This window comes from Pseudocercospora fijiensis, assembly GCF_000340215.1.
Source record: "Pseudocercospora fijiensis CIRAD86 unplaced genomic scaffold MYCFIscaffold_1, whole genome shotgun sequence".
NCBI classification, from domain to species: Eukaryota; Fungi; Ascomycota; class Dothideomycetes; order Mycosphaerellales; family Mycosphaerellaceae; genus Pseudocercospora; species Pseudocercospora fijiensis.
The window spans coordinates 8202957-8333508 of NW_006921532.1; the positions used below are offsets into that span (position 1 = coordinate 8202957).

The 130552-nt window shown below is 49.5% G+C and overlaps 50 protein-coding genes, 1 non-coding gene and 1 pseudogene across 52 annotated transcripts in view; 26 read left to right on the forward strand and 26 right to left on the reverse strand.

Annotated features, from left to right (window-relative positions):
- Positions 1-3430: 3430 nt before the first annotated feature.
- MYCFIDRAFT_149534 (uncharacterized protein) lies at positions 3431-5667 on the reverse strand. Its single transcript, XM_007923587.1, has one exon. It carries the CDS (start codon positions 5590-5592, stop codon positions 3844-3846), a length of 1749 nt encoding a protein of 582 aa, XP_007921778.1. The 5' UTR covers positions 5593-5667; the 3' UTR covers positions 3431-3843.
- A 483-nt stretch (positions 5668-6150) lies between these two features.
- Positions 6151-6618, forward strand: MYCFIDRAFT_28957 (uncharacterized protein; the record flags this gene model as incomplete). The annotated part of the gene is made up of 2 exons (XM_007921708.1): positions 6151-6228; positions 6304-6618. 2 exons carry the CDS (start codon positions 6151-6153, stop codon positions 6616-6618), a joined length of 393 nt encoding a protein of 130 aa, XP_007919899.1.
- Positions 6619-7081: 463 nt separating this feature from the next.
- On the reverse strand, positions 7082-7314 carry MYCFIDRAFT_t12 (annotated as a pseudogene). The gene has a single exon. The product of its transcript is annotated as a tRNA-OTHER (tRNA).
- Positions 7315-7804: 490 nt separating this feature from the next.
- Positions 7805-8704, reverse strand: MYCFIDRAFT_120730 (uncharacterized protein; the record flags this gene model as incomplete). The annotated part of the gene is made up of 2 exons (XM_007923588.1): positions 7805-7891; positions 7931-8704. Coding segments are annotated over 2 exons (861 nt in total), but the record flags the coding sequence as incomplete, so codon positions are not given.
- Positions 8705-9236: 532 nt separating this feature from the next.
- MYCFIDRAFT_27681 (uncharacterized protein) lies at positions 9237-10391 on the reverse strand (the record flags this gene model as incomplete). The annotated part of the gene is made up of 1 exon (XM_007921640.1): positions 9237-10391. One exon carries the CDS (start codon positions 10389-10391, stop codon positions 9237-9239), a length of 1155 nt encoding a protein of 384 aa, XP_007919831.1.
- A 293-nt stretch (positions 10392-10684) lies between these two features.
- MYCFIDRAFT_129187 (uncharacterized protein) lies at positions 10685-12146 on the forward strand (the record flags this gene model as incomplete). The annotated part of the gene is made up of 2 exons (XM_007923589.1): positions 10685-11287; positions 11601-12146. The coding sequence occupies 2 exons, from the start codon at positions 10685-10687 to the stop codon at positions 12144-12146; spliced, it is 1149 nt and encodes a 382-aa protein (XP_007921780.1).
- A 70-nt stretch (positions 12147-12216) lies between these two features.
- MYCFIDRAFT_76336 (uncharacterized protein) lies at positions 12217-14190 on the reverse strand (the record flags this gene model as incomplete). Its single annotated transcript, XM_007922257.1, has 1 exon — positions 12217-14190. One exon carries the CDS (start codon positions 14188-14190, stop codon positions 12217-12219), a length of 1974 nt encoding a protein of 657 aa, XP_007920448.1.
- Positions 14191-14455: 265 nt separating this feature from the next.
- MYCFIDRAFT_209943 (uncharacterized protein) lies at positions 14456-15691 on the reverse strand. The gene has a single exon (XM_007923590.1). The coding sequence runs from the start codon at positions 15234-15236 to the stop codon at positions 14589-14591; it is 648 nt and encodes a 215-aa protein (XP_007921781.1). The 5' UTR covers positions 15237-15691; the 3' UTR covers positions 14456-14588.
- A 925-nt stretch (positions 15692-16616) lies between these two features.
- On the forward strand, positions 16617-19882 carry MYCFIDRAFT_213472 (uncharacterized protein). The gene is made up of 6 exons (XM_007923591.1): positions 16617-16807; positions 16857-17405; positions 17457-17695; positions 17759-17914; positions 17972-18060; positions 18305-19882. Exons 2-6 carry the CDS (start codon positions 16910-16912, stop codon positions 19575-19577), a joined length of 2253 nt encoding a protein of 750 aa, XP_007921782.1. The 5' UTR covers positions 16617-16807; positions 16857-16909; the 3' UTR covers positions 19578-19882.
- A 17206-nt stretch (positions 19883-37088) lies between these two features.
- MYCFIDRAFT_170510 (uncharacterized protein) lies at positions 37089-37973 on the reverse strand (the record flags this gene model as incomplete). Its single annotated transcript, XM_007923592.1, has 10 exons — positions 37089-37113; positions 37155-37238; positions 37265-37324; positions 37372-37495; positions 37521-37563; positions 37595-37619; positions 37657-37679; positions 37719-37743; positions 37781-37930; positions 37960-37973. The coding sequence occupies 10 exons, from the start codon at positions 37971-37973 to the stop codon at positions 37089-37091; spliced, it is 573 nt and encodes a 190-aa protein (XP_007921783.1).
- Positions 37974-38014: 41 nt separating this feature from the next.
- MYCFIDRAFT_192995 (uncharacterized protein) lies at positions 38015-38868 on the forward strand (the record flags this gene model as incomplete). The annotated part of the gene is made up of 2 exons (XM_007923593.1): positions 38015-38080; positions 38176-38868. 2 exons carry the CDS (start codon positions 38015-38017, stop codon positions 38866-38868), a joined length of 759 nt encoding a protein of 252 aa, XP_007921784.1.
- Positions 38869-39895: 1027 nt separating this feature from the next.
- MYCFIDRAFT_185427 (uncharacterized protein) lies at positions 39896-40942 on the forward strand (the record flags this gene model as incomplete). The annotated part of the gene is made up of 4 exons (XM_007923594.1): positions 39896-39984; positions 40044-40273; positions 40418-40679; positions 40765-40942. The coding sequence occupies 4 exons, from the start codon at positions 39896-39898 to the stop codon at positions 40940-40942; spliced, it is 759 nt and encodes a 252-aa protein (XP_007921785.1).
- Positions 40943-41026: 84 nt separating this feature from the next.
- On the reverse strand, positions 41027-42290 carry MYCFIDRAFT_209944 (uncharacterized protein). The gene is made up of 2 exons (XM_007923595.1): positions 41993-42290; positions 41027-41943 (listed from the first exon to the last, which is right to left on the reverse strand). Exons 1-2 carry the CDS (start codon positions 42260-42262, stop codon positions 41215-41217), a joined length of 999 nt encoding a protein of 332 aa, XP_007921786.1. The 5' UTR covers positions 42263-42290; the 3' UTR covers positions 41027-41214.
- A 2691-nt stretch (positions 42291-44981) lies between these two features.
- Positions 44982-46055, forward strand: MYCFIDRAFT_185429 (uncharacterized protein; the record flags this gene model as incomplete). The annotated part of the gene is made up of 5 exons (XM_007923596.1): positions 44982-44993; positions 45043-45135; positions 45193-45882; positions 45954-45973; positions 46034-46055. The coding sequence occupies 5 exons, from the start codon at positions 44982-44984 to the stop codon at positions 46053-46055; spliced, it is 837 nt and encodes a 278-aa protein (XP_007921787.1).
- Positions 46056-46138: 83 nt separating this feature from the next.
- Positions 46139-48245, reverse strand: MYCFIDRAFT_149542 (uncharacterized protein; the record flags this gene model as incomplete). Its single annotated transcript, XM_007923597.1, has 10 exons — positions 46139-46380; positions 46432-46525; positions 46581-46728; positions 46780-46969; positions 47019-47119; positions 47175-47599; positions 47665-47678; positions 47743-47811; positions 47870-47945; positions 48019-48245. The coding sequence occupies 10 exons, from the start codon at positions 48243-48245 to the stop codon at positions 46267-46269; spliced, it is 1458 nt and encodes a 485-aa protein (XP_007921788.1). The 3' UTR covers positions 46139-46266.
- A 2256-nt stretch (positions 48246-50501) lies between these two features.
- On the forward strand, positions 50502-52474 carry MYCFIDRAFT_160131 (uncharacterized protein). Its single transcript, XM_007923598.1, has 8 exons — positions 50502-50828; positions 50881-51116; positions 51168-51239; positions 51313-51499; positions 51552-51725; positions 51783-51999; positions 52055-52111; positions 52170-52474. The coding sequence occupies exons 1-8, from the start codon at positions 50522-50524 to the stop codon at positions 52318-52320; spliced, it is 1401 nt and encodes a 466-aa protein (XP_007921789.1). The 5' UTR covers positions 50502-50521; the 3' UTR covers positions 52321-52474.
- A 196-nt stretch (positions 52475-52670) lies between these two features.
- MYCFIDRAFT_100268 (uncharacterized protein) lies at positions 52671-53231 on the reverse strand (the record flags this gene model as incomplete). The annotated part of the gene is made up of 1 exon (XM_007923599.1): positions 52671-53231. A coding segment is annotated over one exon (561 nt), but the record flags the coding sequence as incomplete, so codon positions are not given.
- A 1660-nt stretch (positions 53232-54891) lies between these two features.
- Positions 54892-54995, forward strand: MYCFIDRAFT_t8. The gene has a single exon. It is a non-coding gene; the product is annotated as a tRNA-Ser (tRNA).
- A 1160-nt stretch (positions 54996-56155) lies between these two features.
- Positions 56156-57410, reverse strand: MYCFIDRAFT_209945 (uncharacterized protein). Its single transcript, XM_007923600.1, has one exon. The coding sequence runs from the start codon at positions 57274-57276 to the stop codon at positions 56218-56220; it is 1059 nt and encodes a 352-aa protein (XP_007921791.1). The 5' UTR covers positions 57277-57410; the 3' UTR covers positions 56156-56217.
- A 486-nt stretch (positions 57411-57896) lies between these two features.
- MYCFIDRAFT_209946 (uncharacterized protein) lies at positions 57897-58781 on the forward strand. Its single transcript, XM_007923601.1, has one exon. The coding sequence runs from the start codon at positions 58014-58016 to the stop codon at positions 58671-58673; it is 660 nt and encodes a 219-aa protein (XP_007921792.1). The 5' UTR covers positions 57897-58013; the 3' UTR covers positions 58674-58781.
- MYCFIDRAFT_48671 (uncharacterized protein) lies at positions 58756-59655 on the reverse strand. The gene is made up of 4 exons (XM_007921855.1): positions 59524-59655; positions 59388-59467; positions 59194-59319; positions 58756-59143 (listed from the first exon to the last, which is right to left on the reverse strand). The coding sequence occupies exons 1-4, from the start codon at positions 59594-59596 to the stop codon at positions 59003-59005; spliced, it is 420 nt and encodes a 139-aa protein (XP_007920046.1). The 5' UTR covers positions 59597-59655; the 3' UTR covers positions 58756-59002.
- Positions 59656-59848: 193 nt separating this feature from the next.
- On the forward strand, positions 59849-61509 carry MYCFIDRAFT_76350 (uncharacterized protein; the record flags this gene model as incomplete). The annotated part of the gene is made up of 2 exons (XM_007922258.1): positions 59849-60002; positions 60134-61509. 2 exons carry the CDS (start codon positions 59849-59851, stop codon positions 61507-61509), a joined length of 1530 nt encoding a protein of 509 aa, XP_007920449.1.
- A 463-nt stretch (positions 61510-61972) lies between these two features.
- MYCFIDRAFT_100007 (uncharacterized protein) lies at positions 61973-62868 on the reverse strand (the record flags this gene model as incomplete). Its single annotated transcript, XM_007923602.1, has 3 exons — positions 61973-62414; positions 62467-62581; positions 62634-62868. Coding segments are annotated over 3 exons (792 nt in total), but the record flags the coding sequence as incomplete, so codon positions are not given.
- A 1410-nt stretch (positions 62869-64278) lies between these two features.
- Positions 64279-66287, forward strand: MYCFIDRAFT_86164 (uncharacterized protein). Its single transcript, XM_007922467.1, has 2 exons — positions 64279-64667; positions 64722-66287. The coding sequence occupies exons 1-2, from the start codon at positions 64420-64422 to the stop codon at positions 66019-66021; spliced, it is 1548 nt and encodes a 515-aa protein (XP_007920658.1). The 5' UTR covers positions 64279-64419; the 3' UTR covers positions 66022-66287.
- Positions 66288-66365: 78 nt separating this feature from the next.
- MYCFIDRAFT_206185 (glycoside hydrolase family 3 protein) lies at positions 66366-69643 on the reverse strand (the record flags this gene model as incomplete). Its single annotated transcript, XM_007923603.1, has 9 exons — positions 66366-66445; positions 66477-66492; positions 66521-67872; positions 67902-69107; positions 69137-69202; positions 69393-69418; positions 69470-69517; positions 69576-69592; positions 69631-69643. The coding sequence occupies 9 exons, from the start codon at positions 69641-69643 to the stop codon at positions 66430-66432; spliced, it is 2760 nt and encodes a 919-aa protein (XP_007921794.1). The 3' UTR covers positions 66366-66429.
- A 409-nt stretch (positions 69644-70052) lies between these two features.
- MYCFIDRAFT_185437 (uncharacterized protein) lies at positions 70053-71449 on the forward strand (the record flags this gene model as incomplete). Its single annotated transcript, XM_007923604.1, has 2 exons — positions 70053-70356; positions 70455-71449. The coding sequence occupies 2 exons, from the start codon at positions 70053-70055 to the stop codon at positions 71447-71449; spliced, it is 1299 nt and encodes a 432-aa protein (XP_007921795.1).
- A 1457-nt stretch (positions 71450-72906) lies between these two features.
- MYCFIDRAFT_170522 (uncharacterized protein) lies at positions 72907-73661 on the reverse strand (the record flags this gene model as incomplete). The annotated part of the gene is made up of 8 exons (XM_007923605.1): positions 72907-72947; positions 72986-73059; positions 73096-73258; positions 73283-73290; positions 73323-73357; positions 73397-73451; positions 73489-73598; positions 73644-73661. 8 exons carry the CDS (start codon positions 73659-73661, stop codon positions 72907-72909), a joined length of 504 nt encoding a protein of 167 aa, XP_007921796.1.
- A 23-nt stretch (positions 73662-73684) lies between these two features.
- Positions 73685-74412, forward strand: MYCFIDRAFT_170523 (uncharacterized protein; the record flags this gene model as incomplete). The annotated part of the gene is made up of 4 exons (XM_007923606.1): positions 73685-73703; positions 73746-74317; positions 74346-74370; positions 74396-74412. 4 exons carry the CDS (start codon positions 73685-73687, stop codon positions 74410-74412), a joined length of 633 nt encoding a protein of 210 aa, XP_007921797.1.
- Positions 74413-74858: 446 nt separating this feature from the next.
- MYCFIDRAFT_25877 (uncharacterized protein) lies at positions 74859-77862 on the reverse strand (the record flags this gene model as incomplete). The annotated part of the gene is made up of 3 exons (XM_007921528.1): positions 74859-75007; positions 75061-77489; positions 77558-77862. 3 exons carry the CDS (start codon positions 77860-77862, stop codon positions 74859-74861), a joined length of 2883 nt encoding a protein of 960 aa, XP_007919719.1.
- Positions 77863-78251: 389 nt separating this feature from the next.
- MYCFIDRAFT_55492 (uncharacterized protein) lies at positions 78252-79450 on the forward strand. The gene is made up of 7 exons (XM_007921965.1): positions 78252-78316; positions 78421-78458; positions 78516-78611; positions 78665-78728; positions 78786-78873; positions 78933-79058; positions 79123-79450. Exons 1-7 carry the CDS (start codon positions 78276-78278, stop codon positions 79135-79137), a joined length of 468 nt encoding a protein of 155 aa, XP_007920156.1. The 5' UTR covers positions 78252-78275; the 3' UTR covers positions 79138-79450.
- An 876-nt stretch (positions 79451-80326) lies between these two features.
- MYCFIDRAFT_120089 (uncharacterized protein) lies at positions 80327-80942 on the forward strand (the record flags this gene model as incomplete). The annotated part of the gene is made up of 2 exons (XM_007923607.2): positions 80327-80468; positions 80515-80942. Coding segments are annotated over 2 exons (570 nt in total), but the record flags the coding sequence as incomplete, so codon positions are not given.
- Positions 80943-83233: 2291 nt separating this feature from the next.
- Positions 83234-84241, forward strand: MYCFIDRAFT_86169 (uncharacterized protein). Its single transcript, XM_007922468.1, has 2 exons — positions 83234-83487; positions 83544-84241. Exons 1-2 carry the CDS (start codon positions 83380-83382, stop codon positions 83979-83981), a joined length of 546 nt encoding a protein of 181 aa, XP_007920659.1. The 5' UTR covers positions 83234-83379; the 3' UTR covers positions 83982-84241.
- A 261-nt stretch (positions 84242-84502) lies between these two features.
- Positions 84503-87005, forward strand: MYCFIDRAFT_48690 (uncharacterized protein). The gene is made up of 5 exons (XM_007921856.1): positions 84503-84608; positions 84679-84815; positions 84865-85806; positions 85876-86348; positions 86412-87005. The coding sequence occupies exons 1-5, from the start codon at positions 84508-84510 to the stop codon at positions 86865-86867; spliced, it is 2109 nt and encodes a 702-aa protein (XP_007920047.1). The 5' UTR covers positions 84503-84507; the 3' UTR covers positions 86868-87005.
- Positions 87006-87202: 197 nt separating this feature from the next.
- On the reverse strand, positions 87203-87888 carry MYCFIDRAFT_76360 (uncharacterized protein; the record flags this gene model as incomplete). The annotated part of the gene is made up of 2 exons (XM_007922259.1): positions 87203-87759; positions 87816-87888. The coding sequence occupies 2 exons, from the start codon at positions 87886-87888 to the stop codon at positions 87203-87205; spliced, it is 630 nt and encodes a 209-aa protein (XP_007920450.1).
- A 210-nt stretch (positions 87889-88098) lies between these two features.
- On the forward strand, positions 88099-89280 carry MYCFIDRAFT_27054 (uncharacterized protein; the record flags this gene model as incomplete). The annotated part of the gene is made up of 3 exons (XM_007921603.1): positions 88099-88212; positions 88268-88399; positions 88453-89280. The coding sequence occupies 3 exons, from the start codon at positions 88099-88101 to the stop codon at positions 89278-89280; spliced, it is 1074 nt and encodes a 357-aa protein (XP_007919794.1).
- An 81-nt stretch (positions 89281-89361) lies between these two features.
- On the reverse strand, positions 89362-92338 carry MYCFIDRAFT_213487 (uncharacterized protein). The gene has a single exon (XM_007923608.1). The coding sequence runs from the start codon at positions 92310-92312 to the stop codon at positions 89601-89603; it is 2712 nt and encodes a 903-aa protein (XP_007921799.1). The 5' UTR covers positions 92313-92338; the 3' UTR covers positions 89362-89600.
- Positions 92339-92876: 538 nt separating this feature from the next.
- Positions 92877-93542, reverse strand: MYCFIDRAFT_101600 (uncharacterized protein; the record flags this gene model as incomplete). The annotated part of the gene is made up of 1 exon (XM_007923609.1): positions 92877-93542. A coding segment is annotated over one exon (666 nt), but the record flags the coding sequence as incomplete, so codon positions are not given.
- A 286-nt stretch (positions 93543-93828) lies between these two features.
- On the forward strand, positions 93829-95130 carry MYCFIDRAFT_125419 (uncharacterized protein; the record flags this gene model as incomplete). The annotated part of the gene is made up of 1 exon (XM_007923610.1): positions 93829-95130. The coding sequence occupies one exon, from the start codon at positions 93829-93831 to the stop codon at positions 95128-95130; it is 1302 nt and encodes a 433-aa protein (XP_007921801.1).
- A 2923-nt stretch (positions 95131-98053) lies between these two features.
- Positions 98054-98245, forward strand: MYCFIDRAFT_26717 (uncharacterized protein; the record flags this gene model as incomplete). The annotated part of the gene is made up of 1 exon (XM_007921580.1): positions 98054-98245. A coding segment is annotated over one exon (192 nt), but the record flags the coding sequence as incomplete, so codon positions are not given.
- A 2015-nt stretch (positions 98246-100260) lies between these two features.
- Positions 100261-101285, reverse strand: MYCFIDRAFT_55500 (uncharacterized protein). Its single transcript, XM_007921966.1, has 3 exons — positions 101212-101285; positions 101100-101157; positions 100261-101035 (listed from the first exon to the last, which is right to left on the reverse strand). The coding sequence occupies exons 1-3, from the start codon at positions 101256-101258 to the stop codon at positions 100547-100549; spliced, it is 594 nt and encodes a 197-aa protein (XP_007920157.1). The 5' UTR covers positions 101259-101285; the 3' UTR covers positions 100261-100546.
- A 185-nt stretch (positions 101286-101470) lies between these two features.
- Positions 101471-102211, forward strand: MYCFIDRAFT_25583 (uncharacterized protein; the record flags this gene model as incomplete). Its single annotated transcript, XM_007921515.1, has 1 exon — positions 101471-102211. The coding sequence occupies one exon, from the start codon at positions 101471-101473 to the stop codon at positions 102209-102211; it is 741 nt and encodes a 246-aa protein (XP_007919706.1).
- A 638-nt stretch (positions 102212-102849) lies between these two features.
- On the reverse strand, positions 102850-106252 carry MYCFIDRAFT_149581 (uncharacterized protein; the record flags this gene model as incomplete). The annotated part of the gene is made up of 1 exon (XM_007923611.1): positions 102850-106252. The coding sequence occupies one exon, from the start codon at positions 106250-106252 to the stop codon at positions 103070-103072; it is 3183 nt and encodes a 1060-aa protein (XP_007921802.1). The 3' UTR covers positions 102850-103069.
- Positions 106253-107296: 1044 nt separating this feature from the next.
- On the forward strand, positions 107297-108050 carry MYCFIDRAFT_55506 (uncharacterized protein; the record flags this gene model as incomplete). The annotated part of the gene is made up of 3 exons (XM_007921967.1): positions 107297-107345; positions 107401-107499; positions 107557-108050. 3 exons carry the CDS (start codon positions 107297-107299, stop codon positions 107712-107714), a joined length of 306 nt encoding a protein of 101 aa, XP_007920158.1. The 3' UTR covers positions 107715-108050.
- Positions 107752-108452, reverse strand: MYCFIDRAFT_160172 (uncharacterized protein; the record flags this gene model as incomplete). Its single annotated transcript, XM_007923612.1, has 2 exons — positions 107752-108108; positions 108198-108452. The coding sequence occupies 2 exons, from the start codon at positions 108450-108452 to the stop codon at positions 107872-107874; spliced, it is 492 nt and encodes a 163-aa protein (XP_007921803.1). The 3' UTR covers positions 107752-107871.
- Positions 108453-108770: 318 nt separating this feature from the next.
- MYCFIDRAFT_107857 (uncharacterized protein) lies at positions 108771-110920 on the reverse strand (the record flags this gene model as incomplete). Its single annotated transcript, XM_007923613.1, has 5 exons — positions 108771-109126; positions 109188-109931; positions 110034-110300; positions 110513-110637; positions 110700-110920. Coding segments are annotated over 5 exons (1713 nt in total), but the record flags the coding sequence as incomplete, so codon positions are not given.
- Positions 110921-115164: 4244 nt separating this feature from the next.
- Positions 115165-117231, forward strand: MYCFIDRAFT_185451 (uncharacterized protein; the record flags this gene model as incomplete). The annotated part of the gene is made up of 4 exons (XM_007923614.1): positions 115165-115186; positions 115869-116141; positions 116208-116624; positions 116762-117231. The coding sequence occupies 4 exons, from the start codon at positions 115165-115167 to the stop codon at positions 117229-117231; spliced, it is 1182 nt and encodes a 393-aa protein (XP_007921805.1).
- A 584-nt stretch (positions 117232-117815) lies between these two features.
- Positions 117816-118615, forward strand: MYCFIDRAFT_111042 (uncharacterized protein; the record flags this gene model as incomplete). The annotated part of the gene is made up of 2 exons (XM_007923615.1): positions 117816-118154; positions 118211-118615. Coding segments are annotated over 2 exons (744 nt in total), but the record flags the coding sequence as incomplete, so codon positions are not given.
- Positions 118337-120033, reverse strand: MYCFIDRAFT_201744 (glycosyltransferase family 50 protein; the record flags this gene model as incomplete). The annotated part of the gene is made up of 3 exons (XM_007923616.1): positions 118337-118955; positions 119009-119279; positions 119336-120033. 3 exons carry the CDS (start codon positions 120031-120033, stop codon positions 118662-118664), a joined length of 1263 nt encoding a protein of 420 aa, XP_007921807.1. The 3' UTR covers positions 118337-118661.
- Positions 120034-120785: 752 nt separating this feature from the next.
- MYCFIDRAFT_122066 (uncharacterized protein) lies at positions 120786-121361 on the reverse strand (the record flags this gene model as incomplete). The annotated part of the gene is made up of 1 exon (XM_007923617.1): positions 120786-121361. A coding segment is annotated over one exon (576 nt), but the record flags the coding sequence as incomplete, so codon positions are not given.
- Positions 121362-122275: 914 nt separating this feature from the next.
- MYCFIDRAFT_28092 (uncharacterized protein) lies at positions 122276-122740 on the forward strand (the record flags this gene model as incomplete). The annotated part of the gene is made up of 1 exon (XM_007921658.1): positions 122276-122740. The coding sequence occupies one exon, from the start codon at positions 122276-122278 to the stop codon at positions 122738-122740; it is 465 nt and encodes a 154-aa protein (XP_007919849.1).
- A 768-nt stretch (positions 122741-123508) lies between these two features.
- MYCFIDRAFT_201745 (uncharacterized protein) lies at positions 123509-124103 on the reverse strand. The gene has a single exon (XM_007923618.1). The coding sequence runs from the start codon at positions 124059-124061 to the stop codon at positions 123801-123803; it is 261 nt and encodes an 86-aa protein (XP_007921809.1). The 5' UTR covers positions 124062-124103; the 3' UTR covers positions 123509-123800.
- Positions 124104-124172: 69 nt separating this feature from the next.
- MYCFIDRAFT_170535 (uncharacterized protein) overlaps positions 124173-130552 on the forward strand; it is a gene marked incomplete at both ends in the record, with an annotated part of 10719 nt that continues 4339 nt past the window's right edge. The window contains 2 exons of the mRNA XM_007923619.1: positions 124173-124718; positions 124744-124891. Of these exons, the coding sequence (XP_007921810.1) occupies positions 124173-124718; positions 124744-124891 (694 nt within the window). The remainder of the gene's footprint in view (positions 124719-124743; positions 124892-130552) is intronic.

Here is a 130552-nt window from a genome sequence, read left to right on the forward strand (position 1 = left end):
CCTATAATATTACTACTAAGCCTAGGAACAATGCTACCCCTAGGGTACTATTAGCTAACTAATTAGAGGCAAGCAATTGTTAGTAATAAAGGATAATAAGACTATACTAGGCGCGCTACGACGCGTTAATTAATTAATCGTATACTCTTTTAAGGGCTCTACCTCTTTACTAATACGCCCTATAAGGCCCTTCTCCTAGTATTTAGGTCCCCCTCTTATTCCTTTATTCTATTAAGGCCTAAGGCCTAGGCGGTCGATAGAGGCGGCGCGCGCGCGCGTAGGCGAATAGTATTAGTAATAATAATAGTAACGACGGCGTTACGCTTATACTAAAGGGCGATACGGCCGGCGCGGCTATATTAGTAACGGTATTGCGGAGTGTATTATTAGTTAAAGAAGGAAATTAGAAGAAGGTAAAGCTAGCGCTAAGACGACTAGCGCCGCTATTATTAATATTACTTACTATTATTACTACGCCTACGGATACAACCTTACCTATACTACGAGCCTAAGGCACCTTTAATTAAAACTTTAATTAAAACTTTAAGGCTAAGTCAAAATATTAAGGCTTAAAAGATTAAGTAGTTTAATAGACTAACTAACTAAGGGCAAAACTATAGAGCTAAGCTAGCCGGGGTCGATCTTGCGGATAATAGGTTACTCCTCGATCTTTCCGACTTTTTAAGCGAGGCGAACCTCTACTACTACACTTATAATAGCCTTTACCTATAGAAACTAGACGAGCTGTGTTTTTTTAAAAAGATAAGATAAGATTAATACTTAAAGGCTACTAAACCTAGCTAATTAGGGCTAGCGAAACTACGAATAATAAGAACAATAACCCTCGGAAGCGGACAAACCCTCGGAAGCGGACATTGCTAGGTCTTTTAAGAGTAGACGCAAAGAACTTAGTACGACATTACTTAAAACGGAGGCAGGGCTATAATACCTCGTACGTCTACCTATTATAGTAGGGAAGACGCGCTCGTATTATAATTAGTCGAAGGCCCTTAATTCTTATAGATATATACTACTTTATAGATTGTTATATATAAGGATAGCATAGTTAGAGTTAGACATTGTATTAGAGGTAAGGTTTAATATAGTTACATAATTAGGTAGTTAAGTGTTCAATTTAGCGCGGACTAAGCAGCTTATTAAACTTGCTAAGTTAGCGGTAATAGAGGTCGTAGAACATAGACAGGCTACGAGGGCGCGGCCTTTAGAAGGGAAGCGTATATTAGGGCCGAAGAGGCTATACGTAATTAGTATATAACTAGGCTAAGTAAAGCTAGGGTCTTAGTGCCTTAGGTAGGGCTTAGCGCTTAGTAATAGGCTAACTTGCCTGCCTTCCTCCCTCTCCTTCTAGCTCCTTATCGAATACTACTCGTACCTACTACTACCCTATCTACCTACTAATATACCCTTCTTATAATTAATAGCGAAGGTCTAGGTAATAGAGATAGCCGTAATTAACTTGCTAGAGTAGTTAGTAGCGGTATAGATAATAATAGAGAGGCGTATTTACTAGATCTAGTCGCTATATCGATAACTCTAGGTAGTAGGTAGGGGAAGGGGAGATAGCGACCTACGAAGGTATTACGGAAGGCTATAATAATCTCGATTCGCTAACAAATTAGTAGGATAGGAAGACGAGCGATCTACTACCTACCTTCGAGTCCTCTAGCCGCCTTATTACTATCCCTCCGAGTCCCTTACGAAGCCCGATTTCTATTCGAATTTTCTATCTAATAACGTTACCTTCTATACTATTATATACTATCTATATTATTCGTACAACCTTAACTATTATTAAGAGCTTATAATATATTACAATAGACATACTACTAGTAGTATAGAGCCTCCGAAGGTATTATTTAGTATACTATAGAGCGATCGATAGAAGGTTTAATATTATAGGGGAAGGTAGTTACTATCGCTAAGGCTACTATACCGCTTCTGTATCTACCTCCTTTAGCAATAGACTTATTGCATTACGACCTACGGCATTACAATCGATTGGCTATATATAATATAGTAGATACAGTGGATACAGGTAGTGAACCATCAGTTAGAAGTTGTTGTCGGAGGTGGACAGCGACACCTCCTGCTAAAGGTCTCTATTAGCTTACATGTAACCAGACTTGTCTCTCTGCAGGAGGATGCGCGGCAGGTACATCCACCTTTGCTTCGTGGCATTGAGTTCGTCTGCCTCTGCTAGTGAAGTAGCGATGTACTGTACCTACCTACCTCCACCTCTGCAGAGCTTCCCATTGAAGAGCTCCAATTCGCGGACATTTTTGGTTACCCTCGGTCAATGACGCCGACATCAGGCTAGCGACTACCTATCCACCTCGGATGGTGGTGCTTCCGTTTCAGGCTTGCCGTTCGGAGCTAAAGCGTGCAGTGGAGAAGGGAAAGTAGTGTGGAAAGAGTCATCAACAAGTGATTTGAGTGCCAAGATGCGACTCTTGGAGAAGGGAGCGACGTAGGATTCTCGACTGAGATGGAAGCGAACTGAATGAAGCACGGCCGGCACTGCTGTGCACCATGTAGCGACTACACTGGATCTGGAAAATATCTGCATCGCTAGCAAACCACGGCTCAATTGTACGTGAACTCGATAGCGGCAAAGACAACCGCGGTCTCGATATCAACTCCTGCACCAACCAACCCGCTATCGAATCATTTCGGATCGTGATTCCAATGCCGGGTGAGATGGGGAACTACATACATACAGTGGAAAGAATTGTCTAGCTGAGCTCATAAAAGACAATGCTACATCCGATTCGGAACTGCGGCCCTTTCTCCTGCTGATGTTATCAGATCGCTCGAGATTATTAAGGGTGGTGGCTGTAGTCGTTACACCGTGCATAGCAGCACCGTCTTTCATCAGAGTGGCAGACATCTCAGTACTCTCCAGGTAATATAATTGTTGACCCTTCTATACTTTCCTTTCTCTCCCGAGATATCTCCTCTAGAAGCATCAATCAACGGAAGTCGCCACGCCTCGAACGAACCAACAGACTACATGTATCCTGTGACACTTGCCGCCATCTGCGACGTAAACGCCTCGAGCACTCTATGCCTGCGAACGTCTTTTCGCCGTCGACACGGCGGTCACTGGCTTTCCACTCGATTGTCCTCAAATAACGACTGCGGTCTTGCCATATCATTTTCGACACAACGACTACCGTCTTGCGTCACATTTTTTTTCGAAAACTTCCCCAAGTAACCACACCCGTCTTGCTTCAATTCTTCGATGCAACGATGTGAGTCTTGCTTCACACTCTTCGAAGTAACGACGAAAGTCTTGCTTCAGCTTTTGCGGGTAACGAATTGCTTCACCCCATTGTCATCAGGCTACATTGCCTAATTGCAGAGTGGTGCGTCGCTTGAACGTCGGTTCGACCTCACTCGAACAAGAAGTACAGGTCATGATTCCGAGTTCTCGAATTTATATAACTGGTGTAGTAACTACAAGAGTGGAGTCGAAGTTGATATCAACACGAGCCAGCACTGCCCATCACTTGAGGCTGGCCCGCATCTGTAGTGATCGTTGTCCGAAATCGCGATGCTTGACGCCATGATCGCTTTCTAAATGCTAATGCTGTACATGTTTGATCACACATCCGCCGCAAAAAGAAGCCGATTTTGTTCTCCAGAACTCCGTCTATTATGCACAGAAGCTGGCAGTGAAGCGATATAGAGCTCGCTGGTTGAGGAGAGGCATCCCACGCATGAAGCGTAGTCCAGGAATTTAACGAAATCTCCATCGTAGTAGTAACCGAAACTGTATCGCTGGTTGGAAAGAAGAAGACACTGACTCAGCCGAATCAGAGCTCAGACATAATCTCTGGCGCTCTTCTGCATCTCGATAAACCTCCATCCTCTGGTCTCTGGGTTGTTCACCTCTTCCGGTATTCTCGTCACACCAATGGCATATGTGACTTGTTGGACCTTGTCCTCCATACCGGCAGCCAGCTCTCCACTTTTGGCGTTCCTGTATACGTGAATCTCTTGTGTTCGGCACATGAGGACGAATACCGGAATCTCACCAGGATCCAGCATTCGCGCGGAAAGGATATCAACACCTCTGATGTCAAGAATTTTGCCGTCAGACTTAAGGCCAGCCGTGGTGTACTGCTGCATGAGCGCGTGGTAGACCTGGAATTGAGCTGCCGATAGCCAAAGTTTGAGGGTCTCGACATCACCCTTAACATACGCCTCGAGGACTTCCGGTAGAATATATGTTCGCATCTCATTCAAGAAAGGTTCCAGTTGGAAGTTGGGGTCCATTTCTCGGAATTTCTTGATGACCATGGCAGTCTCGTTTTCCGCAAAGAAGCCTGCAATGCGATCCGATACGCTTCTCGCGGTGCTGATCAATGGATTTTCCGACTCGCGATATACAGCTCCCATACCGAAGACGCGTTGCATGACCTTGCTGTTGTCCTTGAAATCCTTCCAAGCCTCTTTCCATGCAGCATCCTTGTGCACTGTAACGTTGGTGCCCGCATTGGGGTCTTCCTCGAACACTTCAGACACTTTGTTTGGGTTGAATCCTCGCTTTGCATCCATCTCTTCACGTTTCCGCTTCCGCTCCTCCTTCTCGGTCCAACCACCATATCTTGAAGAAGCTCCATCGTCGATGGTGTCTTTCACGTCCTTGTATGCCTTGGTCTCTCTCACTGGCCGTGTTGCCTTTTCTACTCCACTTCCTACAGCAGAGGCACCTTTTCGAATCACCTTTGCGACTGGAGTGTCCCAGGTCCAGGCGGCACTCTTACCAATTGCACCGGCCGTTCCCATAATCACTTTGCCGGTAGTCGTACTCGCGGCCTCAGCAGCCTTTGTATATGCGCTTCGTGCCTTTTGCACATTTGGATTCTGGGTAAAATCGTGAATGGTACCACCGAGTTGCTTGGTACTCTCATTCCATTCCTTGCTGGCTTTAAACTCCGTCTGAAGAGTCTCGGTGAAGACTTGCCATGGTGTCTTGGTGCCGTGTGGTGGCGGAGGAGCCTTTTCCTTCTTCTCACCCTTCTGCTCTCCCTCGGCGCCAGCGCCCTCCTCGCCTTCAGTCTTCCCCTTTGCCTCTTCTCCTTCGGCGGCTTCCTTCTGCCGCTGAGCCCACTCCTTATCAGCCTGGGCCTTGAACTGGGCAAAGGCCTCGTCAGCAGCTGATCGCTCGGCGTCTGGCTTCTTTGCCTCTGGCTCCGGTTCGGCCTGGGATTGCGCTTTGGCTGCAGCGGGCTGTTCTTCTGCTTCTGCCTGCTGTCCACCCGCGGCTTTCTCCTTTGCGCGCTGCTCACGCATCTCTCGGAAGCTCACATGTCGTACAGAAGTAGCAGGCGATGACGATATAGTGGATGGCAAAAAATGTGATCGCAGCGCCAAGGGTAGTAATATGGCGGAAGTGCCATCTCGTCGCCGGCGTGCTGATGCTTCGCTATATTTTCTGAGCTGGCTTCCTATCCGTCGGTATGCAGCCGTGCGGCCATATTGTGATGGAGAAGGCGTTGCGGGAAGATTTCGTGAAAGAGCGCCTCCTGCTCGCGACGAGAGGGAGCGGATGGCGGTTGTGCTCATGCTCTATGCCGCTATGTATAACTACAATGAGAAGCAGGGAAAGGACGATGGGAGGCGACGCGAAGGCAGAAATGGCGGCGCATGTGCTTCCATCGAAGTCGCTCGCTCGGGAAAACAAGTCAAGCTGAAGCTTTCAGATTGGTCCCAGCTTCCACCGACATCGACTGCACGCTGCACTCCCGAATCTCTCCGCACCTCCGTCTCCGCATCGCATCGTATCCGCGCATCGCATCGCAGACACGCTGCCTGGACACATCGAGCCATTGTACCAGCACAACATCACGACCTATGGCCACCATCAAAGCGCCGCGAGCCTTTCTGAGCAGCTCTTTCATGTGCCATTCATGCCGCCAGCGACTCCTGCCGGCGACATCAACACGCGCCTTCTCTTCGACGCAAACACGACCCGCAGAAGAACCACTGGGCCGGCTAGGAGGCTTCCAAGCCAACAGCAGAGGCAGACCGAATCGCAACAATGACTCCTCCAGCATGCCAAGTCTATCAGAATTGCTCGATAAAGACGTCGACTCATTTGCCAATGCACATTTTGCGCATGAAATGACCAGTCCGGGCGAGAGGGAAAAGCCATACAGACTCCATGTCTATGCCACTAAGCACAACACACATCTCACTTTTGTACAGCCATCGAGACCAGCCTCACAAACGGCATCATCGAGTGTGTCAGGAACGTCGGCGAGCGCAAAGGATCAGAGCAAAATGGTGGATGTGCTTCTTTCTTTGAGTGCTGGCAACATTGGTTTCAGAAAGGCTGGGCGAGGAAGTTATGATGCAGCGTATCAGCTGGGCGCATTCGCTCTGAAGCAGATGCAAGAGAAAGGTATGCTGAGAGATCTGCATTCTTTGCAGGTGGTCATGCGAGGATATGGAGCTGGACGGGAAGCGATGACCAAGATCATTCTGGGAAGCGAAGGGAGATTCATCAGGAATAAGATCACAAGTGTGGTGGATGCGACGAGATTGAAGCAAGGTGGTCCCAGGAGCAAGAAACCAAGAAGATTAGGTTAGAGGAGAGTAGCTCCTCGATTTCTCTGCATTCAGCGTCATCATGAGCATCTTCGAAATACCAAATTTTGGCGATTCTCTGAAGGGAGTTCAGAGAGGACTGCATCGTTCTCAAAATGTCACAAGCCACCAAGCATTCTGGTCGAAAGGCATGATGCTCTGCCGCATGCTGGGATGGAAGGAAATCTAAATGTCATTGAGTGAGCGCCGACACATGCTCACATCAGCCAGCTCCGAAGCTCAAATGGACGAAGTAGCCATTGAATTGGGGAGAAGAGGCACGCATAGCGTCTGCCACGAGAGACGCTTGGCTGGTGTAGGAGAAAATGAGCGGCGATGCGAGATCCATCCTCATCGAGAAGCTTCCGCACGAGCGAGATATCCAAGATCGACCGACTTCGCGGTGGGACGCATAGTATGCATGTCTAGATGGAGTGCTCAGTACATTCGAAAGAGCAAAAGTACATGGTCTTGCTACGATTTGAACGTAGGTCTTCTGGATACATACTGTCGAAAGACAGAGAGGTAAACAACTGGTGGTAAGTGCTGGACCGAAGTCGCAGCTCGCGTGCGACCGCGACATGCTATCGAGCTTCCACCATCGCTCGGTAGCGTTATGCCTCCCGAACGCATTCAGTGTGGCTGGATTAAACAGTTGCTGATATTGACCAGATGTGCTAACCACTGCACCACAAGACCAGTTGATCAAGCTGTGGGGTGAGAGCATACTTAGAGGTCATGCTCCATGTAGCAAACAAGCGGCCACATGCAGCCTCCCGCTCTCACGCAGGACCTCTGCTCGGCAGCCTCAGCCTGTCTGGCAACGAGGATACGGGAACTTCCTGCAGGTTGCGGCCGAAAGCAGGGGCGACAGTAGCATCTATTGCACGGTAAAAGCTGACAATTGAGCTCACTCCTCAACATCGTCGAGCTCAATGGCAACGACGTTGCAATCAGCACATGCAAGCAAGACGAGAAAGTTCGAAGTTTATCTGTATCAACGCAAGTGAGCTCACATCTTTTTGGACTACATGTGACCATGATGACCATACTCTTTCTTCCACGAACTCATCAGACTCCACCGACCAAACCAATCCCCAATAACAGTAGAAGCGTTCCACGTCGTAGGACCATTCCGGTACTCATCCAAAATCCCACCAAAATAGGTCGTAGAAGGCCAACCATGGCCCAGACCTTTGACCTTGTAATGTACAACAACATCTTCCAAATCGTTGCAAGTCCAGGCATACCTCGTCACATTCCCACCATTCAGAATCTGGGTCTGATTGCTTTCAATCCCTGTCAACCCACCAACACCCTTCGCATCATCCTCACAACCATTCAGCTCTGCAATTTTGGCCAGATACACCGGGACGGGAAGAGTATTCGCCTGCGGTGAATTATCTCCACCATACGCAACAACCTTGTCAACATCCCCATGAATCTCCATATACGGAATTATCAAGCCATCGCGATCTTTCCCACAACCCGCACCATATAAAGGTTCAGTCAATTTGTCATCGGAATAGTATGCAGGAGCAACACCAGCCAGAGCCGCAAACCTCCCTCCGACAGTTCCATTGCAGAACAGTAATCCAGTCATTGAACCACCATTACTGAGACCCGTGGCATAAATTCGGTTCGTGTCGACGCAGAGTTTGGATTCCAGATCGTCGAGAACATCAGAGACGAATTGTACGTCGTTGATGTAAGAGGAATTCGGAGTTGTAGGGTCTCCGAGGAACTGGTTGCCGATGCCTTCGGGATAGACAGCAATTGCGTTAGGATTGATAGATGGAAGGGAGAATTGAGTATAATTCTCGATACTACTGGTTGGTTGGAATTGGCCGTTGAAAGTCAGGAGGAGTGGATGTGCGACATCATTTGAGGCAGCGTAATTGGCTGGGAGATGGATTCTGTATTGTCGCTTTTGCAGGGTGGCATTGGGCGAGGAGAGAGGAGAGTCCAAGGTGATGTTGATCGAAGCTGCGCCTGGGATGAGGTCTGAAGGAAGTGTGGAACCGCATCCTGAGCTCGGTGATGCTGGTGCATGGATTGAAGCTAGAATGTTCACGGCACTTGCGTATGCTGCTTGAGGGTAGGAGAAGAGCGAGCTCGCCTGCAAAGACATGGTGTCGCCTCACGCCAAAGTAGTAAGAGGTCCTGGTTACGCACGGCTGGTTTGGTGTCGCAATTGACTGAGGTGAGCGGGACCTATGAGGTCGACGAGATCAGGACCAGGGTGCCGCGTTGCGGAATCCGGTCACTTAAAAGCTGCGTTGTAGTCAAAGCCTCAGAGGCTCAGAACTGTATTTGGTGAGACATAACCTCTTTCGGTCCGGCAACTATTCGTTCGTTTCGATCCGGGGCATGGTTTTCGCTGCCGAATTCACGCCGGACCAGGTAGAGGGCTCGCGTAATAGTAAGAGGCCTGTCAAGCAAAACAGCATAGCACACCAGTGACACCACGCTGGCTGCAGCTGTAACGTTAGCATGACTGTGCAGTCAAGACAATTATAAAACAAAAAGCTATGCCGATGTTCAGCAACACGAGATGTACGCAAGCGCAGTCGCTCACAGAACGCTCTCCATTGATCCCCAGTCTGTGGCTGGATTCCTGGCTACTGTATTTTCTTGCCTTTCAGCTCTGGCGGTTGTCCCACTACCACACCTCGATATAGCGCATCTGCAACTCCTCTCTTGACTCCCTCGTGCAATCCAACAAGAGGCCTATACCCGAGTCGCTGTTTCGCCTTGTCGATGTTGTAGTACCTGGTCATGCAAGTGTATCTGACCTGCTGTCGCGTCAAGTTGGGTTTGCCGAGTCGGAAGATGAAGTATATCCACTCCATAAGAGTGGCAAGGAAAAGTCCAAGATCTTTAGAGAGACACCAGACCTGGTCTGGAGTAGTTCTGTCTCCAGCAGCAGCCCACAACACACGTGCAAAGTCGAAGAAGTAGACCGGCGCGTCATTGGTGATGAAGAAAGCCTCGCCGTCAACCTTCTCGTGGTCCAGAGGTGCTGCTAGGCCTTGTGCGGCGCGTTCGTGGGTGGCCAGAAGAGCAGCAGCCGCAAGATGGTGCGCATGAGCAACGTTGGTGATCTCGGTAAAGTCGAACAGATTCTCATTGGGGCCGATCTGTACTTTCGTCTGGCCTCGATAGTATGCGGACAGACCCGGAGGAATGAGCTGCACATCTCCAGTTCCAAACATAGCCGAAGGGCGTAATGCTGTCGTCAAGAAGGTGGGGAAAGCAGCCGTGCGATTCTGCGAGAGCACGAAAAGTTCGGCCTGAGCCTTCGTTGTGGTGTAGTACTCTGGCTGTTCCTTGCCCATGATCAAAGGATATCTCTCGTCAGCATTGACGAGATCGCTTTGGGTGTCATGAATAACACTGGCGGAAGAGGTGTAGACAAATGCCTTCACACCAGTCTCCTGCGCTGCTTTGACCAATGCCTTGGTACCCTCCACATTGACCTTGTATGTCAACTCCTGGTTCTTGCTTGCCGTCATGACTGGGCTGGCAGTGTGGATGACTGTGCTGAACTTTCTGGAGCGGAAAAACTTGAGCATGGCGTCAGGATCGGTGAGATCGCCAGCCTGGTAGTCGACGCCATTGACGGGATCCGCAGGCTGTTTGAGGTCGAGGACGGTGATCTTCTCGCACGCTTTCCGGGACGCAAGCAGCGACACAATGTGGTTGCCCAGGAATCCAGAGCCGCCCGTCACCAGAACATGTCCCAGACTCCTGATCTTCTGCTCGTGTGTAGCCATGTTTGCAGCACGAGTATTCTGCTTGCTCTTTAACAATCTTGCCTCCCTCCCTCTCCGTGAACGTTTTCCGACTGAACAGACTCTCCTCTAGGCAATATTTGTCTGCTGACTGAAGCCCAAACCCACGGCGTTGGCGAAGAAACCCGTGGTGTATGCAAACGAACCGAAGCTTCAAGTCTGCACTCTCCACAAAATCGATCCGCGTTCCCTCGTATCTCGTATCAGGCAGGATTCAAGCGCATTTCTTGCCTGTTCCATTTCACTTTCCGTCATCACCCTTCACAACCGCCATCATGACCATACATCTTTATGCCGAGCATTTGGTCAACATCCGCGCGCTTTCCCTCCAGGCGGCTTTGTCCACAGTTTCCAACCAGCAGACGAGAGCGACGTTGTCTGCCGATGGCGACACACTGAGCCTTGAGCACGAAGGCGAAAGTGCAAGCATCAGACTCCCATTCCAAGTGCCCGGCGCACATAGTGATGCGACACTGACTATCCCGGCGGCACCGACGAAGGACCTGAGCTTTCGTGTGTCACTGCAGGAAAATCCAGAATCCAATGGACTGCTCACAAACACCGCTATCGACAGCGAAAACGTGGTGCCATGGGCGGCCGATGCTCTGACAGCTGACACAGAGATACGATGTGTGCACTGCTCTTCTGTTCTTGTGCAGCGCCATTCGGTCGCAATATGGAAGAATCTGCCCTCAGAAAATTGGGCGGAGATGATGGACTTCTGGCACTGTCACAGGCCACATGTTCCTCACAGCCATGATCACGAAGCACCAGCCAAAGGTTATGGCGCTGACAGCACATTGAGAATACAATCGGGGCTGGGCTTAGTCGATCCTATCGATTTCGTATTGGCACCTGAAAATTGCTCATCGCTAAAGGTAGGTGTCTTCATGTCCCTCGTTATCCTTTTCCCTTCTACACATCCGGACCCAAAAGAACTGGCCCTTTCAGGCCGCAAGGTCGCAAGCTATGGAAGCGCTGGGATATGGCCGTCCGAGATCAAGCAGACGAAGCTGCGAAACGGCATCAGCCCACCGTGGTTGATCTGTTGACGCTCTTCTGTCGCCGTCCTGCTTTTCACCGTCACGTCTAGGAGCTCATGGGCCTGATGGGATTATCGCATGATACATACACGCGTGGGTATATAGTGCTCAGTATTAAACGCCTTGTACTGATTCCAATCCTTCCCAGATCTCCTCCATTGCCTCATCTGATCATGATGAAATCCTTCGATGTTCAACATGCAATACTATCGTCGGCCATGTGCACACGAGCGGAGGCTATAAGGTCCGAAAACAGCACCTCTCGCTGTCCTCCTCGCCATCGCACAGATCAGCCTCCTACCCACCCGAGAAATGGCTCGCTTGTCTACTCTTGGCAAGCATCGACACACAAGGCGTTCGCAAGTTTACTGTTCGAAGCTCAACCTCTGACCATATCGCCCTGAAGCTCTGGATTTTCACACCAGATATCAATGTGTCGTCGTCAACAACCACAGCAAGCGCGCCGATTCGTGCTGTTAAGATCTTCTGGCAAGACTGGACGCTCGCCTCAGACGATATAGGTGCCTTAAACCGACAGGCATTGATGGAAGGTGAACTCGAGCTACCACCACAGGAAATGGATCAGCTCCGTGACAAGCTCATGCAAAGTAAATCCATGCTACCCGAGCCAGCACGGAAATTCCAAGATTGGAATGTGGCTCTCCTGCCCCGCTTCAGACTCGATGAGCTGTGATACTGGCCATTAATCAGATCAGATCTTCAAAGTTTCAGACTAGAAAGCGACAGCATTTGAACAAAAAAGTCTACAGCATTATTGGGCCTCCTGCGCCCTGAAAGATGTTCCCAACGATTCCCGCCAGCGCAGCTAGCTCCGCTGCGACGCTCGTCTTGCTTTGAGAAGCTCCTTCCCGGCCTGCGCCACGTTCGACCTCCTCATCGCCTTCGCCACGTAGGCGTCGCTGATCCTGATTTGGCATGAGCGGAATATCGTCAGCAGAGCCTCTCCCGGACATTGACTCCAGATAGGCTTTGTGTAGCATTTCCTGTTCAGACGCAACTTGTTCGCGGAAGGACATGCTGGCTACCCGTTGCTTTGCCTTGTCAGTGCAAGACGGGACTCTGTCGAAGTATTTCTGGATATTTGCTGTCTCGAAATCGCCAGCTTTCACAGCTCGATTAACAGCGTTGACCGCATCCGCGAGGTTTTTTTCTCGATTGTCTGCCGCCATCTTTCTTATGTTCGCCTTCGGGGGCGTGACTGCCAGATTCGCACGGCGCACATTCCTCATGGCGGAATCGATCTCGATGGCAATCGGGCTTTTGGTTCTTTCCCTTTCCCGAGGCTCAACAACGGGCACATTTCGCAGTGAAGGATCAATCATTCGTTCAAGACCTTCCATACCCTCCAAGATTGCTGCTTCCTCGTCATCGTCATGCCTGGCAGCATCTCCAGGCGCCAAGTCAGAGGACAGACTGTAGTGAGGGCTCGCAATTCCTGCCAATGGGCTAGACAGCTTGAAGTTGGGAAGCAAAATGGCACTTCGATAGGGAAAATTCGCGAGCCGATCTTCATAATTCACCGCCGAGCCATCGCCGATGTCTTCCAAGCTCGCATCAGCAGGAAGGGCACCGCTGGCAAACGGATACCCAGCAGAAGCCGATTCAAGAGCCATCGCGCTGTCCTGCCTGAATAACTTTTGAAATCCTCTCTGAGTCTTCTTCCCAAAGTCTTCGATATTCCCCCATGTCTTACTGAGACTTCTGCTGGCTTTTCTCCCAGTATTGGCGACAGCGCTTACAGAGGCTCGTGTGATCCTCTCGACGCGTGCTTGCTCTCGCCACTCGTCCGATCTTCCTCCATCGTCAACGCCGGGGTTGCTTTCAGAAGCATCACTGCGCACTTCTCGACAAGTCACAGTCTGGCGTCGGTCAGGACTGGCACTCGGAGGCGGGTCTTGCCATCGAATGGTCGATCGTCGACGAAAATGACTTTGCAGACTTTTCCTCTTCTGCCGTTGTCGCTCAAAGTACCCTGGATTTGAATCCGAACCACTCTGGTCAACCGAACCGAGAGCAGCATCGGACTGCGGCTTTTGCTGTTTGCTGCGAAGGCTCAACTGGAAAAATTTCCCAAAAAGGGCGGAAGGTGTGGTGGCCTCGACTGATCCTGATTTCTCGTCTGGACTGAGCTCGGTAACTGTTCCCGCCTGAATGTCGACGTCTGGTGCGTTTGGGGCGCTCTGGAATGTACAAAGGACCTCGTCGGCCGCTCTTCGTGGGGACATTTCCATGCGTTGGTACGTGTCCTGTGGTGAGCCCATTCGGATAGCATTCTTTTCGACGATAGATGGAGGGAGAGCATGTCGATCGCGATGCGCGCGGATAGGATAGTCGAACATCGATTCTTGAAGATCGATAGCCGGAGCTACTGAGTAAATTGATGAGGCGTCGTCTCTCCGGGACTCTTCCAGCAAAGCTCTGGTCGAAGCATTTGGAGAAGCAGCATTGCTCTCAGCATCAAAGAGACCTCCTGCTATGTTCATGCTTCCACCAACGGTGCACCGTCGCATCGCGGTCTCCGCACTCAATCTGTCGCTCGCTCCCATCGCTGGATCATCGCTTCTTGTATTGTCGAAGAAAATTCGTCCATGCCGCTTCGATGTCAGATCGGCTTGATGTCGCGGTCCAGATTGACCTCTCGTAACGAGCGGAGGGAGAGCTCCATCCTCGAACTCGGACTGATGAGCCATCAGAGCTTGGCTAGATGAATTGGACATTGTCGTGCTGGCAAGGTCTTTGCGTCTGCACCTCTGCAATTTAGCAGTGCGTCTATCTGTGTATATCCGAGTGCTCTGCATCAATCGACATGGACGCGGGGATACGCCCATCGGGCGATCTTGGTGCAACTTGTCATTACTGCTGGTATTTTTCTCCGGTTCTGTGGAGAGTGCTGCTGACCATTCGAGCTTTTCCGCTTGGTCAACCACATACGGCTCCAGCACTGACTTGGGTAACAAATGAGAGGGACGGCAATACTAGAAGACTTACTCCACGGGATCGATTGCATTCGTAAGACTATGGCATCTTCGGCACACCCCTATCTCTCTTGTGAACGTTCCACGTTCGATGCATGCATGATCGAAAGTATACCATATGCTTTGCTTATATGCTTTGCTTACCACTGCTTCAGTGCAACCACAGCTTCCCACCCAGTGATGCGATCGTCGGTGACGGTCGTACCAACACATTCTGTCAAATAAGCTTCGTAGCTAGCTTGTGTGCCGTCTGCCAACGCAGTCTCCACCGATGCCTCACACTGCGTTTTCAGAAACCAGGCAGCGCTCGCAAAGCTCCATTTATCACTAGCATTGATGAGGGCAAGCACCTCAGCAGGACCTTGAGCTGCCGCAGCCGTCACTTTTGCAGTCGTGATGCTGTCGTCCTTGGCGTTGGCAGCGATCCACTCTGCGTACTTTTGATTGAATGCTGGTGACTGCATGTTGCGAGTCCCCTGCCCTGGCGTGCCTGGGGCTGGGAAGTGGTTGCGGTTGTACTTGAAATCACCGGTTTCGAAGAGGATAATGGAGACGAGCGCGGCTTGGGCGCCGAAGCTCGGGATTTTGAACTCGCGGAAGCTGAGGGCAATGTTGGGTGCTGCAACTTCAGCTGTCGCGCATTCTTCTGGATAGGTTGCGGCTTCGCAAGAGGTGGTGTTGGGCGCGATCTTGATCAGGTCGGCGGCAGATATGCAGGAGCGCTTCTGCGGTAGGGCGGTAATGGTTGAGGTCAGGCCAAGGAGGCCAAGGATGGTTGATGCGAGCATGTTGTTGCTGTCGTTCGGCTTGTGTTGCTCGGATGTTGCCAAACGTTGGTCGGTGTCGTCAGTCAAAGGTCCAGCCTTGACGAGAAGCAGAAGACGGCACTTCTTGTGGTGAGCTTTGGAAACAGTGAAGGGTGACAATGTGACAATGGAAACGCCTCGAGGCTCCGTGAAGTCAGTGAAGTGAGGAGATGTCTTGCATGATGTCCGAGTTGCGCCGCAATCTAATGAATGATGTGAAGGAATGTCAGGCTTACATACAGGAGTGGAAGTAGCAGTACAGGTCGCGAGTGGCTGCGTGAGGAGGAGGTTATTTATGTATGCAGATCAGCCTCTTCAGCTCTCGGTATGGAGACGGAGACGCGAGCGGTTCGGCCATGTCGAGCACCGGGGATGTGGATGTGTGGTGCCGTCAAGCAAACACAGGCGGATGGGCGTCAAATAGACGGGGACGTGCAATGTGAGAGTGCGAGTGCGAGTGCGCAGCTGCCGTTTCAAGCTTGTGAAGTCGCGACGAAGCAGAGGAGGAGCGTTAGCGTGCTGGGCTGGGGCTGTCTCGACAGCGACAAGGATGCCGGCGCCAATGGAGAATCGGCTCTCGCTTCGCTTCGCTTCGCTTGACCTGCGACAAGCCGATGATGCCGATCTCAGCATACGGAACGTGAGGTCTGTTCCTGCATGAAACAAGCGTGGAAGTCGCTGGACGTTCGGTGACCAAGTCCGGCGGCCGGGTGCTGCGGCACGTGTAGATGTTCCGTGTCCGCTCTACACCATTCGCGAATCGCAACCGCGCAGTGCTCGCACGGAGTGACGGAGTTCCGCTCGAACTGCCAGCGTGTCTCGAAATCGTCTTCACGCGGCCGTGTGAGTGGCATGCTGTCAGTCGACTCATCAGCCTGCAAGGCTTGCGGCACGGCACAGCACAGCACGTGTTTGTTCCTCCCGACCCGCCAGCCAATCGTCGGATTAAGCTCTCTCTCGTACTCGTCCCGCTAGACCGGTGAAAGCGGCATCCCGGGCAGAGCCTGAGGCGCGACTGGTTTGATCGCATCGCGACTCCGAAGGCAGAGACAGGAAGAGAGAGTGAGCCTTAGGCAGAGGTGGTGAGATCAGACAAATGCAGAGCCTTTCATCAGCGTCAGAGAAGCAGACACGCGCCCAGAAATTGCGACGTCGTTATAGAACTATTATAAACACGCCGGCCGGACCACGCACGCTAGTCGCAGGCTGTAGTTCTAGCAGGCAGCAGCGAGCTTACTGCGCCTCGCCTCGCCTCGCCTCGACATCACCTCCAACGATCGATTTCTTCTCACCAAACCCTCCCTCCCTCCCTCAGGCTGCAACATTGAGTGACTTTGCACGACTCCCAGCGGCCGCCATCATCGCCTCTCCACCTCCAACTTCTGCCGCCCGTTACTCATCAACACGCCTCTGCACACCCAGAAGCTCTCCGCGCGGCGCGTGTCACATCGACGAGGCCGCACCTCTGACTGTCAGCACTTTTGCTGCTAGCCTCGCAACTCTGCTGTAGCCGCTCCATTCCTTGGACGCTTACTGCGATTGCATCACAAGTTGTGAGTCACCTCCATATCCCCGTGCTTGCACACTCTAACTCTCTCCTAGGCCTGCCATCCATCCCACTACGCTACCGACTCACCAGTACTCCGGCCGCCAACATGTCCGCCGCCACGACTACCAATCCGCGTCGCCGCCCGGCTAGGGCCACTGATCCCGCGAATCTAATCGATGCTCTACAGAACATGTCGATCCGTAAAGGAGATACCTTCCATCCCAACACCAACACCAGCAAGAGCAGCTTCTGGGACCCACTAGAGTCTAGGTCCAAAGCGACGTCCATGCCGCTCCGCTCTACCACATCTCCAAAGTCTTTGGAAGATCTGCTTCTGGGCGCCGGCGAGCGTCAGGTTGCGTCCCTCCTCAATCGAGTCGACCAAGCCGTCGCTGCTAAATCCAAGACGGCTTTGGGCAATGTGCTGAGCGAGCCAGAGGTCTTGCCGTTGCCGACCTTCATGGTGAATGGAGCATCGTTGCCCGAGCGTGCCCAGAAGACTCGCATTCGACATCACAGCCATTCTTCTGACAGCGGCATTGGATCTTCAATCGCTGACTCTGAGGAGTCCGGCTCGACAGCCAAGCAATCCACCCGAACCGGTGAGCAAGCTTCCAGATCTATCCATGAATGCGCTAATGCAATTCGAGCAGTCCGCAGTGCCCCTGCTGGCACCACTCAGTCATTCAACGCCATCTCTGACGCCGCAGAGGAGCGTGGATTGAGCAAGTACGCTGCCGACCAAATCCACAAGCACATTATCAAGCCCATCCTCCAGGAGGAGTCACTCCAAGACTTCCATGATTTGATCAAAGACGTTCCTGCTCGGATTGGCAGCAAGGAGATCAAGACTCTCCGTGATCTCGAAAAGACCCTCATCTTCCTCGCACCGGTAAGTTCTCGCATCCGTCTTGATTCGGATTGCGCTTTTACTCATGGCTGTTCTGGCGTTCAGGATTATTCTGCGACTCCTTCGAAATATCTTCAGTTTTGCGAACGTACCATCCGCGTCCTCCACACCACTGTCACCACTCTTCACGAGTCCGACCAGCGCTCTGTGCCAAAAGACCGACCGTATACGCAAGGTTACTTTTTCGACTTGGTGGAGCAGGTGTGTTTTGGCTCTCAAATGCTGGAGGCCGCCCTGGTTATTGACCCTATCTCGCAGATCCGCCGCTACGCAACTATTCTGGCAGCAACTCGTGAAGCCGAGGCCAAGGGCAAGAAGCCCGAGAACGACGCAATGGATACTGCAGAGTACGTATCTTTCCCTTCCTATTGTTGCCAAGTGCCATTGTCGCGTTGGTGCCTAGCGAAATTCACTCAATGTGACAATAGCTCACAAGTGAACTTTGCTATTGCTCTGTCTCGGACCGTATAAGACCTCTCGTCTTTCACGCTTCTCGAGAACATTGCCAACCACAAAGCCATCGTCAACAGCCACCTGCCTTCAACCCTCAAACGTCAAAATGCAGCAGGTTGCTAACCCAGTTGCGAACAGGGATCCGCAGGTGAAACTGCATGCTGGAATGACTCACGGAAAGCCGGCTGAGCTTATTTACAACAATGCGAACGGCAAAGCTATATCACTCGCTGACGGCCGCACTGTCTCTGAGGAGGAACTCGTATCCTCGTCCATGAAGCGACCAGCAGAATATGTCGACGATGACGATGCCCTTCGCTCCATGGCGAGGCGCAAGAAGAACGCCAAGCCAGAGATTCATACTTGCGAACTCTGCTCGAAGGAGTTCAAGCGCCCGTGCGATCTCACGAAGCACGTCAAGACACATGAGCGTCCATGGAAGTGCCCTGAGATGGACTGCAAGTACCACGAGTATGGCTGGCCAACAGAGAAGGAGCGCGACCGCCACGTCAACGACAAGCACTCCTCTGCGCCATCACTCTACCACTGTCTCTTCAAGCCATGCCCTTACACTTCGAAGCGCGAGTCCAACTGCAAGCAACATATGGAGAAGGCACATGGCTGGAACTATGTGCGCTCCAAGAGCAATGGCAAGGGTCGTGCTTCTACCGTCACCCGTCTTCCCCAAGGCTCCGTTCCACCATCACCATCTTCGGCGATGCTGACCCCGCTGACACCCATCGCGCCGTCGCCATCGACGCACTCTTGGTCTGAGTCCTCGAGACGCGGTTCAATGGCGCCACCACCTACGGCTGGCCCAAGCAACTACAACACTCCATCGTGGGGCACACCAGCTCCCGACTTTGTCCAGCACTTCAACATGGACAATGTCCAATTCGATTTCAACGACATCCAGTCTTGGCCGACCTCAGCTTTCCCCATCACGCCTGCGATGAGCGAGGAGCGTCGCCCATCCACGAGCTTGTCGTCCAACTCTATGCAGTTCGATGGCAGCTCCTTTGACGATGCTTCCCCACATATGTTTACCTTCAACGACAACGACTTTACCTTCCCGGAGAACTTCCAGCAGTTCACACCGAACTCCAGTGTGGCAGGTCCAAGCTCTGGTGCACCACAAGCCTCACCCGGTGCCCATATGGATCAGACATTCACGGATGCCGCAATGATGGATGCCGGTTATGGTCCCACTGAGGATTTCACGCTCTTTGGCGGCAATTCGGGTCACGACACCCAGAGTGCTGACATGTTTCCCACCCTCGATCAGAGCAGCTGGGGACAGATGAGCTCTAACAACTATGGTTCTCACTTCGACAATGTCCCCGCTCTGCCGGCCGGCAACACCAACAGTGCTTTGGCAGAGCTCTTCCCTGAGCTTGTCGACAAGAACTAGCAAAGCCGCCAGTTATTGCAACCCGAAGCGCGGCGGGAGGACGTCAAGCTTTCACGAAACAGCATTACGACTTTATGGATTTTATGACAGTACGGTTTGAGTCTTTTCTATCGGCGATGGAACTGAATACTCCCGGAAATACGTGTACGAGAATGGCATGCACTGTGCTGCCTCTTTTTTACCTTGGTGATATGAGATGGAGGAGATACTACCAAGGCGTTGATTTATGGATGGACACTGCTCCTTCTCAGATTGTACCATAGATAGGCTGGACAGCTCGAAACAAGAATGGAGTCGACGCCAAGCAGGATTGCCTCAATAGCAAATGGGCCCATTTAAAGTCCCATATCAGCGTCCGAGCGCCTGACCCACCAAGAATAGGCTCAGCCTGCCGCAGCGGACTCGGTGAGATGTAGAAGTCCGCTCCGTAGTATGCGTGACTATAGAAAACGTGATCTCGCCGTCGCCGCGCGTCGCTGTTGCTAGGTCGACGGTATACAGGTTAGGGTAGTAGTAGTAGTAGTAGTAGTAGTGCGATTTCCGCTAGTATACTAAATATCGCGAACGAGAGGTCGTACGGTCGTAATTTAATAGATTTCGCACTATTTTAATAGATTTTGACGACCCTAGCATCTCTACTAATAGATACAGATTATATTACTAAAAATAAAGCTAAAGTTTGTTAGCAAAATAGCGGTATAGCGAAATTCGAGGTATTGTTAGCGATTATAGCTAATTGTCGCTATTTTAATAATATTAATATATATTAGAGAGCGGCGGTGTATAAGGTATACTACTATAGACCTATATCGCGCTCGTAGGCGCGTATTACTACCTATTTAACGCCGGTATTGTCGGTAGAGGTATAGAATAGCTACTAGTTACCTCCGCTACGGTAGAATTTAAAGGAAAACACGTAGAAAACGCGTCGATACCGCCTAGAACTGCTAGCGGCGCTTCTTTACTAAAATTTTAGTAAAAAGGCGCCGCTAGTATTCGCTCGGGTACGTGTTCACTTGAAGTGTGTGTGATGGTTGATTGAGTGTCTATGGAAGAAGCGAGAAGTCGCTAAATAGGGTGCCGCGTGTGCACGGACCTAGGCACATGCCTCAGGATTCAACTCACCCCCTCGTGCACATACAAGGCACGTTGGTGAATACAAAGTCGCTCAAATCAAACAAAGAGGTATCAGTCAATAGCCCAGGCTTCCTGCCCTTACAATGGCCATTCAGTTCAGTCAGCAACCCAGGCTTCTTGCCCTTAGATGGTTGTTCGGTTTCAGCAACCCAGGCTTCTTGCCCTTAGATGGTTGTTCAGTTAGTCAGTAGCCCAGGCATCTTGCCCTTAGATGGCCATTTAGTCAGTCCGCCGCACCCCCTGCATCCAGCAGGTTTGAGTGTTGATTGCGGTTTAGTCAGTAGCCACGACACCCCCTGCTTCTTGCAGGTAGGTGCTTAAAGCAGCCGTTCAGTCAGTAGCCACGACACCCCCTGCTTCTTGCAGGTGGGTGCTTAAAGCAGCCGTTCAGTTATGGTTCAGTCGTGTCAGGTTCAGTCGTATCAGGTTCAGTCGGTTCAGGTTCAGTCGGTTCAGGTTCAGTCGGTTCAGGTTCAGTCGGTTCAGGTTCAGTCGGTTCAGGTTCAGTCGGTTCAGGTTCAGTCGGTTCAGGTTCAGTCGGTTCAGGTTCAATCAGTTGATAGCTCAGGGGCCGGGTTATTGTAGGCAGAAGGTATAATGGCTATATTGGCCACTTGCTTGTTCAGCTTGTCTTGGTCCTTCTCCTGCAGTTTCTTGAACCATTCAGGTGCCAGTTCAGGGTTCTTCTTAAAGCAGGTCGGACTATGCTTCCTGTTGCAGTAGTCGCAGTACTGCTTCTTAGTCTTCTTCTTAGTCTTAGCTTTAGCCAAATTGGCAGGGACCATCGGGTCCAAAGTAAGCTGTCGGCGGCAATCGTCGCGTAGATTAGTGCAGGCCTTGTCGAATGTTATGTCCTTCAAATTGACAGTCTAGTAGTTGGCAAGTGTGAGTTTGCGAATGCCGCCAGTCGCGACAGTCGCAGTAGTCGAGTCGGAAACGGCCATCTTGGCTGTTTAGTTGCAGCGCTTAGCTGTTCAGTTGTCGGTCTTAGTCAGGTCTTGTTCGCACCCCCTGCTTTGCGCAGGAGGGTGTTCAGTCTTGATCAGGTCTGCGGTAGCAGTCGAGGGCTCATAACCACTTGAAGTGTGTGTGATGGTTGATTGAGTGTCTATAGAAGAAGCGAGAAGTCGCTAAATAGGGTGCCGCGTGTGCACGGACCTAGGCACATGCCTCAGGATTCAACTTGTTCTTGCTTTGCTTATTTTTCTACCTATTTCTTCGACTTCTTCGGCTTCTTACCGCTATTATTATTGTCTACGCTCTTACCTTTACGCTTCTTAGTTATCGCGTTAGTCGGCGGCGCCTTCGAAGGTAGATAATAAGTCGATAATAGGTCGGCTAGTAATAGCGCTTATAATAGTTGCGGTAGCTGTATTAGTATTAGAATCGCGTCCGGATACGTATTCTTAAAGTAAGTAAGAACAAGGTTAGTAAAGCCCTTCCTAATATTATCGCCGCTATCGTAGAAGACTATTAGTATCTTAGAGATAATAACTTCGCGCTCCTTATCGTTCTCGTCTATACCTTATTAGTTATATAAGCGCTTAAGTTAGAAGATTAACTCGTACGCGTTAGTAAGTACTTCGCGTATATTTAGTCGATAGGTAGGCGCGTACGCCGCCGCCGCCTCGGTATCCTCGGTTTATACTACTATAGACTTAGAAGCGTCTTCTTCGTAGACCTCGAGAGCGCGTCCTACGAACATATTTACCTATTATTACTAGTATTAATCTTTAATAATAACGCGTCTAAGTATAATATAATAGTACTAGAGGTTAGCGCAAAGAACGCAATATTAGCGAAAGAATTTATAGTCGTAGGTAAGCGTACCTAGTAGTACCTACTACCTTACTCGATAACGGCTTCGGGTCGTAGTATACGGATTTGTCGAGAACGCGATTAATCTTAGTACTAATCTTGCGTTAAATAGGCTACGGCAGGCGTAGAAGCTATATTCGGAGCTCCTCGTCGTCGCCGCGCGCGAGTAGATATATATTTAATACCTATCGCTTGCCTACGATTTCCGAGCGAAGCTCTCGCAACTCGCCTTCCTATATCGTATAAATAGCGACGCCCTTTAGTAAGAAGTCCGCCGCTATTAGTAACTTATTGCCGTCTATTTTAATATATACGTAGAAGCTCTCGTTTATATTCGTATCCTTATATTGTCCAATAATAGTAGGTATATTATAGACGCGATAATAGTTAGCCTAAAGGCGAATATCGCTGCCGAAGTCTTGTACTAAATATATATAGTTAGAGTCGTAGTCGCTGTTTCGAGGGAGGCTATCGATAGCGGCTTAGAGTAATTCTTTCGCGCCTTCGAGCGAGTAGTAATAGACAACGGCGGCGCGAAGGTGTTTACGTATCTCTTAGCAGATCTTCGTACTAAAGCGTCTATCGATAGTGCGCTAAACGTGAATATAGTATAGTAGGTATATTGTCGTTAGAAACGCTATTCGGACTGCGCGTCGCTCGGCGGCCGAGTCGTCTATAAGGAGGAATTTAGGTATCTAAATACCGCCTGTCTACCTACTTATAGTGCGTAAAAACTCCGCTATAATATCGCCGTCGTTAGTAGGTAAAAGCATATATGCCGCTATACGAGAAATGCTATATTTATCCTTTACTATAATAGTATAAAGGAACTAACCTAGGTAATTAGTCTTATACGTCGCGTTTATAAACGCGATCGTGTAATAGGCTTTAAGTAGTTCTATACTAGTTTTGCTCGTATATACGACGCCGTAGGTAGTCTCTTTATTAATTTAGCGTACGGCTTCTATGTTTTCGGAAAATAGCCCTTTTATAATAATGTATTAGCAGTTGTTATAATAAAAAACTAGAATTAAAACAAACAAGAATCTAGCGAAATCTAAGATTTAGGGTTCGGGCTTGCTAAGGCGCGCTAGAAGCCGGACCGAGATATTGCCGTAGCTTCTAAAATTCTTAATTAGCTCGAAGCTAAGGCTCTACGGCGCTTCCGTTTTAAGCGAAGAACTTTAAAGTATAGAGATTCTTTACTATTCTAGCTTTTTTAGTCTTCTATTTAGTCTAATATCTTCCTTAGTCGAGGGGATAAGTTAGGCTAGATTCTAAGTCGATCTATTAGTTAATCGGAGTCTATAAGAAGGGTATGTTAGCAGGTAGATAGGGTGGTAGTAGGTACAGGTAGTATTCGATAGAGATCTAAGAGGAGAGGGAGGAAGGTAGGCTAGTTAGCCTAACGCTAAGCGCTAAGCCCTGCCTAAGGCATCGAGACCCTAGCTTCACTCGAGCCTAGTTATATGCTAATTACGTATAACCTCTTTAGTCCTAATATACGCTTCCCTTTTAAAGGCCGCGCCCTCGTAGCCGGTCTATATTCTATTCTCAACCTCTGTTGCTACTAACTTAGTAGGTTTAGCAAGCTTCTTAGTCCGCGCTAAATTGAATACGCAATTACCGATTATATAACTATATTAAACCTTACCTCTAATACAACACAATGTCTAACTCTAACTGCGCTATCCTTATATATAATAAAGTAATATATAACTATAAGAATTAGAGACTATCGACTAATTACAATACGAGCGCGTCTTCCCTACTATAATAGGTAGACGTACGAGGTATTGTAGCCCTACCTCCGTTCTAAGTAATGTCGTACCGAGTTCTTTGCGTCTACTCTTAAAAGACCTAGCAATATCCGCTTCCGAGGGTTTGTCCGTTCCGAGAGTTATTCTTATTGTTACGAGGGCCATTATTTACTTCCGTAGTTTTACTAGCCCTAATTAGTTAGGTTTGGTAGCCTTCAAGTATTAACTAATTATATCTTTTCAAAAAACTTAGTTCTTCTAGTTTCTATAGGTAAAGGCTATTATAAGTGCAGTAGTAGAGGTTCGCCTCGCTTAAAGGGTTAGATAGATCGAGGAGTAACCTATTATCCGCAAGATCGACCCCGGCTAGCTTAGCTCTATAGTTTTGCCCTTAGTTAGTCTATTAGTCGCTTAATCTTTTAGGCGGCTTAAAGTTTTAATCAAAGTTTTAATTAAAGGTGCCTTAGGCTCGTAGTATAGGTAAGGTTATATCCGTAGGTACAGTAATAATAGCAAGTAATATTAATAATAGCGGCGCTAGTCGTCTTAGCGCTAACTTTACCTTACTTTCGATTTCCTTCGTCGACTAATAACATACTCCGCAATACCGTTACTAATATAGCCGCGCCGGCTGTGTCGCCCTTTAGCGTAAGCGTAACGCCGTCGTTACTATTATTATTACCGATACTATTCGCCTACGCGCGCGCGCCGCCTCTATCGACCGCCTAGGCCTTAGGTCTTAATAGAATAAAGGAATAAGAGGGGGACTTAAATACTAGGAGAAGGGCCTTATAGGGCGCATTAGTAAAGAGGTAGAGCCCTTAAAAGAGCATGCGATTAATTAATTAACGCGTCGTAGCGCGCCTAGTATAGTCTTATTATCCTTTGTTGCTAACAATTGCTTGTTTCTAATTAGTTAGCTAATAGCACCCCGGGGGTAGTATTATTCCTAGGCGACATTATAGGCCCTTAGCCTTCTTCTTGTTCTTTATACTAGTCTAATACTTATCTAACAACTTAGTTATGTCCTTAAAGGAACCTTTAGCTTCCTATAAGTCCTATTTAGGTGAATAGCCTTGCTATCTCAATAGGTACTCCTTCTTGCCTTACCTAGTCCGGTGCTTTAGAATACGTTCTATAGACTATAGCTCTTTACTATCCGCTAGTATATCTTCGTGTTTAGTAGGGGCTTTATCCCCCTCGCGTAGGTAATATAGCTTAAGGAGGGATATATAGAAGGTGTTATAGATAGTGTAATAAGGAGGAAGCTATAACTAATAGGCCTATACGGAGGAGCCCTTAACTTCTCGAATGCGGAATAGACTAATGTATCTTAGTGCGAGCTTAGGCCTTGTTTTGCCGTTAGGTAATAGGTGCTTGCGGATGCGGAGGTTCTTAGTGCTTAGTATAACTATATCGCCTTGTTTAAAGGTCCTTAGCGTATAGTGTTTGTCGTAGTAGGTCTTTTAGTACTCTTAAGCCTTTGTTAACTTCTCGGCTATCTTAGTATAGATTTCTCGCATCTTCTAAACCCTCTTAATAGCCGCTAGTGTTTCGGGTACTTAACGCGCTTCCCTTTCCTTACGCTCGGCCTCGAGCGATAGGGGGTCTTATAGTATAGCAGCGTTCTGGCCTATTATAGCTATATAGGGTAAGACCTTAGTTAATGAATGCACACTATTATTGTATACGAATTCGGCTAGTTGTAGAAGGTTAACCTATCTATTAGGGTCTTTATTAATATAGCTACGCAGGTACTGCTATAGCGTAGCATTTTGCCTCTCTATTTAACCGTTAGTCTATAGATAGAAGGCTGTTAATAGCCGATGCTTTAGTCTTAGCTGTAGGTATAATTCGCTCTAATAGTGCGATGTGAATATCGAGCCCCTATCGGAGACTATCCCCTTAGGGGTCCCCTAATAGCTGTAGAAGATATTGTTCTATAGGGCTTTAGCTATATTAATAGTAGTCCAATCCTTTCGAGCAAGAATGTAACGAGCACCCTTAGTAAATCGGTCTATAATAACTAGTATAGCGTTAAAGACGTCTTTGCTTCCCCTTCGCTTAGTAGGGGGAAGACCTATAATAAAGTCTATTATAAGCTCTATAAAAGGCTTCTTTGGAACAGGGAGTAAAGACAACTCGCTAAATGGTAAGTGCTTTAGTGCTTTGACTCGCTAGTATACTGCATAGGTCTGTATATACTCCTTTATATACCGCTTACTATTTAGCTAGTAGTATGTGCGCGATAGTAACTCGTGCGACCTCTCTATACTATAGTAACTAGCGAGTTTACTATTATAGTGCCTCTTTAAAAGCTCTTGTCTAATCGATTGTTTAGCGGGGATATAGTATCTGCCTTTAAACTTTAAGTAACCTTTGTCGTCGATCGACTAACTATTACTCTTACTAGATCGAGTCGCCCGTCTACTTACAAGCCTATTAATACGCTCGACAGCAAAGGCGTCCCTCTGCTAAGCACGTAATAGCTCATCTATAAACGATTAACTATCCCTATTTGTAAGGTTATTTAATAGCACCCTCGCTATTAAACGAGGTACGTATTATATACATCTAATAGCACTAGTAGCCGGAACTACTATAACCTCTTCTATAGTGCTATCGCTATTACTATAGATAGCAATATCTTCAATCGAGTTATTATAGCTCGAGCGATCTACGTCCTTTCTAACGCATACTAGAAGAACGACGACTCCGCTATAGTATTTGTTGCCGCCGCGGAGTCCGGAAGTCCGCTTATCCTACGCTTGCTCGTTAACAATACGGGCTATAGCAATCTTATACTATAGGGTTAGAAATAAAGAATTAATGTATTAGGTCTCGCTATCGTAATTAGGTCGCCTCGATAGGCTATCGGCAGGGTTACTTATACCTAGCCGGTGTAATACATTAAAATTAAACCCGGCGAGGTAGACGGCCTATCTAGCCTGTCGACCTATAACCCTAGTAACCTTAGTAATGCTACGGAGGTTGTTATAGTCTATATAGACCTGTATTGTATATTAAGCCCTATCGAGGTAGTGCCTCTAATGCTTAAAGGCCTCGACAATAGCTAGGAGCTCTTGCTCGTAGGTCTCGTAGCGACGTTTAGCATTAATTATCTTCCTTAAGAAGAAGGCAATCGGGTACTAATAGGTGTTATTAGCCTATTGTAATATAATAGCTAATATAGCGAACTGTAAAGCGTTAGTCTCAATTCGGATCTGCTTACTTAGTACGAAATAGTACAATAAGGGGACTTTAGTAAATCGTTTCTTTAGGCCGTTAAAAGCGGCTTGTGTCTTGTTAGTCTATCTAAACTCCCTAGATAGATTGGCCTTAGTTTTAGTAAGCTTAGTTAATAGCATTACGTACCTCGAATAGCCCTTAATAAACCGGCGGTAGAAGTTAGCGAAACCGAGGAATAATTAAAGCTCTTTAATAGACGTAGGAACAGGCTATTTAGTAATTGTTTTGATCCGATTAGGATTAGCCTTAACACCCTCGGTTGATACGAGGAAGCTAAGGAAGGACACCTCTTTAGCAGCAAAGGTGCATTTAGAAGGCTTGCAATATAGGCTATAGGCTCGTAGGCGGTCGAGGACCTTACGTACTACAGCCTAGTGTTCTGCAATATTAGGTAAATATATATAAACTAGGATGTCATCTAGGTAAACTATACAGAGATAGTCTAATAGGCCTAAAAGGGCTCGATTAATGTAGGACTAGAATGTTGTAGGGGCATTAGCTAGGCTAAATAGCATAACTAAGTATTCGAAATAGCTATAGCAAGTACGGAAGGCTGTTTTCCATTCGTTACCCTTACGAATACAGATACGATAGTACGCATCCTTAATGTCTAGTATAGTGTAGTAGTAAGCCCTAGAAAGGCGATCGAGGGTCTTATTAATAAGAGGGAGTAGATAGCGGTCTTTAATAGTAACAGTATTAAGCCCGCGATAGTCGATATATAGGCGTAGGCTACTATCCTTCTTTAGCATAAACAGAATAGGTACACTAGCAGGGCTGTTACTATACCTAATTCGACTATTAGCTAGGTTTTCCTCTAGGTACTTACGTAATATAGCAAGCTCTCGCTTACTAAGGTTGTAGAGGGGACTAAAGGGAACCTCCTTGCCCTCTATAATATTAATCTTATAATCCGTCTCTTTGAATATAGGCAATATCGATGCTAGGTAGTGTTTAAATACATTAATGTAGGTCTCTCGGATAGGCTCTAGTATGCGAGCAAGCTAATTAGGATTATTAGGGGGCACAGGTTTATCGTTATTACTACCGAGCAGGTCGGTAGTCGGATTAGCTAAGGCAGGTATTAGGTTGCTAATAAACAGGACCCTAATATCGTTAGGGCACTCGCTAATATTAATGTGTTTAATGTCCTCTTTCCTAGCGATTCTAAATCGCTATTGTTAACTGCCTAAGTCTATAACTATAGCATAGTACTTAAGAATAGGGTTGCTAATAACAATGTCGGATAGGAGGCTATCTATATCTACCGCGTAGGTAGTGAAGTTTAGTAGGCGTTCATTTCCGAGGTCGTCTTTTAGAACTATAGGAATATAGTAGGCTCTATAGGTCAAGTGCCGAGCGTTATTAAACTAAGCAAGGGTTGGTAGGTTAGTCCTCGGCAGTTGTCGAAGGTCTAATTGCTTAGCTAGGCGATAGCTAATAAGGGCGCTAACTAAATTTCCGGGGTCTAGTATAACCTTTGCCTTATAGTTAGTATCGGGCCTAGATATAAGACAGGTACGTATAATAGCTAGTACAATGTCGATAGTCTTACGCCGTACAAGGCTAACAGTTAGTGCGGCGCTTACTCTTTTTTCGACTAATTAAAAGAGCCGACTAGGGTAGCATTAGCGGCTAAAAGGTGTTTCCTATACTTAGCGGAAGTACGGTTAATTCGGGCCTAGTCCTTAGGTTTGTCGCATTAGCCTAGTAGATAGCTAGTGCTATTACAATTAAAGCACTTCAATCCGGTCGGGAGATTGTTGCTATAGCTATTATTACTGCTATTGTTAGTCGAGCGGTTAGCATTATAGGGATACGAGCCCCTTCTACGGCTCCTATCGCAGCCTCCTCTATATAGCTAGCGGCTACGGCCTCTTCTACGGTTATTATTACTGTTCCTATTATTAGCATTGTTGTTATAGTAGGAACCTTAGTTTCCTCCGCGGCTACCGCGGTTGCTACGGTTAGTACTAGCTAGCCGGATCCTCGATTCTAGTCGTTATTAGAGCTAGACAGCTCGTTCGGCTGTTTCTACTTCGACTATAAATTAAATGCGTATTAGGTTAGCTTATTCGAATATACGGCGACGGTCCAATTCGAGGATAAGTTCCTATCTAAGTTTTAGGCGTATTTCCGAGATCTATATAGAATTAGTCTTAGGCGGAAGGTTATCCTCGAGGGTCTTTAAATAGGCTTTAAATAAGCGAGCCGATTAATTAGTCTTCTATTTAGCTCGAAGATACAGGTCCTAAGCATGTTGTTGCCTTAGTATAGGGTTTCTAAGGGTATCTAGTATAATAGTTTTATAGGTCTGCTACTAAATAGTAGTCTAGTCGTCGAGGGAGTCGAAATAGTTATCCTATATGCGCTTTAGATCGCTATTAATATACTATATAGCGTGTACGACTAAGGAATAGTCGTCTAGTAGCGCTCTTAGTGCATTGCGCTAGTTGAGTTTATAGTTACGAATGTAGTCGTTGTACTGCTTTCGACTAGAGCTATTAAACACGATATAGTCCTTAAGTTTAGCATCCTTCTTTTAGATAGGTAGTAAAGAAGGTCCCGCTATTAGTTTAGTTATCGGGGCTTCCTAAAGGCGACGGAGCTCGAGGAGATTATCCTTTAGCTATTATTCTTAACGTAGGGCAGTAAGCCTGTTTTAAGTAGCTTCTTAAAGTCTCCCTAATAGTTAAGGGCTAAAGGCTAGTTAGCTATATCGTCGATTGATAATATTATTAAGAATGTCGTTAATAGGCAACTCTAGGTCGTTACCTAGAACTATAGGTTCTTCTTTAGTAGGCTCTCTAGCAGGCTCTTTAGTAGGAGGCACTTTAGTAGGTGCTCTAGTAGGCACTTTAGTAGGCACTTTAGTAGGCACTATGCTACTAGTATTGTCGTTGCTAGCGCTACTAGCGGCGCCGCGATTGTTGTTTCGTAATAAGCTAGCTATTATAATAAGGGGTAGTACTAATAATATATTGTTAGCCCCTAAGGTGCGGATATAGCGGAATTAGCGAGTATCGGTCTAATATGCTTAACTTAGTGTAATAGGCCGTATAGAAGGCCTTGCTTAATAGTTGGTACGGTTGTTCTTAGTAGAATAGTACGTATAGGTCCCGTCCTTTAGGCGCAATATAGTTAAATCGATAGTTTTCGTAGCTATACCGCTAAAAGCTTAAAATAAGGACTATCTAGCTGCTGCCCTTAAAGGGTGGATCGAATACTATATAAGAAGGGTATATTAGCAGGTAGATAGGGTAGTAGTAGGTATAGGTAGTATTCGATAGAGATCTAAGAGGAGAGGGAGGAAGGCAGGCTAGTTAGCCTAACGCTAAGCGCTAAGCCCTACCTAAGGCATCGAGACCCTAGCTTTACTCGAGCCTAGTTATATACTAATTACGTATAACCTCTTTAGTCCTAACAGAGTCCGGATGCGCGGCCGCGACGGCCCGCATAGCTCTTCTTCTAACTCTACGTCTAACTTAATAATAACAATAAGATTAACTAACCTTATTAATACTACTCGTATATATCTTCTTTCTATGTTTGCTATACTAGCGACGCGCCGCCGAGCCTTCTATCCTTATATGCCTTCCGGAAGGCGCGACTAGAATTTAATACGTCGTATTTTATTATAAAATTGCCGCCGGCGGCCTTAAATAGCGCATTCGCCGCTAGGTCGTACTAAGCCTTTAACGTCTTCTATACCGCACTCGGCTTATATCTATAGTATACCTCGTGCCCTACGGTAGTTAATAATGCGCTATACTAGTAGAAGAGGTCGAAGTTATCTAGCTAGTAGTAGTCCGAGTAATCCTTGCGACTTATACGCTAAACTCGATACGCGATAATCTCTTACTCGCTAGTAGTCTTATCTTCGCTATATATAGTATAGACCTTTATAGAAACAGGACAACCCTACGCGCGCTTAATCTTCTTATTAAACGGCCGCAAACTACGCCCTTTAGTCTTATCCGACTTCTAGTATAGTTGCTTACGAAAGCGGTATATATAACGCGTTATTTCTAATCTACTCTTCTCGACGTAGTCTATATTCTTTACCTATATATTATTAAATAGATTACTATAAGAGCAGAATAGGAAGAGGAAAATGGCAGCGAACAATCAGAGACGAAGGGAAGACAGTTAAGAAGGAAGGGAGGACAAATAGAAAGCACTATATACTAGGGCAGAGGAGGTACTAAAGGCGGAAGATAGAAGAACCCCTAAGAGGGCATATAGGATAATAATCTTAGAACTCCTTAGAGGACTGAAAGCAATCTATAACTAGGCAAGCTACGTAATTATAAAGGTAGCTAATACAGTCGTAGCAAAGATTACGAAGAAACAATAGGAGATAAGCCTAAACTACCGTACCTAGGCAGCAGTAGCTAGTTAGGAGGCGCTAAAACCCCCGAGGACAGTAGTTAGAGTCTATATTACGGACCTATAGGAGCAAAAGGAAATCTAAGGACTTATAGGGAAAGAGATTGTAGAAAGAATTACAGTTAAAGAGGTAATTAGGGCTAGGAACGAAGGTAAAGGGGTAATTAAGCTGTTTATAGTATAAGAGTAGGATAAAAAGAAGCTAGAAATATAAAAAGAATAGACAACTAAGATAGGGAAAACAGCAAAGGTCTCCTAATAGCAATTTATAATTATAGCCTATAGTATAATAAGAAGCTTTAAGGAAGAACAGGATATTAAGAGCCTATAGAGACAAAACCAAGCTATATACCTAGGCCTAAAGATCACAAAAGTAGTATAGATCAAAAGGAAAATCGAAGAGACTAAGAAACAGTCTTCCCTAATTATCTAGGTAGGGAGTATAGAGCAAGCTAATATAGTACTAGACTAGGGGTTGTTCTAGGACTTTAAAAGATTAGAAACAGAGATATATAGAAGCAACTATAGGATAATGCAGTGCTTCAAATGTCAACACTATAGACACTTAGTAGCTAAGTATATAAAGACAACTAATACCTACTCCTATTATATAGGGGATTACTAGGTCAAAGAATACAAAGTATACAAGGGAGAAGCAAGATATACATACTGCACTAAAAGACACCCCTCTTAGGCGAAGGAATACCTAGTAAGAATATAGGTAGCTAGGAAGGCAAAGGAAGCTAGAATCAACACACTAAAAAGATATATAATAAGCTAGGGCAGCTAGGTATAGAAGCAACCTAGCTAAGTGCTATAAAAGAGGTCTAGACAGGATAATAGGTTCATATTTAGGGCCTTACTAGCATAAGAGAGTCACTAGCAACTAGGGAGACTAAGATACCTTAATATTATAGGAAAGGAAGTAGGGTAGATAAAGCTTAGTCAAATGTTAGTCTAAAGTAAGGGAAGACTAAAGGAAAACTTATAGGGAAATAATATAGATAAAACCTAATAAACATTGCAATATTACTGAACATTATATAGTACAATGTTAATAAGAGTAAAGACAAGGTATAGAGGAGCTTCCTTCAAGCACTAAACCTAAAAGAACATTATATTATTGCAATCTAAGAGCCCTAGCTCAACCTATATATAAAGAGACTAGCAACAGTTAAAGACTTAAGATACTACCTAATTATCTATAACTAGGGAGCCCTAAGGATATATATCTATATTAGCAAGGAGATAGATATAGAAACCTAGCAGGCTATACTATAGGAGGATAGGGACCTAATATTAGTTTAAGTAGAGACATCCTAAGGTACACTCTAAGTCTACTATATATACAACCTACTACTAGACTTAAGAAGCAGTACCTAACTAAAAACCTTAGAAAGACTACCTAGAGTTATCTAGGGGAATACCTACTAAATCCTACTTAGGGATTTCAACCTCTACTACCCCCTCTAGGGCTTAGACTTTACCCTAGCTTACTACTTCCTAGCAGGAAGACTAATTAACATATTAGAGAGGGAAGGAATAGAAATTGTTACCCTAAAGAGACTAATTACTTAGGAGGTAAGAGGAAGCAGTAGCATACTAGACCTATACTTTGTATTATATTAGATTAGGAACAGGATTACAAGATACAGGGTCAACTAGGAACTAGAAGAATTATTAGACCACTTCCCGGTATAGATTAAGCTAAATATCTAAGCTAATTAGGAAAGGGAACTAGAGGAGAAGCTTAACTAGAAAGGTACCTAATAGGGTAGGATTAGGGAGGAACTAGAAAGGGACCTAAAACTAGAGGAACTCTTAACAAAGTACCTACTAAGGCTAGAGGACATTAATAAGGCAGTAGAAGAACTAATAGGAATCCTAAAACAGGTAGCTAGAAAGCATACCCTAGCAAAGAAATATTTACTATACTAGCAACTATACTAGACTAGTAAGTATATAAGGAAGGTTAAAGCAGTAAGGAAGGCTAGGAGGTAGTAGATACAAACCTATATCTAGGAAGTATAGGACAACTATAATAAAGCCTGCTAGGAAAAGAAGATCTAGATTAAGAAAGATAAGATACAAGAATAGAGATCTATAATAGGAATAATTACAAAGAAACTAGAGGAGATATAGAGGATAGCTAAATAGGTAAGGAGACCTAAATAGGATAAGGATATGCTACTACAATTCCCGGATATTAGGGACTAATAAGGACAAATGTAGACTATAATAGAAGGGAAAGTAAGAGCCCTAGGCTAACACTTCTTTTATAGAAAAGTATAAGCAGACCTATTAGATATAAAGGAGAAAGAATAAGAGACTCTACTACTAGGTATACTAAGAGACACCTAGGTTAAACCCGAAACTATTAAAAGGATCCTAAAGAAAATTCTAGGCAATAAGGCACTAGGAGAAGACAAGATCTACAATAAACTTCTAAAAGCATATAGGAAGGGGCTAGCCCTAGTACTAGCCAATATTTTTTTACAAAGCCTAGCACTAGGACACTACCTAAGACTATTTAGGAAGTCCCTAATAGTAGTGCTAAGGAAGCCCTAGAAGGAAGACTATATACAGCTTAAGGCCTATAGACTAATAGCCCTACTTAATACAATAGGCAAGGTGCTAGAAAAAATTGTCGCTAAAAGGCTAACAACCTTTACCGAGGAAAGGAACATCCTTCCTAAAGGCTAGATAGGAGGAAGAAAGAAGAGGTCAATACTAATAGCTATAGAACTAATTATAGAACAGATTAAGTATATCTAGCACTATAGTTAAAACTAGGTAGTAACCCTCCTCTCCCTTAATATCTTAGGAGCCTTTAACAATATCTCCTATAAAAGGCTCCTATATATACTTAAATAGAAAGCTATACTAAACTAGATAGTCCAATTTATCTAGTCCTTCCTATAGGAAAGATTAATATAGCTTATTCTAGGCAAATTTAAATTAGATCTAATACTAACTAAAAAGGGAATCCCTTAAGGATTAATACTCTCCCTAATCCTCTTCCTTATCTTTATAGTAGACCTACTCCTACTCCTAGAATCAAAAAACACATTAGCATTAGGGTTTATAGATAACACAAACATCCTAGCCTAGTCTAAGACAATAGAAACCAACTGTAAGATCCTAGAAGAGAAGCACTAGGAGTATAAAAAATAGGTAAGGAGATATAGAGCAAAATTCGCCCTAGAAAAGTACTAGCTTATCTACTTTAGTAAGGCTAAATCAACCTACAATATAAAGCAATCGATTACTATCTAAGGCTTTAAAACCCAACTATTAGCAGAGCTTAGGGTACTAGGGATCTAGCTAGATCCAAAACTAAATTAGGGACTATAAGTAAAGAAGGCAAAGTAGAGGGCAGATGCTAATATACAATCTATTAATAGGCTTATAGCCTCTATATAGGGGGCTATATTCGAGAAAGCCAAAGTTATATATAAAGCAATTGTTAAGCTAGCAATACTATATAGAGTATAGATATAGACAGCCTAGGAGAAAACACTAAAGAGGATTAAGCAACTAGTTAGTAGGTCCTAAACCTAAAGCCTAAAGAAAATCCTAGGAGCATATAAAACTATACTAACAAGGGTAGTAGAAATAGAATTAGGGATCCTACTAGTTAAACAATACTTTAAGGGACTAAGACACTAATATATAGTAAAGACAATAGAATACCTAGCCTAACAGACTATCCAAAAGGCACTAGACAAGATAAAAGCCTAGTACATTAGGACTAGGAGGCGAGACAGACTATAAATAACTCCCTAGAAGGTTAAAGACCTAGAGCAATATAGAGTCTTAATAAGAGAAATGCTAGAGAAAGAGCTTTAGGGACTAAATATAAGGCTAAAGGAAGATAAGCTAAAGGGAGAGAAACAAAGCCTAGTAGAATTAATTGCTAGATACCTATAGGAGTAGGAATAGAACAAAACACAAGTTAGACTAGAAACCCTAAAAGCACTAATCAAATTTAGTTAATACAACTACTAGCTCTATAAGGACCTAAATAGGGCCGAGGCAAGCCTAGCTATCTAAATTAGATCTAAACACATTAGACTTAGATCTTACCTATTTAGAAGAAACGTCCTAGGAATTGAAAGTAGGGCTTACTAATATAGCTACTAATCTTAGAACCCTAAGTATATACTGCTAGTCTGCCCTTAATAGTTAGAAGGTAGAAGTAATTAGAGACTAAAAGCAATAGAAAGGGAATACGATAAGCTAATCTAGAGCAAAGAAGACCTAAAGAGGATAGTAAAGTAGATTATTAAACAGGGATTTATATAACAATTCGTACTAGTAAGGGAAACTAAGGAGTAGATAAGAAGGAGGGAAGAAGAGGGGGAAAGAAGGATAAGGCAGCAGATAAGGTAGTTAGAGGGTAACAACTATAATACTAGTATACCCTAGAGGAAGGAAAACAAGGAAACGAGGAAGATTAACACTTATAAATAGGATAGGAGGGAGGTTTTTACTAACTAAGTTAGTTTCCTACCTAAAACAATACATAGAAACAGACCTATATAGGCCGAAAGGCACTATAATAGGCAAATGAAATATCTATCTATCTATCTATATATTATTAATATATAGTAATAGCGTATACTATTGTTTTGCTAGTACTTTAAACGAGTTGTCGAAGCCGTAAAGAATAGCTCGTTCGCGCTATTAGCGTAGGTTATCGATATATAGTAAGGACGCGTAGTATAACTCGAGCTTTACTAGAACTCGAGACTTGCGAGGGCGGCGGTAGTTTAAGGAATCTAACGCGTTTTTATTACTAGAATCGACTAAATCGTCCCCTTCTTTCTTTTCTATTAATAAGTTAGCGATTCTAACTACGCTATCGTCGCAATCTATACTAAGCGCGAAGTTACCCTAAGCCTACGACGCGAGTATATCGCTATCCCTAGTACCTCCGAGGTAATTAGCAATTAATATAGTATTAGAAGAGATTAAAGGCATAATTAAGTAATAACGCGCTATTAGAAGAGATAGAAACGATAGCGGAATACTTGCTAGAAGGGCGATAGCGAGGCAGAAAACAATAGCCTAAACAAAGCGGTACGCGTAGACGCGCCGGAGCGGAAGCGTATACAATCTTCGCCGACCGCCGCTCTTCACGGTCTACGGCCCTAGTCTACGGTGGGTCAGGCGCTCGGACGCTGATATAGGACTTTAAATGGGGCCTAGCAAATAGTTTCACCAATGGATTGTGGACTGCATTATCATACCATTTCCTAGGCTCTGAGAGCGTTGACTGGCGTAACATTTACATGACTTTTCCATGCTTCCGAGCATGTCGCAAACTTGTACTGATCAACGGCGACATTGACGTAGGAGTAGTTGTAGTTGTGGAATGGATTGTCCCAGTAGCTGCGGTCGAATCCAATGCCTAGAAAAATCATCCCATCAGTATTCACGCCATCATTCCAAAGCTCTTGTCATCTCGTACCGTGGGGAAGGAGCTGAACCACGTTCGGAGCTCCACCGTCTGGCTCGCAAATAGGTAGTCGCCAAGTTGTACGATCCACCGACGTTGGCATACTATAGACAGCACCTTAGCTCTCACTAGACACGTTGATCTCCATATGTGCGAAAGATGACAAAAAAGACTGGAATCATGTCTGCGCCTAATGTGTGGACTCTGGAGGACATGCGCCATTGCCATCTTCATCAATAGACCTTGTTAGCCTCTTACGGTCAACGGCGCACAGAGTGATGTGCTGAACTCTGCTGCATATAATTGTGCTTCTCAGAAGCGTATCACAGCTGGCCCTCGGAGATGCAGAGCGCTCAGAAGTGTGCTGCCAGAGACATAGGAAGCAGCACGGGTAGATGGAATGCAGGTTGTGTGGCAGGAGATGAGACGACTGCGGGGCAGGTTGGCAGGCAAGCTTCAAGCCGCAATTATTTCGCGAGCGACCTTGTTCGACTTGGCCCGACCACGTCCAACCAATGTCACCACCACTTCTCTCTATTCTCGAGTGCGTGAAAGGCCAAGCCAACACCCTCCCATACTCATTCTCTCAGTAGTAGCGGCGGCTCGCGCTGTGCGCTGGAGGAATGAGCGGCAAAGGCCGAGTGCCTGTGCCGGATGCGTGGGAAGATGACTGGGAGACTCTGGCAGATGTGCGTCTCGACCTTCGTGCCTCTAATCCCTCCTCTTGATACAATACTACTGTGTTCCGCTTTACATCTAATGGCTGACATGTGATTGTGAAAAGAAGCCAGCCGAGCCCGCGAAACCCGAGCCTGCTCCCAAGCTGACCAAGGCCGAGCGACGAGCACAGCATGTCGAGCAGCAGAAGCAGCTCTGGGACTCAGCAGACAATCCCGACAGGTTCCACTGGCTCGAAACCCAGGGTGTTGTACCACTCAAGCAGGAATTCAAGCAGCCCGTCACGCTGCTGGCGCGAAAGCCGCCCACCATCGCAAAGAAAAATACTGCCGAGGGAATCGCAAAGCTCAATCTGCAAGATGAAGAAGACAGCGAGGAAGAGCGACGGAAGGTGCGCGAGAGCGACTTTGAAGAGCGCCAGCGTAAGGCAAAGATAGAGCGCGCCGAGAAGGAGCGTCGATACGCAGAGGCGAGGGAAAGAATCATGGGCTCGAACAGTCAGTCACCAGCGTCCAATTCCAGAGAAAGCTCGCAAGCTCGAGATAATCGACGCGGAAGAGGAGGCAAGACCCCCAGTCGCAGGAGCCAGCCGCATTCTCCTGCTGAGCATTCACCCGCTCGACAGCCTGGTGCGGACAACAAGCTCTTCGACCCAGACGACATGAGCAGGAGATTGGCGCCCAAGAGGGAGCTGAATAGCACCGTCAAAGAGGATCAACCACTTCGACAGCCTCGTGGCCCAGATCAAAGCGGACGGGGCGGATTTGGATTTGGAAATCGTGGCGGTCTTCCCTCATGAGCACATGCACCTGCATTTGACTCGCACTGCGGCTTTCACCCGCTGCGGACTGTGCTCTGGATCTGCTCTGCTGCACGTTTGAGCAGCTTTGCACAGGGTTCAAACTCCATTACAAAGTCCACAGGGACTGTTCTAGCTGCGCGGCTTGATCTACTACTGGAAAAGGTGAATGTGCTCATCGAGACAATGGAAAACATCAAAATCGGGGAGCCAAGCATACGGTACTGCGCTCTTCTGATCACCGCAGATGGCCGAAGCATTATCTGAGACAGCAAATGTCGCAATCACGAAACAGCCGCAAGAACGTTCGAGCGAATGATTGCAGAGTAGTCGCGCATCTGCTAATGACACGCCACGCAAGACTGAGAGCATCCAGCGCAATCGATGTAATATTTCGATCCTGAACAAGTCTCTTCATGACCCAGGAGATTCGCCAAGACTTCGCGCTGCAGATCATGCGATCCTTGGACCATCGATATGTGACGCACGGCATGCTGTTGGAAGATGCATGCAGTGCCTATTGCGAGATTCGACTATGCAAGAACTACAGCTTACCGCTCAAGCCGAAATTCGGAAGACCAGGTGTCCATTGAGAACCGAGTGTGTGCCGATGAACCGCTCAGGTACTCGTCGGCTTTCCAACAAATCACCAAACAAGGCTTGAGCAGCTTCGTGTGGGAGGCAGCTATTGGATTCTCACCAACTCCGCAATCCCTCTGGCTGTGAAACATCCGCACCACTGAGAATACAGATAGTTGCGCAGAAACGCAAGAGTATCCAAGCTCTCCTGTTCACTGCATCGGAATTCACTTTCAAAGTGGCAACCCAATGCCCTTCAGTGTTTGTCTTCACATTCACTAAAAGTTCCCATCCGAATGTGTCACAAAAATTTGTTGTGACCGATTATTCCTTTCATACAGCATTACAGCATCTAGGAGATCTCTCGCAGCCTCGCGACCTCACCGAAGCCATGATATGTCTATTGAACATTCTAGCAATTGCTACGGCCGTCACGTCAGCTTCAACGATGCGCCATGTCCAACGACAACAGATCTGCATCGGCAACGCCGCGTTCTGTGATCGCCGATATAGCAACGTCTCCTTGATTGGCACTCAGTACGAGCAGTGATACTCTGTTTGCTTTCGAGACATTTACTAAATTTCATCTCTTACAGCAATTCGGCGTTCGTCGGCAATTTCCTCGATCCAAGGATGAATCAAGAGAAGACAGTCACTGAGCAATTGGACGCTGGAATCCGGTTCATACAAGCTCAAACCCATATGGGCAATCCCCGTGTCTTGCAGTTGAATAAGGATGGTGGCAATGACAACAAGACGCAGAAGCGAGACGACGCCGACGAGCTCTCGATGTGCCACACCAACTGCGAATTGCTCTACGCAGGAAGTTTGGAGGACTACCTATCGACAGTCAAGAAATGACTGGACTCCCATCCAAACGATGTCGTCACAATGCTCTTAACAAGTAAGTCCACGCCTCAGCAGCTCTCGAAGCGCAGAAGAACCTGCTAAACCACCAATTCACCTCCAGATCAAGACCTCCGCCCCATGTCCGAATTCGACTCCATATTGAAATCCACCGGCCTCCACTCCCTCGCCTACATCCCACCAACATCTCCCTCCCAAATCCCCATGAACCAATGGCCAACCTACGGAAACCTAATCTCCGATAACAAACGCCTCATCATCTCCATGGACAGCATGACCGACGATTCCAAAGTCCCCTATATCCTCTCGGAATTTATACATTTCTTCGAAACCCCTTACGGCAACAAAGATCCCAAATTCGCACAGTGTGATCTCGATCGTCCGAAAGGCCAATCTACTAAGGGCAGAATATATATTATAAATCATACGATAAATACGGATTTTTTTTAGAGCCACGATCCCACATCCCGAGCAGAATCTCCAGACGAATGCTGCTACGGGAGAGGGGAGTATTGGGGCGCAGGCGGATTTGTGTATGCAGGAATGGGATCGTCCGCCGAATGTGGTTTTGGTTGATATGTTTGATCGGGGCGATGTTTTCACGGCGCAGAAGAATCTTAATGAGTGATGGATGAGCAGTGAGTGCTTGGTCCAGATCAAATTCGTAGAAGCATTTCAAATGAGCGGATGTAGGAATGCAATCATTTTCAATGAAGATCGTGACCGCTGCAGAACAATGCTACATGTACTTTTGTATAAGCCGTGACTCATTACCCAACATAATCCAACAGTCCTCCTTTCCGTGTGCCGATTGGCCGTAGGGTATCACATTGTCCTATGATCAACACAGATAAAACAGACGACGGCACAAACGCCTCCCACCAATTATATGTTCTCTGCCTACCAATGCCGATTCTCGTGGTCTGTTACAAGAAGATCTCGAACACTCATGCCACTGGATCGGCTGTATGCACCCTCCTCACGGGGCGCATTGGCAGCTTTCCAGCTTCGTCGATCGTGATTGAGCATCAAAAGCGCCGCAGTGGCTTCCTGATCCATTTGATGCTCATTTTCATCACTTCGTCCTTTTATTGCCAGCCTCTGTGCTTGCGAATGCCCATGCTTTTCGCTCAGCTCAGTTGCTCCCTCAGCGATCTGCCGCAAGTGACCTGCGCTGTCGAGAGGCTTGAGAGCAGGGGAACCAAGACCAAACACATTATTGAATGAGGGCGCCGTTGAGACGTGATGAAGCTGAGGACCAAATGCTGGCGAAGCCTGATTCGAATGGAAGTAGGGGCTGTAGGACGAGGCTGCTGAGGAGATGGAGTAGTGTCGGCCTCCAGTGCCGACGGAGAAGATGGATGGTGAGGTGGTGGTTGTCGTGGTGATTTGTGAGAGCGAAGGCAGCGATATCAATGATCCAGATTTCTCCAAAGTCGATGTAGCCGGTGTAGATGTGCCTTCTTCAGTCTCGCCCACGTCGTCCGCCATTTCTTCATCATCATCCTCATCAGCAGCTTGCTCTTCTACCTCTCTTCGGCGTGTCGGAGGCTGCGGCTGCGGTGATGGCTTCTTCGCCTGCAGATCTGCCACGCATTGCTCCAAATATCGCAAATATTCTATGCTCGCCTGCGAATACATTAGAGCTGCATGACTGTCAATGTCTCGAAAGCCATACCTGCAGAATGGCAAGCTTGTGCATTTCCTGGCCTCTGCATGCAGGAACCATATCCTTCAGCACGGCGAATTCCTCGTTCATCTTCGACCTTCGTCTACGCTCGATCAAGCTATGTGCCGTCTTGCGTGCAATTTTACGCCCTGCCGCCGTCTGGCCAGAACCGGTCTGCTTCCTCTTGCTACCCGTTTGTGCGCCGCTTTTCCGATTCGCGGGCGGAGATGCTACAGAGACCGCAGATCTCTCGTGCACATCGCTCTCCCTTGGCTTCATCTGTATAATCTTGCGGGATCTAGTGGGCGGTGGAGGCAAGGCGAAATCATCTTTGGTAATCAGCGGAACTTGGTGGGATAAAGGTCTCTTTCGAGGAGTGTCTGCGGGCAGGCCAGGGGACACAGGGCGATATGAAGAGTCGGAGGCATTGGCAGAAGGCGTGGCCGAACTCGTGCCCGCTCGATCCGCCTGTTCTTGGTATGCGGTGGGCGGCAGGTTGAAGGTTGACACGGCCGCTGTGCCCTCTTTACCACGGAGGTCGCTCGACGAGCCCGGAGTGGGCGGTGGATTGGGTCGAGGCATGATTGACAAGGCTGGCCATGCGGACGGGACAGCGTCTGGCGCAGGCCTTCGGGCGTGGAATATGGCTTGGGCGTAGGAAGTCACGATGGGCGGTTCAGAGGTGGGGGCAGCGAATGCTAATAAACGACGATAGCAGCAGGCTGCCGAGGATGCGGCTGCAGGCACAGCTTGAGAAGCTGGCGGACTTGGAGCATGGCGAGGGCGAGGGCGAGGGCGAGGGCGAGGGCGAGGGCGAGGGTGAGGGTAAGAGGGGAGAGGGGAGAGGGCGCTGCCAGACAGCAGAGGCACGTTCCTAGTGTCGCGTGCCATCATTCGACATTCGACGAGCTCGCAGCTCGCAGGACTGGAAGTGCCCGCTTCGCGCATGCGCCAATCAGCGTGCGCCCTCTTGCCACAGGGCACGTCCAAAGTCAAGCACACGTTCCGTGCTCCCCAACCTTTCTCTCTTCCGACCCAAATCCATACACAGGCGCACGTGCTTCCTTTCTCGCCCGTTAGCTGTGTCTTCTGGCTGTGTTGTTGCCTGCGGTCGGTGTGATCATTAGCCAGCAAGAGCACCGTGACAGTGGATGAAAGTGCCTGTGCCATCACGGTGCAGAGAGACTGGCCCGATGCTTGGAAGAGAACACCTCGATGGCGCGGCATGAGAGCTTGGCCTGCGTTATTGCTCATTGAGAACCCATTCGTGAGCAGAACTTTGCATTCGTACACATGTCGATTTCTTGCATATATGGACGCAACCGAGAAAGTCGCGAACCCCAGATTCATCAGGCAGACTTGGTGGGTAGGATGGATGCAAAGATCGGCAGTGAAGCACGATGAGAACCTATTATTTCTTCATTGCTTGTTTCTGTGGAACTAAGATGGTTGCAATCACAAGGTACCAATTATTCCCGCGCGTGTTGGGCCAAACCCGTAAAGGGCCACCACTAAGGCGAGCACGAATCAGTATGGGAGCCACCGTGGGAAGCAAGAAAAGATCGTGAATCGGAAACGTCAGAGATTTTGATTTGGAGAGCTTCATAGGAGATGTACGAACTTCTAAGACGTACACCTTGATCCGCGTCGAAAGTGAACATCCTCCGTCAGGGCGAGACGGCATGAAGGGATACTTACCCAAAGCAGGGAGCTGAAATCAACATTGTCCAGAGATGTTACCTGCTCAGAATAGTTGTTAGCGATGTACTCGAAGCAGGTTGCGCATTTGTCTGAGAGAATTCGGAAGTCTGCATTCAGGCTGCAAGCTGTTAGCAAAAGTTCTACAGGTCATTTCTCGGAGGTAGTCGTACCTCATTAAATCAGAATTTTCAGTGTTGTGCGTTCACAACCAATCCCGTTCGTTAGACGTAGAAAGGTTCAAACAGTGTGAATAGTATTCATCATTGCAGAGTTCGGGTAATATGTGAAGCTGGAGAAAGTCATACCTGCGGACAGTCAGCGATGTCCACATGGCAAGCAATAGCACTCGAGCAAGCAGATGATGCTGAAGTCAGTCGACGCTTTCTCAACAAGCAAGCCTTTGACCAAGCATCCACGAGGGTTGTAAAGCCTCGCTGTGATGAATGCTGGCCGCCGACCGCAGTCTGTCCGCCCGTTGCGTGGTAGGGCTCATCATGCGAAGTATGGAAGAAAGTGGGGGGAATAATACCTGTATGGCTGTCAGTGGTCGTCCGGCGATTCACAGGAGGGCAATGAGAATGCAGAAGTGCTAGCAGATCAGACAAGGCTGAAACTATTTAATGACAGGATCGACATGGTAAATTCCGATCGAGGAATGCCAATTCGTTGTCAAGGTATCATCACTGGAGCGGAAGGAGATGGGGTAACGTCTTCGTGACTGGGTGACTGACCTTTGATATTTGAACATGGAGGGTGGTAGGAGGCGGGTACAGCGCGATGGCAACGCGTCAGATCAAACCTGTAAGAAGCGGGCGGTTAGCCAGTGCAAAATTACGCATGCCCGGGTGTGATTGTGCTTCGTCGCCAGGTCTCAGTGTAATTCTAGAGCTTTTGAAATGTCTCCTTCACGGAAAGTAGGTATTGGATTGTTCGTGGAATAGCATCCTTGTGGCGGCCAGGTCCGGGGGGGGGGGGGAGGGACGGTGACATACCAAGGCGGAGCACGCTTTGTTGCTACGGGACAGAGTCCGCACACACACGCGCTCCCGATGACTTGTGCTGCACTGCACTGCCGGTCTGGAAGCGCGTTGTCGTGTGGTGATGAAGGAAGAAGCGAGGGTTTGAAGTCGAGGATTTCCGTAGTGTGCTTTGGCCCGCGGGAAAGGCCCGCGGGCGTTCCCGCGGTGCCTGAGGCTCGTCAGACGATGCGGCTGGCAACCACAAACTACATGTACTCAACGACTCTCGTGCAACTGCACATCTAATCGACATGGTGATCCGCAAAGCGCAGACTAAGATGGCGCTCGCTGTAAGACTCAGCACATACGGTTGATGTCTTGTATATTGATATTTGCCAGGCAATTGGTCAAATTACGAGCACACAGAATTTCTCGCACAATCTTGCTCAATGCCGTGTGGTGATAGAGAAGGCGAAGGCTGCTGGAGCGAAGGTGACCTTCCTGCATCGATCCAGGAGAGAGATTTGCAGGCTCATTCACTCCGTCTAGGCTGTGTTCCTTCCTGAGGCTAGTGATTACATTGGTCGCGACCAGACTGAGACCATCTCTTTGTGCAAACCAGTCAGCAAGTCGGAGTTTGTTCTCGGACTGCAAGAAGATGCTAAGAAGCACAAATTGCCAATCTCAGTCGGTATTCATGAGCCAAGCGATGACCCAAACAGCAAGCGCATCAAGAACACTCTAATCTGGATTGATGAGCACGGAGAGATAAGTCAACGATACCAGAAAGTCCATCTTTTCGATCTCGAGATGAAAGATGGCCCGATCATGAAAGAGTCCAAGATAATTGAGCCAGGGAACGAGATTCTGCCACCTTTCCCCAGTCCAGTGGGCAAGATCGGTTGTATGATATGCTTCGACTTGAGGTTTCCAGAAATCGCGCTGGCCTTGAAACGCCAGCATGCTGATATCCTACTCTATCCCTCTGCTTTCACTGTGCCAACGGGAAAGGCTCATTGGCTATCGCTTCTACGTGCAAGAGCAATTGAGTGCGAATGCTATGTAATAGCTGCGGCACAAGTTGGTGCGCACAGTGAGAAGCGCATTAGTTACGGGCACAGCGTTGTCATTGATCCGTGGGGTGAGGTGGTTGCTGAGCTCGGGGGCGAAAAGAAGGACGAGCCTGAGGTCATTCTGGCAGAGATTGATTTCAATAAGCTTAAGAGAATCCGCGAGCAGGTGCGAACAAATCCATGCACGCCAGTCTTCGTCGTCGAGCGCTTGCTAACCAGTGCCATTTTCAAATCCAGATGCCACTTCTACGAAGAGTGTGAGTGCCTGTCATAATCACGTATTACATGTAGTCCACTGAAGCTGACCATTCTTGTAGTGACGTGTACCCAGAGGTCTAGCACGATGTCAATGCTCTCTGTCAAAGCCTCAGCCGCATTGTAAGAAATTCGGCGTAGTGACCACATGAGAAAGGACAAAGGTTAAGTATTAATTAAACATTAAACATTATACTTCTGCCGAAATCATCTTATATGTACTGGTAAAGACAATATGCTATGCCCAATGGCGCGGGCAGTGCTCCTGACATTCGTATCTACCCAGACTCCTTCTTTAGTACCACCTCGGATGCCATGGATCTGATAAGTCGAAAATCACAGATGAATGTGGCTTGGCGCCGCCATACTGGGGAAATATGCTCTGGAAATCGATGGTACGATTGAAGTGCTAGCTCGATTAGCATTCTGGTATCATTCAAATCATTTTTGGAATACTCACCAAGCCACCATTTGGTAGAATATCGATGTACTGGACTTTGAAGTCTGCTGGAGTATCGATAATACCAAGTCCGTTCGTCTGCACGAAGTAGTCTCTACCAATCTGGTCAGCCCCGACCTCTAGACCAAAACGGAAGATGGGGACCTTACGTGACTACAAGCGCACGCTCATCAGGAGTTAGCTTGAGGTAGTGAGGACCGATGAGGGGCTGTTTCTCCCAAGGGTTGTCAAGACGAATTGGGTGGTCCAGGTTCGTAATATCCAAAGCCGCGACGTGGTTAGCAGTGGTGAAAGTGACTTTTAACCAGATCAGCTGTGTTTGAACTGTGACAAGATGTCCATACTTACAGTATGCGAATCGTCCGTCCTTCGAGAGTGTGGAATAGACCGCCGTGGTATCAGGCATGCCAAAGTCGTACAGCATACGAGTAAGACCCGGCTTTCCCTTCTCATCTGTTCGGTAAGGGTAAATGATCCAGACTTGACCTAAATGCACGGCTGTGGCAATTGCAGCAGCCTCAGGGTTGCCGGGAATGAACTGTGAGAGTCAGCTCCAAGAACATTCAGATGATGTACATGGAATGCACCTTGACATCTTGAATACCGCCACCGTCCGGGATAGTGATGGTGTTGATGATCTTGCGAGTGGCCAAGTTCCAAAGTCGAAGGGTATTGGCCTTCACGATTCCTGCAGACAAGGATTAGGTTCACGGTCGACTCCCAAGGACAAGCAGTATACGTACCAGTCAGCGAGGGCTTCAGCACTGTCACAGGTATCACGAAGTCTGAAGTCAGCATCAGATCACGATTGAAATCGATGCTGAGACCATGAGGCGAGAACTGCTCCCCGAGAATATTCAAGGTTCCGTCGAGGTCTTCCGGCCATTCATGTATGATATTATACGAGGCGTCAGTCTCGATAAGTCGACCGGGTGATGTCCCGACCAAGCTTCCCATATACGTAATGAAGAAGCCTCCATCAGGTTTTGCAACGATCTCGTCGGCGATCGAGGCAAGCAGAGCTCGATCACTCTTCCAGAACTTCGGCTCGTACGGATCGGATACATCGAAGTAGAAGCCCGTGTCTTGAGTCTTTAAAAGGCTGAGGAGGCCTCCGCCCCAAAGAACTTTTCCGTCGGTAGAGACACCGCTGTGGTGTGGATTGTTTCTAAGATATAGCAACGTCAGTCATTCTCGACAGGTCGAATTTGCTCCAGGAGGATTTCACCTTACCCAGAGGAAGGAACCTGTTACGGCAAGAATCGATCAGCTCTCATGTTCGACATCTAGTTTTAGCAGCTTTTACAATACCTCAACGACACGCAAAAGGGTCCCGAACGTGTCATCATCCAGACTGAATGAAGCGAGAAAGTCTGCATGCTTTGAGGTAGGTCAGTCTAAGATGGCTTAGATCGTAAGAAGCTCATATATGTCTTGCCTTGTTGTCACCTGCACAGGTCCAGAAAAAGCCAAATTTGCGCGGCCGGATGTTACTCCCGACATATCCTGGATTTCTGTAGGAAGTAGATAGACAATATCAGTAAAGATCTTATCACACCTTGCACTTCAATGGACATTTAGACTCACGGTAATGGTGGCGTGGGTATCTGAAGGATAGGTAACGGTGGAGCGACGTTGTTGATGAGCTCTGTTAGACCCGGGACAGGTGGAATGAGAGATCCAGGTAGTGACAATGAATTGATTGGGAGACCGAGCTGCCGTTTGATTTCGGAATGTTTCTCAGATGCTGGGTCGATGGTAGGAAAGGCAGAGGCAAGGCCAAAGAAGACCAGAACGAATCGAAACGAAAGCATAGCCAATGCCGTGGCGTTCGTGGACGGGTGCCAAGGTTGTCTTGACCCAGTAGAGAGAGAACGAGTTCGATTGAGCAGGTTTAGGGGACATGGATAGCGATATATATGCTCGCCCGTAGCTGCAGTACTCACATTGTCAGGACTTTCATCTCTTTGCACCCATATCGGATCACCTTCGAAGCAACTTGCTGATGTGACAGTCAATGCATCATCTGGACAGGTGCATTGCCAGCATCAAAAATCACCGAACATGCACTATCGAACGCTGCTGCATTTCGACATCGTTGCTCCCGGCCGGGGAACATCAATCCGATCAACACTGCCTGGCATGCAAGCACAACGCTTTGCTGCGTTCGACAAAAGGAAATGACGGTTCCTTCATATCACACAAGGGTTTACTGTATGCACGGACGGCATAGGTGTTTCTTGATACATTCACCTACTCGGTGCCACAACCGCTGCACCAGCCCACCCACGGCATTGGATTTCTATAAGGTTTCTATAGCGCATGTATGCAGCGACTGGGCCCTCGCCTGTGACGCACTGTTATATGAAGGAAATGACGGTTCCTGCATATGGGAGCAAATATCACAATGGCGACATTCTCGATGAAATGGTCGACAACTGATGCCTTAAATTCGAGCGATGGCGCTATCTACTTTGGCAGGGAGCTAGAGATGAATGAGGGAGTGTGACCAAGGGTCGTAGTATGAGCGCCGTCATGCTTCCAAATCTTTCCACTAACTCTTGCCCAGACATCGAGATGATTTGAGACCATTCCCGAAGAGATTCATTATAGACTCGACATGGATGGTTATTAACGCATACAGGCCAATCTTTGTCCGGACGTTTCGACCACCAGGAGCAAAGCCAGCCGCAGATACAGAGTATGCTGTGGATGAATGACAGTCTGCTAAAGTGCGACGGTTTAGCACAGCACCCCATTTCAAATAACCCATTTGCTCGGATATACAAGCCATGAAGTCTGCTGAGCGGTGTTCCGGGGCGAGAACATCTTCGACATGCGTTGCTCTCTTGAATCTCTTCTCGATTTAGGAGTTATAGCTACGCCCTGACCATTCGTTCTGTTACTACCGCTGCAGCCGGACTCATGCCGCGGTAATACATTGAGGAACATAGAGGGTTTCCTAAGCCATATGATAATCACAGCCTCCCCATGTCGACCGCAAGGAAAGCATTGCTTGGGAGAGATGAAGACTCGGGCGATAGAGCCTGAAACCAGAGAAGCCAATGGACCGAGGGGACGTCGAACTATCGCGTGATTATCTCGGCGCAGGCCTACTGTCAAGATACATCTATCATTCTGCTGAATGGCCTGTGAGACAGTTGCTCCACATACTCGCTTTCGTGACACGTGTCCAGTGGATATTTGGATCGGTTTATGCAACCTCGAGCTGAATATGAGGATGTTCGCGTATTTGTCATGCCAAAGCTGCACATACTGTATTGCTGATGTTAGTGAGGCTTACAACATAGACACGAGACCGGAGGTGCTCCCATGGGTAGATACAGACAAACCAGGGAATGAATGTCGATCAATCAAGTTTCTCATAGCCGGACAGTGTTTGATTGGCTTGATCGTTACCGCAGACTCGTAGAGCTCTTGTGATGAACTTGCATTGTCATTCGCATTCCTAGGAACAGATTTCCGAATCTGCATGGTCGAGACGGCACGCCAAGAGTTTGCATCTATTGCACAATTGACGGGGATGAGTGCGCATAGTAACCTTAACAGGAACCAGCTGAACACTTCTCGCCAGGGTATGAACTATAGCACTTCAGCCCAGGGTCAAAAGGTAAGAGACAGCCAATCTGACTCGGTTGTCTAGAGATGATGCCAATCACCCCATGTCAAGGTACAATCGAAGCTAGCCGCAGGAAGTGTTCTTACCCTGCAAAATCTGCCAGCTTCGACCTCATTCATGAGATAAAACAGCGAACGGTCGGTCAGCTGGCCCAAAGCCCGGAACCAATCCAGCGGCAGGCATGCATCGAATGGTGTGACAGCGCAGATTCTGCTTCTGCCCATGTTCGATGATCGCGCTTACGACAAATGGCAATTCCATCTTTCATCAGTGACCGGCAACCACCTGGATCATGGAGAGGGATGATCAATGCATAGGCCATTGGTGCAAATTTGCGAGATGCGAGTGGTCCTGAATCCTTGACAGTCACGATTTTAAGAATGGTCGATAGGTGCCAAAGCAATCCCCTCGAGAGCAATGTGGATGTGATCGAACCGGCATCGACTCAGCATGAGACTTCTTGAGTTGTTTTTGAGCGCCTACACGCTTGGCTGCTTCTTTGACGTCTCGTCTGCGAAGCCATTCGCACATGGAGCGCAGAAGTCATCCTCCCCAAAGGTGTTCAACTATGGCCGCGGTCTCCCTTCTCATTCGGGCTCTAAGCATTTGCGACCTGTGCTCGAACCTCGCAAACAACCAGAATCCGAGAAAAGGATTGGATCAAATGGGCCTGATACAAAAGTGGCCGGCTATTCTCAAGGCGAGTTCGCGAAAGGTGAACCTATCAGTAGTTCCGGGAAAGGGGCTGTCATCTCTGGTAATTCATTTCAAAATCTCATAATATTAGCAAAATTGTTGACGCCAGCTAGGTGGAACGAACAACTTGATCGATATTCAAAACCCCAGCAATCTTGGTCAGGAGCCCACGGACAGTGGGGTCGTGGTGAATCTCAAATGGCGGTTCTCGGATTCAAAGACCAATCTGTACAATGGAGGCTTTGTACGTGAGCAGGTTATCACCGACCTTCCGTCTAGTCAGGATATCTCTGGTGCTCAACAACACCTGAAGAAGGGCGCTTTCCGCACGTTGCATTGGCACAAAGTTGTAGGTCCAGAATCTCGACAGCTTCAAGCATTGTACGCTGACGTGATTCAGTCAGAGTGGGCGTTCGTCTATGCTGGCCGGGTCGCTATATCTGCCGTCAACGAAAAGGGTGAAAACCAGTATGTAAGTCTTCTGCATTCGAGGCTGATGTCGTATTGCCATCCTTCGCTAAACTTCCACTCCTCGGCGTTTGCAGGATATCCTTGGACCAGGAGATATCTGGTTCTTCCCAAAGGGAGTGGCGCATGGCGTCCAAGGGTTGGACGAAGACAACGAGTTCTTGCTAGTCTTTGACGACGGCAATTTCGACGCCACTGGTGTGACATTCAATGTCGATGACTGGGTCGCACACACGCCAAAAGACATTCTGGCGAAGAACTTTGGTCCGTTACCCCTACTCACGAAGGGAGGTGCCTGCTAACTCATTGCCTGCAGGTGTGAATGCATCAGTGTTCGATGATGTGCCGAAGACCAATCCGAAAATCCTTCCAGGCAATGTACCGCCAGGTCAGAGTGTCGATCATCCCATCGGAGATCTCAGCAAGAGCAACAGCTCGTACGTGATCAGATCGAAAGACGTAGAGCCAATCGTTGCTCCAGGCGGCGGTGGTGAGTGGGATGCCGTTCCGTCAAATCGCCTCGAAAAGTGCTGACACACGGTCTCAGGTACTATCCAGATATTCGACTCCAGAAATTTCCCTATCTCGACCACAATTGCATCTTCCGTCGTAACCATCAAGCCCGGAGGACTGCGCGAGCTGCATTGGCATCCAACAGTACAAGAATGGGTTTACTTCGCCCAAGGCCAGGCTCGCGCCACGGTTTTCATGGGAAACGCGGCTGCCCGGACTTTCGATTTTGCTGCAGGCGATACTGCCGTCTTGTGAGTACAACTTCTCGATGAACTCGCAGTTTGGCGCTGACGTTGTGCGTCGCAGCCCTGACAATTCGGGGCACTATGTTGAGAATACATCAGAAACCGAGGATTTGATCTGGTACGTAAAGCCCAGGCTTGGTCCTGAAGTGCCACGCCATGAACTGACGAGCTTCAAGGATTGAAATTTTCAAGGCCGATCGCATTGCTGATATCTCCTTGACTCAATGGCTCGCGCTGACGCCGGCGCCGTATGTCGCACAATCGCTGAACATTTCGATTGACTTTGTCAAGCACTTGAAGAAGGAGAAGCAGTTGATCATTGCTTAACGGGGCTACATGTAGTTGAGGAGCAAGGCTGCTTCGGGTCTGCCGATTGCTGTATCCGGTGTTTTAATGTATGTCGTGTCGTCGCATGTCGGGCGATGTTCTTCTTGCAACCTGAGGTCGAAAGCGATCTCACAAATGGATTGCTTGTTCGGTGCTGAAAGACTCAAAAGCAATCTCATTCCCGTACCCAGCAGGCGAAATGGGCGTATTCAGAGGTCGGTGAGGTCGGCTCCGTCATGCTTCGGTGGAGACGCAGGAAAGTTCAGGACCGTGCGCATCATTCGATCTGTCTTGCCTTGCCTCCCTGGCTTGCTTGCAGGCCAACCTCAGCTCTTGGAGGCACCACCAAGTATCTGTGCAAATACGGCCACACCTTCGCGTCCCAGAGCAGTACCAACGCCAACGACCTCAGCACCAACAGCACGCATTCTTTGGAAACCAGCACCATCACTAACACCACCAATGCCTATAATGTCAATGCCTTGCAGCTCTTCGTGCTTGTCAAGCATTGCTCGGATCGTCTTGACATTTCCCAAAGCAAGCGAATGAATCGGTGCACCAGCCATTCCACCTGTACCCAAACCGGAGGCAGATTCAAGGACTGGAGTGCAAAAATCATTCCGCAATACCAGACTTGACCCCAGCGTGTTCGTGGCCGTGATGAAGTCGACATGACAGGTCGGGTTGCTTGCCGCAAGTAAAGCATCAATCAGAACCTGGAATTGATCGTGATACGTGTACGGTGGCGTCTTGATCCCTATTGCCACCTGAGGCTGATTGGTTGTCGAGCGTTCTTGGGCCAGTGCTGTTAGATACTCCAGGATAGAGCTCGAATATGCTGGCGGTGGTTTGCCTGGTATATTGGGGCAAGAAAGATTGATGTCGGAGTCGAAAATTGTTTGCAAGTCCTCGACTGTTGTTGCCCACGGATTGGAACTGTTGATCAGAGGCGGATTGATGAGTGGTAAAGGCATGATTGTGGCCCTTCTCGAGGATGTTGCAGATTGCGTAATGTATAGAGCAGTGTGAGATGAAGCAGGAAGATATTCAGCTCAAAAAGTTGATGTGGTAAGCCTATGGAATGGAATAGGTATTCAGGTTGAGGCTGAGCTTCTGCCCTGCGATCGCATTTGCTTGTTCACCATCTCCACCATTTGTGGGTACAATTTGCCGGAATCAGCAGTCCGATCCCGTGCTGGCATCTATGTTTGTGCAGACACATCCGGGTGTTCCGCTATTGTATCTTATGTTAACAACTAGTCAACAATTCGAAGATACGCTACTTACTCATGCTTGTGATAGGCCATTCTGCCGACGCCGTCGCACGCAGTATCGCAGTCTGTAGCTTCATCGACGCAAAATGCCTTATCGGCCATCAGACATCCCCAAGCGCCGTCCCCATGGCAAAACGCAACTCCAAGGCAAAGACAATGCGAATACGCTTCCGAAACGGTTGAAACGAGACCGATGATAGTAGTAGTAAGGGCGATGAGCCGCATCGTAGTGGTTTTGGTAGGGATTATACGACTGTAGAGGTCAGGCTGGTTGTGTTTAAGTACTGGTAAGTGGTAAGTGAACGACGATGCTGGGCACGATTTGTACGCGAAGCTCTTCACTGTTTAGATACGAGCTGAGTGGAAGAAGCGTCAGAATTTGTGCACTCAGATATATCACGTGCAGCGGCCTGACTGCCTGATTAGAACGGGCAGGTAGGAAGAGCGGCAAGCAGTACGGGACTATAGACCTCCTTTGAGTCCTTTCTGACAACTACACCCTCTATCAAGGTTTCGGTAGTATGATTATGCCCTGTAGAAGCGCCTCAGAGCCTATCTTATCCAATACGAGAAGCAAATTATGCCTGTGTTGGGTTATAAAGTACCGTACAGGCAGGTGCTGCCTGAGGGTTGCCGAGCGAAGCGAGACCTAAGTGGAAGAACTGTCAGAATTTGTTGCTTAGCAGTTTGTTGTCGTGTCGCATTGTCGCAATATCGCTGTCGCTATTGCTACATCTCCGAGTCGTTGTTGCAGTGCCAAAGCGAAGCTGTAAGGCGACAAGGCTACAGTCACGTAGGGGGGACATTTTGATTTCTTCCAATCAGAAGCCGAGCCTGGATTTGTATAAGCGCATCTTCAAACTGAACCCCCGGCGAACACTCTGCACGTGATATCCAAATTCCTGCCTAAGTACACAAATTCTGACTGTTCTTCCACTTAGCTCGTAAACAGACAACACCTTCGCATCCTCGTCGCAAGCTCCTCGAATGCTTCGGCTTATGCCTGTTTACTTCGCTTCGCTCGGACAATGCTTCCTGCCCTATGTACTGACACCATGTATCACGTCGCTTCCACCCCGCATTCAGCCAAGCTTTGTGGGCATTATCCCACACAGACCCTAGCTGCTGTAGGCTGTGGAAGATCCAAACTTCGCAAACGACCGACAGTTTGGTCTCTGCAAAGACGTCTAAGAAGCTGAGAAGCTGCTAGACCATTGGTCGACTGATCGCCATCTTTCGAGATGCAATTGGTAGGGTTATATATGTTTTTGACCCCTCACACGTCATCCAATCACCTGGCGTTGTAGCAAAGTGGTTACTGCGATTGACTAGAATCGCCATCCCGGCATTGCTATCAATTCCCTTCGGGGGCGTAGGTTCGAATCCGTATGTTCGACGCTGCATCCCCGTATCGAGCACTATTAACACCATCGCAGTGCCAACGTCGATTGACGTTCTAGCTGGTCCACCAGCTTAGAAGCCATCCTTTTTGCCGACTTGTTCCATATCTTTTGGTATTAATTGAATATAGAAATTCTATCCGGAAGAGAGTCAGGGAGTGTGGCGCAAATGATGCCATAACAGAAGATACTTGTGATGCTTGACTTTTTTCTCTTGGCTGCATACGCGATCTTGTGCTCTGTATGAGCCTTTGAGAATTGTGTAAAGCTAACAGAGCTGCAGTCGGAATGGTGTGAATCGCACATGTCAAGTGTTGAAGACACGGGATTGGATGATAATCGCTATGGCTAAGGAGTAGCTAGATGAATATAGGGTTTGTTGAGATGGTGTGTTGATGTGCTGAACAGGTTCCGATCAGAGTTTAGCTTCACCACTCCAAGCAGTGCGAGATGAATCAGCGGTCAGACGACTACTACTTGTAGTTGTTCGCTCGCATGAGTGAGGCCGCAATCTGTATCATAGAGACCGAGAAGCACGTAATTGGACTTACGACCCAGTGCACCGGCCACTCTCGAGTGCAGTGCTGGTCCTCCAGCTGCTGTCGTTTGACGACGGCGTGTTCTCAATCCCGCACGTCAGCTATGAGTGTTGAATGTGACGATGAGGTGCTCACAAGTACGATATTCTAATGACTTTGGAAGTGCAATGTTGGTCCAATCCTTCGAGACAGAATACGTGCACAGAGTCATGGAACAAGATTTCAGGCTGAGGAGCATTGGCAGACTGGATATCTTAATCACGGAGTAATCAAATGCGTCTGAGCAAAACGGGGTTCAACTTCACAAAAAGGTGTCGGACTCACTCCACTGAAGAGGGCACATCAGCGTTGGCCAGTGGCCAGATTGCTCGTGACCCAGCACGCCGGAAACAAAGCATCATCAAGTAACGCGCTCAGCGTGCCAGACAGAATAGCCTGTCGAGGAAGTCTGCAAGGCAGTGAGACTCATGCCTGACACCTTTTAGGGCAGTGAAGGTCGTATACGTACCAACTGCTTTGCAACAGCTCCACGCAGTCACGAGGAGTAAAACAAATCGGTCGAGCGAACTCATTCTTAGAGAGAATGTGGCATAGAAGGGTAAGTGACCAAAGTCGATAGACCCGGGAAAACACAGACGGCTGTGGTTCATGAAGCCGGTTCATTCGCTCTCGAGGTATCATAATTTATAATTCATCAAACAAGTCCTTCAAATAAGAATCCTCAGTAGGTGTCGGATTGATCATGGCCGCGACCGGACTTGCAATCTCGACAACATCATGTCCAAAGTCATCCAAGGCTTTAGCTACGCTGTAGAGCCGGCTGCCAACAGCACTTCGCTTCTTGGCGATTATGACAGCGATGATGAAGATCAGAATGCCAGTAAGGATAGCCCATATAGCGCTGTATCGGATTCGTCTCGCCTTCTGCCTCTCTTTCTCGCGTTGTTCATATTCGGCGACCCTGGTCCGCGCAGCCTCGAGCCGTTCGTTCAGATCTGTCGTCCGATCTTTGGAGTTGGCAAGTCGAGAAACTAGTTCGTTGATGGTCTTCTCCTGTTGATCGAAATTGCCGAACCCATCGAGGTTTTTCCTCGTTTCTCTTTCAAGCCCTTCGGTATCTTCCTTGAACGCTGCATGCATCCTTCGACTTTCTTCGGTCAATTGCTGAAGACTGGCAACTGTATTGCGAAGAAGAGACGCCTTCTCCAGGATGGCATAGTATGTATCGTCCAGCTGTCTCGTAGAGCTCATAGCGACTTCCTCAACATTTTTCAAGCTGTCTCTCAACTCCTGCTCCCTCTTCGCATTATCCTTCTGTGCCTTCTCGATATCTTCTGGCCTAATCTTGGGCCGTGCTGCTTGCTGCGTCTGTTGAACGGTATCATCACTCACTTCGCGAGGATGCTGGGGATTCTGATGAGAAGTACTACCTCTGCGACTTGAGTGCGGACTCTTTTTGTCTCTTCTGAGCAGAGCATCAAAACTGATGGGCGGCTTCAGTTCGATTGCAGATTGGACAGTCTCCTTCGCGGCTTGACGATAGCCATGTTCTCGGGAGCTCGTGAAGGCTCGACTCCTGAGACTGCTGGAATGGAGTCGCTTGTGTAGATGTGACTTGTCATGGTGCTGTTTCTCTGGAGCTTGTGGATCTGTTCGCGATCGGGCTGGCGATAGATTCTTCAAATTGTCTGTCGCTGTACGGATGGCTGGAAGTGGTTTACGAAACGCACTCTTGTCGTCCATCGCGGAGACGGGCGATTCGCGACATCAGCGACCCGGCCGCCGCTGCTGTGTCCTCAAGCCGTACGCTTGCGACAGTACACGTTGCAGTCTCCTTCAAGTGGATCTGTCAGATGCTGCTGACCCGCACAGATGACATGCACGTTTAGAACTGCGCTCGTTCTCGCTTTTCTGGCTCTGAGAAGTACGCGAGAAGTTGAGAACGGAGTCCGGAGTCTTGGCACTGCCTTGGCGAGGAAAGTTTGTTGACCTCGGCCTCGGCATCGTTCGACAGTTCTAGCAGGCGAGCACAAAGACACCGAATCAGCGCGCGCCAGCATAACCTCTAGCAGTGCCTACGCCCGTTCCTGGTTCTCAGCAGTATGCCTCCGGCCACTGTCTCCTGGAATTCTCTGCTGGCCACGCCTCCCGCACTGACGTCGGCGCTTGCTCGGGAACTGCTTCTGTTTCGCATTGGCGTGACGAGGACTTTGACGACGATACCAGCACGCTCGGCGCAGAGGCTTACGATTGCCCCAAAGTCTCATATATACACGGCACCTTCTATACCACGGCCATACATAAGCGGATTCCGTTTCCAAACTTCAGTTGCTTCCTCTTCTACCACAGACCCAGCCTCAGCACAACCGTCGAGCACTTCTGGTAGCTCTGAGACTTCGACCCCCGAAAGACCCTCGAGGCTTGCACGAGTACTCAAGAATACCTCTCTCGCGTTCATCCTTTTTGCTTTAGGTTTCGGTATGGCTGCCGCACCTGTCGCCGAGGCCGTCAATGGCTTCTTGAATCTTCCCACCGACGAAGAAACGCTTTCCCTCTTCGAACCTTCCACGCCTAACGCTGCCGAGATCAACGACCATATCGTCAATCACCCCCTAGCACAAAAGCTGCGCAGACAAGAAGGCATCGTCGAGTCAAGACCACATCTTAAGATTCCGCCTGCCATGAGGCCTCTCAACCTCACCGGTGGTACACTGTTGGGCGAGAACAAGATTGAGGTTCCCCCTCTCACATTCCAGGATAAGGAAGCTGAGCTACCGACCATGGTGCAGCTATCATTCCTTGGCCCAGCATTATGTGGCCATCCTGGTATTGTACATGGAGGACTCCTGGCAACCATGCTGGACGAAGGTCTCGCGCGGGCCTGCTTTCCTGCTCTGCCAAACAAGGTCGGAGTAACTGCGAGTCTGAAGATCGACTACCGAGTTCCCTGCCCTGCCAGCAGCTACGTTGTGCTCAAAGCAGAGACTACAAAGGTCGAAGGTCGCAAAGCGTGGGTGAAGGGCTGGATCGAGATTTTGGGCGAAGAGGATGGCACAGGCACCAAGGTTGTTGAAGCTGAAGCTCTTTTCATAGAGCCTAAGCAAGCCAAGCAGATGGCTCGAGTGTACAGCTCGACGTGAGTTGTTTTTGGCAGATGCGTTGTCTAGTTTAAATGCCGATACCCCCTTTGCTGCAACATGTGAGAATAGAGATAGAAAGACATGCATAATGCAAATAGCTTCTATGAGCCTCTGCCGTTCCTGTCTAATGCATTCATAAGTCATTGGCACGTTCCCTAAAACGCCAGCTATTCTGCACCCGGGCTATGCTGAATATGTATAAGATGGTTGAGCCTGCGCCTTCAAGCTGTATTCGGAACAAGCTCGACAAGAGTCCGGCATCCCAGCGCCTGACAGCGACTGCTTGCTCATGAAGTGATGATACTGCTGCCCTGGAGTCTCAAAAGTGATCAGAAGTTCGTGCCTTCTGGTGGCTGTGGAAGCTTCTTGTTGGAAGCTGCTGCCATGAACCTCCGAATCTCGATCAGGATGGTCTCCATAGTGAAGTCGCGCTTCCACGTTGCAAGTGTTGGTAATTTGGTAAGGTCGACCTGTGAGACGCATTAGATGAAATTCAGAAGCGGCGTTTATATCCACTTACCTTTCCGTTCTTCGCATCCACGCAAGGTAGGTTGACTTTGCTAATGAACGTAACCTCTGGCGGGCTGTCTGGATAATTTGGGCCACAGTGAATCTTAAGCGAGTAGATGCGGTTCTCATGTACGCTCTGCATCCTCTCTTAGCATATGTTGCCTCACGTTCTCCCGCCATGCCCAGCTTCAGCTCTCAACGTACGTGAGGTGGACCCAGGATAGTGCCATTCCAGTTGGTCATGAGCAAGTCGTCGCCTTCGTCGAGTCCATAAGAGCACGCCTCTAACATTTCCGTCAGTATATCGCCCGATTTTCCACCGCATCTTTCCCAGCCTGACCTGCACCAAGGCCTTTCTCGCCTTTTTCTAGCTCTTCTAGCAACCGGAAGTTGCGTGGAACCTTCGCACCCATGGTCGCGATGGTGTTCGTTCTCAAGTCGCAGAGGTAATTTGTGGAGTCTGTTGTTCAAGGTCGAAAGTGAGTGGTAGAGTTCAGATCGAAGGCGAAGCACAAGATCAAGACCAAACGCCAGTAGTCACCCCACCCCACCTTCACGCATCAAGTGTGCCAGACTGGCGGGTCCTCGTCCTCGGCCTGACTGCCTCATTCATCACACGACATGAACATTTGCACCGGGCCCCGGAAGCACTTGTCAGAGCGGCGATGGATATCAAAGCACGATTCGAAGTCTTGTCCAGATCTGCATATCTGGACGTCCTTCTGCCAAAAGCGCCACAATTCGATGCCGCCGCATTGATACGAGCTGGCGCCGCAGATGAACTAGCAAGAGCACCGGCAAGGCGTAACCTGTTCTTTGGTACCTCTCCCCCTTTCCAAGCACACACACTTCAACTTACTGAAGCCTAGGTGCCTAAGACGAGCAAGCCAGCGTTATTGTGACTCTCAAAACACCCAGGAAAGAGGATGAAGTACGCGAAACTTTGGCAGATCTGGAGCTGGTAATCGCAGCACACGCAACTGATGCCGTTCCCCAAGGCAGCGGAAATACGGCATCGGCGTCTGGCAAGCATGATCTAAACTCTGGCACCATCTCGGCCAGCGAGTTCACAGACATCGTGGCTCTGGAAGACCAAACATACGTGATCTGGAAATCGAAATTGCACCTGCCACCTCCAAGAACCCGACTACAGAGACCTGCCATCTATTTCACAGCGAATCTGGCAATTGGTAGCTCTCGCCAGAAACCCCCGCCGGGGCCTACAGATCCATATCTGCCCAGCTGTGAGCCTTTACCATCGAACGTGCTCGAACCTCTGCGATTCGACCCTGCGCTGCGCGGCTCCGATGTGTTCCTTTCAGAAGCTCGCATCACGAAAGTGGCGCCCAAAGCACCAAGTCTAGCAGACATCGTTAGACCCATCAGAGGAGCAACGAAACGAGCATTTCCGGCGGTCCCTGCCATCTTCACGCGAATCAGATATTCCACATTGCCAGATGCAATTGTTGCCAGCCTGCATCTCGAAGCCTCGCAGCTCATAGCTGGTACAGTCCGCATCACCAAGACTGAGCTGGAAATTCCTCATGCGAAAGTGGAGGACTTGACAAACATTTCGCTCCCGCTCGAGACTCGCGGCGGAGATGAGACTATATTTCTCTTCAAACTGCTATCCCTCGACACCAAGTCTTCAACAGCCGAGGATCATTCTCCAGTATCGATCTCAATCAGAGCATCCGCCTCCCTCGACCAAGGCTCCGAAATCTCCTTTGAAATAGACTGGCAAGCCCACGTTGACCTCTCCCATACATGGCAGAAGCCCTCGTATCGCTGGAGCAAACCTTTGAACGCATCGTCACACCACAAATCAGTCTCAGTGCAATCACTACCTAAATCCTCTCTCGACGCCGGAAGCAGAACGAGTAACGAAGGCACAAGCGAGGGCGTCATCTTTAATTTCACCGGCCCGCCAGTCGTTCCTACGTCAACAGAGTTCAAGCTCAACGTCCATTGCAATAATCGCTCCAACCGTCCTCGGCGCTTCGGACTTGTGATGATCCAGCCGAAGAAGTCGAGAGCGGTCATGAGCTCAATCACGCACACTTCAGCAGAGACTGACATGATCGCTAACATCTTCAGAGCGCCGCCACTGGAGAAGAGCAAGCTTCCAGATGTCTTGGACCTCAACCCGGATGTCAGGATTGGCCCTCTGCCGCCTGGGGCATGCTTCGAAACGCACATGACATTCAAAGCTTTGAAGTCTGGGGTTTTAGATTTGGGCACATTGAGAATCGTAGATCTAGATAGCAGGCAGACAGTAGATGTATGGGAGCTGCCGGACGTAATTGCGATGGCGATAGAGTCATAACGAGAGTCAAAGTTGTTGCAATGTGAAGAGGCGGGAACGAGAAACGAGCGTCAGCTTCGTGCTCTGCTTTGAATTTCTCGGTTGCTATCTTTTCATACCAAACCAATGCATAGGAAAGTAGCCACCTGTGCCACTGCTGGTACTGAATTTCCCAGCCAAATCCTACCGATGATGATGTGGGCGCTTCGTGCTTCGTGCCATGAAGGCTTCGTTTCACAAGCCCAAATTCGCTCACCCTCCCTCCTTATACCTCGCTATCCCTGTGTCCTTCTCGTGTCATCTCAGCTATTTCACGCCGCTGAAGTCATTATCTCCCGAATTCTCGCCCCTCAACGCCTTTCACATGACGCAGCCTCCTTTCTCAAGTGGCGGTGGCCGGAATATTGTTTCCCGATGCAGATGTTGGCGTCTTCGCAGCCTCTCCGCTGTCACTCTTCTGATGCTGCTGTGGCCTGTCGTGGTTTGGAAGGCTGCCGTTGCGGACCCACAGGTCGATCAGCGGCTGCATTGGCTCTGTGTCGCGCTCTGGAAGCAGACCAAAGATGCGCCCCACATTGATGAAGTGCATGAAGCACGTGTTGAGGTCACGGTACGCCGATAGATGCCAGTAGTCCATCCAGTGTGACCAGTACAGGTGGGCGTAACATCGGAACATCTGCTTGTACATGTTCTTGATCTCCGTTTCAAACCGGTTGCTGAAGCCGGATGTCTTGCCAAGCCAGTGGTTCGGATCAGTGGCAGCCTGTGCTGGGTTTGGTAGTGGCGGCGCTTGCTGGAACGTTTGCGTGGGGAAGGTAGTCTCGTCCTGGATCTTGCCAGCGACCCACGTCTGAATATGCTTCATGTAGGTAGAGGCTGGGAGGTTGATTGGGTTGCGGCTAGTGTCAATCCAGGTGTAGGTAGTGCTAGTATACAATTAGTGGCTTGACATTGATTTGAGTCGTTCACAGCACTTACGCGCCAGCGGACATGCTTGGGCAAGACTTTTCATTGCACAGACAGATGCCCTTGCTACGGTCCTCGGTCTGCACAATCTTGATCATACCTGCCAAGAGGCGATTCTGCTCGACGACTGCACCCAATGTCAGTCTGGTCCATGATTTGAATGGTCGGTGGTGCCTTACTCTGATGTGCCATCCACTCGCCTTCCTCGATGAGCTGTGGCTTGGCGGCCAAGGTCATGAAGTTGCCCTTGACGATGAACCCGGAATACTCTTCGCGGAAGAAGAAAGGCGGCTTTCTGGCACCGGAATTGCTCTGGTGAGCCTGCTCATTGGCGTTCATGGTAGCGGATGATGCTGAGGGTGACGCTGGCACGGGCGAGATGTTTGGTGGGTAGAGCGAAGATGGGCTATTTGCGGATGGTGATGAAGTGTTCGTGCGGCTTGGTGGTTGGTTTGGGCGCTGTGGCTGCTGGCTTCTGCCCAAGTTGCGACTATTCAATTCATTGTCAGTCATCATCCGAATCGTGGTCTGCGAATAAGCAAGCATTGGAGGCCGCGGCGGTGATTGCGAAGTCCTGTGGCGATTGCGAGGCACGTACGGCCTCTGGATCCGCTCCAGGTGGTCCTGGAATCCTGGCATGGCTGGTTGGTGATGGCGTTGCATGGACGTCGACACCGTCGAGAAGCAATATATAGAAGGGAAAGCACAATAGAGCTCAAACCTCACTCGCCGCGCTCGGACTGCTGCCTGACCATTCTCACATTTCGAAGAGCTTTGAGACGCTCATTCACCCGCGACACTTCTATTTGGCAGGAGCGTGAAGTGAGCGCCGCAGACAATTGGCGGGCAGGTCCTTAGGCTGCATTCGAGTAGCCCAGCGGACGACGCCAAGAAGGCACTGGTCGAGCCATGCATCTCAAAATCTGAGATGACGAGGAGCAATGCATGCTTGGAGCATCGTAAAGAGCAGTAGCCACAGTGCTGGAAGAGACAAGCTGGCAATGGCAATAGCTGTGTTGCAACGTCGTGCTGGTAGGACGGATGAGGATTCGAGCATTGGCGAGGGCAAGTGAGTCTGCCTTTCGAAGGTTGGAGGAAGTGTCCAAGTCATGAGGGGCTTTGACAAGTATCTTGAACGTCCATCCGTAGTCCTCGGCAGCCATGCAGACAGAGCATGCGGCATGTCGAGCAGATCCGATCCGGGTTGGGGGGCCAGGGAAGCAACGAGGGCAACATTACCTTCCTTTGCGTAGCACCTGCCGTTGATTGCATCCAAGCACTGCTTCCAACCTCTCCGCAGTCCAAGCGATGTCGTCCAAAAAGAGGCCGCGGCGGAGGGAGCGAATAATGTCGGAAAGGAGCAGCGGTCAGGTCAGACCGGAGACGTCGTGCTTGCTTGCTCCGCACCATGCACGTCTCCAAACTTCGTCCAACGCTCGCCGACTTGCCAGAAAGGAAAGCTTATCTTACTCACAGATTGTTCATCCAGGACGACATGTTCGCAGCCTGGCTGATGTAATGTCGGGAGGGCGTCGCTGGTGGCCGGGGGGAATGCAAAATAAGGAACGAAAGATTGCACAACGTCTCGCACTGTCGTGTGATGAAAGGAGGCTCTGGCTCTGCGCTGAAGTTGATCAAGGGCTCAGCGTCAAACCCCGGCGAGTTTCATCTGCAGCTTCATCCCGGCTCGCCCCGCCCCGCCCCGCCCCGCCCCGCTGAGTCGCGACTTCCCTTTGCGAAAACGCGCGGCGCGGCGAGGCCTGTGAAGCGCGAGAAGTGAAGCCGACCTCACTATTGCGAGTCGCATTTCGATTCACCGCACATCAAGTAAGCACACCGATTTGAGTCTTCGGCTCCTATTACTACTACATCGGATAACAACGCTGGCCAAACCTGACACGACCGCATCTGAACGCGCATTGGACACGAAAAACAGGCCTGGTGTGGCCGCGCATCGTTCACATCATGTCCGCAGAGCAGTCGCCGGCGGCAGAGCGCTTTGGAGATGAAGACGAAGTACTAGGAAAAGACGGCACAACTGGCGCGACCGGCGACATGAACGACGACGACGATGACGACGATGTGCAGACGTCGCGGCGAAAAGTGCCAGCGGTGCAGCCAGTCGGAAGCGACGATGATGAGGGCGGTGATGACTTGTTCGGCGACAACGACGGGCACGGTGATGCTGGAGATGGGCCAGGGGAGAAGCCTATGTAGGCCGCAGCGGATCCAGCGTACAGGATGGCTCAGCTAACGTGAAGGTATAGACGCGGTCTGGATGATGAGGAGCTCGATTCCGGCGACGACGAAGGCAGACAAGATCGACAGACCCAGGAAGAGGCGCAGGAGCAGTATGAGGAGCGCGAAATGCTTTCAATGGACATGGAAGTCGCACGGCAGCCTGTACCAGAGCCTAGCGATGGCGAGATGTACCTGCTCAAGGTGCCGGAATTCATGTCCATTGAGCCTGAAGCCTGGCAGAATACCACATTCCAGCCGCCAAAGACCGATCATCACTCGAGAAAGCCAGCATCTGCCACCTTCTCAGCTTTCAACACCGCAATGACCACCATCCGATGGCGGCATTCCCCCTCAGACCCGTCGATCCTCCAGTCAAATGCACGCATAAACCGCTGGTCTGATGGATCGATTACGCTGCAGCTAGCATCTGATCCTGCTACACAGTACGAGATTGATGGTAATCCTCTGGCACCGCCCCAGAGAAATCCCATCAAACCGACTCCAACGAGCGTCACGGGAGGTACCAAAGGCGGCAGACAAGGACAACCGCTGGACGAGAAGTACGACCCTAAAAAGGACGCTTTCACATACCTTGTTGCGCCGGTGCAAGAGGCAGAGGCGCTTCGAGTGACACACAAAATTACCGCTGGCTTGTCTATCAAGCAGACTGAGAATGTCAAAGATGATGCCATTGAGCGACTGCAAGCTGCGCTCGCCTCAGCAGCGAACGCAACCAAAGTCGCAGGCGCTACCGGTCAGCTCGAGGCTACAGAGGTGGATCCAGAACTACAGCGTCTCGAAGCGGAGAAGGCAGAGAAGCAAGCCTTGCGTGACAGAAAGCGACGCGAGAACGCTCAAGAGCGCGAGCGATTACGAACAGACAGAGCCCTCGGTCGTGCTGGTCTGTCTTCTGGTCGATATGGTGGCCTCAATGTTGGCATGCTCGAAGATGACGAGGAAGGCGGCATCGATCGTGGCCGACCATCAGCCGGCAAACCTCGCGCTAAGCCGCGAAGAAGGAGGAATAGCGAGTATAGTGACGACGAAGATTTCGGTCGTAAGCGCTTCACAAGAGAAGACAGCTACGACCAAGAAGATGACTTCGTGGCGCCCAGTGACGAAGAGGAAGTGGTCGAGGATGACGAGGATCCAGATGATGGCATTGTTGAACAAGCGAGAGAAAAGCGAAGACCCGCGCCAGCACTATCGGCGGAGAACAGCGGTCTGGGCGATGATGCAGATGCCGACGGCGAGATTGATGATGACATTCCGCAGCAGCAAAGAACCAAGAGACGTCGTGTCGTGGACGATGATGACGAAGAGTAAACGCATCGAATTTGCATAGCGATGGTTGGCATTGGCGAGGAGTTGGCTGTAATATACATACATCGCGAGCCCGAGCTGAAAACGCTCCGAGAATACCACCAAAAGTCCCAGCGTTACCTTGGAGCCGCGTGGAACATTTCGCTCATTGAAGGCACATCGTGACCGAGCTCAAGGGCCGGAGGGAAAAGATCTTTTCGCACTTGAGCGCGCTTTTACTGCATGCATTACGACTACTGAACGAAACGACTTACTGATGGTGGGATTCGATCACCAATCGCCTACACTCTGTATGCCCTTCGACTTGGCCACAAGCATACTCACTCGAAAAGGATTCTACGAGTTGTAAGTCTTGCCGCAGCTCGAATTAGCCAACTGCATTTGACGCTCCGCTCGCGACCTACAACAATATTACTGACAACGAGATCTAATGTCTACATTTCCGCCTAGATGAGCACTCATGCCAGGGTAAAACTGTCGGTAAGCAGTATGTCCGCGACACTCTTTGCTACCATAATCCCATATTTCCCATTTTGGAGCATCCACTGCTGCTCCTCAACATCCCAAATGCTTAGATCCCTTCTTCGCAGCGGGAAACGGTAGCTTGCTGACTGTCCTGGCTTGATCCACTTCTTATCGAAGCCTCTCAGTTGCTTCTCCACTCCGCTGTTGGGGATGTTGATATATAACTGCGCAACTTCGGCTGCTGCGACTGAGCCGGTATTTTCGACAGTGATCGTGACGTTAGCAAGGATGTCATAGAGCGAGGCCAATCCACCCTCTGGTGGCGGCGTCGTGGCTGATGCGTCCGGAGGAGAGAGACTGTGAGACATGCCAGGTGCGAGAGACGTGCTCAAGTTCGAATAGCTAAAGGTCGTATACGTCAAGCCATAGCCGAAAGCGTACCTCGGGGCGATGTTGTTCTTCAGGAAATGCCGGTAGTCAATGTAGATGCCCTCAGAGAAATTGCTTTGAGAGTATTGAGGATCCTGGGGGGTCGGTAGTGTGGGATTCAGGAGAGCCCCATAGTCGGACTCGTTATGCGCAACAGTGTATGGCAGGCGGCCAGACGGAGACTGTCGGCCATAGAGAATCTCTGTAAGCGCCTCGCCAGAAGCTTGGCCAGGCAAGTGGGCAAATATAACGGCGGTCACATTGGCGTGATCTATCCATCGATCGACCAGGCGAATTCCAGCGTTGTGGATTATGACGATCGTGCCGCTGCATTGGTCGGCAACGTTGGTGACCAAGGTGTCGCTCCATTCATCGGCCAGCGTTGTCCTGTCCGCCGACTCCGAAGACTGCGAATTGATCAGGACAAGACACGGGCCACTGGCATCAACCACTGTCGGATTTTGAGAGGTAAAGTCTGTGTGTAGCGTGGTTCCATCAACTGCAGCTTGCCGTAGCAAAGAGTCGTACGGTGCAAAGGTGATGGTGGGCGTTTGACCTCCTGATCCGCCTCCAGTCTTTAACGTTCCATTGAAAGCCACCTCCGGGATGCTAATGTCAGCAGGCGCGACCGCCGCGGCCAAAAGCAATGCTTGAAGATAGGTGAAATCTTCGCCATTCGTGTACTTCAATGTATTCTCCAGCGACACTGCATACAGACTGGCATCGGGCACCGAAGTGTTGATGCCGCCGATCGCGTCGTATCCGAAGACAGACATGGACTTTGGTTTCTTTAGGGGCAATGCGCCATCGATGTTCTTCACAAGGACATGAGAATCGACGGCAGCTTGGAAGGCTATCTGGGCTGACCCAGCATCACGGGCATCGGTGTCATTATGAGAATCCATGCCCGGGCTGCTCAGAGGAGCGAAGCGGTGCCACGCTGAAGCATTGATTAGCGCACTATGTAGCAAATAAATTGAATTCCAAACTTACCTGCCAGGATGCGAGTAGCCATATCATCGAGTCTAGTGCTATTCATCGATCCATTCTTGACTGCCGTGGCAAGCTGGTTATTTCCCCAGTAGAGATCGCTCGGCATTACCATATCAAGGCCTGCTTCAGCGCTTGCAATGCCCGTGTGCTGTCCATACCAGTCGCAAAGTGTGAACCCTTGGAATCCGAGCTCCGTCTTGAGTAGACCATTCAAGATCTTGCTATTTTGACATGCGTATGAATTGTTGACTCTGTTATAGCTTCCCATCACAGAGCCTACGCCAGCATATACTGCGTCGTAGAAGGGGAACAGGTACAATTCGTGGATTGTCTTATCGTCGATGTTTGAGGATACTGAGTTGTTGAGATTGATACCGATTGGAGCCAAGAAGCCTTGCAGAAAAGGATTGCGATTGGTCTCTTGCTCGTTACCAATAAAATGCTTTACGCAAGCAACGACAGACTGCTGGAGTCCTCGCACTGCCGGGTCAACGAGCTGGCCAGCGAGATAAGGATCGTTTGTGAAGCCTTCCCAATTCCTCCCGCCTTTGGCCACTCGACCGAGAGGCCCTACTACTGGGCCCAAAGCGACATTGACGCCTTTAGCTTTGAACTCCTTGCCCATTTGGTATGCTCTTTGGTAGGCAAGACCACGATCCCAGGTTGCACCAATGGAAATCTGGGCTGGGAATCCACTGACGTTCTCCGCTGTCCGCACGCCGGTGGGACCATCATTCAGGCAGATGCCTGGAAATCCCATTCTCTCGACCGAACCCGTAAAGCCAGAGCATTTTCGATTGTCCTTTGCTGGAATGGTGACGTTGTTTTTCTCCTCGTTGCTCATGGCTGCTACCATGGCTTTGGCTTGAGCGTAGGCATTGGCCCAGAGACCGTCCCCTTTACCTTCCGGCGACGGATATACAGGTGGCGAATGGCCATATGAATAGTAGTGCTCTGGATCAGTCAATTTCTGTGGATCTACTCCAGGTTGCGACAAGGCTGCGATGATTGCTTGTTGAGTGTTATTCGCTTCCCCAGCCAGATATTGTGCTGCGAGGTCGACCAGGTTGGCTGGGACAACTCCAGTGTTATTGATTACACTTGCGATTGCATCGGTGGAGGCAAGCTGGGCAAATGCAGATGCTGAGCATAGCGCCAGCGTTCCCAACGCCCGTTTGCGGACCATGACGTGTAGAATAGTGCTGCAAAAGTGGAAGCAGCTTATTATTACGTGCGGTCGTCGTTAGACGGGGCATAGAAGCGGGCAGCGTGGAAGATGAAGGTGTTGCATGTCGTGCTCGTATTCGTGTGCATTTTATTGCTAGCAGTAATGGGAAGGAAAGGGCAGACTAGAGCACTATACTTAGAGCCGCGGCGTACGCTGTTACGCTAGCCCTATTGTATCTATAGATTACAATAGATATCTACTAGGCCGTCGAGCGGAAAATATCGGTCCCACATCGGTAGCGCCCCAAGAGCCGCGGCACGCCGGCAACCAACCAAGTGCCATCGGCTACCACCAGCAACAGAGTCTACTAACCTATAGATAGTGTATACGCTCCACAATACACCATACACCCTGATTAAGCGAGATGGCGGAAGGGGGTAATCCCTGAAAACGGGATCTCACTGATCAAGGCTAGCGTACTATCTAAAGGAATTATCCGCACCTTCAAAAAGTTCAGGTCTAACGTTTTCAAGCTAGCTGCCTTTTCCGGGGATTACCCCCGTCCGCCATCTCGCTTAATCAGGGTGTATATACGACTCTTTTGGGCGAGCTCTCAGCAGCTATAACCCGCCAAGCTACTTAATATTACTCGGATATTCTAGTATTCGGGAATCGGGCATAGCCGATGTATATACACTGGTATACACTAGTGTATCATACAGTGTACATGGTCCGGATCTTGAGGAGGCTGTAAACCCACATCCCTAGCTACCACTTGGGGTAAGAAGTCCGTGGAGCACGTGAAAGTGGGGCATAACTATACCATGAGCTACTGCCACGAGGTCAACGTCTACCGGAGCTTGGGTCTCGTATCCGTATCTCAGCCGAGCATGTCTTGTGCCTTTTGGCAGCAGCAGCAGTAATCCCAAGAGTACACTCTATACTGCCGCTCGACCTAGGCATCCCACCTATACCGGCTATGTTCTCACAGTTCACACTACCCTCGCTGCCGCCGCTGCCGTCGTGGGGTCAGCTCAGCGGCGGGATCAAACTCCCCAAGGCCGACATCCACGACGTCGAGGAGCGAGCCGAGAAAAGAGCTCGCACGCTGAAGCACCTGCTCAAGGCGAATCACATTAATTACAGCATCATCTACAACAACCTCCGCTTCCACAACCACACCCCCCATATCCTCGGCTCAGCCTACATCTTTGGCGCCGATCACGATGAGCTGACACACATCTATGAGGCGGAAAGCAAGCATCTAGAGCCATGGCAAGACAGTCCGGGAGAGATCGCTTTGCACGACTGGCGAGACTTCTTGGGAAAGAGAGAGTATGTGTGCTCGTGCTGGGAGTTAGTTGCGAACAACGGCTTACAGCCTGTGATAGATACCAACGGGCCTTCATTGATTTCTTTGAAGATCAGCTCGTCCAACATGGCTACGACTGGCATGCCCTCTTGAATCACTTCCTGCTTTCCGGGAAAGAGCCTCTCATCAATAACCTGATCGCTGGCCTCGCACATCCACTCATCCACTTGGGCTATGCAGAAGAGCTCTCATCCCGTACAGTGGCAGTTGAAGCTCTGGGGCTTGCCGCTTGTTTCTACAACGACTGGCACGTCTTCCTTGACAACCCGAAATACACCAAGCCGGCCCCAAACCCCACAGACTCGCTCTTCGGCATTTTGGAGCGGGTTCGCAATGACACCAGATTCAACAATTTATCCGATCATCTCGGCAGCGACAATATAGATAAAATACTTGGCAATGAGGAGCTGGCGGCCGCAGCTTTAGAGTACTGGAATTCCTGGGATCTGAAGAAGCCAACTGAGCAATTCGCCGAGTCGCAGAAGCTCGCGGTCGCGCTTGTAGTGGCGGCCGAAGAACCTTCCAACGACAAGGGGTATGACTTCTTTGGAGTTCACCTCTTGACCAGCTCGCACGCTGTACGAACTCTCCTGCCAACTCTGCCTAACAAACACCATATCTCTCTCGTCCGACAATGGTGGCTCTTCACATTGCTGGTGTACATTGCACAGTTGAGACCCAAGATCAACATCGACAATATCAAGCTGGTGGAGCTGGAGGGCCGCGATTGGCAGTTCGTCACCGAGAAAGCTCTCAAGAGCAAATGGCGCACAGATGCCCATTTTGTCAAGGCGTTGCGATGTATGCATGAGGCAAGCAAGACATGGGGTGATGCCAACCAGTTCTACCTCAAGTCCGCTGTCAAGATGGCGCAAGAATTCAGAGGCTGGGGTGGTTTTGGCCCAAACCAGCTAGAGGAAGAAGCAGATGTCCAAAATATTGCCGCTCGAAACCACAGGCGGTTCTCTGGGCAAGGCGAGGGATTGTACGAGTACGATGCATGAAAACAAGACACGCCACAGAATGTACATTATTACGACGAATGAGTGAATGATGCAGCCAAGATTGACGAATTGTTGCGGGCCAGGTGGGGCAAAAGTGCCATTGAGTGAAGTTGAAATTCTGAAACAACTTGCTATTGTCGCAACAACAGTGCTATTCTCGAACAATGTTATTCAGCCGACAATGCATTCATCAAGATTGATTTGTATTTACTCGAGACACGTCCGGCTCTTTCTGAGTCGATTCGCGTCCAAGACATTTGCCAGCACAACATCTTCAGTCCGCGCGAACACGACTCTCAGACCTGAGCTTTTGGCGAACAAGCGTAACATCTTATGAGCAACAAACCCGACCAGATTGCCAGCGACATGGACATCATGGCCGATTGCGCCACGCCAATCGATTGGCCCGTCCTGACTCCGTCTGCACCCCCTCGCCACCATGAAACCGTCAGATCTAGCTACATCTCCTACGCTACGGCACCGGCAGTCACACCACTGGCATTTTTGAGACCTTCAAAGCAGCAGACAGCATCGCGCGGCACTGGGACCACGCAAGCATGCAAGACAAAAGCTGGCAAAGCCTACTCCATCAAACCAGCAGTGCCACTGCTCCCCGAGCCTGCCTTCAAGAGTGTCGCCAAATTGTCGAAAGAAGCAGAAGACGATGACATTCCGTCCGATTATCATGGCCCACCCATCGGCTACTCCATCAAGTGCGTACACCACAAGTCACTCGTCGCCGGTCTCGGATCTGTCACCACCTATGGCAATGTCCAGGCACCAAGACCTGTCTATGCGTTGCAATGCAACGTTGAGAACTGCTTAGTCTGCAAGTCTCGCCACGTAAGTTCAATAAATGCCCTGTTGGTGTGGGAGATTACTAAGTGTTCGCTAGATTCAGAAAACGCGTGCAGCTATGGCAACTGCGATCTCAACTTCTACCATGCCAGGCCAGCCTCACTCCAACAGCGGAACTTCGACGTGGCCAGCTCCCATCACGCCAAATTCCAAGCAAGGCCAGCGTTACGCGTGGGATGAGCGATTGCAACCAGTTCCTGCGCATTTCCCACCAACGAGGGTCGTGGAGCGCAAGATGAGTGAGGAGAATGGTCTGGAGGTATATGGTGGCTGCAAGAATGTCGTCAGTGTCAAGAGAAGCCCACCAATGGTCTCGGTAGCGGCGCTTGAGAAGGGCATCTGTTAGAAAGCGAGAAGGAGAAAATCCTCCCCGGTGGTTGGATGTGCATAAGAACGTGAATGACTGACTCATCGAAGTCGAAACGACCATAGCAACGAAATCAAATCCGTTGTTACTTAATGGCTCTTCAGCGTGGAGTTGAATTGTGTTTGAGCGTTGTGGGCAATCCACAGCCTCCCACTCACCCCGACGGAATATCATTGATGCTAAGGACAAATAGCAAGCGGCCGAATGTATAGCCCCTTCCTAGATTGCAGAGTCAACCGTGCTTGATGCCCGGCAGGTGATCGTACGCCACAGCTCACATGCCTTTGCTCACTCTTCAAGATCAGGCTTACTATGGTATTGCTGCGAAATAGAAGCATAGGTCCTGGTCATCCCTGCTGAGGAAACCAAGTGTAAGTGATGTGATCTGGTGACGACAATTCATGTCTCTCTGAACTACAACTCATCAATCCGATCAGTAATACATCTCCATAGAGAAACCCATACAGATGGGATTTCCAGGTAGGAGCTGGAAATCAAAATTGAAGACCCAAGGAGAGGTGGCTTTTTAAGTCCACTCTGCAAGGTCATAGCAGCTATGGTAACGGTAAGAGATCTGGTTTCAGCTCAGCATTCATGTTCTTCTGAACGAAAAGGACTCCATGCCAAGTCAATCCTGCATCGGCTCACACCGTCACCACTTCAAAGTCTTTCGGTGAAATCAGCTTGGCAATGGAGTTGAGTGCACATATAGATTAGGTCACGTTGGGAGAGAAAACCAAGAGCGTTCTTGAGGTGGCTAGAAGCTTGGACGTGTCGCTGAAGCATCAATCACATGCCAATCCGGTCGTCCAACTGGCTTTTCCTATTGTCGAGTAGAATCGGCACGAAGCACGCCGGCGATTCTGGATTTGGCAAACAAGAGAGATATATCAGACCGTAAATTCTCAACGACGACTTGTTCCTCTGCGATGAGCATCAAGGTTCCAGATTGTATACTTCATGAAGCACATGTAAAAGCATTTTCATCACCTGACACTGATTGCTCGTGAATGCTCGAGTCCTGTGAATGTGGACTTGTATTCACTTACGAGACTTTAGCATGTGATGTAGGTCTACTACAAGGTGACTCGCAATTCAACCTGCGACTTCTACACTCCAAACCATGGCGAACACCACCAAGCATCGCCTCTCGCAGCATTATAGCACCGCATACTGCAATCACCACCTCCAGCACGACCAACCCTCGCCACACCTACACCATGTCCCACTCTCTCAAGAAGAAAGGCGACTCTCACAAGTCGAGCCACCCCAAAGGCACCACGGCGAAGCAGTACAACGTAAATCGTCGCCTATACCCATACCCAGACCCTGAAGATGACAAGTTCGCCTCGGGAACCATTCGAGTCCACTCCATCGAGGGACTCAACCCAAGAGAGCGGATTCTGGAGAGCTGGACCCGCTGCAGAAAGCCCAAGGGCAGGCTCGATGGGACTTGTGTATCAGGTCACGCAGGGTATTATGTGCGACTCCAGAACGGTGAGCTGAAGGCAGCGATCAAGCTGTACGGCGCGACCTGTGAGCACGATGGCCAGGGCGGAGTTGGAGACGAGGAAGAAGGCGGGAAGAAAGAAGGAGGAGAGGGAGATGGAGAGAAGAAGGAAGGAGCTGCTGGTACTGGGGCCGTGGCTGCAGGCATGGTGGCATCTTGAGTGGCCGGGATGGGATGGGATAAAATGTCACCTGGAAATAATGCTTCAGAGTCGCTGCGCTTGTGTGATCGGAGGATAGGGTATACCTGTACGCGTACGGCTCAGTCCGCTTGTCGCTTCTCTTTGATTCGCCAGAACGGAAGCCACGCTAGCTGGCGGTTCCCGGTTCCCCAGTCCACCAGCTTCACCCGGTATGAGCAGTACACACAGCCTTGGATTGGCAGGAGAGGAGCCTGACCAACAACGACATGATGATATGCGGCCAGGTTGCCTTCGAAATTTGGACTTCTCGATCGATTCTCCTGCATATCTAGGTGCTCTCCTCTTCGACGCCCCGTGCCTTCGTCCCACGATTCCCAACTTCTTGCAGCTCATGCTCCGAGCAGCGGCCGTTCTGTAGACCTTGCTCATCATGCTTTCTTTTCCACTCTCGGCGCCGGACGCCATGCTGTCTAGTAGCCACACAAGCTCGCCCAATAAGTCAAATCCATCATGTCCTATTCATTGGCAAATCTCAGGCCAATTCTCCGATTTTGTTCAAACCTTTGAGGGATCCCAGCGACAAGGCTAGGCCTTGTGATCTGCTTCGTATCCGCATGAAACCTGTGACAGGCCCATTCTCGCCCTCTTTCTCGACACTCAAATTTGCGAGAGCGTCCTCGCCTGCAGAAGAAGTTAGCATTGCAATGCACGTGAGAAGATACTTTTCGTCTTACCGAACACAGATCGCGCGTAGAGATTGGCGCTCAAGAACTGGCATTCTCCCTCTAGACTGGCCTCTGGCGTCAAACAGCTCATGTTTGTTACTTTCATCAAGGCTTGCAGGAACTCCCGAAGACCTTTGCCGGCCGGCATCTTGGTGTTGATGTTAACCTTGTTCTCCCACTCAAACTCGGTCCACATGGTCCGGAACTGTGTCTCTGTACATTGTGCTGGCTGGATGTAGTCCATGATATCGACGTGAACATCATTCAGGATGACCACGTTGCTCTCCGTGGAGGAAGGTCCGTCATAAACAACATTTCCAAAAATTACTCCTGTGTCGGTTGACGATACTTTGATCGTTGCTTGCACGTTCAAAAAGTCGAGCCCTGGAAGGTTCTGCGTCGTAGGTCTCTCCACAACCTTCAGGTCTCCTAGCGTAGCGAACTCGACCGATAAGTTCTGAAGCGTTTCTCTTGTCTGATTGACCAAAAGCACGTCCAAGATGATGTCAAATTGATGCACCTGTACGTAGGCCTCCGCGTAGACCGGATCGGAGAAGCCAGTCAGCTGAACAACGCGATTCAGCTTACTGGAAAGGTCTTCAGTGGTGGCGTCACCACCTGTTGCCTTCTCGAGATCGATCTCGGCTTCGTCACCCCCATCCTGGTTCTTTGGCTTGAGCTGACGGATTGTCACCACGTCATCGATTTGAATGGCATTCTTAGCTTGCAAAAGCGCTTCCTTGGCCGCGCGCTTCTTCTCTTCGACTTGGACCATGTCGCGGAAAGCCTTTCGGGTATCGTTAAGAAATGCGACTTCCAGGTCCTTCTTTTGTTGAAACTCAGCCAAAGAGCGCACGCAGGACATGATACGATCGACAGAGTCTTCGTCAATGGGCGCCTTGACAAATTGTGACTGGCCAGCACGGATGATCGAGATCATGATCAGCATGGCTTCGGCGCGGAGAGCATTCACACGCGCTTGGTCGACTGAAATTTCCGAAAAGCGCATCACGAGCTTGGTCAATGTAGATGAGAGCACGGTGGCGAGGAAGTAGTCACCGTCCAGAATCAGCTGACGCAAAGGCGGCTTCTGTGCAGCCTTGACAGCATCAAGCTTCGCTTTAGCCGAAGCTGTGCTGGTAAGTGCGCTTTCCGTAGCGTATGTGCCATCTGCGAGCACTTTTCGCGAACCGGTGGGTGCTGCAGGCTTCGCGTGACCATTGACTTGGTCGTTGGGCTCCGCTTCGCCATCAGGCTGCTCTTCAAGCAGTCGTGCCTCAGATGCAACAATGGGAATCTCACCCAAGCTGGCTCGAATTCGCTTCCATGCCTCTTTGATATCATTCTGTTCCAAAGAGTACTCTCCGACGATCCACAAGCTTCCTCTGTAGACTTTGCCGGCACGCACTTCGCTGAGGGTGGACACCAGCCTCTCAACGATCGAGCTGCGCATCTTGGGAAACTTCTCAACCACCTCTTTGACGAATGAGATGACATCCACCGCTGAGGCGTTGTTGAAGTCCGAGATGAAGTCCATGAGCAATCCAACCACGCTCTGCGCAATCTCGGAGAACTTGATAGCGCACTGATGTATGGAGTGGATGAGCAGCGACCTGTATTCGTTGTTCTTCTCATATTGCTCGTCAACAGTCTTGGAAAGCTCTTTTTTGAGCAGCATGACGACTTCCTCCACGTTCTTGCTCGAGACCATGTCCATTGCCAGCTCAAGAGCCTTTCTCCGCACGTCAAGATCCGGGCTCGAAAGTACACGTAGGATTTCCATCGTAAGGTCGTCGAGAATGCCCTCGTTGGCCTTTCGTAGCGAGTTCACTTTTTCGAGCACAATGAGCTTGACGTTGTTGTCCGGCTCCTTGATGGCCAATTCAATGAATTTGCCGGCAGCAGCCTTGACTGCAACTGGGTTGCTTGTCAGTGCTGTGAGAGATGAAGCGGCCTCGTAGACAACGGTCGAGTCCTTGGCTTCTAGAAGATCGAAGATGAGGCGCAAGTATCGAGCCTTGTTATGCTGGTTTTGTACAGCATCTTTCCTGATGAACTCGAGCTCGACCAGCTGAAGCAGCTCGCTTGAGTTGGGAATGCCTTCGAACACACCACTCAAGTACTCGAGAGCCTTTTCATGGCTGATGCTGAGGAGTGCTGCGAAAGCATTGCGCTTGCAGGTGTTGTCACTTTCAGATTCCAAGAAGTTTTGAATGAGCTCTGGAGCATCTGGCATGAGAGCTTCAGAGTGTTGGTAGATGGAAGCGATGGCGAATACGGCATTCTTGCGCACGTATGAATGACGGTGCTCGAGGCAGGAGCGTGCAGGGGCGAGGAGCGGTTCAATGAGCTCGGGCTCTCGCAGCTTGCAGAGGAATCGGAGGGTGTTGCCGCGGATGTACTCGTTCGGATGTTGCAGGTCCATACGAATACCGTTACTGCGGAAGATCAGCACACCAACACCTTCACGGACTCGGTATTATGCAGCGCCAACGAATGTCCTTACCAGACCAGAATCATCTCCTGCTTGAGCTTTCCGCTGGCATCGAGCTTGGGGCATATCTCGTAATACAGATATAACAGCTTCTTTAGCGGCTTGCTCTTGCTCGGCATAACGAATCGAATGATGTGCATTAGCAAGCCAGGCATCGGGTCGCCATTGAGCATGATCGTCAATATGCGCTTCATCGTTTCCTGTTTCATCTCATCGCTTCCCTTCTCCAGCTGGTTCTTGAGGTCTTGCTGCGACGGCTGGTCCGCAGCATTGTCCAGGTGGACTAAGCTGTACGAATGCTCCAGAAAGGTCGCCATCTTGGACGAGTATTGCACGCAAACCCAATATGTGTCTATTCGAGGCGAGTCCTCCTCGCTGGCAATGTTCTAGTGCGCCAACCCTGGCCAAATTGTCCGTGCCTTCCAGTCAGGAGCTTTCGTAGGTTTTCTGAGCCCAGACTGAAGAATTGCCGATGCAGAATTGAAAGTCACGGCTGAGGAGGACCGTCGTGTGTGAGAGAGATCGCGGGATCAGATTTGGAGGTGGAGGTGGTGCTCTGCTCTGCTCTCCTGCTCCTGGACCGACTTCAAACGTGGTCTCTCACAAGCCGGACCCTGTTCCGCCATTTGATGCTTGGCTTGGCATTTCGCAGCCCTGCCGAGCCTGCGCCTGCACCTACGAACGTCGATCTCTCTTGATCTCTGGACCATCCTTCTCTGTGACCATCAAAATGAGCGAGAAGACGCCCGAACCATTCTACGTTCGCTACTAGTAAGTGCTGACAGCCCTGACCTGTTCTTGGCCTTCTCGCAAGCAGATTGTTGCAGGCCAAGTAGCGCAGGAAATCTACGAGACCTCATCTGACCGTGATACAGCTCTGGACACTCCGGTAGATTCGGCCATGAGTTCTTGGGTATATCTTCGTCTCACATGCTGTATTGCGCTGTCGTCTGACACGAGAGTTCTGCAGAATTCGACTTCAGAGTGGTAGGCGACGGCCGTTCCGCTCTCGCACGATATGCAAACAACTCCAACTATCGGAATGATTCCCTCATTCGAAAAGAGAGTATGCGACTCGACCAATTATTTTAACGAGAATGGGACACTAACATGCGACAGTGTGCGTAAGCTCACTCATGGTGGACGAGATTAAGCGCATCATCAAAGATAGTGAGATTTTGAAGTCAGTACCGCAGCGAATATTGTCAACACTGCATAGAGGGGGCTAACATGGCAACAGGGAGGATGATACAAAGTGGCCGCAAAAGAACAAGGATGGCAGACAGGAGCTGGAGATTCGCATGGGAGGCGAGCACATTTCCTTCGAGGTGAGACTTTGCTTGAGTGAGAATTGAATGATCTCGCTGACTTGAGCGCGCTGTGTCAGACCGCAAAAATTGGCTCCCTGGTCGACGTCAACGAATCCGAGGATCCAGAGGGCTTGCGGGTGTTCTACTACCTCGTGCAAGACTTGAAAGCTCTGGTCTTCTCGTTGATCTCACTTCACTTCAAAGTATGTCTACGGCTCGTCGTTTTGCTTTGATTACACAGCACATTACTGACTGCATCGTTTGTAGATCAAGCCTATCTAGGTGGCCGCTGCCAGATCTGGAAATTATACAACATTGTCCAGTTCGTTCGCATCAAGACCTTGCTACCGAATGTGGCCTGAAGGAGTCCACGCCGCTGGACCCGCCGAGAATAGCCGACCGAATGGCTCGCAGGCGCATGGTGAAAGGTCGTAATGAAGTCACTCCCATAGAGACATTGGTACAATGAGAGATGAAGTCGATGATACCAATGGAAGATCCGCTGTTGTCGAATGGTGGGTATCCGCCCTGCGATCTCGGCGCAGGAATGTTACAGAGACATGCAACAAGCACTTCAACTGAGGCTCTCAAAATTAGAACTGCACAGCGGAGCACTTTTCAGTTCGGGTGATTGCAGAGTAGACGGCTCAGAACATTCTTCTCAAGCGTTCTTGTGGTGTCTCGGCAGCACGTGTCCATGTTCTTCTCCAGAGTCAAAGAGCTCGGCTGTGTTGCTGCGTTTTGACGGGGCCAGTCACTGCACGTCATCCAGACCGTCGACAGGCCGTCTCCCATCTCGAACCACTTACACCATTGACAACAACATCATCTTTCGCACACTCTTCTCGGGCGCAGTCTTTGATGCGGTTGCATGTGCGAATGGGCTTCCTTCCTTGTACATTGTAATGACCTTTAAAATCACTTCCGTGAGCCCAAACTCTAGCCACGCTTCCATATCCTTGCGCGCAACCGTCACGCGAGTGCCCTAAGAATGCCGACACCCAGCGAAGACACTATTATCGATTCGACAGTTGTATCATTCGACGAAGAATTACGGCGATGCCCACCCGAGGAGGCTAGAGAACGACGCACGCAAAGGCAGGAGCAGCTCGTAGAAAGAACGGACCTCTCTTCCGCTGGAGCGGATCGTAGCGAAGAACAGCGCGAGAACCTAGCGCGACCTGAACAAATACCTTCTCCAAACGATGCGCCGCAGTCAGACGCAAGACGCAGTGTGAATGATCGATTGCAGCCTCCCAGGCCGAACACAAAGGTCAACGAAGTAGATGATGCAGGCATTCTACCAGAACCACCATCGCCCACGGTTGGCTCGCCCGATGCGCCTTCTGAGAGCGATGTCAGGCTAGCACAGAGCATGTCATCAACAGCAATATCGTCGGAAAGCAATGCGTCGCCATCACCACTATATTTGCATTATGCCGAGCTGGACCGTGAGAGATATCTTGGGCTCAATTCGACTACATCTTATCTGCGACCTGGCAGTAAATTTCGCGGTACTCAGCAAAGTGATAGGCAGGTTTATGATGTTCAGGTCGAGCTGAAAGATGTGGACATGGAGGAGAGCAGACTCTGTGGATACCTGAGAATACAAGGTAAGACACTGCATTCGCTTGTTGATGCGGAGCTGACAGACCGCAGGCCTCACGGACGACCACCCTACCCTCACCACGTTCTTCGAAGGCGAGATAATAGGACCTCGATATCTCTTCCGTACATCTCACCCAACGTGGGGCTCCTCAGAAAAGGTCGACCTTCAACATTGGGCCCGATTCCCTGCATGGCGACCGCTAGCCAAGAGTGCGAGTAAGAACTCGCTGTTCACGCTTAAGAATCCATGGGAGAAAGAGCACTTGTTCATGCGATGGAAGGAGTATTTCCTTGTCCCAGACCACAGGGTAAAACAGATCAGTGGCGCTAGCTTCGAAGGTTTCTACTACATTTGCTTTGACCAAAGATCTGGAGGTGTAAGCGGCATATACTTCCACAGCAAGAGCGAGAAATATCAACAGCTGGAGTTGCGATGGGTGGACGACGGTGGCAGAGTACCTGCAGTGGAGTTCCGATGAAGGGAATCGTGAATTTGCAGTATATGGGCCGGGAAGTGAAGGATAGTCATTCTTTCATGCTTGTGATAGCGTTGTGGCGTTCTGGGATAGCATAGGAAGGGGATATATCGGCAAAGCTGTAATTCACAGTATCACCTGTACGCGTACAGGTGAGTCCTCTTGTCGCTTTTCTAGCATGAGTGCGGCAGTCAATACAGCATGCAAGCCGTGTTAAGGCTGGCTGGCCCACACGGTACGCATCGACGCATGCCACCGCGTGGATACATACACTGTACATTCTCTTGCAAACGTCGGGTGGCTAGCGATCGACAGGTTCTTCAACGCGCATGCAGTGGTGCCGTGCGTCGGTCTTTGTCGTTCGCATGATTCTCCATACGAAGCAGCGTGTTCCTGCATTATTGGCCATTTGGTTGAAGCAGGACTCAAACCTGTTCGACTTCGACCGTTGCGACATCCGGCTGGAAGGAGAGTTTGCCCGACATCGATCCGAAAGTTCAATCCCGTGCCTTCGTCTGCACTTCACTCCTCGGTTCCCTGATCTGCTTTCATTATTTCGTATTCTTCTCTCGTATCTGCACATCAGACTCCAAGGACCATTGCGAATGGCCAGCGCACTTGCGTGGTATTTCAAGATACTGCAGAAAGCAGTCCTCGCTCGTCGGAACTTCGGCCACGTTCCCAGCAGAATACCTAGCAATGACCTCAATGTGGAGGAGTCTGACGACGACTCTGCGATCGCGTCTCCTGGCTTGACCGGCAGTGATGAATGAGCAGCAGAGACCCAGGGTTAACGGTCTCGTTATCTGCAAAACCGGGTTGTTCACACAGCTAATCGACTGACTCGGTATTGGTGCGACAGCACTGTTCAATACCGTCATGTCGACAAATCATCCAGTTGCTCAGACCACTAGAATGGCCATAGCTTCTTCTTGTTGAGTGCAGTCGAAAGAAAGAAGCACAAAAGAGCTATCCTAAGCTCAACGTAAGTCTGACGCTTTGGGTCTCACCAAGATGAACGCTTCCGTATTCTCATGTCGACGCGGCCTCAACCATGATTATACCACGCCTTTCATGTGTACGACCTCGCGTTCAACGCCTGTTGAAAGCATCGGCCGCTTCTCGTGCGACATGAAACACTGAAGTGCGGCTCGGACTTCTAGCCTCAAGAGTGATCTCATGGGGTGACCACAAGTTGGCCTTCTGTAGAAAGACCACGTCCGCACAGGCCGCGTAAGGCTGTTCTTTCACGTCCTCGGCGGTGCCACCGCCGCTGCTAGACCCGCCGACCCAGTTCAGCCTCGCGACCACATACGCTGCCCTCCCATAGACAGAAAGTGCATGAGAGGCACCTTGTCACTCTGCCATAATGCTTACTGTGGATCAAAGATCGTGGTTCTCTCTTTAAAGAGACCTTCATTCTTGGAAGCTTGGGCTCCACCCGACAGTGCCGGCTTTGACGATCACGTAATCAGCACGCCTACTACACTCGCAACGACTTGGTCGGGAAACAGCAGTATTCCAGCACCAACTGGCACTCCTGGTACCACTCCGGCGTACACAAGCGTTCCATCTGGCACTGTTCCTGCAACTTCCACTTCGGCCACAGCCTGCCAGACTTCCCTTTCCGGAGCTTACCAAACTCCTCACCTGATCACGTGGATCGCAAAGGACTTGTGAAGCAGCATTATTAGTGTAGGTTGTGGTGCCTTGTACAAGTCGCATGCTCAAACATGCGTGTGTTGCCACTTCCGACCATGTGGGAACATGCCTGGTTCAGCAATAATAATAATGCGAAGAGGGCAATGAAATGATCGACTCTTAGGAGCACGAAAGCTCGTATTGACAAGCACGCCAATTGCTGAGGCCACTATGTCTGTCATGTCCGGCATGATGATGTGTCTGTCTGAGGGCCAGCGGGCGTTGTCGTGATGAGATGCAGTCGCAGATGCAGAAGCATGCACGACGGCGACCAGCCAAGATGAAGCCAAGATGACCTGGGCAAAGTCAGAAATTGCGCGTGGACAGCGCTGCTATTTCCAGCGTTCAAAGACGCGCTACTAGAGCTTCGAGGCTGTAATAAGCAGCTATACCAGCTTTGCACACGGTGTAGTTGCATGCACAAGGCAATGTCACGTATGGTGAACAGTGTGGAAGAAGGCGAAAACACACTACTGCTTGTTGCTATGAAACCCATGTCGGAGTCTTGGAAATTTGGCGCGGCCGTCTCTAGACATTTAGATTGACGCGCTGGCCCAAGCGCCTTCCACCCTGCTTCCATTCATTTGCCAATACCAATATAAAGCGTCCTCGCCTCACCCTCGCTCACTCTCGCGCGCAACGGCCACTGCCCCTTACCGCACACCTCAGTCGTTATCAATTCTTGCTGTCGCTACATACAACCACATTTCCATTTTCCATTTACCACACTTCGCTCAACATGCGTTACGCCGGTCTTGCCGTCGCGCCATTCGTGGTCGCTGCCTTCGCGCAATCCGAGTCCTCGTCGACTGCCTCGCCCACCGTATCGACATACACTTACAGCAACGTCAGTCGTCGCGAACGCCGTCGCCTCTTCCTAGCCAAGTGCTAATCGCCTTACAGACCATGACCAACTTCCTCTCCCTCACCAACTCTGACGGCGTTGTCACTGGCATGCCAACCCTCAGCCATGGCCCACAACCTGCCGCCGAGACCTCTCAGCCAGCCGTCGCTATCGTGCCAGCCGGCCTTTCTCCAGGCATCACCACTTTGGGAATCAACATCGGAAACTCCACTTCGCGCAGCTCTTTCGTGGTCTCCATTGGCTCGAGCACAACCGTCATCATCGGTGGAGCTCCAACTGGCCTGTCCATCACCACCGGCTCTAGCGCAGCTATCGTAACCGGCACTGCTTCTGGTTCAAGCTCGAAGAACACTGCCTCGGGCACCTCCACCAAATCTGCTTCCGCCGCGACCTCCTCCGCCGCCGCGAACTCCAACCTCAAGATTGCCTCTGGTGCCGTTTTCGGTCTCGGTGCTCTTTTCGTTGGCCTTTTGTAGAGATGGGAAAAGTACAAGAGGGATGACCCAGCCTCAGCTTTGAGGCATTCGAGCTCAGGCGCAATGCTGCTGTCGAGCGGTCATGAAGAGTCGAAATTTGGAAGCTTTCTAGTTTGATCATATTTCGAGGCGCATGGACAGCGGAATCGGTTTATCACGATACTATACCCCCAGCAACATGATTGAGCATGATTGTACATGCACTAATTTATCTATACGAAGATAGGCATGAAATGAAAGCACAACAGTCTACACACGAGACTCCTCTTCCAAGTAGAATCCGCGGTGATTCAAGTGCCATCGAGCTGTTGCCCAAGGCATGATTGGAACTGACTTGTAACCTCACAATGCTTTGCCAAAGTACCTACATGATGATGCCCTGTCGCCTGCGCAACAATCTGAGTCGCGCTAATGCAAGGGACCACTTTCCCCACCACACACTCCACTCGTCGGCAGCTCCCAAGAGCGAGACTGATCTGCCATACCATACTAACGACATCGAGATCAATTTTGCGCACTGTCAAAGATGCTCGAAAACGCCATAGTCGATGACACGCTCAAGCAATATTTGGCAGATGACCCTCCAACCATAGTGCCTTTGGCCATCAAACCACACTTCGAAGCCTTGTAGGTTGCAGGCCCAGACAACTCGGAAACGTCCACTCATCAAGCTTGACCGCCTGCTCACTCCATCTAGGTCCAAGCAGGAAAAGACCTATGCGCATTACATTTCCCGAGCCGCGTTTGCTGGCACCAGAGTGAACCTGCGCCAAGTGTCGCCGGAGTCAGAAGCCATCTACGATTTCGTGCTCGCTCTCCACAAGAAATGCAGTGGTAAGTATTGATGTACATATTCAACTGAACGCCACTCATCAGGTCTCAGGCAACTGGAAGCAGCTCCAGACAGAAGCCAACTTATCCGACAACGAGTTGAAGGACTTCCTGAATTATGTTGCGCAGTTCCTGGGCAACACGGGCAACTTCAAGTCTTTTGGCGATTCCAAGTTCATTCCGCGTATCAAGAATGACAAGCTGGAAGCCCTGGCCAAGACCTCTGATGAGGCTCATGGACTGTACAAGCGATTCAAAGGAGACCTCTACGAATCCTCTTCGATCGCCGCGATGCACCTTGGTTATCCAGATCAAGGCCATATCTCAACGTACTATCCAGATTCGCCTAGTATCACAACTGAAGAGATCGCCATTGTTAGCGACTTCTTCAAGGATATGGGACTGATGCCTGAAAACACCAGATTGCAGAAGAAATCGGATGGTAGCTTCGACCTGAAGATTGCTTCCGCCGTAGCCGATCCTGCACGTCGTGACTTGAAAGAATCAGAATGGACACTATCGAGTGGACCACTCAAAGGAACGAAAGTCAGATTGGCTTTCGGCGATCACGCAGCAGAGATGGGCAAGATCGCTCGCAATCTTGCCGAAGCCAAAAAGTATGCGCTGAACAAGCAGGAAGACCTGATGCAAGGCGAATACGTAGCCAGCTTCCACGACGGCTCGATGTTCGCTCATCTGGACTCACAGCGACACTGGATCAAAGACAAAGGTCCCATGGTGGAGTGCAACATCGGTTTCATCGAGACTTACAGAGATCCGCATGGTATCCGTGGCGAGTGGGAGGGCTTTGCCGCCATGGTCAACAAGGAGAGAACGAAGGCATTCGGAAAGCTTGTCGAATCGGCTCCTGCTCAGATTCCCAAGCTGCCATGGGCTGCGGAATTTGAGAAGGACAAATTCCTCTCACCTGATTTCACATCGCTTGAAGTACTGACTTTCGCCGGCTCAGGAATTCCTGCCGGGATCAATGTAAGTGGAGTTGCATACTATTGCATAATCTTACTTGGCTGACCTTCCCTTCCGATTCCAAACTACGACTCAGTGAGACAGACAGAAGGATTCAAGAATGTTTCGCTCGGAAATGTTCTCAGCGCCAGCGCACCCAAAGAGCCCACACCATTTATACGAGAGGAGGACCAGGATGTATGGGACAAATACAAAGACGAAGCCTTCGAGGTTCAAGTCGGACTTCATGAGTTGCTTGGCCATGGGTGCGGCAAGCTTCTCCAGGAGACGTCACCAGGCAAGTACAACTTCGATGTGAAGAATCCTCCTCAGAATCCTGTCACCGGCAAGCCGGTAGATTCCTGGTACAAGCCTGGTGAGACTTGGGGAACTGTGTTTGGAGGCATGGGCCCTTCTTACGAAGAATGCCGTGCTGAAAGCGTTGCAATGAGCTTGTGCCCTGACTACAGCATCTTGCAAATCTTCGGATTCGGTGACGGCAAGGAAGATATCAATGGTGTGGCTGGAGATGTCCTTTTTGTCTGCTATCTCCAGATGGCTCGCGCTGGAGTGAGTTGATTAAGTGCCTGGCTCCTCATTCCTGAGACATGTTCGCTGACAGATAAAACACAGGTCGCTGCACTGCAGTTCTGGGATCCGAATGCACGGAAATGGGGACAGGCTCATATGCAAGCACGTTTCGCCATCCTGCAGGTCTTCCTAGAGGCTGGAAAGGAGTTCTGTGAGCTACGCTCTACGAAAGACGATCTATCAGATCTCACCATCTTCCTGGATCGAACCAAGATCGAATCTCACGGCCGTCCGGTTGTCAACAAGTTCTTGCAGAAGCTGCAAGTGTTCAAAGCGACTGCTGACTTCACTGCGGGCAAGAAGCTATACGATACCTACACCAATGTGGACGAATGGTACGCTACAAAGCTGCGGCCAGAAGTAATTCGACAGGCAAAGCCGAGAAAGGTCTTCGTGCAAGCCAACACATTCCTGGAAGGCGACAACGTGGTCTTGAAGGAGTACGAAGCTACGCCAGCAGGTATGATCCAGAGCTTCGTGGACCGAGACTACATCTAGATGGCGCAGAGCAGTACACACGCCGTTGATGGCCAATTGGTGCGAGACAGGACTTGGTGAGTGGTGCGCAAAAGTATGCCAGGTAGCATTTGTGACCGTTGAGTACGTACTTAAATTCAGTACTGTCGACGGCTTTCCATATCGATCTCACCTCTTGCTGCTTGCCCCATAAGACTAAGAGAGTCGATCGCAGCATCCAATCGAGCCAGCGCGATAGCCCACGAACCATGTCTGGCACCTAAATACGCCAAACTCCTCCTATTGCCATCCTTCTCATCCCCCATCTCGCGATCGAAACGCGCATAAGCCCTCGACACATTCGCAACCCGCAGCCCCTACATGAAATCATCATCATCAAACCCATCCTCATTACTCCTCATCTGATCTTCCGTATGCACATCATCATACATATGCTCCTTCTGCCACTTCAACTGCGCCCTCTCCTCCGCAACCTTCGCATCCTCCCTCTTCTTCTCCTGCGCAGCAATCCTCTCCTTCTTCCTCTCCTCGCGATCCCTCTCCTCCTTCTCCGCCTTCAAATCCGGATACTTCTCCACTTTCGTCTTATTCAAACGATTCACAATCGCATTCTCGCGCTTCTCCACATAGACTTTCTTGACGAGTTTCGGGTTGTGAAAACCTACTTGACCCGTCGCCATGTCGCCTGTTTTTTTGAGGTTGGACCATGGCGTGTAGATTATGGTGATGTTGTCTTTTTTGTTGCCGTCGATGCTGTTGGCTTTCGTGAGTTGGGCGCAGTCGGTGAGGAGGGAGGTGGGTAGGTTGTCCCAGGTTTGACCTGGTGTCATGCGGAGGTACACGTGCGCGGAGGAGAGGTTGTCGACGTGGAACCAGATGTCTTCGGGCCAGCCGTGCGCTATGAGATCCTCGTCTCTACAAGAGTTAGCACTTTTGGGAAGAGATGTGGGGGTGTGATTTGGTTCTTACTCTCGACTTTGTCTTTGCCCATGTAGATGTAGGCCGCTGGGCTGACCAAATTGCTGGTGAAGTAGTAGACCATCTTGACTATTTGGTTGGGCTTGATCGCTTTCGTCGGTGACAAGTAGTCGATAAAGTGCATCACATGCTTAGCCAGAAGGGCAGGGCTGGCGGGGAACGAACCCGAAACCGAAAGCGGCGATCCTCCTGGAGACTTGATGGTCTTGCATCTGGACAACTGCACATTCATGCATACTGATCTGAGCTCAATGCATATGAAGTACCAAAATTGATGGCTTTGGGACTTTTCTGGGCATCAGTCTGCCTGTGCGGATTGCTTTTCATCCTTGCCCTCGACATTATGGGTGTCTTCTCAAGAAAGAACCACTTCGATGTGGCAGACCGAGTAAGGGCACAATCTAAGAGAAGTCTTCGAGCCAGTTTACTGAGAAATTTGACAGACTGTCATCGTTACGGGCGGCTCCCAAGGCATGGGCAGGGGGCTGGCAAAGCTCTTGGCTGAAAAGGGTGCCAACGTCGTGATTGTTGCGCGCAACAAACAGAAACTTGATGAAGCTTTGCAGTACATTAAGGTGAGTATCATAGCTGCTCTGACGTGTGCATAAGATCTAATTCAAGTCTACAGGCGGCAGCAAAGGATGCGCAGAAACAACAATTCCTCTCCATCAGTGCCGATCTGACAAAAGCAGAGGAAAATGAACGAGTAATCCAAGAAGTGACTGTCTGGAACAATGGCAACCCACCTGAGGTGGTATGGGCCAATGCCGGAATGTCGCAACCTATGCTATTCGTCGAGACACCCGTGGACACCTTGAAGCAGCAAATGGAAGTCAATTACATGGCAGCAGCTTACCTCGCCCAATCAACGCTAAAAACATGGATCAAACCAAGTCCAAACAAGTCCAAACCACCACTTTCATCTGCAAATCCAAGACACTTCATCATGACATCCAGCACAGCCTGCTTCGTAGGAGTCGCAGGCTACGCACCATATTCCCCACCCAAAGCCGCCATGCGCTCTTTAGCAGACACATTGCGCTCTGAAGTCAACTTATACAACGGCGCACGACGCAAAGACCCCATCAACGGACCCGCAGCAGATATCAAAATCCACTGCGTATGCCCTGGAACCATCCTCTCACCTGGCCATGAGAATGAGCAGAAATCCAAGCACGAAGTCACCAAAATCCTCGAAGCCGGCGATCCGGCGCAGAGCGAGGATGAAGTTGCAAAAGCAGCTGTTAATGGTCTTGAAAGCGGTGGCTATCTGATCACGACACAGTATTTGGGTCATGCCATGAGAGTGAGCGCTTTGGCGGGCAGTCCAAGGAATAATTGGTTCGTGGATACTGTCTTCAGCTGGATCACTTCGATAGCTTGGTTGTTCATTGGGCCGGATCTAGAAGCCAAGGTGTACAATTATGGTAAAAAGCACGGCATCTCGCATCAGTGAACTTTGGGCACGCGAGCTGAGTCCTTAGCGTTGGTAGTCTCCTCGTGACTGCAAAGAAGGGACGATGGAAGAGCGCGTTTTGTTCAGCAGAGCCATCAATTCGTCATATTTGCATCAAACAGCGCCATCGCTAATATCAACCTAAGCCCCATCATCCATCGAAAAGCGCACACGCTTCCTGACAATGCTCCCAAAGTCATTCCTCCCGACCGCACATCTCTTCCTCAGCAGAGGTCGAAAATCCCACGCGAAACCTGCAAGATGTACTGTCAACGATTCGCTTCCCATATTATCATGTACAAAGAAAGCCTATGGGCTACTCAACCAGCACGTTGGCTCGTCAGGGACTCATGGTCGTGCAGAAACTTGTCTCCCGACACAATTTGCTGACTGAGAGCAGAGTTCAGCAGCCAATCCGGCGTAACAACACGAGCTTCCAGAGCCTGCTTCTTTGCTTCATTTCTGAAAGTCTTCCAGAGCTTGACTTCTGCATCGCTGGGGCCTGACACGAGGTAGACGCGATTCAATCCGGAGTCCTCGCCCTGATTTTGTGATTCTGCTCCAGCGTCGGAATCGTCTTCGAGTGGTTGGCGTTTGGGAAACTTCATGCCTGTTCGACCTCTGTATTCAAAAGCATTGCCACCGTTAAGCTTGATAATGTCTTTGTAGGTGTCGAATCCGCCTTTGACATCAGAAGTAACGTATATCGACCAGCCGCGGAAGAGCTTGCGATCATTGACCTCTGCGCGCTCGAGTGATTCAGTCAATTTGAATCCGAGTCGCTCTTCACCTTCGCGATCCTTCAGCATATGTGGATCCTCGATGAGTTTCTTCTTTGTTAATGCAGTGTCCAAGAAGGATGTATCGACCACGAGAGGTGCCCCGGCGAGTGCGCAAACGAATTTCTTGGTGCGTAACAGCTTTGGAGCAACCAGAATGTCCACATCTTTTGGATCTGTCGTGAGTTCCACACCAAGCTGCCGGAGTATGCTTTTGTCAGCATTCTCCTTGCGAGTATTTTCGACCCAACGATCGTCGCCAGTGACCATCATCTTGTACTTCACTTCAGGGAGCCTCGGCGAGGCTGCAGTCTTGGCCTTCTTCTGTTTGCTGCCGACTTGTTGTGTCTCCCCGTCGCTAAGATCAGGATCTAAAGCAGAAGCCTCGTACTCGTCGCTGGCTCGCTTCTTCGAAGTGCGATTGGCAGGAGCAGGAGATGACACAGAGTCATCTGCGTGACTGGCGCGTCTGCCGCCATATACAACGCCACCCTTCCGTTTGCTTTCCTTTTGATACAATGCGATATCTTCGGCTTGCGTGTGGAGACTGCTGAGAGCTTTCTGCTTTGACGCTCTGCCAGTGCTCGTGATCATAGGCGAGTTGTTCTCTCTGGGGAGTCGAGGCGTGGCGACCGATGCTGCATCGGACTTGCGTGGCCGGCCCCTCGACTTCTGGGTTGTCTTTGATGCTGGTTGCTGTTCAGCGTCCGCGTGCTCCTCGTCCTCTTGAGGCTCATCCTCTTCCTCAACCGGCGGCGGAACATCCACATCCATGGCATCGGAGACCGGCGCAGCACATTTCAGAGTGCTTGAGACTGGCACAGCTTCTCTCGAGGCCGGTTGCTCCTTAAGCTTGGGCTTCTGCGGCGACTTTGACTTGGCAAAGAAATGGCGTTCCACGCTCTTCATGTCAACACTCGTCTGGCCAGTGACTTCACCTAGATTCGTCCGCGCTGGGAAGTGGGTGTACTTGGGATTAGAAATGGACTGGATGACGCATTTTGCAAAGCTTTCCTCGAGCCAAAGGTGGTTGACAATTGAGATGTTCCACTCCTGAGCAGCCTCGCATTTCTCGCCATTCTTGTGAGCTGTAATAAGGTGGGTGTTGTCCTGTTTCATTGTCTTCGTGTACTCCGCGCCGCTGAATCTGATCAAGTTCTCAACGTAGGTACGTGCTTCCCCGGAGTAGTTTGACAGACTGATCTTCAAGTTCTGGAAGCCGGGAACTCCGCCTCTCGGGACGGGGTAGTGGAGCAGTTTCTGTAATGGGCTCGTGTACTTGTTGCGATTGATTACATGATACAGCCATGCCAGATTCGCGACCTCTTTGCCTGCTCGGGAAGCTTGGAGGTATGCTGGCCCATCGCGGAAGTAGCCTATGTAGATACCACAGAGGTCAACCTCGTTCGTGACGGTGCCGCCGCCTTGTTCGACCAGACCGACGAGTGTAGTGCGAAGATGGTCAGAGAGCTCAAGATCATCAGCAAGGTAGACCCGCTTGCCCATGAAGGCATTGAGCCACAATCGTGACTTGGCAGGACTTGGGGGAGGTGTGCTCCCGAATTGCTCTGCAGTGATGATAGAGCTCGCTCCGTGCAGCTGTGGCGTTGGCGACGGTCGTGGAGCAGAGAGATTAACCCTGCGCATGACCTCCGGATCTGGGAAGAGATATGGCTTCTCTCGAATCTTCTTGCCCAGCTTGACACAGGCGTCAAACCAGTGCGGCAAGACAAGCTTCACGTCGAGTCCTTTCTGCTCCACGACCTGGCATTTCTGGTGATTGAGAGTATTGGTGACGAGATGTGTGACGATTTTCGTGAGGCCGGAGCTGTGCACGCCACCAAGAGCAATGACACCCGCAGCAATGGCCTCCTTGTCGCCCTCAGGGAGGTCTCCGCAGGTCACGACGACATCTTGAAAGTACTGGCTCGGGTCCGGGCTGTGCTGGCGCGGCGATGTCTGCTTCTTCTTGTGCACCGACGTCAGCACCCAGCTGGGCTTGACGACGTAGATGCCGCGGTCGAGACATTGACTGTACTGTGGGAAGTCGACGTGGGTGGAGATGATGTGGGTGACGTGGTCGATGTCGTCGATCGACTGGTCGTGCTCGCGCAGTGGGACGTGTCGGCCGCCGCTGGTGGTGATGGCTGTGCTCAGCTCCTTGACCTGCCATTGTTCGAGCTCTTCGCTGGGAATCATGGAGAAGACGACATCTTCGAAGAGCAGATCGCTTGGCGCGTCGCCCTCGGCCATTTTCGTTTTGGCTAATGCGATATGCGTGTTGATACTTCTGCTGTGGATGCGAATGTTGTAAAGTGGCACGCGTTAGGCAGTCGCGTGTCTCAACAAGGTTTAGGCTGTTCTCGCCACTTCACGTGCGCGCACCAATCCATGAGATAATTAATTAATTATTCACTCATCACTTCTAGGTCTACGGTATAGAAATATTATAGAGCCGAGACACGGAGAAAGTGCTTATATATACGAGAGGCCTACGAGCTCCTCGTCGAATTGCTTTCTAGCTTCTATACAAGTGGCATCGGATGCGACGCAGCTGACTTTTGCTTGTAACCGCCTGCTACCTACTATCTCTTCGTTATATAGCGGACATCTAATAGCAAGGCTCGATATACTAAGGAGTCTACTATATCCTCTAGATAGCGACGGTTTATCTACCGTAGGCGACTAAAGGCCTACTATAGGCGAGCTTCTAGCAACTATACCCGGCCTCGATTTCTGGCTCATTTCATTTCGACAGATAGGGGCATCGAGAGCACGCTTCCCTCAACCCTCGACTTTCAAATCTTTCATAGCTTCCACTGCGTCCTCGCCATCATCTTCCTCATCTGCACCCTTGCCAGCCAATCCTTGCTCCCATAATTGCTTGCCCGTCAACTTCCTCTCCTCTGCCTTGCCTCCACGCTTCTTCTTCTCTTCTGCTTCAAGTTCTGCCTGTCGCCTCGCAGCTTGCTCTTCCATTTCTTTCTTGAAGCTGTCCCGCCATGCCAAGAAGGTTTCTCTTGTGACCTTCTGTCCTTCGAATTTTCTGTTCTCCTCTTCCTCTGCCTTGCGCGCCTCAGCCTCTTTTAGTGCCTCTATCGCCTTCTGTCGCTCCGTTATAAGAAGCTCCGCAGCATCTTTGAGTGTGCTGACCAGTGTGAAAACCATAGCCATTCCCATGCTTTCCTCGATGGTCGGCTCGAGGGCCTCTAGCAGTCTTGCTTTGTCTTCCTGGATATCAAGATGCGCCTGCTTAGGCGCATTGGGAGGTTGCGTGATGTCTAATATGGGAGCCACATCTGGATACGCTTCCGGGTAGCGGACGTTAAGAATAATTATAGGATCATCACTCTCTTCACTGGAGTCTTGTGATGCCTCGAGCTTGATTGTGATTCGATATTCCGTCTCTGATATGTCCTGTATTTCCTCCGGAAATATTGAGTCTAGCACCTCCCTCTCCTCTTGCTGCTCTTCGCGACCCATGCTGGGCAATCGTTCACACTTCACTCACGCGTGTCCTTGCAGCCGAAGTTCGCCGATGTTGTCACGGCCGACGATGCACTCTGTCCTGCGGAGTGCGCCGAGCTGGGCAGGTGCAAAATGGGCTGCAGTGCTGCAAGAACACAACTGAGCGGCAGTGACTCGCTCTCTGCTGTCGAACAAACACGACAGCTCTGGAACTTGGTTGCTGGGAGAGGGCTGCGAAGAGAGGCAAGCAGAGCCGAGTGTTATCGATAAGCTTTTTGGCTAGCGCATGGCTCAAAATTTCATGGCGCCGACAACATCCATTTCGTACTCGACGACTACCTCGGAAACATCTCAGCTGACGAGACCCGACTCCATGGCAAGGACGAAGAACAGGACGCGCACCAACGGAGTATCGGAAGGAAAGAGCAAAATGTCCGCCTCCAAGCAGAGCCCGGAACAATTATACGCGTCTGCATTGGACCTGGTTGAACAGTCTCAGCCAGAAGCAGCACTCAAGGTCGCAAAGCAGCTCTGGTCCCAGGTGCAGAATCGCGGAATCTCAGAAAAGCTTCCCGCCGTGAATCTGCTGGGTGAGATCAGCATCGAGTTGGGTGCGGTGGAATCGGCCCGCGATTACTTCGAGCAAGCTGTACAACTTGACCCCGAAGGCAAGGTGCCGGAGGCACTTGGTGGCGGCGCCGAAAAGTTCCTATGGCTTGCTCAACTCAACGACGAAGGTGGCAAGCAGAGTGTGGACTGGTTTGAGAAAGGAGCCAAAGCGTTGCAGTATGAAATCGCTGCACTAGAGGCAGGCCAGGTCTCTGGATTGAGCGAAGAAGAATTGCTTGTGATGCGCGTTGAGAAGAAGCGCAAGCTCGCCAATGCACTTTGCGGCATTGTGGAGGTCTACATGACTGATCTGTCCTGGGAAGACGATGCTGAGGCTCGATGCGAGAACTTGATCACAGAAGCAATGGCCGTCGAAGACGAGGCAAGTCCCGAGGTGCTGCAGACATTGGCGTCTGTGCGATTGTCACAGCAGCGGCACGAGGATGCCCAGTCAGCGCTTAAGCGCTCACTGGATATCTGGATAGACCTTGAACCCGAGGACCCCGCAGTACCCGACTTCGCGACCAAGGTGTCGCTGACGAGGCTGCTCATGGAGGCTAGGATGGAGAAGGAGGCAATGGAAGTCCTCCACCGGCTAGTTCAGGAGGATGACCAGAGTGTTGAGGCGTGGTACCTAGGAGGCTGGTGCCAGCATCTGATTGCTGAGGGTAACAAAGCCATCGCCGATTCGAACCAGGAGTCAGCTATGGATACTGGCGCTGGTGATACGTCGTCGGCGAATCAGTCACAGTTTGAACGCGCAATGAAGGGCAGTCGTAAGTGGCTCAAGACCGCTCTCAAGCTGTATGATCAGCTCGAGTACGAGGACGAGAGGCTGTTCGAACACGCCAAGGAGCTGGTTCAAGGTCTTGACATGGTATTGGGCCCAGCAAATGAACAAGCCGAGGGCGGAGATGAAGATGAATCTGAATGGGAAGGTATTGAAGACGGAGATGACACGGAGGATGGCGACCAGGAGATGGCTGACTCGTGAACGACTTCTCTCGTTGCATGAAATGGTGTGCCGTTCCTGCTAATAATCTGCGTGCAAGGTGCCTAAAGCATGTGTTGCGAGCACAAGACCCATCAGGACGCAGCCCTCTAACCAATTTCGGACGACAGCACGTTCTCACAGCAGTCTGGCGCGCTTGTGCCTATCTACTGCGAAGCCGAAAACTCAATATCGCCTCTCTGTCCGCATACTTTCGGAGAAACCGCTACGCACGAGAAGCACGCAATCATGCATCAACCTTGTGTTTGACAGCGGCGTAAAGCTCCTCGTGGCTCCTGAATCCAGCCAGTATCTGATGGTCACCATGGCCGCTTTCCTGGTATTCCAACTTTTGAAGCAGTCAGCTGAAGGCTATGATATATGGAGATGAGAGTTCAAGGCTACCAGACGTTGAGCTGTGGGGTCAGCCTCTGTTGCACAACCTGACGTTAGAAGAGGCGTGTGTCAGTGCAGCTGCCCGTGGAGACCAAAGCAGACGACTCATCGCTGTGGCTGCCACTGACTGCGCTCGAGACTTCCGATTAATGTCCGACAGGGTGTTGCAAAAGTTGGATGAAATTCGATGCTCGGTATCCAATCAATTCCTACATTTTGCACAAATCCAACTGGCAGTAACTGCAACCGGCTTCCGCAGCCATTTCCGTCGTCGATGAAGCGACGTGATACTATTTGGAACGAGCGCAAATCTGATACACGGCGGTACTACAGGGTTCGATGCATGAGTGCTAGCGTGCATTCCCGACAGCCGAACTTCCTTGCTCGCAGCACGCAGATGGTTGGTTCGCGCGCTAATGGTCCTCCTCCAGTTCAGCGCGGAGGCCCGACGCCCACCACCCACGCAGCAGAGCCGCATCACACTTTTTGGTAGGCCGGCGCCAGGATAGGTGTGAAGACGCAGGACAAGGTGCAAGTCTTGCCGTGATCAATAATCGTCAAGGTGAGCTGCAGGTACAGCTTTGGACGCTAGAGCACGCCGCCATCCTTCACATCTTGTCTGCACGATCACACTACCGGTGATGAGACAGTTCGACCGGCGGGTGAGTGGGCATCTAGCGATCGGGGAGAGCATGTGCAAGCTTCAAACGCCCAAGCGCCCAGGCGTTGGGTCGAACATGCAGGCATCCGTGCGGTGGGGCAGGGTCACGCTGCGTTCGCAGATGGTACGCAGGTACTTGGTATGAATGTCCGCATGCGGTTCTGTGTGTGAACGCGAGATAAGTTCTGCAAGGCCGCGATTGGAGTACCAGCAAGCGGTTTCAGAGGGGGTAGGGCTAGCGTGTGGATGCTGAGGAATGCAGCATCGACGTCTGTGTGTAACAAACACTCTGCGAATGCAGAGTCGTCTCATAGCAATCCAAGAGGCACGCTCGCAATCCCTGTGCATCAGGCTTCGCCGCCTAGATGACTACTGCACGTCAACGACCGGCTGTCAACTAGTGGGACCTCTGATCGCCAGGCACGCTGTGGCCTGCTCGCTGATGGACGCTATGATTGCAACTGCACAGAGCGAGCGTGCCAGCTTCTGGGGCTAGCTCAGTCTCACACGGGACCAAGTGGCGCGGTTCGCGGTCAGTCCAAGCTGTGCGAGCAGAGCAGATCTTTTGGGAAATTATGGATCCTTGGAGGCGCTTGACTGTTCTATCACCTTGAGCTCTGTGAGAAGCAGCACTGCCTATATCTCGCCGGCTTAGAGACGTAGCTATGCTCACAGCAAAGATCGTGCAAGTGCTCGATTTCCGAAAGCGGCCGACTGAGACTCTACGGGCCTGGGCTCAAGACAGCTACGGATGCGGTGTATGTCGTCCGTCTTCAGCGCAGGGAACGCTCGTCTGCGAGTTCAGTCAGGGAGGCAGTATTGCTACAAGTATCTTGAGCGTCTGCGTACACAAAGGATCTTGTGTGACTTCTTCCTGACTTCCTTTCTGTCTCTGCTTGCTCGTCAGCTTCTTTGGACACTTCCGAGACAAAGCCTACCGTCAAACAACGACACTCCCCAAAGCTCGCCATCAGCCTTGCGAGCATAGCAAAGGCCAACAAGGCAAGCGTGTGCGCGTGCCCACAGCAAAGAACAGCGATCCGACAGCCGAACTACGCAGACAAAGTGCATTAGCAGCGGATAGTCGCACAAGGTATTGCTTCCCTAGGCTTCCTGCGAGGTGTTCATGCATGCAGGCGTGCAAAACAAACCACTGGGAGCAACCATCGCAATGGAGGTCCATGCTTACAAGACATGCAGACGACTGTCGCCGATTATCTTGGAAGGCATTGGTCTTTTAGCCTCTCGGAAATTCTTCCTTCACAGGTCTCACGATCCGACCGCCACAACAAGCCGCAACAATGACTTCCACCACCCTTGTTCACCAAGGCCCGTCGCCAGAACACGATGACTACGGCCTTGGAGAAGTCGCGAAGCACAATGCTCAGGTCTCGACCGAACACTTCCCAGCATACCAAGAGGACTCCAAAGGTCTTGGAATCTACGTGAGTCTGCGCTCTTCGCTTTGATCAATTTAAACATGTGCTGACCGGACATCAGCAAGATGGATACAACGCGCTCTATTCGGAAGAGCAGTCTTACATTCACAATCCGCCAACACCCCGCTCCAATACAGCGAGCGAGGGCATTCGCACCAGGAGTGGTCGTTCAACCAGAGGCCGAACCGATTCTCCTTTCAGCACCGGCAAGTCAAGGACCCGTTCGCCAGCGCCTCGGTCCAAGAAGGAGAAGAAGAATAAGCTGGACAAGTCGAAGACACCAAAGCTCACCGCTCCACTCTCCGTCTTGACTAAGGATATGACTGTGCCTGTTCGCGACATCGAAGCCTGGGTCAACCGGCCGCGAGAAGAAAGACATAAAGAGGTGGAGAAGAAGAATGGTTACATCGCTCGACCGATGAACTCATTCATGCTGTATCGGTCAGCGTATGCCAATCGAACCAAACAATGGTGCTCGCAGAACAACCATCAGGTCGTGTCAGCCGTAGCTGGTGAGAGTTGGCCAATGGAGCCCGAAGAGGTTCGCAACCAGTTTGACGAGTGGGCCAAAACTGAACGCCAGCATCATCAGGAAGCTCACCCACAGTATAAGTTCTCTCCAAGCAAGGCGAACAACAAGCGCCGCCGAGATGAGATGAGCGAGGATGATGAGCCTAGTGACCTGGATGATCGCGACCCTGACGGCGAATACCGTGGTGGTCGCAATGTGCGACAAAGGAGAAACGATCGAGAGCCAGTGTACCTCCCAAGCAACGTCGGCTTTAGTTCCAATCCATACTACGACCACCACCTCAGCGGCTACGAGCAGTCTCAGTACCAGTGGGCCAATCCAGGACGTCCTCTGCCGTCAAACGTGGCCTTCGACCAATACGGCCAGACTTACGATCCACGGACAGGCCAGTATGTTCATGCCAGCGCTCAGTACCAGCAAAGCCCATACATGCAGGAAGCCCATATCGCGCCGCGTGTGCCGACTCCAGGTTCTCTCAATGGCCAGCAGTCGCTCGGAGGTTATGGTCTGCCCGGAGGACAGGTCTCCGAGGACCTTTTCTCCAGCTCTCGTACAAGCACGCCGATGCAGCACTACAACAGCTATGGTCAGCCAATCTACCCTCAATACCAGGCTCAGCATCAGCAAGCAACGTACTATCCAGTCCAGTCAGCCACTCCACAGCCAGGATCCCAGCAGTATGAGCATGCACAGTATCTTACTCAAACCCAAGAGGTCATCGATCCCGCTTTACAAGCTGCTCTTGATGCTGCTGCCGCTGCGTCGACCCCAATTGGCCAGCCACAGCAGAACCACTTCGATGATGCGCTTGCAGACATGACCGCCACAGATCTGTCTGGCATGCCGGCTGCGGAATACTATGATCAGTCCACCAGTCCTCTCGACGTGAATGCCACTCTTGCTCCGACCTGGTCGCCGACGCAGGATCTGAAGTAAATGGAGGGTGGAAGAAACAAACATGACAGAAATCGTAATCATGAAAATACACACAGCTTGCTTGTTTCTTGTTGATAGCTTTGTGTAACGTCATGTCAGAAATGGAATGCGAATGTTCATATTCCGCGATCCTTGCAGCTTCCACCCCAAGGCCCAGTGAGATTCAGCCTTTCTGGGCTTTCGTGCTGACGGCGTTTCTCTTTCAAGGGAGAGAGGCGTCCCGGGCTGAGTGCAAGATGGGGATGTATTGATTGCTGAACGAGGTTACACTCGGCCTGTGTCACGCCCGTCGTTTCGCTGATTATTGACTGGAGCAAGAGCAACAGACGACGTTGGCAAAACATACTTTGCGCGAGCGGAACGATCCCGGAAGCTTCAGCAACAGCAACAACAAGCAGATGATCTCCTTCTCATCTTCTTCATCGCTCGTCCGTTGGAGTCCAGGTCTCGCTTTCAGGATCTACTGTTCTTCATCAAGTTCTGTAAAATCAATGCTGACTCTTTTCGCACCAGCTTCGAAACAGCCTCGAATGTCCTTTTCACATTCGTCGACTAAATCATCCACGAATTGTACTTTGGTAAATCCGCCTTCGACACTACCTTGGACTTGCGGAAATTGTCGTAGGCGTAAGTCTCATACTTGAACGGACCTCTCGTCAAGCGTGGGAGTTGGCGTTGGTGACCGTCCTCGAAGATGGCGAAGTACTGTCCGTCTGCCGCCAGACCTATTCCATGTTGTCGTCAATATTCTTGGCCAAAGTTCTTCAAATACCGAGATCTTCTCGTTACTTGCTCACTCACCATCAGCCAGACCTGTGCCATTCAAGGTGTCGGTGATGGGATACGTTGCAAATGAGCTTGCACGCTGCTCGCCATCCGTCATCAGAATCTCTCCAGTCTTTGCCATGCGTTGCAGAGAATCTTCAACGGCTCCAGCATCGTAATTGGCATAAGCTTGCTGCGAGACATCTGGACGTGGCAGGCTGCCAACTACTTCCGTTGGAATTCCCGTTGTTGACGTTCTCCTCGAAGAAGTGTGTTGGTTGGGGATGAATGAAGGAACCCAAACAACGAGTGCACATTGCACCTGCGTGCCCCGCTCGAAGTCCCAGACGTGCAGTATTGCCCATCACATACTGAGCGACTGAGGTGAGGAGTAGAAAGCTTGTTACACCAGGCTTCGATGGTTGGAGCAGCTACATGGTCATTGTACTGACTGAATTAGGACAGCTTCCTAGAGCTTTCTTGTCAGGCCGATTCGTCAACTCTTTGAATAATGCTGAAAATGTCGGTGTCGGTGGCTGGCTGAGCGAAAACTTCTCTCACCTGACATAGCTGGGCAAGTGTCGCGGTCCTCGCTACGAATTGTCGAAAGCCTGAAAGCCTCTAGAAGTGCGTACTTTTTCAGAATACAGGAGGGTATATACAGATTCACACATGCTGTCCTTTAGGCGATCACCGACCAGCTTTCTGGATGAAAGCTTGTTCCAGCTTGCCGACTTCTTTCTTGAACTGCTCAACTTCTTGCCAGCAGTCAAGCGGCCTTCGATCGTTGATGCGTAGACATTGTACGAGTGATTCTTTCGCTTTTTCCACGCTGTCCGGAACCTTCTCCAGCTTCTTCCGTTGCTCCAACTTCTGCTTCAGATCCATGATTTCCTTCTGCACGCTGTCGTGCGATCGATCGCTCTCTACGCACTTCGCAGGCTGCGGTTCCTCCTTGGTCCAGTCGTGGTAGAAAGGCGAGCTCAGGTGGGCAGCAAGACTGTGCGGATCGCGCGCAACTTCTGATGGCAGACCTTCGCCTTCTTTAGGAGGATGCGTGGTCAGGGAAGCAGTGAGAGATTCGAGCTTCTTCGCCTGGGCGTCGCGGATGCGCTGGAGTTCGGCGTTGACCCGTTCTTGCACTCGGAGCTCGAGGATTTGTGCGCGCGTTGAGTCGGTCTGTTATTGTAGCCGAGTATCAGCATACCGACGTCGTGCTGCTCATACTTGTCCCCGAGCTTACCTCTGGACTTTCTTGCAGGGAGTTCAAAACTGATTGAGAAAGTCGTACTGGCACATCGCTGCTCTTCCCGTCAGCAACCCGATCGTTTCTCTTACGCATTGAGTGTACGTACGCATTGAAAACGTGTTGCTGCTCCGGTTTGGAGCCTCCGCTACCCATCACTGAGCAATTGCTGAGTTGCTGCTGCTGCCGAACTTGTTGCTGGCTCGTGGCTGTGGCTCGTCCGATCTCCGTAGAACGAATGCCGAGCAATCGCCGAGCTTCCCACTGGCACCAAACGCGCTCGACGTGGCAACATCAACATCGCTCACTCACTCACTCACTCACTCACTCACCTGAGCCCGAGCGTGTCATGGGCAGAGGAGACAGCAATGCCGCAGTCGAGCCTGACGACATGGCTCAACAAGCCTCAGGCGCTGAAGCAGCCGCCAGCAAGGCCAGCTCCGGTCTTTACTCAAACACCACAGGCTGAGCAATTGCCAACACCACCTTCATCACGCGAACATACCACGCTTCTCGAGGCGGCCGACGAGTCGCTCGCACAGCCTGCATCGAAATCGCTTCCCGTCAATGTCGAACTTCGAGCATGTACGCAAGATGATCTTTCAAGTCTCAAACGTCTTACCTCGCTTCTACTCCCAATTCCATACCCGGATGCATTCTACAAGGAGATTGTCGAAGATCCTTTGACCAATAACATCACTCTACTTGCAGTGTGGCACGATGATCCAGCCATGGTAGGCAAGCAGAAAGGCCGACTCGTGGGTGCCATTCGATCCCGTCTCCTCGCGCATCCACAAGGAGAGCTATCCGCCACGAGGGACAACAAGCCGATGCTCTACCTGAGCACCCTTGCAGTTCTCAGCCCTTATCGCACACATGGCATTGCATGTCATATGCTTCAAACTTTGACCAAGCGCGCAATGGAGACTTATGGGATTTCCTGCGTCGGCGCCCATGTTTGGGAGGCGAATGCAGAGGCTCTTACGTGGTATCGCAAGCGTGGCTTCCGCGAGGTCGGACGGGAACCTAACTACTACCGCCGACTGGATCCTCAAAGTGCCATCGTTGTTCAAAGGGATGTTGGAGTCATGGATCTTCTGCCAAAATGAACGCACACCTCAGCTCAATCGCTGCTATCTGCTGAAATGCTTGGGCATCTGTGCTCGTGCCCTTCGCAAGCGCTACCTTTGCCAGGACCTGGGCTTGGAACGCTTCACTTCTGTTGCCATTGTACAGGATGAAGCGGTAATGCCATCACAGCGAACCTTTCCGTCAAACGTGAAGCATCATCGCGAGCAGGTCCACGATCGTGAGACGAGCCGCACCATGTGCTCGACATCAGCGAGAAGCTTGAAGAATACTCCGGAAGCCTCCATCCTCGTGACGAACGCGAAATCCGGTAGCGCAGTTGAAATTCGATGCTTCGCTCTAGATCTGATGTCCGGGTGTCCGGTTCCAATTCGCAGCCTCCTGCTCATCGCAAGTGACAATATACTGCTGGTACACACGCGACTCATCGATGCTCCGGACGTCGCCCGGGCGGAAAGAGCAGCCCTGCGAACCAATGAACGGCAAAGGCTGATTCGTGGCTCGTCGAACGCTTCTATCAATGAACGTGATCATGCACCACTGGAAAAGACATGAGATCTAAAGCCTGGTTAAATTGGGAAGCATACCTTCAGAAGATCACAGCCTAATTATTACTGGTGTATTCTGTAAGTACACGCAGGAAAGCACAGAAGATGTTGAAATTACCCTTGGACGGGACAATCAATTTGAAGCTCTTCTACTACATTTTGCCAAAATCTCTATTTTCGCAGGCCTTGACGCCTGAAACTAGCATGCCATCATGATGACTCTGAACGCCGTTACCCTGGTATATAACAGCCGTTGCAAGCAGCAGCGCTACCTCCCAATGAATCATTCCAAATCGCCATTGCTAACGTATAAAGCCATCCAGCCATCTTCTATACTTTCTTCTCATTAACGTCCATGCTCGACTGCGTCAGGTATCTCTCAAATACCCTAGTCTCCAAATCCTCGACCGCAGCACTATCCTTCTTCGCGCGCCGTCGGAAGTAGATTCTCTTGGCCCACTTCCAACCCTCGACACCAGCAAAGAACAGCGCAGCAGCCACAAACACAATGCCCCACTCCCACGAAATGTTGGTGTGTCTGAAGACATTCCTGTTGATGACTGGGATATATATGATGGGGAAGATGAGCACGAAGCCTGCGATGACGGCCCAGAAAAGGAACTGATTCCTCCAGACATCGTACATCCATTGCGTGAAGTATCGGTCGGAGTTGGGTTGCATGCGGAAGAACGAGCGTCGCATATCGATCACTTCCCATGCCAAGAATAAGGAAAACCAGGTCAAGCAAGCGAAGCATGTGGCTCGAGCTCGGAAAATGGTGTCGCATCCGTCACCGATCGAGTCGTTGCAGCGGTATCCGATGTCTCCTCCACCCCACGGATATAGCACGAGGACGAAAGCTGTCAGACAGAGCGCTGCGATCCAGATCCCTAGCACGATCATATCGATCATGAGCTCCAAGCTGAAAATTCCGCGTTTCAGGCTGACTGGTGGACGGGAGAGGACGTCTGGAGCTTTTTCTTGGAACCCTAGACCCATGTCGGGGATACCGGAGGTGATCATGATGATCCACAGAATTTCGATGGGCGAGATGGGGAAGACGGAGTAATTTTCGCCGTCTTTGAAGACGAGACCGATGAGGAGGACGAGGGCTTGCGAGACGTTTTGGGCGAGCAGGTGGAGCACGAATTTCTGGATGTTGTCGAAAGTTCGCCGGCCTTCTTCGATGGCTGCCAGGATCGAGGCGAAATTGTCGTCCGTCAAGATGATGTCCGATGCGTCTTTTGCTACGTCTGAGCCCGCTTGACCCATAGCGATACCGACGTCAGCGCGCTTGAGAGATGGCGAATCATTGACTCCATCACCGGTCATGGCGCAGAACTTCTTGCGTCGGTGGAGAGCTTCGATCATGCGGACTTTGGTTTGTGGGGCACAGCGAGCGATGACCAGAGGGAGGACGGGAAGTTCGTCGATTTCGTCGTCGCTGAGAGCATCGAATTGGGCAGCGGTCATGACCATTGCGTCGGTGACGTCCTTGCTGAGCTCGTACATCTTGGACGGCAGAATACCAACTTGGCCTGCAATGGCTCTGGCAGTGCCAGGATGATCACCCGTAAGCATGTGAACCTCGATACCAGCTTCGTGGCAGCGGCGGACGGAAGGCGCAGATTCGGGACGTGGCGGGTCGTACAGGCCGATGAGTCCGCGGAAGATGAGGTCCTTCTCAACACTCGCACGATCAATTTCCTTGCCATCATGATACTCTTCGTCATAATCTCTGCTGGCGAGCGCGAGCACACGAAGTCCATGCTTGGCCAAGGCTTCCATGTTCTCGAGAATCTGCTCACGGTATTCCTCCGTCATTTCGACAGCGTCTTTGTCGTTCTCGGCGAAATACGATGTGCACGAGGCAATGACACGCTCGACAGCTCCCTTGGTGTATGCAATCATCTTCTTGCTCTGGAGATCCTGGTAAATAACACTCATCTTTTTGATGTCAGAGTCGAATGGGAACTCGACGAGAAGCTTCATGGCTGGGTTGTCACCGGAAACAGAAGCACGTCGGTTCCATTGGAAGCGGGAAGCGAACACCTGAATAGCGATCTCGGTGGGGTCTCCTCGAGCATTCCAGTGACCAGCATCGGTCTGGTGGACAGTGGCCAGGTTTGCAAGAGATGCGGCACGAAGGTAATCCTTCAGGGCGTCGTTGTTGTTCACAAGCTCGGCGTAGCTGCATTGCTTGTCCTTGTCTTTGAGCTCGACCTTTGATGGCTCCTTTTCGATGAATGAAATGGCGCCTTTCGTTGGGTTGAATGGTTCGTCGGTCTCTTCGATCGTGTATGTACCTTTAGCTGGAATCCATGCCTTCTTGGCAACCATCTTGCCTTGGGTCAGAGTTCCGGTCTTGTCGGAGCAGATGTCAGTGACAGCTCCAAGTGCTTCGAGCGATCTCAGGTTGCGAACAATGACATTACGTTCGACCATGCGGTTGGTACCGGCGGCCATGGTGATAGTCAAGACCACGACTAAGGAGGCCGGAATCATAGATAGACCAGTTGCAACTGCGTAGATGATGATCTCTCTCTGGTTGCTGAAGTCGTTGGCTCCAAGAACGACGATTGCACAGATAACAGCAATGAAGAAAAGCAGCACTGCTAATCGCGAAAGTTTCTTCTGCAGAGGAGTTCCAACACTGACACCAAGGAAGTGACCAATGGCATCAGTGCAGGTGAGGATCGCAGCCTGAAGGTATCGGTGTGGCTTAGCCTTGCCTTGTTCGTTGCGCTTGACAGGCCTGATTTTGCTGTTCTTCTTCCTGAGAGCAGCGGCGATGGATCCGATTTCAGTATACATGCCAGTGGCGAACACGATACCGGTCGCGCGGCCTTTCGTGACAGTAGAGGAGCTGTAGGCGACATTCAAGCGGTCACCAGGTCCCGTGGCATCGTCGAAAACATCGTTGGCCGCCTTACGCACTGGCAGTGACTCTCCAGTCAACAGCGCCTCGTCGGTTTCGAAGTTGACGGCATCGATAAGTCGAACGTCAGCAGGAATGGTGTCGCCAGTCTTGAGCTCGACCAAGTCTCCTGGAACTATGTGAGCAGTGGCAAGAGATTTTGACTCGCCGTCCCGTACTGCCTGCGCAGTGGGCGAGCTGAGCGATCGTAGAGAGTCCATAGTCTTTTCCGCTTGAAATTCCTGGTAGAAGCCAACTGCAATATTGATGAAGATGACACCTGAAATGACACCTCCCTCAATGTAAGACTGAATTGCAAAAGACACGACCATGGCCAGAACAAGCACTAGGGTCATAGCATTTGCTATTTGCCGCACTAGAATCTTGCCTGGGTTGACCTTTTGGCCATCTCCAAGCTCGTTGTTGCCATATTCTTCTAATCTCGTCTTGGCTTCACTTTCGGTCAAGCCGTCGTCGATATCGGCGTTTAATTGCTCGGCCACATCCTTCCACTTGAGAGCATGGGCAGGAGCGGTCAATGGCTTGTTGGCCTGTCCGGATACGTGCCCGTCCAGGGTGTTCTGACTCTTTCCCATTGTTGATTTTGCTCATGCGGAGGTTGAGAAGGGATAGGTGGCCGGCTTGTGTGAGGAATGTGGAGGCAGGTTGTTTGTTTGGGAAGCGAAGGAGAAAAGCGAATGCTGTATGTACAACGATCGCAACATTCAAGCACCGTGGAGGATGACACAATATGAGCTGTACCAAGACCGCGGAGCATTGGACTTACTTAAGTAACGGGGCAACCTCACACGTACCCGCAGACACGCGGTGGACAAGAAAGGATGTTCTTGGGTTCCAAGACATGGCGAGGTGGAAGCCTTGGCATAACATCAGTAGGACCGCTAGCCAACCATTGACATGGATGTGACGCAGATGTGTCACGAGCATGGCATTGTCCATAAAGCCTGGACAGCTTCATATCCCGTAACTGTGGAGAGCCCCGTTGGCCATCTCTTTGTTCGACCGAATGTTCCTGGTCGAGGCCGTCGTTGTTCCCAGAGCGGGCGGTGACGGCAGGGTAGGAGACGGGGTGGCATCATCACCACCGCCAGAGGGTGGAATGGCGTGTGTCGTGCCAAGGCGAGCGGAGCCTGCAGGCGCACAGTGCGACCTACACCACACGTGGCCAAGACGATTGTTATCGCCACCGGTCAGAGGTGATTGGAGAGGTCGAGTGCGCCAAGACGACGAGACGCACACGAAAGCTTGGGAGGCCTGCGAGCTGACGTGACGCGCAGAGCACAAATCGCGGCTGGCGAGCGGAACGAGACATGTGCCCAGACGCTAGAAGGAGAAGGAGACGGCGAAGGCGTTGCCGCAGCGCGATGCGAAGAATGTGGTTGGCCAAGTGGACGGCCTGAAATCCCAGGCCACAATGATGTCAGCCTGAGGTTTGCCGAAAGGCAGCCCGAGGAGTCGTCGTTGAGGACGGCGAGGATGACAAATGCACAACACGCCTCATCGGCATTGCGTGTTGGACACTCCCATCGCACACGGCTGCCGCTTGTGACAGAATACTCTTCATGAATTTCTTCCGTCAAATCTTCGCCTCAGCACGACCCAGTTCACCAAACACAATCATGGCTGCCAAGACCAAGGCCCAGGAAATCATTGACAACAACGCAGTTGGTGAGCAGCGCGACGTGATGACATGGCTTGCTCGCTTGCTGATGCTTTCTCCAAGCCGTCTTCTCCAAGTCCTACTGTCCATACTGCAAGGCGACCAAGTCGCTCCTCAGCGAGATGGGCGTGAAGCCATTCATCATCGAACTCGATCAAGTCGGTAGGTTCCAGTCGTGCCGATCCACAGTAGAACGCGCGAAGCTGACACTTCGAACAGATGATGGCGCTGCGATCCAAGACGCCCTAGAGGAGATCACCTCCCAGCGATCCGTCCCGAACATCTTTATCGACCACAAGCACATCGGCGGAAACTCTGACTTGCAGGGAAAGAAGAGCCAGCTGCCAGAACTGCTCAAGCAGGCAGGTGCTATATGATGGAACTGAATACTTGAGGCTTGTAAGAGCACGGTAGCGGATATGAAGCAGTCACTATACACTGTCTGACGAAGTCATGCAATTCGAATACCCTGTCGATTTCCACGTGTCCCCAACCCTCATCTCTCATGATCTATCTTGCGGCTTCCTCTTTACTTCAGTCGAGCTCTCCAGCAGCAGCCATCCTGCGTAGCGCCTCAATGCTCGAATGTACTGCCATCTTCGCGCCTTCACGATGCATCTTCACCAGCTTCTTGTGCTCCTCGGAACCTTCAACAACATCTGCATGCCTCCACTCAAACGTGTAGGTCATGTGCAAATCACTCTCCGTCAGGGAGGCACCATCCGACACCGTATTCGTGATCAGAGCACCAGAAGGCTGCCAGAAATCTACCTGCTGACTGTGAGCAACCGATGATGACCCGCACGTTGGCGTTCAAGGTGATAGCTGGGCAAGCCTTGGGCTTCGGATCGGTATCGCACCTTTGTCGGGTAATAGCTCTTGCAGACTTCCTTCACCGTGCCTGCGGGAATGCCATCTCGCTCCTTGAAATGTGCCCCTCGCACCACCTCATTATCCTTCTCTTCCAGCACATCAGTGTCCACGATGATGGGTACGAAGTCTTGTGCCTTTCGGATCTTCCGTTGAAGACCCTTCCAGATTTGATCGCGAGTCAAGACCGGGGTCGCACCCGCAGGATTAATCGGCTCGGTATAGGCACAGTGGATGCTTGTCATGACGATGAATTTAAAGTGACTGTGATTATTGAGCGAGATGTTGTGGTGCGAGCAACGTTGAAACACTCCGCCTTCAGCTCCATTGGCCAAGAACTTGGAGCTTGACCATGCTGTCATGGCTTGGCCTTTCAACGTTTACAGAAGCACTCTCGCTTGTATATAGCATGAGAGCTGAAAACTCGAATGCATAGCCAATATCGCCATTACGGAAAGGTAGAGTGAGAATTGACATGGTTATTATCAAGCTTAAGCTAGCTGAGGTGGCCCGTGAGGAACAAAATAATCGTCCGGAGGTCCAGCTCCTTTCTCAATACCATTCGCTCCACATAGCCTCGACACTTTCCACCAAGACTCAAACTGCTTCAACTCTTCGGTGTTCGTCAGAAGCTGCATCACCAAGCCTGCCTCAGCATGCCAGGAGACATGACAGTGAAGCGCCCACACACCAGGGTTATCTGCTTGCACGCGGATCAAGATCCAGCCGTAGCCTTCTACACTAGCAGTATCTCGGCGTAGTGGGTTGCGAAGCTCGAGCTGATCGTACAAAGGCTGGACATTTTCACGAGTGATTCCTGACAGCTCGTCCTTTCTTGGCGGATAACCGTGGCCTTGAGCCAGTATCCAAAATTTGTAGCCATGGAGATGTAGAGGATGTGTGCCATCGTCGAAATTGCCTGTTTGCGATAGTCAGCGAGTGCCAGCTGAAGACAGTGCTAGTTTGAGATCCTGACTTACTTATGAGAATGTCTATTGTTGCAGAGTCCCTAGTCTGTACGACTAGCTCGCGGGAGGCATTAAATGCTTCATCGTTGATGAAACCTGAATGGAGTTCCTGATCAGGTCGGATCCACGAGTCGTTGTCTGACCTCAAACCAGCCCAAGCTCGATCGAGCGTGGGAGAAGTGAAGTCTGGCCGGAACGACGACTCATTGAACATGGCTCTTGCTAGCTGCCAGTCGCCTATCTTGATGCTGGAGCGAACATAGAAGAAAGAATCTTCATGCTTCGGCGGGGAATCGATAACGACCGGCAAGAGATTAGTAGTGTTCATGTCTCTGCAATCATGTGGCAGTGGCAAATCCCAGTCCCCTGAGTTGATATCCTTGGCCAAGTCCGAGTATGTTTGCCACTTGTTCTTCGCATCGCTTCTTTCAACGGCCGATTGATAGCGGACTACAGCAAGTGCATCGGCCTGAACACCTTTCGAGTTGACAAAGCATTGAGTGTCCATTCGAGCTCGGAGCCAGAACAGTTTCGACCTTGTGGAATTTGCGTTCACGATGACACTGTATCGCTGCGCTGGGTTGATAGATACTCTCTGGGTAGTGTACGGCTGCACATCTGTGCCATCTACTTCAGTAATAGCCAAGTCGTGCTCATCGATTTGAAAGTGGAAGTCCGCAAACGCTCCCACGTTGATCAAACGAAGTCTGTGAGACTTCTCCGGCTCCAAGTCGATGCCTGGATAGTCCGGCATAACTGCCAGCTCGTACGCATACTGAGGATGAAACTTAGCGAGTCCGAGTGCAAGAGCATTCGAAGCCTTGTAGATTCCTTGGGCCGGGGTCCAGCATTTCCGACCGGGGTATCGTTTACGGATCTCTTCACAGTCTCTGTATTTCGAACGACCATTGATCAATGCCCCAACAGGTATAGGCTCGTCGTTCTCTTTGCCAGGTGATAGATAGTCCCAAAGGAGTTCCGAGGAACTGTTCCAATAGTGATCCGAAAGCAAAAGGACGCGGTCGGTGTGGTACTTGATCTGCTGCAAGCTTTTGTCGCGGGAATGTATGATCAAGGGACCATGGACTCCGTCTGAGGACTGAACACCTTGATGCGCATGCCACCCTGAAAAATATAGGGAGTCAGCGTCGATTTCTTCTCTAGTCAAAGGAAGGTCATGTCATCCATTGGCGAGAATCTCTAGACATACGTTCTCAGGACTCGGACATCTTCGCAGGAGACTACTGTAGTACCCCGTCTACTGCATCCGAGACACTGGAGCTTATGTTGAGGGACAATCTCGCCAACATCTTCATACATTCCATAGATTCACTTACAATATGAGCCACTTTGTCCAGTCACATTGAATCTGTACGTCAGAGAGAAGTTCGGAGCGATCGGGCATTGGGTGATTCCAACTGTGCCGTCCATGAACGGACTGCCTCTTTGGTAGATGCCATGCCTAAAAGGAATAACTCGAAGGTCAGCAAATGTCTTAGACATCACGGTGCTTTCCATTCTCACCAATGTATCGAGGTCGCGTTCGCGGCGTGGTTGTCGACTTTGACCTCGATGATGTCGCCTTCGTTGGCCTCTATAAGCGGCCCAGGGAATTGCTGGTTAACCAAAAGCATCGGCCTGTATATGCCATCGGGGTGGTATATGGTGTCTCTAATCTCGAAATGATATGATCGTACTCGAGGAGCCTCATGTATATCCCACGCGGGATCTAGTATGTACTCATTACGGGTTACTGCTCGATGTTAACGCAGTGCCCTCCTTTTCGTAAAGCCTGCTGACCTTACTGTATTCGATACCCCAATCTTTTATGATTCTCTTGACCATCAGAATATACCCAACAAAAGCTAGAATCGTAAAAGCTGTAACTGCAAGCATAATGCCTTTGGCGATCCGCGTCTGGTGCCATCTTCGGCTGTTGTGAATCCGCAGACCACTCTCTGACTTGTCCCCGATGTAGCTTCCATCCCAATCAGCTAAAAGATGTTCCTGCTCGTGCTCCTGCTCTTGCTCCTTCTCATCCGCTTTACTTGGTCTTGCCCCATCGGCCATGGTCTTGTTTAGTGGCGTATCTTGAGCTTACACCATCTGTGCATCGCCGGTACGCTGGTACGAAGGGTCTCTCGTCTCTCGAAAGCGTCAAGGGAGAATCTGCATATCTGTCTCTTCTCCAGGGCTGTCCTTAAAATGAGGCAGAACCCAAGCCACACCGGGTGGGGATAGGATTGCTAAGGTGCATAGCCACCCACCAATTTCTATACCTAATTAGATGCAGTTAGCCATTGTTGTCCCGCTAGTAGGTGTTATAGATTCCTTCTCTTATAGACCTCGCCGTCGCCGTCGCCGTCGCCGTCGCCGCTGCCCTCTCGCTCGTCCGCTCGTCCGCTCGGCCGATTTAGTCGTCGCAATATCCCTCGAAACCTACTAAATTCGTGCTCTTTCTCGACCTTTATATCGCGATAATAGACGCCGCCGAGGGCCTCCTTACCGCCGCCTAAATAGCCGCTCTATAGGCGGAGATTGCTAGTAATATACTACCTATACTAGTCGATAAGACGTCGATTAATACTTAGTTGCTAGATAATAAATATAACTAGCAATTTAATAACGATTAGTTGCTAGATAATGCTAGATTTAATAGATTTAATAGATTAGAAGGGAATAAGGATACGCTTAGCGAGCCGGAAGTAGTAGAAGAAGAGGTAGAAGTTAAAGTTAATAAGGATAGCGAGAGCGCTAGCGCTAGCGATAGTAACGATAAGCCGTCTCGTAGTAATAATAGCTTTAATAAATTTGTATATAAATAGTCTAGCAACTACTTTAGTAGCGAGTATATAGTATTAAAGTTACTAGCGGACCTAAAGCAATAGCGCGAGAGGCTATTCTATTTAGAAGATTAGTTTATAATAACTCTAGACGAGAAAGCAATATACTAGCTATTTGTTAATAACGTATAGGTTGCTAACGGCTACTAGCCGTATACGCCGAAGAAGATAAGGCGCGAGTTTAGGTTTATCTATCGTTATAGAAGGCGGAAGAATCTTATAATAAATAAGACGAGTAATAACCCTAAGAAGAGGCAGAAGCGCAATATTACTACTACGCTAAAGTGTCTAGCGGTGCTAAATATCTAGGCTTAGTATAAGGCGGTTAAAGAAGGCGCGCCTAGCGCTTAAATAGTAAAGGACTATAAGCGTAGGCTATACTAGGTACGGCCTCTTTAATATAAGGTACTTCGAGACAAGACTAATCTACTGCCTTATAACTATAAGCTTAGTAATATAGATCTAAGGAAGATACCTATATTCCTTCTAAAATTAGTAGACGTAGAGGTATAGCGAGGGTACGTAACGGTAGCAGTTCGACAACTTATCGCTAGAGACAGTATCGACGGCGGTAATAAGCGCCTTCTAGCTACTAGCGGTGCTAAATTCAATATCTAGACCGTATATAACGTAGCGCGTAGTTAGTTAAAAGCGTATCTAAATCTACGATATCGTAGCAACGATTTAAGTAGGAGTTTATAGGTAGAAGAAGCGAGAGACTAGTTAGAAAGAAGTAAGTCGAATTTCTTAAAGTTCCGCGCGCCTACCTCTAATACCTTACTTAGTAAACTTAATTAATAGTATAGCCCTATAACTTGCCTAATCCGGTAGGTAGCGTTACTAATTATACGTTATCTTTACAAGCTTAGCAGGCACTAAGCTAAATTAGCAAGTACCGGAAAGCCCGGCGTACCTCCGATCTCCGCGATTTACGGCTTCTAATTAGGCTTTAGTAATTCTTAGCGCGATACCTTATTTTTAAATTTACTAATTTCTATATTTATAGACTATTATTATTACTAATATATCGATATTAAGAAAGCTGCTAACGGCAATCCTTCTCGCGCCCTCGTATTTGCTAAAGAATCTAGTTTAGACCTACTATACTAGTTTAGGTAGGTTTTAATCGTCGATTCTACGTATAAGACGAATTCCCTCGAGTAGAAGCTCTTCTCGATTATAGTCCGAGATTCTTCGAATATATACCGAGTTTACGCCTATTTTTATTCGCTAAGAGAAGATAGAATAATAATAGCGGAGGCCTTTAAGTTAATTAAAGAATAGTATCGAAATTAGCGAAAACCGTAGGTTGTTAGGTACTTTGTAACTAACGATAGCGGTGCGGAACAACTAGTAGTAAAACTAGCTTTCCGAGGGTTAGAGGCCGGCGAGTAAGAGGTTAACTATTTCCTTTACTAATTCTACTACGAGAAGTTACTAAATAAGTACTAGAAGGGCCGGAAATTTACGAGAGTACTTAACAACCTACTTAAAGCACTTAAATATCGACATACTAAGGGTAGTTATATCGATAGTCTTAAGCGTACTATAGACCTTCTCGTAGCTATAGACTTGCCGAAGAAGGAGATAGATAAACGGCTTAAATATATTAAAGTTACGATATATAACGATAGGCGATTATAGGCCTATTATCCTTATAGTTACTCGCCCGTTCTTCTTTAAATTAGAACGATAAGCAACCTCGAGAACTTCTACTATCTGTTTAAGCGTAGCGCCGGCGTTAAATAGTAGATAAATTACTATTCTTTAAAGGGCAGTATTATACACTTATACTTAGTTGTTAACGCCCTCGATAGGCGCGCCGCCGTTATAGCGACTAAATACAAGAACTCGCTTTATCTGTACGCGACGGCTTATCTATAGATAGCTTTACTTCCGTACGCTACTTGCGACCTAATCGTACCTAAGATTAACGCTAGCGTAAACGACGCGTTTAATAGTAACCTTCGGCAACGTAGTAAGAACGCTAAAGCGATCGCGGATAACGAGTGCGACTACTAATTCTACTAGAAATAGTATATGCTCTATCGATACCTATAGGCGCGCTATCTACTTCTCGAAGACCTTACTAACAACGATTTTAACGCCTAGATATTACTTTAGCGCAAGAACGGCTTTAAGCTGTATTATAGTATAGAAAAGGTCCTTATTACTAATAAGTCTTCTACCGCGGAAGAGCAAGAGCTAGTTAGTATATATAAGCGTACCGCGACAATAAAAGAGCGTATATTTAACCTACGAGAGCGGTACTATAGCCTCGAAGATAATAAGGATTTAAACGAGGAAGAGCTATAGGTTAAGGATACTATTATAAACCTATAGTTTAAGCGTATCGCGAAGGCCTTAAATCCTTACCTAAATTACGCTATTTCTTAGCTAATCGAGGATGTAAAAGAACGCGGTCGTAATATTACCCTCCCTTAGCAAATACGACTCGGATAAGGCCCTTTATCGGAAGGCTACGTTGCTAGTAGTTATTATACTAAACAGGGTATTAAACTACCGCAATTAGTAGCTCTAATATAGGTAGGAGCACTAAAGGCGATATAGGTAGGAGGTAGACTATTACGAGAAGAATTCGAGGTTATACGAGACGCTTAGTAAGATACTATCTTCCGTATACCTTAGTTACCTTCTAGCGGACTAAATAAGCGGGTAAGATACTAATAATTATCGGTATAGCGATAGTAGCGGTATAGCGGTAGGAGAGGCAAATTGCGCCCGGCGGATAAAGGTAAATTGCGCCTAGTAGACATGCGCGACAACTAATAATACCTTAAATTTAATAGTATAGCACTTCTATACGTTAACTTTAGCTTTATTTAGCTTTAGAATGCGACGATAATATAGTATATCGATGGAAATGTATACAGAATGTTGAATTCTACGCTTTACTAACAAATTAGTATGCAGGCTAGTAGTAGGGCGCATCGTCCGGCCATTGCCGTGTGTGGCAGTGCGGGGCTTGGGTTCTGCCTCATTTTAAGGACAGCCTTCTCCAGAGCACATCTATGCATCAGGGCCGTCCGGTTCTAAGCTGGCTCACCTTGCGCGCATCTTTACTTGGCTTGGGACTCGAGCGGCGACTCCAGACTGGCTGCGTACCTGACGACGCTGTGCCCTGCATGATCATCCACGACCGCTACAGTAGGTCGCCCAGGGACTGTGCTTGGTCCGCACACTCGTGTCAAGAGGTCGCCGCTGGCGATGCGATCACCGCCGCGCTACCACAAATTCCATCCAATTTCGCAGTGGAGCTTATGTCCCCACGAAGATTGCTTGAGTGGCCTTGATTTGCATTAGACATGGATCGCTGCCTTCCAGAAGAAGCTTGACGAGCCTCTCGCATCAATGTCTAGCCAATGAGCTTTTCTCTATTTACGCAGCGCTGGAACAAACGGCACCGAAGAGAACATGGGAGTGACGACCTTCTTTTCTCGACGAAGCAGAATCCGCCGTAACGCGACGGCAGGGCAACCTGCTGCTTCTCGGAGTTGGTGTAGTAATAAGGGATTACAACTCATGGAGCAATATACTGATCACAAGGCTGCTCCGAGCCCTCAGGTCTGAATCTTTGGCTGAAAGTCTGATTTTTAGCGGCCAGAACTTTTCAAAAAGGCAGGAGACTGTACTCGCCGCTCTCCGCCAAATAGTACTGACATAAACCACCCTGCCCATTCCTCCATCTGTCCAGCAGTCGGTTACTTTCGACCTTGAATAATGGCCACCATTCTCGCTCTGATTTCGCTAGCAATTAGCGGTGCTGTAGCGCAGGCACAATACAGCAACAAAGGCGACCAAGAGCCACCCCAGCCTGATCTCTACACAGCAACTGACGCTGCACATGTATACGCCGCTCAGGCAACCGCTCCAACCTATGCTAGTCAGCCAAAATATGTTCCTGGAAAAGTGTTTGACAGATTCATCGAGATCTGGCTAGAGAACACCGATTACGACAAAGCAGCTGGAGATCCGAACTTAGCATTGCTAGCGAAGAAGGGCATCACTCTGTCGAATTACTTTGGCGTCACCCATCCATCGCAACCTAATTATGTTGCTTCCGTGGGAGGAGACAACTTCGGCATGGACAACGATGATTTCAGTGCGTGACCAGTGACGAAAGCCAAAAATTATCATTGACCTCTTGCGCTGACACAAAAATACCCAGACCAAGTCGCCGCGAACGTCAGTACTGTGGTCGATCTGCTCGAAGACAAGGGGATCTCTTGGGGAACTTACCAAGAAGATATGCCATTCACAGGCTTTGAAGGGTTTGCTTGGAAGAACCAGAAGACCGGAGCGAATGACTATGTCCGCAAGCATAATCCTCCCGTCATCTACAATGCGAACACCAGTCCGAGGAGGCTTTCATACCAGAAGAATACCACTGTGTTCTTCGAAGACTTGAAAGCGCATCGTCTGCCCCAGTGGAGCTTTATTACGCCAAACATGACTAGCGATGGCCATGACACAACGGTTATTGTAGCCGGAACCTGGTGTCGAAACTTCCTCGAGCCTCTTCTTAACGATTCTTACTTCATGGATCGGACCCTGATTCTGCTGACATTCGATGAGAATCACACCTGTAAGTGAAATCCCCGGGACGCGTAAAGGGTGCTCTCGCTAGGAAGTGACAAAGTGCAATTCGTTCGTGCCTTTTGCTCTGGTCTCACGTCTTTAAAAAAGCTTGTTCTGTGAGCATTGCTGACTCTGACTGTCTAGACAATGTCGGCAACCGTGTGTTCAGCATTCTCTTGGGTGGTGCTGTTCCTCAAAGCCTCCACGGCACGACAGATAATCAGTTCTATAATCACTACAGCGACATCGCGACCGTAGAGGCGAACTGGAATCTACATACGTTGGGTCGTTGGGATGTTGGCGCGAATGTGTTCAAGCTCGTTGCCGATCACACTGGAGATTTGTATCGTCCATGGGACGCGGTGACAGGTGTCAACGAGACCGTGTTTTTGAACTCTTCCTTCGCAGGTCCTTTCAACACCGGATTCGAATCGGCTCCGTATCCGATCCCGAACGTGAACGCTGTGTCTCCAAAGACGGGACGCACAGTACTTCCAAGTATTCAGAAGGAATATGCCTCTAGCAAGGCATCGACATACTACACCAACGGAGTGGAGATTCCGGATGGCCAGCATCCTCCCAAGGGCTATGCTGTGAACACTGCAGACAATTGAGTATCGGTAGGCGAGTCTGTTTGGGAGATCATTGTTGACATCTGAAGTGGGAGGGCTATTGATGGAGGAGCGACTCTTGTGGTAGCTGACCATACCTCATGTATCCTCGGATTCGCTCTTCGTAATCCACATGCAGGAACTGAAGTGAAGAATTCGTGCGCCGGGGCGGGCTAACACCGGGGAGTGAAATAGGCCAGACCGCTGATGTAACATGTTTCCAGAAGTTCCGTCGACACTGACTCGACAGCGAGACCGTCATGCGCAGAGAAACCGAGGAGAAGGCTGCGGGAGCGACGGGCCGTGTGAGCCCGTGAGCCAATCACGGAGCTGCCTTATTCGCTGACACCACACCCTTTGGAAGAAAAGGCAAGAGCAGCAACACCGCTTCCTAAAGGCATTGTATCGTTTTTCCCCCAACTTCACACCACGTTTCCCAAGCGTTCTTCAGAGCCCTTTCCCTTCTTCAAGATACTTGCCTTTGGAACATGGCGCTCGTCTCATTCAAGAACCTGATCTTTCCTATCAAGCGAGACGGCGAATACCAACGCCTGCTTGATACTGAGCACGGTCCACAGTCAACATCCGTCGACTCCAGGACATCATGCCGGAGCTTCGATGACAAGAAGGACTCTGGAGAGAGCGCCTCGCTCTTGAAGTGTCGAGTCAATCCTCGAATCATCTCAGATGCTACAATTGGTCTTTCGGATGGCCTCACAGTGCCCTTCGCTTTGACGGCTGGACTGTCAGCACTCGGCACCACAGACCTCGTTGTCTACGCTGGTTTTGCAGAGTTGATTGCAGGTGCTATTTCAATGGGCCTTGGTGGATACCTTGGCTCCAAGAGCGAGGCTGATGCTTATTTTTCCGCACTTGAGGAGACCAAGCAGTGTGTTGCAGAGGACCAGCAGAAGGCTTGCGAAATGGTAGGTCCGCGTACTTCACCACTAGCTTGTGCATACACTAATCATCGCTCTCGCAGGTTCGAACGACGTTCGACAAGTACGCTTTTGCTCCTGAGACCATCAAATGCATGACCAAGAACCTCAGTGAAGACCCGGATCAGTTTGTCGACTTTCTCATGCGTTTCCACCATCAGCTTACAGAAGCTGATTTCGTGGCATCTCGAGCTTACGTCTCAGGCTTCACAATTGCGCTTGGATATTTCCTCGGAGGTATGGTGCCATTGCTGCCGTACTTGTTCTTCACCCGCGTCCAAGACGCACTTCTGTGCAGTATACTAGTCATGGGTATCGCGCTGTTTGTCTTTGGCTGGGCGAAGACGGCTCTGTTGGGCGAGAATAGCTGGCGCATCTGCTTTTCGAATGCAGTTCAGATGTTGGTGCTCGGAGGCCTAGCTGCAGCAGCAGCAATGGGCTGCGTTAAGGCTATCGGTGGAGGTTGAAGACTCGTGGATGAGCCCAAAGTTCTAATCACGACTTCTCCACTTTTTGTGGAGAAACATTGCCTCCTTTCGCCTGGCTCCGCACATCTTCGACAATGATACCGAGGATCCAACAATTGACCAAGAAGAAGACCATACTCGCTAGCCACAGTCCTGGCGCAAAAGTTGAGTGACCCAGGAATTCTAGCTCATAGCCTTGTTGCAGCCAAATGGCTTGGCCTGCCACCCACAGTATCAGCGCTGCCATGCCGGCTTGCGGTTTCCTGAGTAGCGACGAAGCTGGAAGGTAGAACGGCAGGAATACCATGTACCATAAAAAGTACTGCGTATAAGATTAGCTCGAGTCGAAAATGAAGTTACGACGTGATAACCCACTTGACTTGTGCACACTTTGTTAAAAGTGACGAAAGCAAACGTCTGAGCCAGCATAGTGCTGGCTAAGTCCGTTTTTGCAAGTACCAATGGCAGTGCAAAGAGTGACAAAAATAGCTGTGGTGCGAAAGCAACAGACTCCACAGGTAATGCAGCAGTCGTGCGCGAGAGCGAGCTGAGGTGTAGCAATGTGTTGTACACAGAAAAGTTGTGCCTGTGATCGACTCGTGCCAAATGGTAGGTGTAGCTGTGCTCCACAAACGGCTTACCATATCTACCACAATCAGAACTGAATGAGAGGATGAGTCCGGGCCGACTTACATGCTGTACATGGCAATGTTGAATGCCATGAAAGTGATGAAACTCGAAATGGCAAGCACGATGCGATCTCGATTGACTAAAGCCATCAGTCTCTGGAAACCTGATCGCGCAACGCCGAACTGTTCCCCCGAACCATGATCAAGCCATTGTGCTATTGAAGCGGCATAGATGAATGGATAAATCTTCAGGTGAACACCAAATCCTAGGAGACACCCGGCCACCACGATCTGCCGCTTCAATGTTGCCCAAAGTAATGCTACGACCAGGACGGCCAGGAGGCCTTCGGAGCTCCCACGAGTACTTATACTCGCGACCATAGGGTTCAGCAACCAGATGCTGGCGAATTTTAGAGCGGCTTCCGAACCCAGTGTCTGGGCTCGCAGAATTCGATATATCAGCCATCCCGTGGCGATATCGCTCAGAGCAAATAATGCCTTGCCGAACTCAAACCATAGGCCTCCTCGAGCAGTTGGAACCAGAATCCAGGCCAAGAGCGGCGTATACCGGTACGTCGCTCGCTCATATGGTGATCTGCCGTAGGCTACATAGCGTGCAGCATCGGTGAAGACGAGGTAGTCGATGTCGGTATACTTGAGCGGGCTGTTGGCATCCTGCCATCGTCCGTAGAATAGCAAGGCAATGCGGAAAATGACCGCTACTGGGAAGATCACCGAGGGCCGCCAGAAAGCCGACCGCGATTTTAGCATTGAACAGATCGCCGCATGTATGCTGAAGCCTGGCTCTGGATGTCCTTGTGATCGAAGTGTGTGTCGGGTCTTGTCGTTGTTGTTGCAAGGATAGGAGGTCCATGAGACTTGAAAGGTAACTTGGCAGCCCGCGCTAAGGCTAAAAGGAGAAACCTCGGAGTGGGAGACGAATGCCAAGCCCCGATGGACGCTCTTGCACGTTCGAAATCGACAGCATTCGTCTCTCATCATGACCTTAGTAATTGATATAGAAACAGTATCGAAAAGGTAGTATTATGCATGCTTCTGGACGAAACATCCTATGTGCTTTTCCTAATCTGACTTTGAGCTTAGTTGGCCACACCAATGCTCTGGTTCTGATACATCGACTGCATGTTTTCCATTCGCTGCTGCTCTATCGCCTCTTCCATCTGCTGCTCGAAGCCACCAGTGGCGTGCGAGTTACGCTTCCCAGGACTTATGAGAGGACTGTGGTTACCACTTCCGAAGCCTGAATGGCTATGGCCTCGCAAGTATGCTGGTCTTACTGACGAGGCAGCGTTCGAGACAGTGGAGATGGTACTGGCACCAGACCAGGCACGACTGAGCTTTGGACGAGCCCAGTCCGACCAAGACTAGATCGAAGTCAATACCACGGCTACTCATTCCAAATTGCTGCATGCACATCCGGCACTCACCTTCTTGGGCTGCACTGCAGGGATTTCAATGGGGCCCTCAATTTTATTGGGACCTTTGATGTCGATACCCGCGTCGCCCTTCTTCCAATCGATAGGACAGCCTTCGCCGAATTCGTCCTTGAACACCAAGGCATCCAGCACGCGCTGAGCTTCGTCCACGCTACGGCCAACATCTGCATCGTTGACTGTAATGTTTCGCACTATACCCTTTGGATCAATGATGAACAGGGCACGCTGCGCAACACCTTCTTCTTCGAGCAAAACTCCATAGTCTCGGCTCATCTGACGGTTGCAGTCAGAGATTAGTGGGACGTGTACGCCACCAAGACCTCCCTCCATTTCATCGGTGGAATTCCAAGCCTTCAAGCAGTGCTCATTGTCGGTGCTGGCAAAGACTACGGCGCAGGAGCGGGAGTAAATGAACTCTTCGAGACGCGCGGAAAATGCTTTGATTTCGGTGGGACAGATGAATGACCAGGCCTTTGGGAAGAATACAAGGATGAGCCAGTGATTTGAGTCGGTGTATGCAGAAAGGGAAATTTCTGTGCACAATGTCAGTAGGTTGCTCCGCAGTCTTTCGTCAAAGCACTCGCCCTTAAGCTTTCCATCGACCACGGCTATCTTATTGAATGCCGGCGCCGGCTTGCCAACTTGGACCCGTCCCAGCGTGGCCATTTTGCGATCCGATATGTACACCGAAGGGTGACCGTACAAAGTGATTGGCAATTCTTACCATCGAAGCGCGATGAGCGAAGGGCAAGCGCAAGACGAATATGTACTGGGACTTACGTAGGTCTGGACGCAAGAGCCAGACTATGCTCTAGTCAACCATTTCCGCAAACAGTACGCAACGACCCAACGACGTGGGAAGCATAGGTTCTGGACGTGTTATGTAGCGGATTGGTTGATCGGGAACAATGTTCTTTGTATGATATCCGGGAAGAAGTCTGGGGTCGGGAATGCAGACCACAAAGGCCGCGAGCCGTCCCTCAGATCGAGAAAATGCAAGGCGAGGCGACGCGAGTTGGCAAGATGGTTGGCCTAGCCGGGATCAGCCGAGGATTAGGCTTTTCTGCCACGTGCGCACTCCCAGCCTTGCCAGCCACTCTTTCACAAGATCGCATCGCATCATCGCATCATGGCATCTCGGGTGACGACCGTTTAAACCTCTGCAATGTCCCGTTCCACATCTTCTGCTCTGTGCATCCGTTCCGATTGTACATAATTCCTGTTCTGGTTGCGTCGCAGGTCAATCAACCGAGCATCGTCCAGCTGCCACGCCTGACGCGAAACTGTGGGGCGCGAGCTCACTTCCAAGATTCAGGTCAAACTTCCGTCACTGTGGCCCGCCAGCTGCGACTCCGACGTGCAAAGCCGCTGCCGACCTGCACCATACAAAACCGCTCTTCGAACCACTTCTAGCCAGCCTGTCACCCGTCGCGCAACGTATGCCATCGCATTATTGATTCCAGCGTTGCGACACTCCAACCCCAATTCGACCATCACCTCATCATTCCCTTGTCTGTTCTTGGCGCCTCTGATCAGCTCCAACTCCGACTCCGACCATGGCCATCTCCGGCTTTCTGTTTCTCTCATGGCGCATATTCGAAATCATCACACTCACGCCGATTGTGGGCATGCTGGGCTGGTTCGTCCACATCTACGACAGCAATAATCTCCTGACGCCCGACTACATCCTGGTGCTGTTCATAGTGTCGGTACTGGCATTGGCTTGGACGGTCTTTACCACCATCAACTACCTGCGCGCGAGACATGATGCGCTATTCGTTGCATTTGTCGATCTGGCCTTCTTCGGGGCGCTGATTGGAGGAGTCGTCGTCTTGCGCTTCATCGCGCGCCAGAATTGTGCCAATTTCGACGTGGGAAACTCATACCTATCTATAAGTTTCAACAAGCAATGCGCGATGCTGAAGGCCAGCTGGGCATTGGCCATCATCAACATCATCGCATTCTTCGTCACATTCGTAAGTAGAATGTTTCGTCAACGAACTTGTTCTGTTCACGACTGACGGAGATGATAGGTCCTCGCACTTTTGGTCCATCGAAACCACAGAGAAGATGATGCGGTGGTTGTCAAGCGGACATATCACTCGAGCAGGCATGGACATCGCAGATCCGGGAGCCGAGCTCGCAGCCGGGACTATCATGATGGAAGTCGGCGGAGCACGCATAGATCAACAAGCAGGAGACAATATTATGTCTAATACCAATCACGAGTTTTCAAGAAGCGAGTCACGAAGATACGAAGATGGGAAGTCTGGGAGCTGAGAAGCGGGACGAGATGATTAGGACGGCATCATCGTGGACGAGTTCAAGGGAATTGGATTTCAGTCTTGTTATAATGATCCGAATTTGACGACACGACCTCTCTGCGCAAAGCACTTTCCGATGCGTGGACCTGTTTTCTTCTCTGCTCTCTCGCTTCTGTCAGATCATTTGTGGCCTTTGATCAATCAGGGTCAGTCGCAGCAGCTGAAGCGCTGACACGTCTAGGCTGGCTCATTGAGACATATTGAGGATGCTTGACTATCAACTGAATTACCGCCAGGTAGATGCTATGGGTATCTTGTTCTAATTCTTCGCTTGGAACGCAACAACATAAAAATCAGATTCTCCTCCCAGCTGTCATACAACCTAATGAAATGGGAGATAGATCAACGGCATAGTGAATGCCGGATACGTGGCCGAGTTCCAAAACTGAGTATAGCTCAAGTAAATTGCATTCTCAGCCGCATTGCTGCTTGGTAGCAGTGCCGGATGCACAAGACCATCGCCATCCTGGCCTTTCCACAGGAAACTCATCTCCGTACTTCCATGGAGTCTGGAAGCCAGCTTTGCGAGCCTTCATGCAAACGATGGTCTAAGCATGAGTTGAAACGACAATTGCTTCGAACAGCCCACTGCCCGGCTCCTTAAAATCCGACAATCATCATAAGTGAATTTATCGCCTCGAGTCGGCATATGGCGACTTCACTGATCTTGTTAGAGCAGCTTTGTAAGACTGTATCCTCTGCACCTGTGTGCTTCTGCGCCTGCCGCCTGCCATCTGTCTTGCTCTTGGACACTTCTTCACGGATTCAAATGAATGAAGCGGATCTGCGAACAGCCTTCTCCTTCCATCCAGCTCTTTCGCCACGTCCATCTCGCTGATAGCATCACACGCTTTGGCTTGAGAGGTCGGCAAAGCTCGCTGCTGACGTCTATCGAACTGTAGTGTCCAATGGGAGCCGGAGACGACACGGCGTTCTCGCTGGCCTTTCCCAGGGAGGAAATTCTTTTTATCATCTTGAGAGCTCCAGGTATCGGCGGCCGTCGCCGTCGCTGCTGCATCCGCAAGATGCGACGGCTATAAGGTTGGTAGATCGACAACGCGTGCTCAACTTCATAATAGAGAGGCGAGGAAGTCTGTGTTGCTCTTCAATTTGTGCATCCGTGCTCAAAATGCTTACTAATTCGGCTTTTCTCCCAGCTCTTCTCGTAGCAGGGCTTCTCCTTTCCATTCCCAAACTCCTAAGCTTCATCCGCAAATTGCGCATCTACCTCAAATATTGCAAGTCGCATCGAGCCTTCAGTATTGAAGCAGGTCAAGGGAAATATCAATGGCTTGAGGACCCGTTTTCACAGTCACCGAACTTCTGGTTGTGTCGATATGCTGCCATAAAACATGTCTTCAGCCGAGCCGCTATACACGAGACAGATCATCGAGCTGGCTTCGATTGGTTTCATTATGCAGGTTGGGAAATACCGACATTTGATCCACGCTACAAGCATACAGTGCGTGACGCCGATCAGGCGGTGCATGGAAAGCTAGCAAAGTCGAAACTCAACACATTACTTGATACTGTGCAGGATATCGGCTATAGCGAGATCGATCGTATTAAAGCTGCCGTTGGTCGAGATGGAAGCACCGTCTCACTTCACTCGCTGATGTATCGATTGGGTTACAACGTCAACTGCATCGGCATTTTTGGTCCTGACCTCGACCACGTGGCCACCCGATGGGTCCTACAAGATTTCACAGAACGCCAGCATGGGCATGGACGTTGACGCTGCGCGCAAAGCTATTCATCTACCCGGTCAAATCTCTGCGGCCTGTGGAAGTCCATGCCGCAGAGATCACCAACGAAGGCCTTCGCTTCGACCGCCAACTAAAGCTTATCGTTATTCTTATCTCCGACGAAGCCCGCACCGCCCTTATCCGAATCGTCGAGTATAACAGAATCTTCCTCTATAGCCTTCTTTGCTCGTATCTTATTAACCTTCGCACCGAAGGATCTTAGAGCCGCATTGCCTAGCTCTTTTTTATCTAATATCTAATACTCGATCTATACGCTATACGAGTAGTATCGAACTATTCTTACTTTACGCTTCTAACCTACCCGATTCTCCTTCGTCTTCGCCTATTTACTCGCTACTAGGTTCTAGTTAAGGTCGGCTATAAGTAACAAGTTCGCTTCAACTATATTATAGCTACGCTTAGCTATATTTATAGAGTAGACGAGAATGTCTACGCCCGACGTCTAGGACCGATTAAACTCTGTAATTAGTTATAATCGCTAGCTAGCGTCCTTCGGTACCCTTAAGTTAAATAGCTACGACTTTAGACTAGCCTTCTTATACGCCTAGATAGAAGTGTTAGTATATTGCTTTAGCTCTTGTTTACGAAGGCAGAGCTTACTAGATTAATAGTATAAGCTACTACGTTAGAATAGCTTATTACTACGGCCTTACGGCCCTTATTATCTTTAATAGTATTAGCCGTCTACTTCTTAAGCTCCGCGATAATGTCCTTAATACGTAGGCTTTCTATAAGCTCGTTAAGGAAGTAAGTATATAGGTCTATATCGGGCTTAAAAAGCTAGCCGAAAGACTTAATCTCCTTTATAGTAAATTCTATTTCCTACTCCTTAGTAGATACCGGCGCGTAGCCTTTACGCTCTAGATTATTGTTCCTTACCTTAATGAACTTATTAAGGGCCTTACTATAGTTCTTCCGTACCTAGTCGGTTATTCGAGTCGGTAAGGTAAGGCCGCGCTTATCTTTAGATAGTAGAGGCGATAGGGTAGTTCGAATTCGTATCCTATAAGAGCCGAGGAAAAACTGCCTCTATATAACCGCCTTAGCGTTAATCTTTCCTAAACGGATCTTCTAGTTAATACTCCGCTTTAGCTTTTCTACCTAATTATTTAATTCGTTAATTATATCCTAAGGCAGCTTAATATTCTTTAGCTCCTTATCTGTATTATCTAATAGTCGCATCTTCTATTCGGGCTTTATTGCGTTAAACGGCTAGACCGATTTATATATCCGCAGTATAAGAAAGTGCCTTAATACTAGTATAAGTAAGTTGGCTATTAGGATTTTAGGCTCCTTAATAGAATCCTTTTTCTAATACTCTCCGCCTAAAGCTTTCTCGTAGCGATTAATTATCCTCTTAAAGCCCTCGCCTAGAGGCTTACTTCTAAACTCGTTCTATACTTTAAAGTCCTTCTAGTAGTTAGGGTCGGATCGCCCCCTATTATTATAGCGAGCTAAGGCGTCGAAGACTCTAAATTATTTAATTATCGGCTTCTACGTTCTAGCGATTAGGGTGCCTATTACGAAATATACCGTACATTTCGTATTATAGTTTACGCTTAGCTTGCGAAGCGTACTTATACTATTCGTATATATTCTATACTCCTCGTTAGCCTCGTCTACTACGATAGCTCTAACTAGTAGAGTGTTGTAGGCCGCGGTTTTGAAATTAGTCGAGCTATTTACGTAAGGCCTGCCCTCTTAGGTCCTCCTAAACTATACGGTCGAGATAGAGAAATTCTAGTTCTCGTAGAATACGTAGAAACGACCCTTTAGTACGAATACGAGCTTCTTATATAGACCGAGGGGCGCCTTAGTAATAATTGGATTTTACGCAGAGCCCGGATAGTTAACTCCCTTCCGGTACTTGTCTACTTTAGGAGTCGCAACGCGATTAGGCGCAAAGCGTATTACGTCTCCCCTTTTAAAGAGCTTAATACTATCTATTTCCTCTTTCGTATTATCTATATTAGGCGGGTTGAAGTTATATAGTTTAATACCTAGCTCCTTAAAGTCCGTATAAGCTAGGAATTTCTTTATAGTATCGGGTTTTAAACCGGCAGTTAGGTATAGAATTATAATGCCCTTACGAAGCCTGAAACTACGCTATAGGTCGCGCTGCTTATATCTATAGGGGATAGAAAACTTATTCGCAGATAGGCATTTCGAATTTTCCGTACCCTATAGAAGGTGTTTCTCTAGATTATCTCTGTTTTTAGCGTAGTCTTTAAGTATATCGGTAATCTGCTTATAAAAAACGAAGATTAAAAGTTGCTCTATAGTTTTGCCGAGACCTATAATATCGCCTAAGATTCCTCCGGCTTCTCGAGTATACTACGGTCGGCAGAATATAAGCTAAGCAGCTCTAAACACTTAGTAGGCGTATAGCTTTGTCTTAAAGCCCGGTAGGGCGATAGGTGTTTCGGGATCTACGAAAAGTTTAGGCGATAGACGTAGACAGAGGTAGATACGTTTAACGTACTCGTACGTTATCTACTCTAGCTCGGTAGTATAACTCTAGTTAAGATCCCCTACCTAGGTTTGCTTAATACGGTCGAGGAGCTCTTTATAGGTCTAACTTAGAATATAAGGGGTCGCCTCTATCTACTCCTCTAGGTCGTCCGGCTCCGGAGTATACGTATCTATATTAACTATAGGCCGAGCGCGTCTAGCAGTCCTACTATTCCTTATAGGCTCCGAGTTAGTATTAGAGTCGAGCGGCCTAGTACGAGTATAAGGATCTCGTATACGTTTACTAGCATCTAACCCTCTTCCGTTTCTCGTTAGACTATTATTAAGACCTTTACTTATTCTATATAGTTCTATCGACATATTATCTATAGAACGCTTAGAACCTAAAGGATATAGATGATTTTCTCGAGGAGCGACGATCCTAGGCAAAGCTCCCGGCGCGGCAGTGTCTATAGTCGACTTTTAACTATTTTCCTTAAGTCCGGAACTTTGAGCATTCTTTTGAGTATTCTCTTAACTATTTTCCTTAAGTCTAGAACCTTAAGCATTCTCTTAAGCATTCTCTTAACTATTTTCCTTAAGTCTAGAACCTTAAGTATTCTCTTAAGCATTCTCTTAAGGATTCTCTTAAGGATTCTCTTAAGGATTCTCTTAAGGATTCTCTTAAGCATTCTCTTAAGGATTCTCTTAAGCATTCTCTTAAGTATTCTCTTAAGCATTCTCTTAAGGATTCTCTTAAGCATTCTCTTAAGGATTCTCTTAAGCATTCTCTTAAGGATTCTCTTAAGGCGTAAAGGGTACGGCTAGAGCATTCGGCGTAGTAGCGTCTATAGTCGACGTATAACTGTTTATATTAAGTCTAGAACCTTAAGCCTACTATAAAGATACCGGCGTAGGGGTAGGCGGTAACTTAAGATCTCTAAGCTTAATAACCTTCGGTAGAACTCTACTAAATAGAATAGGGCGCTTATCGTTAGGCGACGGTATCGATACCCTCGATAATAGAGGGATGCTAAATGCGGCGCTACGTAAGAGTTCGCTAGATTAGAGACCTAATCGCTGTCGGCGCTACTTATAACGACGCTCCTATATCTCTAAGCTAAATAGTAGCTTCTCTCTTAGCTATAAGTCTTCCGACTCTACTAAAGCTATAGTAGCTATAGCGATCGGACTACTCGCATTCGTTTTCCGCTTCTTCTCGATATGCCTATTAATGTCTCGGCTAAATGTCGCGCGAGCCTTATTATCGAATTTCTTGTTTGCCTACTCGATAAAATCTAGCTCGTATTCTTATAGCTCTAATTAGTAGCCGATAAATAGCAGTATTTCAATACCCGCGGCGCCGTATCTGCCGGCTATACTGTATTTAGTAACGGCAGCTTCGAACTTACCGTTATCGGTAATCTTATTCGTATCGTCCTCGCCTAGGTTTACTACTACGATTACAATATCTAACTAGTCGGTAATGTGAAACTTAGACCTTAACCAATCCTCTAGGAGGTTATACGACAAATCTAGGTATAACAATCGATGATTACCTTTATAAACAAATTTCTTTAGAGTCGCAGAGGGCGCTTGCCTAAGATATCCTACCTATAGTATCGAAAATAGTTAGCTAAATAGCTATGCGACAAGCACTATGTCTAACCGATCGACTACGGCTAGCGTAATAGTATAGGTATTCCTAGCTTAGGGCGTCTAGAGTCTTCTAGTAGATGTAGGGAATGTAGATCCCGGCTACTATATTTGCAATTTTCGACTAGTAGCAAAGTCTCGACTACCCTTATCCTAGACGCTATTTATATCCCCGCCGCTAGGGTTTGCTTCTATTAGAAGGACTTCACTCGCCGCCTTATTATTTAATATTGTCTTTAATAAGCTCGCTAACAATAGTATAGGTCTTAGGCGGCGGCTAGATAATAGCGTAGGTGTTTAACTAGGCTCGCGCTTAGGCGTGTCTTTATTAGTCTATTATTGCTTAATAAAGATAGACTACCCTTTACGGATCTTAGAGTCCGATATACCTAGACTAATAGCGCTGCTTAGGTAGCGGAGGCAAAATTCTACGGCGGCGCGATGCTGCTCCTTCTTATTGTTATTATCCTTCTAAGGGCCCTAATTTCTTATATAGCGATTAAGAATTTTCTGTTCGTCCCCTTTTAGGCTCCCGTCCCGGAGACCCTACTAATCGTAGACGTAACGCTTTGCTATACTATTTCCTACTATATAGTCGGAGTGATTTGCGGGTAGCGCGTCGTTATTAGGAACAAATAACTATACGACGAGTGTGTCGATTTCGTCCTCTATAAAGTAACGGCGCTAAGGTATTAGAGCTAGTAGTAGCGGCGTCGTAGCGGGCTCCGCTATAGTAGCGGCGGCCGTAGTATACGGTTGTTAAAGCGAAGGTATAGTTGTCGCGGTTGTAGCGACCCGGTATTGTTTTAAGCTTCTAAATTAGCGAGGTAAGCTTTCGTTAATTTAGTATCTACGTAAGTGAAGCCGTTGCGAAACCGTTTGCTTAGTAATAGGGGTTCGCATTGTATATACGCGCTAGCAGAATCGTGATCTATTACTACTAGCTACTCCCTATCTATGTCTCTTATTCGATACCCTCCCTTATATTACTAAGAACTATCGCGAATTAATGCTAACTGTAACTACAAGTATTTTAGACCTTCGATATTACTCCTTACCCTTTCTAAATACTAAGTCCACCTCGCAATTAGGCTCTCGATGTTTTCTATATATACTAGTACGTATTGCGAAGTACTTCCTTAACTGCTCGGTAGGCAATCGTATAAGGTTAATACTATATCCTTTATCGTAAAACAATGCTTTGCGATTATATATTGCTCTTTTATCCGATACAATGTGATTAATAACTATATGTCGGATAAATGCTAGCCGATCTCCTTTAAAGTCGCAGCCCTCCTCTCGGCACTCGAGTTAGTCTAGTCTACGCTATATAATAATAAGGTTTATCTACGTACAGACATTATTGCGTTCCTTATCTCCTAACTATCGTAGTTCTAGATAGGGAGGGTTATAGCGATAGTCCTTTCCTTTACTAGAGCGACCTTTTCTACTATAATAGTACTTCCGATCTATGTTTTCGGTATAACTCTCTCTAACAACGTAGAATAGATTCCTATAAGAATTGTTCCTATATAGGTATAATAGCTCACGATAGTCCTAGACTTCTGTAGCTGTATATAGGGATAGTCCTATATAGATTACCTTAAATATCGGAGCGCTTAGCGTATAAAAACTG

Excerpts from the sequence above, each read along its gene's own strand:
- MYCFIDRAFT_86169 (XM_007922468.1), top strand. The coding sequence starts at position 83,380 with ATGCGTTACGCCGGTCTTGCCGTCGCGCCATTCGTGGTCGCTGCCTTC. Across the intron at positions 83,488-83,543 it reads CGACATACACTTACAGCAAC|ACCATGACCAACTTCCTCTC; the intron begins GTCAGTCGTCGC and ends ATCGCCTTACAG.
- MYCFIDRAFT_209946 (XM_007923601.1), top strand. The coding sequence starts at position 58,014 with ATGGCTGCCGCACCTGTCGCCGAGGCCGTCAATGGCTTCTTGAATCTT.
- MYCFIDRAFT_160131 (XM_007923598.1), top strand. The coding sequence starts at position 50,522 with ATGAGACTTCTTGAGTTGTTTTTGAGCGCCTACACGCTTGGCTGCTTC. Across the intron at positions 51,240-51,312 it reads AAAAGGGTGAAAACCAGTAT|GATATCCTTGGACCAGGAGA; the intron begins GTAAGTCTTCTG and ends CGGCGTTTGCAG. Across the intron at positions 52,112-52,169 it reads GAAACCGAGGATTTGATCTG|GATTGAAATTTTCAAGGCCG; the intron begins GTACGTAAAGCC and ends ACGAGCTTCAAG.
- MYCFIDRAFT_209945 (XM_007923600.1), bottom strand. The coding sequence starts at position 57,276 with ATGGACGACAAGAGTGCGTTTCGTAAACCACTTCCAGCCATCCGTACA.
- MYCFIDRAFT_55500 (XM_007921966.1), bottom strand. The coding sequence starts at position 101,258 with ATGGGTAGCGGAGGCTCCAAACCGGAGCAGCAACACGTTTTCAATGC. Across the intron at positions 101,158-101,211 it reads CAGCAACACGTTTTCAATGC|CGATGTGCCAGTACGACTTT; the intron begins GTACGTACACTC and ends CGGGAAGAGCAG. Across the intron at positions 101,036-101,099 it reads CCCTGCAAGAAAGTCCAGAG|ACCGACTCAACGCGCGCACA; the intron begins GTAAGCTCGGGG and ends CTACAATAACAG.
- MYCFIDRAFT_149534 (XM_007923587.1), bottom strand. The coding sequence starts at position 5,592 with ATGAGCACAACCGCCATCCGCTCCCTCTCGTCGCGAGCAGGAGGCGCT.
- MYCFIDRAFT_201745 (XM_007923618.1), bottom strand. The coding sequence starts at position 124,061 with ATGCAGCAGCGACGGCGACGGCCGCCGATACCTGGAGCTCTCAAGATG.
- MYCFIDRAFT_48671 (XM_007921855.1), bottom strand. The coding sequence starts at position 59,596 with ATGGGTGCGAAGGTTCCACGCAACTTCCGGTTGCTAGAAGAGCTAGAA. Across the intron at positions 59,320-59,387 it reads CTATCCTGGGTCCACCTCAC|AGCGTACATGAGAACCGCAT; the intron begins GTACGTTGAGAG and ends GAGAGGATGCAG. Across the intron at positions 59,144-59,193 it reads TGGATGCGAAGAACGGAAAG|GTCGACCTTACCAAATTACC; the intron begins GTAAGTGGATAT and ends TGCGTCTCACAG.
- MYCFIDRAFT_213472 (XM_007923591.1), top strand. The coding sequence starts at position 16,910 with ATGTCCGCCGCCACGACTACCAATCCGCGTCGCCGCCCGGCTAGGGCC. Across the intron at positions 17,915-17,971 it reads TTTTCGACTTGGTGGAGCAG|ATCCGCCGCTACGCAACTAT; the intron begins GTGTGTTTTGGC and ends CCTATCTCGCAG. Across the intron at positions 18,061-18,304 it reads GACGCAATGGATACTGCAGA|GGATCCGCAGGTGAAACTGC; the intron begins GTACGTATCTTT and ends AGTTGCGAACAG.
- MYCFIDRAFT_209944 (XM_007923595.1), bottom strand. The coding sequence starts at position 42,262 with ATGAAGCCAAGGGAGAGCGATGTGCACGAGAGATCTGCGGTCTCTGTA. Across the intron at positions 41,944-41,992 it reads ACAAGCTTGCCATTCTGCAG|GCGAGCATAGAATATTTGCG; the intron begins GTATGGCTTTCG and ends ATGTATTCGCAG.
- MYCFIDRAFT_209943 (XM_007923590.1), bottom strand. The coding sequence starts at position 15,236 with ATGCTCGCATCAACCATCCTTGGCCTCCTTGGCCTGACCTCAACCATT.
- MYCFIDRAFT_55492 (XM_007921965.1), top strand. The coding sequence starts at position 78,276 with ATGAGCGAGAAGACGCCCGAACCATTCTACGTTCGCTACTA. Across the intron at positions 78,729-78,785 it reads AAAGATAGTGAGATTTTGAA|GGAGGATGATACAAAGTGGC; the intron begins GTCAGTACCGCA and ends ACATGGCAACAG. Across the intron at positions 78,874-78,932 it reads GCGAGCACATTTCCTTCGAG|ACCGCAAAAATTGGCTCCCT; the intron begins GTGAGACTTTGC and ends GCGCTGTGTCAG.
- MYCFIDRAFT_48690 (XM_007921856.1), top strand. The coding sequence starts at position 84,508 with ATGCTCGAAAACGCCATAGTCGATGACACGCTCAAGCAATATTTGGCA. Across the intron at positions 84,609-84,678 it reads AAACCACACTTCGAAGCCTT|GTCCAAGCAGGAAAAGACCT; the intron begins GTAGGTTGCAGG and ends CACTCCATCTAG. Across the intron at positions 84,816-84,864 it reads TCTCCACAAGAAATGCAGTG|GCAACTGGAAGCAGCTCCAG; the intron begins GTAAGTATTGAT and ends ATCAGGTCTCAG.
- MYCFIDRAFT_213487 (XM_007923608.1), bottom strand. The coding sequence starts at position 92,312 with ATGGCCGAGGGCGACGCGCCAAGCGATCTGCTCTTCGAAGATGTCGTC.
- MYCFIDRAFT_86164 (XM_007922467.1), top strand. The coding sequence starts at position 64,420 with ATGTCCGCAGAGCAGTCGCCGGCGGCAGAGCGCTTTGGAGATGAAGAC. Across the intron at positions 64,668-64,721 it reads GGGCCAGGGGAGAAGCCTAT|ACGCGGTCTGGATGATGAGG; the intron begins GTAGGCCGCAGC and ends GTGAAGGTATAG.